The sequence below is a fragment of the Malus sylvestris genome, chromosome 3, assembly GCF_916048215.2.
Source record: "Malus sylvestris chromosome 3, drMalSylv7.2, whole genome shotgun sequence".
Taxonomy (NCBI): Eukaryota; Viridiplantae; Streptophyta; class Magnoliopsida; order Rosales; family Rosaceae; genus Malus; species Malus sylvestris.
The window spans coordinates 28,976,350-29,116,606 of record NC_062262.1 but is presented as its reverse complement, the minus strand read 5'-3'; the positions used below and the strand labels follow the sequence as shown (position 1 = coordinate 29,116,606).

General features: G+C 37.7%; 17 protein-coding genes, 2 long non-coding RNA genes, 1 other non-coding gene and 1 pseudogene across 23 annotated transcripts; 10 read left to right on the top strand and 11 right to left on the bottom strand.

The window, feature by feature from the left end:
• The first annotated feature begins 6,602 nt into the window (after positions 1 to 6,602).
• On the top strand, positions 6,603 to 10,186 carry LOC126616023 (receptor-like protein kinase THESEUS 1). The gene has a single exon (XM_050283972.1). The coding sequence runs from the start codon at positions 7,415 to 7,417 to the stop codon at positions 9,929 to 9,931; it is 2,517 nt and encodes an 838-aa protein (XP_050139929.1). The 5' UTR covers positions 6,603 to 7,414; the 3' UTR covers positions 9,932 to 10,186.
• Positions 10,187 to 16,317: 6,131 nt separating this feature from the next.
• Positions 16,318 to 17,963, bottom strand: LOC126614593 (uncharacterized). The gene is made up of 2 exons (XM_050282241.1): positions 17,492 to 17,963; positions 16,318 to 17,370 (listed from the first exon to the last, which is right to left on the bottom strand). The coding sequence occupies exons 1-2, from the start codon at positions 17,961 to 17,963 to the stop codon at positions 16,580 to 16,582; spliced, it is 1,263 nt and encodes a 420-aa protein (XP_050138198.1). The 3' UTR covers positions 16,318 to 16,579.
• Positions 16,905 to 18,217, top strand: LOC126614594 (uncharacterized). The gene is made up of 2 exons (XR_007620451.1): positions 16,905 to 17,047; positions 17,138 to 18,217. It is a non-coding gene; the product is annotated as an uncharacterized LOC126614594 (long non-coding RNA).
• Positions 18,218 to 21,583: 3,366 nt separating this feature from the next.
• LOC126616185 (uncharacterized) lies at positions 21,584 to 22,859 on the bottom strand. The gene is made up of 2 exons (XM_050284193.1): positions 22,586 to 22,859; positions 21,584 to 22,498 (listed from the first exon to the last, which is right to left on the bottom strand). Exons 1-2 carry the CDS (start codon positions 22,815 to 22,817, stop codon positions 21,708 to 21,710), a joined length of 1,023 nt encoding a protein of 340 aa, XP_050140150.1. The 5' UTR covers positions 22,818 to 22,859; the 3' UTR covers positions 21,584 to 21,707.
• A 9,581-nt stretch (positions 22,860 to 32,440) lies between these two features.
• On the bottom strand, positions 32,441 to 33,723 carry LOC126616184 (uncharacterized). Its single transcript, XM_050284192.1, has 2 exons — positions 33,442 to 33,723; positions 32,441 to 33,354 (listed from the first exon to the last, which is right to left on the bottom strand). Exons 1-2 carry the CDS (start codon positions 33,671 to 33,673, stop codon positions 32,564 to 32,566), a joined length of 1,023 nt encoding a protein of 340 aa, XP_050140149.1. The 5' UTR covers positions 33,674 to 33,723; the 3' UTR covers positions 32,441 to 32,563.
• A 4,828-nt stretch (positions 33,724 to 38,551) lies between these two features.
• On the bottom strand, positions 38,552 to 40,457 carry LOC126616189 (uncharacterized). Its single transcript, XR_007621054.1, has 3 exons — positions 39,675 to 40,457; positions 39,385 to 39,507; positions 38,552 to 39,022 (listed from the first exon to the last, which is right to left on the bottom strand). It is a non-coding gene; the product is annotated as an uncharacterized LOC126616189 (long non-coding RNA).
• An 894-nt stretch (positions 40,458 to 41,351) lies between these two features.
• LOC126616188 (phytohormone-binding protein CSBP-like) lies at positions 41,352 to 42,341 on the top strand. The gene is made up of 2 exons (XM_050284195.1): positions 41,352 to 41,577; positions 41,873 to 42,341. Exons 1-2 carry the CDS (start codon positions 41,394 to 41,396, stop codon positions 42,154 to 42,156), a joined length of 468 nt encoding a protein of 155 aa, XP_050140152.1. The 5' UTR covers positions 41,352 to 41,393; the 3' UTR covers positions 42,157 to 42,341.
• A 4,437-nt stretch (positions 42,342 to 46,778) lies between these two features.
• Positions 46,779 to 48,125, top strand: LOC126617141 (phytohormone-binding protein CSBP-like). Its single transcript, XM_050285188.1, has 2 exons — positions 46,779 to 46,959; positions 47,842 to 48,125. Exons 1-2 carry the CDS (start codon positions 46,779 to 46,781, stop codon positions 48,123 to 48,125), a joined length of 465 nt encoding a protein of 154 aa, XP_050141145.1.
• Positions 48,126 to 54,868: 6,743 nt separating this feature from the next.
• On the top strand, positions 54,869 to 58,140 carry LOC126616183 (lysine-specific histone demethylase 1 homolog 2). 2 transcript variants are annotated; one of them, XM_050284191.1, is made up of 3 exons: positions 54,869 to 54,984; positions 55,385 to 56,947; positions 57,097 to 58,140. In XM_050284191.1, exons 2-3 carry the CDS (start codon positions 55,414 to 55,416, stop codon positions 57,807 to 57,809), a joined length of 2,247 nt encoding a protein of 748 aa, XP_050140148.1. In that variant the 5' UTR covers positions 54,869 to 54,984; positions 55,385 to 55,413; the 3' UTR covers positions 57,810 to 58,140. The 2 variants fall into 2 exon arrangements, with proteins under 2 accessions (XP_050140148.1, XP_050140147.1); XM_050284190.1 differs by having other exon boundaries at positions 54,872 to 54,984; positions 55,171 to 56,947.
• A 454-nt stretch (positions 58,141 to 58,594) lies between these two features.
• Positions 58,595 to 60,232, bottom strand: LOC126616186 (protein ULTRAPETALA 2-like). The gene is made up of 3 exons (XM_050284194.1): positions 59,820 to 60,232; positions 59,197 to 59,548; positions 58,595 to 58,982 (listed from the first exon to the last, which is right to left on the bottom strand). Exons 1-3 carry the CDS (start codon positions 60,004 to 60,006, stop codon positions 58,808 to 58,810), a joined length of 714 nt encoding a protein of 237 aa, XP_050140151.1. The 5' UTR covers positions 60,007 to 60,232; the 3' UTR covers positions 58,595 to 58,807.
• A 6,532-nt stretch (positions 60,233 to 66,764) lies between these two features.
• Positions 66,765 to 71,994, top strand: LOC126614309 (uncharacterized). Of its 2 annotated transcripts, XM_050281897.1 has the most exons (13): positions 66,765 to 66,975; positions 67,389 to 67,502; positions 67,919 to 68,029; positions 68,111 to 68,173; positions 68,296 to 68,409; positions 68,494 to 68,643; positions 69,082 to 69,159; positions 69,235 to 69,456; positions 69,548 to 69,634; positions 69,933 to 70,052; positions 70,985 to 71,077; positions 71,241 to 71,497; positions 71,659 to 71,994. In XM_050281897.1, exons 1-12 carry the CDS (start codon positions 66,829 to 66,831, stop codon positions 71,298 to 71,300), a joined length of 1,359 nt encoding a protein of 452 aa, XP_050137854.1. In that variant the 5' UTR covers positions 66,765 to 66,828; the 3' UTR covers positions 71,301 to 71,497; positions 71,659 to 71,994. The 2 variants fall into 2 exon arrangements, with proteins under 2 accessions (XP_050137854.1, XP_050137855.1); XM_050281898.1 differs by lacking the exons at positions 71,241 to 71,497; positions 71,659 to 71,994 and having other exon boundaries at positions 70,971 to 71,077.
• A 1,378-nt stretch (positions 71,995 to 73,372) lies between these two features.
• On the bottom strand, positions 73,373 to 73,445 carry TRNAF-GAA (transfer RNA phenylalanine (anticodon GAA)). The gene has a single exon. It is a non-coding gene; the product is annotated as a tRNA-Phe (tRNA).
• Positions 73,446 to 73,514: 69 nt separating this feature from the next.
• LOC126615105 (uncharacterized) lies at positions 73,515 to 84,223 on the top strand. The gene is made up of 5 exons (XM_050282845.1): positions 73,515 to 73,692; positions 73,928 to 74,231; positions 74,354 to 74,476; positions 74,783 to 75,073; positions 83,862 to 84,223. The coding sequence occupies exons 2-5, from the start codon at positions 73,980 to 73,982 to the stop codon at positions 84,069 to 84,071; spliced, it is 876 nt and encodes a 291-aa protein (XP_050138802.1). The 5' UTR covers positions 73,515 to 73,692; positions 73,928 to 73,979; the 3' UTR covers positions 84,072 to 84,223.
• A 719-nt stretch (positions 84,224 to 84,942) lies between these two features.
• LOC126615106 (uncharacterized) lies at positions 84,943 to 87,630 on the top strand. Its single transcript, XM_050282846.1, has 6 exons — positions 84,943 to 85,552; positions 85,649 to 85,726; positions 86,385 to 86,419; positions 86,502 to 86,557; positions 87,050 to 87,145; positions 87,387 to 87,630. The coding sequence occupies exons 1-6, from the start codon at positions 85,148 to 85,150 to the stop codon at positions 87,443 to 87,445; spliced, it is 729 nt and encodes a 242-aa protein (XP_050138803.1). The 5' UTR covers positions 84,943 to 85,147; the 3' UTR covers positions 87,446 to 87,630.
• Positions 87,631 to 89,366: 1,736 nt separating this feature from the next.
• Positions 89,367 to 91,115, bottom strand: LOC126615107 (uncharacterized). The gene is made up of 2 exons (XM_050282847.1): positions 90,817 to 91,115; positions 89,367 to 89,806 (listed from the first exon to the last, which is right to left on the bottom strand). The coding sequence occupies exons 1-2, from the start codon at positions 90,968 to 90,970 to the stop codon at positions 89,514 to 89,516; spliced, it is 447 nt and encodes a 148-aa protein (XP_050138804.1). The 5' UTR covers positions 90,971 to 91,115; the 3' UTR covers positions 89,367 to 89,513.
• Positions 91,116 to 91,952: 837 nt separating this feature from the next.
• LOC126614749 (monodehydroascorbate reductase, seedling isozyme-like) lies at positions 91,953 to 94,320 on the bottom strand. The gene is made up of 2 exons (XM_050282402.1): positions 94,057 to 94,320; positions 91,953 to 93,870 (listed from the first exon to the last, which is right to left on the bottom strand). Exon 2 carries the CDS (start codon positions 93,851 to 93,853, stop codon positions 92,159 to 92,161), a length of 1,695 nt encoding a protein of 564 aa, XP_050138359.1. The 5' UTR covers positions 93,854 to 93,870; positions 94,057 to 94,320; the 3' UTR covers positions 91,953 to 92,158.
• A 1,047-nt stretch (positions 94,321 to 95,367) lies between these two features.
• On the bottom strand, positions 95,368 to 97,326 carry LOC126616238 (uncharacterized). Its single transcript, XM_050284254.1, has 2 exons — positions 97,046 to 97,326; positions 95,368 to 96,076 (listed from the first exon to the last, which is right to left on the bottom strand). Exons 1-2 carry the CDS (start codon positions 97,293 to 97,295, stop codon positions 95,688 to 95,690), a joined length of 639 nt encoding a protein of 212 aa, XP_050140211.1. The 5' UTR covers positions 97,296 to 97,326; the 3' UTR covers positions 95,368 to 95,687.
• Positions 97,327 to 97,421: 95 nt separating this feature from the next.
• On the bottom strand, positions 97,422 to 99,690 carry LOC126616240 (uncharacterized). 2 transcript variants are annotated; one of them, XM_050284256.1, is made up of 3 exons: positions 99,212 to 99,690; positions 98,650 to 98,721; positions 97,422 to 97,976 (listed from the first exon to the last, which is right to left on the bottom strand). In XM_050284256.1, exons 1-2 carry the CDS (start codon positions 99,407 to 99,409, stop codon positions 98,665 to 98,667), a joined length of 255 nt encoding a protein of 84 aa, XP_050140213.1. In that variant the 5' UTR covers positions 99,410 to 99,690; the 3' UTR covers positions 97,422 to 97,976; positions 98,650 to 98,664. The 2 variants fall into 2 exon arrangements, with proteins under 2 accessions (XP_050140213.1, XP_050140212.1); XM_050284255.1 differs by lacking the exon at positions 97,422 to 97,976 and having other exon boundaries at positions 98,416 to 98,721.
• Positions 99,691 to 103,409: 3,719 nt separating this feature from the next.
• LOC126615961 (ADP-ribosylation factor GTPase-activating protein AGD5-like) lies at positions 103,410 to 109,780 on the top strand. Its single transcript, XM_050283907.1, has 11 exons — positions 103,410 to 103,680; positions 104,559 to 104,617; positions 104,760 to 104,850; positions 105,324 to 105,378; positions 105,465 to 105,555; positions 105,682 to 105,916; positions 107,477 to 107,690; positions 107,818 to 107,987; positions 108,276 to 108,518; positions 108,610 to 108,674; positions 109,319 to 109,780. Exons 1-11 carry the CDS (start codon positions 103,630 to 103,632, stop codon positions 109,476 to 109,478), a joined length of 1,434 nt encoding a protein of 477 aa, XP_050139864.1. The 5' UTR covers positions 103,410 to 103,629; the 3' UTR covers positions 109,479 to 109,780.
• An 8,105-nt stretch (positions 109,781 to 117,885) lies between these two features.
• LOC126616907 (uncharacterized) lies at positions 117,886 to 119,619 on the top strand. The gene is made up of 2 exons (XM_050285031.1): positions 117,886 to 118,629; positions 118,905 to 119,619. Exons 1-2 carry the CDS (start codon positions 117,978 to 117,980, stop codon positions 119,312 to 119,314), a joined length of 1,062 nt encoding a protein of 353 aa, XP_050140988.1. The 5' UTR covers positions 117,886 to 117,977; the 3' UTR covers positions 119,315 to 119,619.
• Positions 119,620 to 119,830: 211 nt separating this feature from the next.
• On the bottom strand, positions 119,831 to 133,681 carry LOC126617140 (cytochrome c-type biogenesis ccda-like chloroplastic protein; annotated as a pseudogene).
• Between the last annotated feature and the right edge of the window lie 6,576 nt (positions 133,682 to 140,257).

Sequence of the window (140,257 nt, the reverse complement as noted above, 5' to 3'; positions counted from 1 at the left end):
TTTAAGAAAAAGAATTAGCCTAAGTTAATTCTTTAATAATCTATGGCTAAAATTTTAGGCTAGAAGAGTTCGAGCAGAAAAACTGTTTATGGGCTAAAAGATAAATTTTCTGGGCTAAAAATTTTAGCTTTTAGCCCAAGGGTTAAAGATGGTCTCAGAGTTGTTAAAGGGCAAGAATTTGCCAAAACAAAAGGGTCTGACGCGTGAGTCATTCCCTTACATATATCCACGAAATCTAGGACCATGTTTGATGAGAGAGCATCCTCACCGAATCCTCTTTGTGAGGATCCCGAAAATCCTCCAATCACATCCGTTCATCATACATCGTGCGGTTAGTTTTCGTCTGGTACTGTTTATATTCAATTTTAAATAAAAAAAACTTACAATGATTTCTAACCACAAGAGGTACAATAAATGGATGTAATTTAAGGATCTCTGGGATCCTCGTCGGATCCTCTCTCACGTTTGATGACTGGAACTGAATATATTACATTAGGGTTGGAGAAGACAACACTAATAATACAGGGATGTGCCTAGTGCTTAGTAGAATTATTGAAATATGCTAAGCCTTGTCCACATAGAGATTTTTTAGTGTAGCCGGGATACGGAATGATACACTATGTGTCATTCTACAAATAGTGGGATATGTGTGTTAAAAAGTTAATAACTTAAAAAATAAAATTTTCCACCACTTATATAAAAATAAGCGGCGTGTTCCAATCACAATAAAAAAATTTCTCCTGTCCACGTGTCGAGGTCCTCAGGCTAAGCCCTTACGTTGCGTCCGTGGGCTACGTCTTATGTCCTATGCATGTGCGTGTCCTTGAATCGAAGAAGTGAGACTAAGTATCTAAACTTTTTGGTATTATAAATTGAAACCAAAGGATACAAGATTCGTCAGCTCATATTTTAGTTATACAGCCAGACAGTATTAGTTAGGAGTAAAAAAAAATTGTATTAGTTAGGAGTAAACAAAATCTGCCTTGATTAGTGGAGATTAGTCGGTTATACAATAGCTTAGTTGTCTTACATTAAGCATTGAAATGTGAATCAATAAAAGCAATGATTTAGTTTTCATTGAAGATCGTTTAGTCATCCAAATATATCAAATCAACGTCATGAACATATTATTTGGTACTCACACCATCGATTTTTTTCATATATTTGAATGACTAAACGATTTTCCATTAGAATGATTTTTTGTGAAGATGATCTTTAAATGAAGATTGAGAAGTTGAATTGTTCTAATTATGAAATGGAGCGTACCAATCTCAATGTCAAAAGAAAAAATGCTGAGAGTACCTATAAATATACACATGCTGATATTGGTATATTATACGATAGGAACAAAAGAAACATATATGCATATATTCAACTATGGCATATGATTAGTATGCAAATGCAACAAGCAAATGATATTGTACCATATGAATATGTGATATTTATTCACAATAAGAAGAGTGGAAAAAAATGTCTACCTCTTTGAATATGTAGTACCCACAAGGAGTTACAAATTAAAAAAAACACAAAATATATAAACTAAACATAAAAGAGAGTTAGGAAGGAAACGTTGGGCGTTGAACATGGATGAGTGAATAGCCAAGAAACAAATATATTTCATAATTTTGGCAAGAATTCGTTGCTTAAATTTAGGAAGGGATGAGATCTCCACGAAGGTAACAGAATAATAGAAAAAGTTGTTCGAAGTTAAATTGTTGACGTAGACAAAAGTCAAAGGACTTCGATCAAAACTTGAAAATCAATAAAGTTTCAACCAATGTTCATTAGTTACTAGGGCCGCATCTTAATTTTTTCATTACGAAATTTGTACGATGAACATACGTTATTTGAAAAAAGTAAGATATGTACATTCCTCATGAGAGAACACAAGTATTATAGTATAAGTAATCCTACAAAAATCCACATGGTGATGAGCATATATAAGTTATTGAATACCAAACTTAACTTGAGCAGCTTATATAATCTCATATTACTACTTAACCATTAAACGTGGCCTGAGTTGTTGGCTTGACATTGACATTGACAAATTTAGAAGGCAGACAGAGTGTCGTTTGATTGTTTGATAATTGATCAATGTCTTTTCAATGAAATTGAAAAGAAAGTGGATTCCAACACGCACCGTTCGCCTCTACTCACGGACAACCCGGTAACATGAATGCCGGTGTCTCGAAATCTTCGTATCTTTTCAACTGAAAACACGTTTAGGACTACTGTTTATTAATCATTAAATCGTCTTTAACTCATTTTAAAATCACTTCCACTAATTTAGAAGTGTTTTTAAATAATTGAAAGTGTTTTTTATTATGAAAATATTTTTAAAATAAATTCTTAATAAAAACACAAGTACATCATAAAAATAAACACTTCAAGTACTTTTAAAATTCAAAAATATTTTCTCCAAAAATACTTTTATTTATTTTAAAACTACTTCCAAACCAGCTTTTAAGCTCCCACCAAGTTATGAACAAGTTTTGACTTTAAACAGTACATGCACGAAAATTACACTTGAACTACTTTTGGGATTGAGCTTAGTGATCACAACTTGCAAGCACTCTTTCTGTTAATTTTTCATTAGTCAAACATTTTATAGCGATATAATATGAAAAATATTTGTTGGATCGAGCTTTACCTCGACATTCATAATTGGAGTTTTATCTTCCTGAAGCTTAATCCTTGAATTTAACAGACAAGAAAAAGAAAATTGCAAACCAAAAAGACGTGGGTGGGTGGTTCATGCGTTGGAGATGTGGTGTTTAAAGTTAAGTATACATGCCAAGTGATGAATTGTTTTGGTGCTTAGGATCTTCTTCAATCTACTGTGTCAAACTCTCCCTCTTGATGAAATGGTTAAGTTTTCTCTTGAAATATATTAAGAAAACTCCATTTTCAATTGGATAATACTTGGGTCACTACCTATTATATTGACCTTGTTATTTGGTCCAAATATATTTTAACACGTGTTTTATTGTTTAAAAAACAAGAAACACATGACAATTTTTTATTGAACCACATCAAGCAGTCAGTATATTTATAACAATGTCGTCATTTTGATGTTAAATGAATTCAAAAACAAATTGTAAAATTTTTTAGGGTAATATGATGATTGTTCACGTTCACGTCTATATGTCGTCCAATGAAACTGCACTACTCGCTAGACTATTAACTGAAGAGGTCGTTAATCAGGAGAGGTTTTTTATGTATTCAGAGCACAAGCAGATATATTGAGTGTCATAATATAAGTAGAGGGATGATATATTTTTTAATGTCCTTCCACTTATATATTATAACACGTGATATACTGACTTATATTCTGAATATATTGAAAAGCTTATACTAAATATTTGAGACAGTGTTTCTTTTTCTTTTTAATTTTCCCATAGCTAAGAAAAAGATTCAAAAAGTTTATGCCATGACTATGTTCTTTTCTTGAGTGAGGGCCAAGAGGGATCCAGCTTAATATCATACGTGCTAAGTTGCTAATCCCTTCATCTATTCTAAAAGAGTAAGAAGTTTAATAATATTAACTATATATCCAGATAAATAAATGGTAAAGTTGCTACAAAAGTCCAGTCAAAAAGTTGCTTATAAAGATAAAAGAGAAAGGGACGTGGTGAACACCAATCATGGCCATGTGCTTGAATGCGGCGGATTATAATTTAGAGAACTTTAACGAAAAGCACTTGGTACTGTTCACTTTAACGAAAAATCATATTTTTACACTAAAAAGTCAATCCTGGTACTATTCACTTTACTCTTTATTTTGTCCTTATCATTAAAACTCAAAGTTTTCAAGCCCTTTTCATTAGTTTTCTTTATAATTTAAGAGATGTACTATCCATATACTTTATTTTACTTTTCACATACCTCTTGATAATTTCTATCCGTTGATCTTCTTCAATTCATCTGATATGAGGGCTGAAAATTAATAAAATGTATGAGAAGTAAAATAAGATGTGTGGATAACACATCCCTAATTTAATTAGAGCTTAAAAGAAGGGGTTGTTCCCGTCAACTCTGGACTCGATTCTTCACTATCTACACTACTTAATCACTAGAGGTGTCGTTTACCAATTACCACCACTATATCTGTATGTGAAATATGTGACCATCTCAGACACATATATATAACACTCAGATGATGTCGTCCACAATATTTAAAACATGGATTCATAGGTGCCCTTGTTTCCCTCCTTGCTTTGGATCTTAATCATATAGTAGCTGAATATTTCCAATCTGACATTTTTGCATCAGTATTGTTTTACTAGATATTTGGTAGTTTTTTAACAAATTCTAAATTATACCCTTGATTTTTATTTTTTAAGAGGCTAATATGAGGTAAATGACGTCACTTAGTATTGCGGTCTAATCATATTACTCTTCACTTATAAGTGAGAGGTTTTAGGTTCCATTCTCGCTAAATGCAAATTTGAACCACATTATTACTAGCTCATTGTGAAGCTAAGCCCACCCTCTTCTTTTAGTGTCGATAATATTATTTGTTCAGAAAAAAAAAGAAGGTAGATGACTATTTCTTTAAATCAGATCACTCTTGTATTTAGTTTAATAATTTTCATTTCTAATCTTGCTTAGGTTAAAGTTTAATTAGTATGTATATAGTATCCAACGAGGATCCTTTCTGTAATATTATTTCAGTTTGAAAATAATAATTTAGATTTATTAAAAGAAGTGATAGGTATTCCCAATCATATATTCACATACTTCAAAATCCCCAACTTTTTGGTGTCAACCCTTTGGATTATGTTTGGGTAAGAGCCTTCCAGTTCTCAAGGAGTTTAGGCTAAATTAGTATGGAACTGATCAGAACAAGCAGATATGAGAAATTAGAAATGCATCACATGTGTACTACAAGTGCATGTGATGATTTTGCAAAGGGACAAGGATTGTCTGCCCTTCCACTTCCGGTGCTCTCCCGTGTCCTCTTGTTTTGTGTGGTCAAGCTTAAGTCACGTTAACATTTTATATTGTTATTTTATAGATATAATAAGACAAAAATGAATAGTAATATAAAATGTTGAAGTGGCTTAACCGTGACCATATAAACAGGAGGGCACGGAAGGACACCGTAAATGGGAGGGCAGACAATTCTTGTCCTTTGCAAAGGGTAGTGCTATCTACCACGCATTTTTACTTTTCGCACATCATTTTAACTTTCGATCGTCTAATTGAATAAGCTAAAGCAATGGCAAAAAATTAATAAAAGTATATGAGAGGTAAAAATTAATGTATGAATAACACTTTCATTTTATAAATCCGTAATTTTACATGTATATACCATTATTCTAAAAGGTGGCCGCCTAGGCACTAGGAGGTGAGTTGTCACCGCAGCTAATCCCTAACTACTTGTCCAGAAAATCGGGTGGCCAGTAGGTGGGGTGTGGCGCGCATAGCTGTCTGTACGACGATGCGTGAGGACCCGGGACGTAATCTAAGGGTTCCTGACATCCTGGATCACATGGTGCACTTCTTGTTCACTAATTTAGAGGCATTGGACACATATAACATTTAGGAACTTTATTGAGTATTAAAGTGACTAAGGCTATTGGTACAGGTGCGAGTTTGCCTAAACTAAGGAAATGAAGGGCACCGGTTGAGGAGTATCGACCTGAACTCTTATGAGTGGATCCATTACTAATGTTTTGATAACCATGTTTTTGATAATTGAGTATGCCTTGATATTGGTTTTAGATGAGGACTTGGGATTGCAATAATTAGACGACATTTACATGATATTTGTTTAAATTATGATTTATTTTTACTACATGGTCTGTTATACATAGAGTATAGTTTATTTGCAGCAGTCGGATAATTACGTGTGTTATGTTTTCTAATAGAATCTAGATTCACTGGACGCTAGTGTGATGGATGACTAGCAGATGCTAGCATTATATAGGTAGACTCCTGTGTATACACGGTTTTTTTGTTTTTGCTTTTTATTATCTCTTTAATTTCTATTAAACTTAATATTTTTTTATTGTTGAATGTTAACGTATAACAGAGGGATTTATAACTAAATTTTATTGCACATGTGGCACATTTTAGATAGTAGAAAGAGTCTACATGTTGAAATGAATTTTAAGTTTCAGATAATAAAATAGTGATTTTTGAGTTACAAAGAGTAAAATGAGATCAAAATAAAGTTTTAGAGCACGTAGTAAAATAAGGAGGAGGGGATGGACCTCCTATTCTCATCCTCTTTCATTTCTTCCTCTCACACATTACTTTTTGTCTTATTATCTCTATAAAAAAATCAATATAAAATGTTGACGTGGTTTAACCGTGACTGTTCAAATATGAAGGGATGAAAGAGTAGAGAGATTAGGAGGGTAAAGAATCTAAAATAAGCCTTTCATATTTCATATCTGACGACTACCAATATCTCCACCAAACAGTCCAGTGAAATTCTATGAACACCACACACCCCCTCGCCATCTCTTCAATTCAAAGCCGCGTAAATGGGGTCCCAGAACCCGTTGGTTCCAGCACATCAACCATTCTGTTCAAATCTTATGGAGTATTACGTTAATCAAAAACAAAAACAGAAAATAGGTGTCTAATCCCTTCCATATTTACGAACCCTACAAAATCCAAAAGCAAAAACAAAAAATTATAATAGTAACAATACCAAGCCTCTCACCCTCAGTTACAGAGCTTTCATGGCTTTTTCTGTTATATTATATTCCAACTTTCCAAAGATTTGAGCATCCAAATCAAACCAAAATATCTATTAAATCAACTGGTTTCATGGGAGGGACATAAATATTTGAATTTGTAAGTTTCCAAGTTTCCAACTTTCCAACTCTCCATGTCCAATTCTTTTTCTTCTTTGTGGGGTCCTCTTTATGTTTGAGCTCCGCATATGACAGCCTAAATCAACAGCCTGGAAAGGGTTGTTAATGGTTACAACCGCACTAAAAAGGCTGAAGCTTGATGGGTTTTCATGGTGGGATTCACGTAGTCTCTGTGTCAACTGGGTTTTCTCTTGGCGCTGGCCCAATTCACTCTGCTGCGGATTTTTCCCATTTTTCACTTCCATTGAGGTAAAAGCTCAAATCTGTGTGTATTTTTGTGTTGGAGAAGTTGGTGGTGCAAGTGGTACTTTCCTCTGCATACGAGCAATGTTTATGTTTTTGCCTTGTTTGATAATGCTGGGATTTTACTACTTGGTTTTCAATTGGGTTTTTGTGTACTGAGTTGGATGGATCTGGGGTAGTTGAAATTTTTGGATTTTGGGTTTTGATTCATTGGAGAATTGGGGTTTTGAGTTTTGACATTTGGGACTGTAAGTACCTATTTTTGGTGAACTGGGTTTTGTTGAGTTGATTGATTTGGTCTCATTTGCCGTTGAAGATCTGGTTTTTCAGACACGGTGAAGATGAAACTTGTAACTTGGGTAGCTTTGTTTCTTGCTGTTGTTGTGTTCATGAGCTATAGATCATCCGCTTCATTCACTCCTGTCGATAACTACTTAATTGCCTGCGGTTCTCCGAAAAATGTCACATTCCAAGGTCGAACCTTTGTTCCCGATACACAACAATCTTCCCTTGTACTAAAAAGTGCAAATTCTTTAGTTGCCAGCCCCAATGCTAATGCCCCTTCTCCAATTTACCAATCTGCTCGAGTTTTCCAGGCAACAGCTTCTTACAAATTCAAAGTCCAGCAAGAAGGCCGGCATTGGGTCCGCCTTTATTTTTTCCCTCTTACAAGCCCTGGCCAAAAATTGGATTCTGCTCAAATGACTGTAGTTACTGAAAATTTTGTACTCTTGAACAACTTCACTTTCAAGAACTTTAACGGTTCTTATCTGTTCAAGGAGTATTCAATTAATGTAACTTCGGATACTTTGACTCTTAATTTCATTCCTTCAAACAATTCAGTTGCTTTTGTTAATGCAATTGAAGTTGTTTCTATCCCGGATGCGCTGCTCCCTGACCAGGCATATGCTGTGAATCCATCTGCTCCTTTTAGCGGACTTTCTAAGCTTGCCCTTCAAACAGTTTACCGGTTAAACATGGGGGGCCCTTTGCTCACATCTCAAAATGATACCCTTGGAAGAACTTGGGAGAATGACGTGAAGTACCTCCATGTGGACAGTTCTGCAGTGAATGTATCGGTGAACCTTGCAAGCATAAAATATCCGCCGACTGTCACACCTGAAATTGCCCCAAATTGGGTCTATGCCACAGCTGAAGCCATGGGAAATGCAAACGTGCCCAATGTGAACTTCAACATAACTTGGGTCTTTACAGTAGATCCAAATTTTATGTATCTTGTTCGGGTACACTTTTGTGATATTGTCAGCAAGGCTCTGAATAATCTCGTTTTCAATGTTTTCATAAATTCTGACAATGTGCTTGGGAGTCTTGATCTCTCTTCGATTACTGGTGACTTGGGCGTGCCATATTACAAAGACTTTGTTTCCAACTCCACAGAAGATGCAGGTACTTTGACTATCAGTGTTGGTCCAGATTCATCAGCTGATATTACCAATGCAATTCTGAATGGGTTGGAGATTATGAAGATCAGCAATGAGTTGGGGAGCTTGGACGGGTCTTTATCCGTGGGGAATCTTCTTCCTAGTCCATCCTCAAAGAAGAATAATATAGGAATCATAGTTGGCTCTGTTGTGGGATCTGTTGCTGTTGTGGCAATTATTGGTTTCCTTTATTGCTGCTTGGCATCCCGCAAGCCGAAGACAACTAACCAAGCAACATGGCTGCCCTTGCCCTTGTACGGCAATTCTCAGACCATGACAAAAATGTCAACAACTTCACAAAAGAGTGGAACAGCTAGCTGCATTTCATTAGCTTCCTCCAATCTTGGCAAAATCTTCATGTTCCAGGAAATCCTGGATGCAACCAATAAGTTCGATGAGAAGGCACTTCTTGGGGTTGGTGGTTTTGGCAGGGTTTACAAGGGAACACTTGAAGATGGGACTAAAGTAGCTGTCAAAAGGGGAAATCCCAGATCTGAACAAGGTCTTGCTGAATTCCGAACTGAGATTGAAATGTTATCCAAGCTTCGCCACCGCCACCTTGTGTCTCTTATTGGCTACTGTGATGAAAGGTCAGAAATGATTCTTGTCTACGAATACATGGCCAATGGACCCCTCAGGAGCCATTTGTATGGAACAGACCTGCCAACGCTCTCATGGAAGCTACGCCTTGAAATTTGCATTGGGGCTGCAAGAGGGCTCCATTATCTCCACACTGGTGCAGCTCAAAGCATAATTCACCGAGATGTGAAGACAACCAACATTCTCTTGGATGAGAACTTTGTAGCCAAAGTTGCTGATTTTGGCCTCTCAAAAGCAGGTCCAGCTCTAGATCAGACCCATGTCAGTACAGCTGTTAAGGGTAGTTTTGGTTACCTTGATCCTGAATACTTCCGAAGGCAACAGCTCACGGAGAAATCTGATGTGTATTCGTTCGGGGTAGTTCTAATGGAAGTTCTGTGCACAAGACCAGCTTTAAATCCTGTTCTTCCAAGGGAGCAGGTCAACATAGCAGAGTGGGCGATGACATGGCAGAAGAAGGGCATGCTAGACCAAATCATGGACCCTAATCTGGCGGGGAAGGTAAATCCAGCTTCTCTTAAGAAGTTCGGGGAGACAGCTGAGAAGTGCCTTGCTGAGTATGGTGTTGACAGGCCATCAATGGGAGATGTCTTGTGGAATCTTGAATATGCTCTTCAGCTCGAGGAGACATCATCTGCACTCATGGAACCTGACGATAACAGCACAAACCACATACCTGGTATCCAATTAACCCAAGGAGAGCCATTTGATAACAGTGTGAGCATGGTTGACGGGGGACACTCCGGCACAGATGACACAGAAAATGCTGCCACAAGTGCTGTGTTTTCTCAGCTTGTTAATCCTCGCGGAAGATGAGGTGACAGATCCTTTGCCTATCTGAATCTTGTTCCTTAATTTCCCCTTAAAAGATATCGGTCATCCTGGCCGCAGTGAGGGAAAAAGTTCTTTCGTAGTTCATTATTCTAGTTTACTACCTCAATATTTCTATCACGATTTATTTGTAATATAGTTATGGTGGATGCCAATCAGAATCCATCAGAAATTGCAGGTGAGGTGCCAAAGGATTTTGTTGTTGTCTTGATATATAAATGCATCTGGGTTTTCAGAGCTTCCCATGCTTCTAAATTATAATTGATGTCATTGTATTCGCATATATTCTCATTGTTCATAAGAAAAATAAAATAAGAAGAGTTTGTGACATCTGTAGCCTATTTCTCACTCGTAAGCAATGTTTCAAAAGGCTTGCCTCAGGGCACACCTAGGCACCCTATGAGGCTGGGCTTGAGGGTTGCCTCCTTTGTTTTGAGGGAGTGGGCGTAAGGCTTCGCCGGAGCTGCCTAGGCAGCGGAAGGCGTCGTCAGAAGGCACGCCTCAGGGCTTTTTTGTTTTTAACTCCCAAACCTAAATTTTAGGTAGGGTTTTAATTGTCTCATACCTCTTCCTTGCACTATCGTCCTTTTTTTTTTGATTTTTTTTTATATAATGAACGTGTGCTATTTGCGTGTATTGTTATATGTGTGGGCTTCTTATGCTTTTCATCCTCTATTTTATATATATATATATATATATATATAATATAATATAATATATGTCTATATATGTGTGTATATATATTTATAATATATGTGTGCTCAAGGTGATTATTGGTTAATAAACTTGTTTTAATATAATATGTGTACGTTCAGTGTATATATTAAAAAATTTAGGTCCCGTGAGGCTTCGCCTCATGCCTCACGCCTAGGCCGGGCTATCCCTCGTCCGCCTTGCCCACGCCTCACACTTTTAATACACTATAAGTTACAACCCTCGTAAATATTTCCTTTCCCTCGATTAGTCTTTATGATATTCTGTTACTTATTTCCACATTATTCCTGGAGAAAACACTGAACCCATCCTGAAAGATTATCGATGAAATGGCCACAAAACGATATGGATGGAATACTCACATAAAACTGTTGGGAAATCTGGTTAAATTCTTCTATGTAATGGACAAGGATTTTTTGTTGGGTTTGCTGATCAGATCTAAAAAGGGGAAGAAAACAATTAAAATAATCTTGTTTTAGGTCTTGAGAGGCAGGACCTTGTTTATATAGTGGTATAGAAAATGAAATTTTATGTTTGGAAACAAATGTTAAATGCCACTGGCTATATCAGCTTATAGTTGAGTTGTGCCTGAGTTCATTCCTTGACATTTTTGAACGTCTCTTTGCTCGAGACCTCTAGCTAGTTGTGCATTAATTGTCCACGAGTAGAATACCTTCTAAACCGTTCAGGTGCATTTTCGGATTTTCCCTTAAGATTTGAGTTCTTGGAATAGAGAATTAGAGATCTGCAAGAGCAGCCTTGGGTCGCAAGTTAGCGATACCTCATTAGGAACTATGAACGCTATTCATCTGCATTGCTGCATCTGAATTAGCATACATGATATGAGATTGCGAGTGAGTTTTGTTAGAAAAGAATAACTTTTCATTTCAATTAATAAAATTACATGATAGTTGTATATATACAACTCATTTACACATGTCACCATCAGCCACTCCAACTAACTAATTACACATTTAAACTGATTAACAAATATTGAATTACATCTCTAAGTATTAACTAACAATTTCATTTACATAAGTATCCTTAATATCCCCCCTCAAACTGAGCTGAGGAGTTCGAAGGGAGAGTTTGTTGCGGAGAGAATGAAACCGATCCTTAGCAAGGACCTTAGTACAAATATTTGCAATCTGTTGTTGGGTGCAAATATAGTGGACAGAAACTTCGTGAGCTAAAACCTTTTCACGAATGTAATGGTAATCAAGCTCAACATGCTTGGTACGAGCATGGAACAAAGGATTTTTGGCCAGAGAAAGAGCAGAGACATTATCACACCACAGTTGTGGAACAGAAGGTGATTGGTAAGCAATATCCACTAGAAGTTTGCAAATCCAAGTGAGTTCGGCAGCAGTATTGGCAAGAGACCGATACTCAGCCTCAGTGGATGAGCGAGCAACAGTAGGTTGCTTTTTAGCGCTCCAGCTAATAAGAGAAGAGCCAAGAAAAATGCAGAAACCACCAGTAGACTTTCGGTCAAGAGGACAACCGACCCAATCGGCATCAGAGAATGCAGTAATGGATGGAGAAGAGGAACATTTGGGAAACCATAATCCCAAAACAAGAGAGCCTTTAAGATACCTGAAGATCCGTTTAACAGCTTGAAAATGGGAATGGCGGGGACTATGCATATATTGGCAGACCAAATTCACAGTAAATGAGAGATCAGGCCGAGTCCAAGTTAAGTATTGAAGTGCTCCAACAAGAGATCTGTATTGAGCAGCACTGTCCAGTAAAGGGGAGGAATGATCAAGCTTTGATGTACTCAGATGAGTAGCACAAGGTTTGGCCCCATCCATTTGAGCTTTCTTAAGCAAATCCAAAATATATTTGGTTTGGGATATGTAAATACCCTTGGAGGACCGTTTCACCTCAATACCAAGAAAATAGTGAAGGGGACCGAGATCCTTGATAGGAAACATAGAGCTAAGCCGAGTAATGACTTGTTGACAAACAGAAGGAGATGGTCCAGTGACAGTAATGTCATCAACATAGACTAAGATGAACACCATAGGATCAGTCTTGACAAACAATGAGTGATCGGATTGAGAACCAATAAATCCCAAAGAGAGAAGTGCACCATGAAGTTTTTCATACCAAGCTCGATGAGCTTGTTTGAGACCATATAGAGACTTGCGGAGATGGCAAATGTGATTGGGATGAATAGAGTCTTCAAAACCGGGTGGCTGTTGCATAAACACTTGTTCAGAGAGAGTACCATGCAAGAATGCATTGCTGACATCAAGCTGATTGAGAAACTAATCATATTGAGCTGCCAAAGTGAGGAGAATCCGAATTGTGACCGGTTTAGCAACCGGACTAAAGGTCTCTGTATAATCCAAGCCTGCTTGCTGGTGGAATCCTTTGGCAACTAGACGTGCCTTGTACCTGTCAATAGTACTATCGGGTTTCCTTTTTATTCGGAAAACCCACTTGCAGCCTACGACATTGGTGGAGTGAGAGGGAGGAACCAAAGTCTAGGTTCCAGTTTGCTGCAGTGCAAGAAACTCATCCTGCATAGCTTTAATCCAGTGTGGATATTTAGAGGCCTGAAGATATGTAGTAGGAACAAAGTCATGAGAAAGATGAGAGGGTAGATGATGTTTTGTTGCAGTTAAGGCCTTAGGCTTGTATATGCCAGATTTAGCTCGGGTCTACATAGGATGGATATTGGTGGGGAGATGGGAATGAGAAGTTGTATGGGAAAGTGGAGGTGATGGAGAGGCACTGATGGAAGGTAATGAGATTGGAGAGACAGTAGTAGGGGGAGAAACCTGAGAATGCTCTGGAGAAGAAGTACCGGGGGTGATTAAGGGTTGAGAAAAGGTTAAGTGAGATATAATAGAAGGAGTATGAGTAACATTGGATGGTGGGGATGGAGGTGCAGAGACTGGCATGTGAAAGGGAAAACTGGACTCATCGAAGATGACATGTCGGGACACATAGATCCTTTTAGAAGTAGGATCAAGACATTTGAACCCCTTGTGATTGAGACTGTAACCCAGAAAAATGCAGTGTTTGCTTTTAGGATCCAACTTTGATGGAGAATAAGGCTGCAACCAAGGAAAGCTACTGCAACAAAATATTTTCAATGTGTGATAAGATGGAGATCTGTTGAATAATAATTCCCATGGAGAAGCTTTGGATGTAGTCGGCATTCTATTGATCAAATAAACTGCAGTAGCAAAAGCATGATCCCAATAGATATGAGGAACATGAGAAACTGTTAATAATGTCCTCGCTGTCTCCACTATATGCCGATGTTTACGCTCAGAGCAACCATTTTGCTCCGGAGTGTGAGGACAACTGAGTTGATGGTGAATGCCATGGTCAACAAGAAATTGAGAAAACTGAGAACTCAAATATTCACCACCAGAATCAGACCGCAGAGTTTGAATTTTGGTGCACAACATATTTTCAACATGAGCCTTAAACTTCACAAAAGTACTAAAAACATCAGATTTGTAATGCAAAGGGAAGAACCAACAATATTTGGTAAAATCATCCACAAAAATGACATAATACTTGTGATGATGAACAGAAGATACAGATGTCGGCCCCCAAACATCAGTGTGAAGTAATTCTAAAGGTTTACTAGTCCGACTCAGTACCGAAACAAAAGGTAGTTTAGAACTCTTGCTTAATGCACAACCATTACAGAATGTAGGATGATTATTACCAGAAACAGAAATACAAGACTCATAGGTCAACTTATTTATGATCTTAGGAGAGGGGTGACCGAAGCGTTGCTGCCAAACATCCCTGGATGCATTGGCTGAAGCAACAAAGGCAAGATGAGAAGCATTCACCAAGGCAGAGTTGAGAGGTTGGAACTGATAGAAACCATGTTGCACTGGTCCTTTAAAAAGCATATTCCCCGAAGAAATATCCTTCACAGTGAAGTGAAAGGGATGAAGATGCATAGAACACCAATTATCAAGGAGAAATTGATTTGCAGAAAGCAAATTGTGTTTTAAGTCAGGGACATGTAACACATTACGAAGCTGAAAATTGTAATGAGAAGTAGGTAATTGAGAGGATCCAGAGTGAAGAATTGGCAAACCTTTGCCATCGCCAATATAAACTTGCTCAGGGCCTGTGTAAGGTTCTGGATTTTGAAGATGATTAGCCGAATTTGTCATATGAGATGTAGCGCCAGAGTCCACAATCCAAGTTGGAGAAGAAGTGTTTGTACTGGCAACCATAGCAGAGGGAGAATGATGACCAGAAAATTGGGGATTCATGCGGTAAGGACAAGCAAATGCTTCATGACCAAATTGTTGACAAATTTGACAAGGAATCTTCTTGCCAGATGAGTAGAAATTTGAGCGACCACCGCGATTAAACTTTGGATAGCCTTGGCGATTGAAATTTGGGCGAAAATTGTTAGATCTAAAATTGCCACGACCTTGAAAGTTTCGAGAAGTGGAGTGTGCACCTCGAGTTGAAGAATTGATGCAATCGGGGCCACGGCCTTGAGAATTGAAGTCTTGAGCCACCAGAAGAGCTTGAGAATGAGGCGTGGGAAGAAGGCCAACAGAGGAATTAAAGGCCTGAAATGGCGAAGACGAAGATGTGTTCTTCCGATTCGTTAATTGAATCTCCTTACTGAGAAGAAGGCCATGAAGTTCATCAATTGTCGTGGAACCAAGGCGAAACTGAATTGCATCAACAAATGAGTCATATTCAGGTGGAAGTCCATGAAGAATGACAGAGATTATCTCGGAATCTTCAATCGGAGCGCCGACACTGGCAAGAGCATTAGCAATTTCTTCAATTTGTTGAAGAAATCGTGTAGCAGAAGAATCGCCCTTAGTTAGAGTTCGAAGACGAGATCGGAGTTCATGAATGTGCGATTGAGAAGCAGTCGCAAGCCGGGATTCCAATTTCGCCCATAGTTCTCTGGAAGAATTGACTCCAACCGTGTAGGGAATCAGAGAATCAGAAAGTGTAGAGTTGAACCAGATGAGAATGTTTTGATCATTCTCATACCAGGTAACATATGCTGGATTCAGAGTGCGAGATCCAGCGGCATCAGTGAGAAATTGAGGCGGTGGAGGAATCGAGCCATCTACAATGCCCGCAAGGTTGTACCGACGAAAAATGGGAGCGAATAAGGCACTCCAGGTCAAGTAATTCGTCGTGGTCAGCTTGATCGGAACCAGAGATCCAATGTTCTGAATCGTGATGGAAGCAGCATGAGAGGCAAAAGAGAGATTAGAGCTGGAATCGACGATCGGAGGAGGAGGATCGTGAGAACCAGCGTTAGAGGAGGGAGAAGCTGAGGTCGCCATGGAAGATTGCAGGAGAAATTAGGGTTTCGGATGCAAGAAGCTTCAAGAAAATGGAAGCGTAGCAACGAAGAGTCGCAGAAAGCGTAGGGACGAAGGAAAGAGGATCAAGTCGTTAGACAGAGGCGAGTGATACCATGTTAGAAAAGAATAACTTTTCATTTCAATTAATAAAATTACATGATAGTTGTATATATACAACTCATTTACACATGTCACCATCAGCCACTCCAACTAACTAATTACACATTAAAACTGATTAACAAATATTGAATTACATCTCTAAGTATTAACTAACAATTTCATTTACATAAGTATCCTTAATAAGTTTCACTTTTTGAAGGTAGTTCGTTGTGATAAGCATGAAACTAAAATTTATTCGATAAACTGCACAATTTCATAATTACGCGAGTACAAAATTTAAATTAAACGGCTACATTTAGCCAGATTGTCTGAAGAAAGAAATTCTGGAAATTCAAAGTTCACACAAACGAAAAACAAAATTAACACTAAGAGGTGGATTATGTTCCAAACCTCTTGACCACACAACTTTAAATTATCATCTGAGAAGTTTAAAAGCTTCAGTTATTCCATGCGCTTGTGACAATATCAATTATTTCCTGCAAACTATTCCATTCCCACCGAAGGAATTACCAGTGCAGTCAAGCATTCCGTAATCCATCAGCCTTGAATCTGTCTGATCCAGCTTACCGGGTTGAGTGAAAACACAAGCAGCGCAATCTGCAGAGAAGAGTGATGTTGTTCTGTACTTGTCTTCACCTCCCACCACTGGCATAGCTACTCCTGGCTTTGCCGGGTTCTTGAAATCTGGCTGGTAAGTCCTTCCGAGCACTCCTTCAACGTTTGAGGATAAGTCATAGAATCTGAACTGTACTTCCAGGTGAGCAAAACAGTCATCTGACGGTATCTGATAATTGTGGATCCTATCATCTTCCTTTGTCACAGGAACCACATTTACTGAAATTTCAGCAACTTCCGGGAGAGTGACCAGAACCCTGTTCTTGCTCGATGTTCTCTTCACTATAATGTCATATTCCGGAGATTCCCACGCGGAGAGATGGTATTCTGGGATGACTAGCTCCTCTCCATTGTAAGTGAATTTCAAGTGGTCGATTTCATCATCCCATACTGATGCTTTGCTGGCCTCTAGGGAGAAGCTGTTAGAGTCAAAGAGGAGTCCAAGGGCCTGAATCCAAGTGTTGTCCCTGGTTCGGCCTTCAGGGCGCACACCAATGAAGCGGGAGTTGATTTGGAGGTTGGGATCAGAAACTAAGTTGAAGTACTCATTTTTCTTGCCATGGAAGTAAAAGACAACTCCGTCTCCACCAATGAAGCGAGGGTCCAGGCATGCTGATCCGGGGCCTTTGCAGTTGGGCTTGGGACCTGCGATTACCATCAACAATAAAAGAACATTGTCAGCAATGATTTTAAGTTACCTAGGTGCGTTCTAAATAAAAGAAAACAGAGTGAAAACATTGTAAACACATAACTATAGTAGCCTTACTTTTGCACTCAGCTTTGCATATAGGAGAGTCACAGTTGAGATAGCACATTTTAGCCATTTTGTCTGTCGGTGAAGTGGATGGACATTCCTTTGGGCAATGTACTTGCTTCCCAAAGCACGGACTTTTCTTGCCGGAGCAAACTTTAACATCTGGGGGATGGTTAGCATTTGGAGGATTTGGAGGTTGCTTAGCGTTTGGAGGATTTGGAGGTTGCTTAGCATTTGGAGGATTCAAATGTTGATTACCATGTGGAGGATTCAGAGGTTGATTACCGTCTAAAGGATTCAGAGGTTGCTTACCATTTGAAGCATTCAGAGGTTGCTTACTATTTGGAGGATTCAGAGGTTGATTTGCGTCTGAAGGTTTCAGAGGTTGGTTACGGTTTGGAGGTTGCATACTCTGCACCAGAACAGCAGCAGATACAAGGACTACCAGAAGGATCAAAACCCCTTTGCTACCTAAGAAAACCATGGCTTCTTTTCTTTCCCCTTCAATGCCTCAGCAATGAAAGGTTGATGCATATATAGCCCAAGAATTTCTTTGTTTATAATTACAGATGCTATCAAGTGGGAGTTTTGGTATATTATCCTGTCCAAGTATACATTAATTCGTTCTAAGTTTGGTGATTTAAACGTGATTCTCTTCAAATGCTTTGGATAAGTTTGGTTATATGATTGTGATTAAAGACATAGCTAATGACAATATGAGTTTTTGATTCTTTTTTCTTTTTCCTTTTGTTTTTCTGAACTGTTTTGAAGCTGATACAAGCATTGCTGTTGAAGTTTGGCTCAATGCAAGCCAAAGGGAATATTGCGCATGATCCAACATTCAAATTGCACACCAATACTTCACAGTTTCAATGATTCATTAATTTTTCATAGGCGTTTTATGATAAAACCTCACATATCATGTTTATGGTTAATTTGAGAACAATGTCGGTGCGTATAAGGCCCTGAGTTTTAAGAAATCGTGTGCAAAGATATAAAAGTGAACCTTACAACATATAAATACGAAGAAAAAAGACAAAGTTTTGTCAATCACTGGAAGACATGGTCATACATGAAAACATAATAATCAAACTTTATCAGTTAACAAATTTGAGGTTTATGATCTTTACATGTTAAAGTAGTTTAACATAACATTCAAAAACTTTGATGCTTTGCAAAGTAAATAATGAAAGGAAAAAAGCATACAATAATACGGCTGTGGTTCCAAAATAAGGGCCTAAATTGGTCAAATTAAAACAACTAAACCATTCAAACCTTATTATACTAAATTATCTTCCATTAGTGCCTAATATTCGACTGACAACAAAATAAGTTTTGAGAGGAAAAAAAACAACTATCAAGTTGCTGTTTTGTGCTAATATGCTTAGTCATATCATATATACATGCACCAAACGAATTTTCAGGGTTCTGTGTGGTAGCACCATTTGCATATCTTCAAGACCGGTCTTGGGTGCATGGTTTAAACTTAGTATTGAATACTTGTTGAATCCGTGATACAATAAGTTTTCTAGTGATTGAATGATCTAAGCTACGAATTAAAAAACAATGCTTGGCTCCTCAAGATTAATGAGGAGTTCCTCTTCAATTCACTTAGTGGCCGATTCGAATTTCGTGTTTATAATCTGAATCGTTCATATTATAAATCATTATGTAAAGACATCTCTACAAAAACATCAATTAAAACCAAGATTTTTTAGTCAATTAATTACAACAAATAAATAGACTATTTTTAATGAATAATTCCTGAAATAAATAGGTTGTGTGGTGTGGAGGACTAGAATGTTCTCATAACAATAACATGGTTTGGTTCACTCATGTGAAGTAATCCACCTATTTTGCACCCGATAAAATGGCTGTGCAAACTGCATTTCTGCGTACAACCATCAATGGAGATGGAGTCGTATATTCTTCAAACTTGCCTCATTGGCCAGTTGCTTTCTAGAATATAATTTGTTCCCGAAATCAAGCAAAACACATGCATTCAAATCTAGCCAATGTATTAAAAGGCAGAGGTGTAGGCGAGGCGTTCCATGGATAGCCCCACCTAGGCGTGAGGTGTGAGGGCGAAGCCTCATGAGATCTAAATAATTTAATATATATTGTGTATAGAATTATATATTAAGATTAGAATACTAAAAAACTTGAATTTTGAAACAAATTATGGTGGTTTGGAGAATTTTGAAACAAATTGAGCAAAGGGAATCGTGGAATTGGGGATGGGATTGCAAAGAGAAACGGGTATTGGTTGGTGAAATATACAAAGAAAATGGGATATTGGGTAACATAGAATTGGCAGAGAAGAAGGACTACAGTAATTATAAAAAATAATAAAAAAATTAAACTCGGCCAAAACGACGTCATTTTGAGCCAAGTCTTTATAAAAAATAAAAAACCCTTTCTTCTTCCTCACGTGGTTGTCTTCTTCGTGAAGACGCCGCTGCAACATAGTTATAGAGCATAGAGTTTTCTAGAAAATTTCAAATTTCAAGCAAGATTTTGGATCACAGGAATGCCCAGTCAACGCCTCAGGCACTCCCTGACAAAGCCTAGGTGAGTTTCCACCTAATCCAAGAAAACAGAGGCAAAATTGCCGAAGCCCCGCCTCCAAGGCCGCCTAGGTGCCCCGAGGCGCGTCTTTTAAAACACTGAATCTAGCATACTTTTTTGTACTTTATAAGTCAAAAGCCTAAGGTATTAGACCAGAAACTGACATGGCTAAACATTCATAGGGTGCTCACCATTTTTTGATATATGTTGAATCCAAAGGATTTACTGTTGGATAGATATTTTTGGTAGCTAATCCTCTTGATGGTACGGTAGTAGCATCTAAATGTGAAAATGTTGTGGCCGGAGTAGGATCGGTCAAATTGTCCGTAGGTACATAAACTGCTTGAATAGAAGTTATAGACCCCTCTTTGGTAGAAGTAATTCATTGTTGTAGAGTACCCATTTCAGTAATGAAGGTTGATAATCCACAGCGGAAGCCATTCTAGCCAAAGATGATTCAAACACAAAATCTTAGGTGCAAGAGTAAGCACGGTTAACCACTAACTACAAATCCGTTGCATATGTTGCTCACCGGCCGTTTCACTAGTGAACAATATTGTAGAGAGTTTTAAAGCTCTTTTTGAGTATGCAACATCACCTCTTCTGTGAGGTTGAGTGCTATTTTCTATTTCAACAAATTGGAACTCCAAGTTTACAAGTCATATGTGTGCTATGGGTTTCATGCTTCCACGTCTGATACAAGTTTGTTCATGAAGAAGGATGGGACAGATATTATTCTTCTAATTTTCTACTAGATGATCATACCATATTGACAGGATCAAATTTTGTAATAGTTCATAAGTTATTCAAGAGCTGTTTGGAGTGTTTGACTTAAAAGGACCTTGGAAAATACAAGGCTTTAGCTCACACTACAGCTGACATTGCTTGGATTAGGTATATGTTGAAGGATTTGGAGCTGTTCTTACCCAATCCTCCTATCATTCACTGTGATAACATGTCAGCCATTGTCTTGAGTGCCAATCCTGTGTTCCATTCTCGAATTAAGCGCCTAGACACTGCTATCACTTTGTCAAAAAGAGAGTCCAAGAAGGAGACTTGGAAGTCAGTTATATTCCCACTGAAGATCAATCAGCTGATGTGGCTTTATCTGTTAGTTAGGATATTAGCTAACAGTATTAGCTGATGTGGCAGTCTGTTAGAGTGGTTATAACTACTTTCTTAGAGTGTAAGAAAGCTCACTGAGCTATATAAACTGTGTAAGAGAACAGTGTAATTGAGTTGTTAGAAATATAACAAGCTTTCATAATCCTCTTTCTTCTTTTCATCTGAGTTCATCTTTCTTTTGAGTTTGATATTTCTGCAATTCTTCAGCTTACTGCACTAGTGTTATCAGGGTTTGGGTATAAAAGCGTGGTGGAATGTTACAATTCCAATATCTTGCGATGAAATTATTGTAATGCTACATTACGATGATGCTAATGCTAGTAGCAGGATTAAAAGGATAAAAGACACTTTCATCCAGCTTGGGCACAAGGTTTGTAAAGCGCATCGTCAAATGTTAGGAGTGCAAGAAGATTGGCATTACAGATATTATCAGCATTATGTGTATTAATTAACATATGAGTTGATACACAAGTTTAAATTATCATCTGAGAAGTTTAATATCTTCACTTATTCCTTGAGCTTATGATAATATCAATTACTTCCTGCAAACTATTCCATTCCCACTGAAGGAATTACCAGTGCAGTCAAGATTTCCGTAATCCATCACCCTTAAACTTGTTTGATCCATCTTCCCGGATTTAGTGAAAACACAAGCAGCGCAATCTGCGGAGACAAGTGATGTTGTTCTGTACTTGTTTTCCCCTCCCACAACTGGCATAGCTACTCCTGGCTTTGCCGGGTTCTTGAAATCTGGCTGGTAAGTCCTTCCAAGCACTCCCTCCACATTTGAGGATAAGCCATAGAATCTGAACTGTACTTCCAGATGTGCAAAACAGTCATCTGATGGTATCTGATAATTGTGGATCCTATCATCTTCCTTTGTCACAGGCACCACATTTACTGAAATTTCAGCAACTTCCGGGAGAGTGACCAGAACACTGTTCTTGCTCGATGTTCTCTCTACTCTAATGGCATTTTCTGGAGATTGCCACATGGAGAGCTGAGACTCTGGGATGATTAGCTCCTCTCCATTGTAAATAAATTTCAAGTGGTCGATTTGATTATCCCATGCCGATGCTTGGCTGGCCTCTAGGGAGAAGCTGTTAGAGTCAAAGAGGAGTCCAAGGGCCTGAATCCAAGTGTAGTCCCTGGTTCTGCCTTCAGGGCGAAGACCGATGAACCGGGCGTTGATTTGCAGGTTGGGGTCAGAAACTAAGCTGAAATACTCATTTTTCTTGCCGTGGAAGTAAAAGACAATGCCATCTCCACCGATGAAGCGAGGGTCCATGCATGCTGATCCGGGGCCTTCACAATTAGGCTTGCGACCTACGGTTACCAGAAACAACAAAGAAAAACCCTTGTCAGCAACAATTTTAACATAGGTATGTAAACACATTAAAGTAGTAGGCTTACCTTTGCACTCGGCTTTGCATATAGGTGAGTCACAGTTCAGATAACATATTTTAGCGGTTTTGTCTGTCGGTGAAGAGGATGGACATTCCTTCGGGCAGTATACCTGCTTGAGAAAGCACGGGCTTTTCTTGCTGTAGCAAACCTTAAGATCTGTCTTACATTGTACCAGAACAGCAGCGGATACTAGGATTACCAGAACGATCAAAACACGTTTGCTGCCTAAGGACTCCATTGCTTCTTTTCTTTCTCCTTCAACTCACCAATGAAATGTTGATATATATAGCCAGATTAACTTCTCCTTCTTGTCGATCTTCTTATATAATTACAGAATCTATCCAGTGGGAGTTTACTATTATCTTCTAGTAGTATACATTCTAAGTTTGGTGAGATGAACGTGGTTCCCTTCAATGCTTTGCGGAATTGTTAATCTTGGTCAATGATTTGGGGTTGGTGATTGTGAATTAGAGAAATAGCTATTGACATTACGAGTTTTTTATTATTTTTCCCTTTTGTTTTCGGATCTGGTTATATATGAATTTGTTGGTGAAGTTTGGCTCGATACAAGCTAAAAGAACGATTCAAAGAATCTCACGTTGAAAGAGTACATAAATAACTTAATTACAATTGAAAATTTGATAATTCATCAGGGTATGAGACCTAAGTTGGTACAATATCGATCTTGATTTCCATGTAGTAGTGGACTCTTGAGAACCCCGTCATGCAACAAGTTTGTTTAGTAAATCAATGTCAACTGGAAAAGGTCTTTCATGATAATGACACAGTTTGGTTTATAATGTACATATTTTTGCACCCGATATAGCCGTGAATACTGCATTGTCTGCCTTTATCTTATTTGTTTATTGCTAGTACTTTCGGTGTACAACCATCAATGGAGTTATATATATTCTTGCAACTTGCCCCATCGGCCAATTTCACAATAGAATATGATTTGTTCGTGAAGTCAAGCACACGACGTGCATTCAACTGAATACTACTTTGTATGGGTTTAAAATTAAATCAAGGGACAATTAGGCATATGGTGAACCTGGTAAACAGTTCATGGCATCAAAATTAACAAACTTTTGTGCACTTAATAGGAGAATATTGTGATGTCTCCTGGTAGTTGCTAATCTATTTAGAGTACATGGAGAACAAGTCGTGATAGATTATAGAATTGTTGATAAAATTCCAAGGAGCATGTCTAGAAAAATGGAAAATTTGAACATATTAGGTCAAGGGAGCCTTAGCCTTTGGAAGAGAGATTTTTCAGTGTGTCCGGAATACGAGGTGGTACACCACATGCCATTATACAAGTTGAGGGACACTCGAAAAATAAAACCTCCCTCCACTTATTTAATGAGTTGTTATGTATTATTCTATGTTCCGAGTATGTTCAAAAATTTGTCGCCTTTAAGTTAGTCCAAGGGATAACGGTGCGTGAAAAAAAGTGTGAGCATTAAACTTAGGTCAAGAGTTTGATTTCCTTTCATTATAACCAAAATCAAAGGAAGGAAACCTTCCCTCGGGCCAGTGTCGATAGTGCGTGTGCTACAGTGGAATTGGATATGAAAGTGTGGCAGAATGTTACAATTCCTGTGTCACACACATTGAAAACCATTTTTGTAAAGGGCAAGTTCTACAAATGTATTCGACTGAAACAAATTTATTCGACTTCATTGTAATGACTTTCGTGATAGACGATGACGCGGTGAAGACCCTTTTTTTATCATTATATAGTTGAAGTTCTTGCAATGCTACATGCAGTGATGATGCTGCCGTTGCTAGTAGCTGGAAATAAAGAACAGAGACTTTCATCCAGCTTAGACGCAAAGGATTTGAAAGCACATTGTTAAATAAATGCTATGAAAATCAAATGAAATAAGGGTTATGTGAGGATTGGTGTGTCGTACGCGTAGTACCGAGTCACAAGGAGGGGAGCTATTTTAGGTGCTTTGCTTTTAGCACTGACTATAAGTCTGTAATTATTAATGTGATTGAAGTGTTGGTTTATCCATCACATGTTATGGACGAGGTTCTCATAAGGCTTTGTGAACAGTGTTGTGGTAGAAAAATGGAATTACAAGTTGTTGGACCTACGTTTTATTGTTAAGCCCATGGTTGGTTTGAGTCCCACGTGGGTGAATTCGGGACGGAGTCTGCTGCCCACCACAACAACGATTGCTGGTGCTTGGATTAGTGGCTATTCGAGTGATGTTAGAATTCCCAACGTTGTTTATGTAGTGATAATTAGATCGTTTGTTTTTTTTGTTATTGCAGTTGGTATACGTGAATCTTGTTTGTTTAGTGATGAAGAACATTCATATGCTTTCTTTCCATACTCCCAAAATTTGTCTACTGAATTTTCCGCTTGTTTGTTATTTGACGTTTTTGTTTGCCATTGATTGTTGTCCATTTGTCCGCCGTATGGAACCATCTTGCTCACTTGCTGGTTGCTGTAGATTGATTACTTGTTTGCTCGCTCGCTAGAATTGCTTGATTGGTTGTTGTTCGTGTGCTCTTTCCGCCTAACGGAATCCGCATGCGTTTGCGGTAGATTTTATTGTTGGCAAACTGCACGTATTTCAATTCCGGTAATTCTTAGTGATTCTGTGGTATTTTTTTTTTGTTTTTAGTTAATTAAACAAAAAAATTGATGTCATTATTGCTAAAATATTGACCACGTATCAATTAGGATTTGTATTCACGATGCAAGGAATATATAACATTAAACGGAATATATATTCATGATGCACATAACCACCTCTATATATATATATGTAAATGAAATGAAATTTTCACAATATTCATAGCAAAAAAAATCTCTAAGTAGTTGAAACTTGCAACCGATAAGATCAAGAAAATTAATACAATCAATTTTAGACAAGAAACAATTTCGTCCCATAATACATATTTTCTTGTGAATCCGACAATATATATATTTTTCTCACCCATCATTGTTTATGTTAACTGTTTTTTCCTTTCCAATCTTTTCCATTCTCTCCAATTAGGACCTGGATTGTCTGTTCTCCCCCATCCCATACCCTTCCCATCCCCTACTATTTCTGTGGTCACGGTTAAGTCACGTCAACATTTTATATTGATATTGACGTGACTTAACCGTGACCACAAAAATAGTAAGGGATGGGAAGGGTATGAGATGGGGGAGGACAAACAATCCAGGTCCCTCCAATTAACGAAGCATGAACATACAAGAAACATAAAAAGATAAAAATGCTGTAAATCCTAACTGCACCCATATGCTGCCAAATGCCAACGAGACCATTATTAAGGACATCAAAGAATTCAAATAACTTGAATGTGAGTATATATTTCAACTTGGTACAATAATCACAATATCATAACATTTGTGGTACAATCATTTCAATATCTGTTTGGACCCGTTTTTACATTATAGGCCCGAGTAATCGAGTTTGTTGAATGAGCAGAGTTTTAGACCATTGGATGATAAAGTGGTGGAAATGATTTTTTAGTTATTATTGAGAAATGATATTGTAATTTTAATCATAATATTATCTCTTAATAATAACTTGGATATTTAAACCTAATATTTGATATATCCAGTTGGTTGTTTTGGAAATAGATGATCTGATCCATCTTCAGAGAAGCGCGCGAGGATATTTGAATAGACTCATCTTATCAGGCCCCAGGTGCATGCAATCTCCTACGTGGACGATTATTATTAAAACCAAAGTCCTATTTCTGATATAGAAGTGGGTGGTACAATTCAAGTTGACTTGGAATTCATGGATGGGATTGGTGCACGTGGTTGTGTATAAGGGATGTGGTGATTATATTTCATCAGTTAAAGTTACTTTTTAGAGTTTAAGTTCGTGAATAGGTCATCATGCATGCATGTGGTCTTTGGCAGAAGGTTATGATGATGGATAAAGGTTATGATGATAATGGATAAAGGTTATTAGTTAAAAACAAGGTTGCATCAGGTAGCAAGATGACAACAAGTTTTGATAAGACGTGGGGTTAGGAACCAATAAAGACTCAGAGTCACAGTGCAATTAGGATTGGTTTTCGCGACTTGGGCCTGTAGATCTCTATAAATATCAAGCAGCAGACAATTAAAAGGGACCTCCAATTCAACACACAAACTTCTCTGCGCAAACCCTCGCTCTACGTGAAATCTCTCAACAACCTTGAGATTTTTATTTTCCTTTTTCGCCAACACATCTTCAGTTTAGATAAACAGCACTGTTGCCATATAATCAATCGACCGTGAAGCACCTTCAGTTTGGATAAACAACACTACGACAGGGCTGGTTATCTATCCAAGTCTCGGTCGAGAAGGATTTTCGAATCCTTATTGGCAGAGGTCATCTCATTAGCCTTCTTGGTGAAGTGAGGTGTTACAAGTTACTACATTTAGCACATTGAAAGCCAAATTTGATATTGAACTTCATAGAATTAGCAACATTGTCTTCAGGCTTTAGCATCCGAAGGCCGAGAGTGTTATTTCCTCGGTCGCAATCGCAAGATCGAGAAGTCAGCCGTGCGCTCAATGCAACATCAACACATTTTACTCATCGGCCGACGAGTTGGCACGACCGACATCAACCGAATGACGTAGTTAGCTCATTAGTTACTCAGTCTGCGTGCCACGTAGGCTTGGTAGCTTTTAGGGTCAACAATATCATAACATTTGCATGGTACAATAATTGCAATATCATATCTAACCCTCCGAATGTTTATGTTAAATATTAGTGAAATCAACAAGATTCACTGAGCAGTTGTGTCACATCCCAGTCTCGGCTTCCCCATAGCACGATATTATCCACTTTGGGCCCCGATCACGCCCTCACGGTTTTGTTTCTGAGAACTCACACGAGAACTTCCCAGTGGGTCATCCATCCTGGGAATGCTCTTGCCCGAACTCGCTTAACTTCGAAGTTCCAATGGAATCTGAAGCCAATGAGTCCCCAAAATGCCTCGTGCTATATGGAAGTGGGCATGTACATATAAGGCACATTACCCCATCTTCGTTGGTTGATGTGGGATGTTACAATCCACCTTCATTTGGGGTCCGACGTCCTCGTTGGGACACTCACACCACACGACAATGTGGGATGTTACAATCCACCCTCTTTAGGGGCCCGACGTCCTCGTTGGCACACTTGCACCACACGGCAGAGTGGCTATGATACCATTCTGTCACATCCCAGTCCCGGCTCCGCCGTAACACGATATTGTTCGCTTAGGAAGCCGGTCACTCCCTCACGATTTTGTTTCTAGGAACTCACACGAGAACTTCCCAATGGGTCACCCAACCTAGGAATTCTCTCGCCCGAACTCGCTTAACTTCGAAGTTCTAATAGAATCTGAAGCCAGTGAGTCCCAAAAAAGCCTTGTGCTATATGGAAGTGGGCATGTACATATAAGGCACATTACCCCCTCTCCATTGGTTGATGTGGGATGTTACAATCCACCTTCATTTGGGGCCCGACGTCCTCGTTGAGACACTCGCACCATACGGCAATATGGGATGTTACAATCCACCCTCCTTAGGGGCCCGACGTCCTCGTTGGCATACTCGCACCACACAGCAGAGTGGCTCTGATACCATTTTGTCACATCACAGTCCTAGCTCCACCGTAGTACGATATTGCCCGTTTTGGGCCTCGGTCAATCCCTCACGATTTTGTTTCTGGGAACTCACACGAGAACTTCCCAATGGGTCACCCATCCTAGGAATTATCTCGCCCAAACTCACTTAACTTTGGAGTTCCAATGGAATCTGAAGCCAGTGAGTCTCAAAAAGGCCTTGTGCTATATGGAGGTGGACATGTACATATAAGGCACATCACCCCCTCTCCGTTGGTCGATGTGGGATGTTACAAGTTGGACTATTTTGTTTTGTTTTTTTTACCTAAAATTGTCTTTGAGATTGATATAACTCCACACTTTGATCTCTAATATTTAGAATCAAAAGAAATTTTTCTTGAGTTTATTTATCGTCAATAATGTTGGTCTTTCCTTGAAAAAAGATCCGTTAAATAAAAAGAAAATGATAAAATACCCTCAACTTTTGTCAAATCATTTTGGCCCATGATTATTAAATTGAGGTTATTTCTATTATTTTGGTCCTTATTATCAGAGATTTTTTACGGAACGAACAAAATGATTGACGGTGAACAAACTCAGGGACCGCTTTTATCAATTTCAAATCTCATGAACCAAATGAGGAGTTATGTCAATCTCAATGACGATTTTGGCTAAAATGCTGACCATTTTAGTACAATATCTGTAGTTTAAATAGAATTGAATGCCACTCAGCATACAATGTTACGATGTTTCAAATTATAATTTTCATTGTAATATTATTAGATGGAATTCTCTTGGACAACGAGTTCATATTTTGTCACTTAGCTAAAATCTCCTACTCTTTAGCGTAAATACATTATTATATAAAATAAAATAAAAAAATTGCTCCTCAACTCCCGAATTGTTTGGACTTACTGAATAAAACATACCTCTCAACTTCTATAAATAAGTAATCTCACTCTCGTACGTCAATCACATTATATTTCACATTGCTCCATATCTGAAAAAAAAATTCGATTTCGATCAAAAAGCTTTAGACATGGTTGTCAAATCGAAGCAAGATCAAAAGACAGTTGGCGTTTCAGTTGAAGTCCTGTGGAAAGCTATGGCTTTGGATGCAGTTACTATCATACCAAAGGTAATGTCTAGTATAGTCCGCAGTATTGATGTGATTGAAGTGAATGCAGAAAACCAACACCAACGAACTGTGATTCTTCTCTGTCAGATTGTAGTTTACTCGAAACTAAGAATAGGGCTTAGTTTTGATATGAGTGATAATCTGTGAGAGCATAGATCAACATATATATATATATATATATATATATATAACCATTCCCATGTTATAATAATGATTCCCTATTAGAATCCATATAGGAAACTGCTTCTATTTCCTATATCAGTGTTAACATGAAACTAACTCCTTAATCGACAAGGAATAGCTCATCAACTCTTATAAGGTTTTTCTTATACCAATTGGACTCTAATACCAACTCCAAAACATCCTGCCTCATGTTCATATTCTTACATTCTCCCACTTGAACATGAAACCTATGTTAGACATGATATCACCAATCTTAAGAAGTGATCACATAAACTTAATCAAGAATTAATCATCATGACCAATGCTCCTCTACATTTCAAAATACCAAAACCAAGAATTATAAACCACACAACAAAATTGCAGTATTAATTCAAAGTTCACATGTACCCAATTTGCAAATATAACTCATGATCAAACACTAAATTGATCCCACTTTTCAAAAGATCCATGAATCACAAAAGAGAGCAAATCAGCCAATACTAATTAAAAGAACAATTCATAATGATCAGCTTTAAACAGACAGACTGTTTACAAAGTAACAGAAGAATCCAATCGTAAAATTCAAACTATCTTGTGAAGCTGCAAAACTTCACAATTGAAGTATTGAGCTCGAACACACAGACATTTATTGAAACACAAAATAAACTACCAAGGCTAGCTAAAAACAGAAAACAATTTAACCTAAACACCATTCGAATTGCATCAGGCATTCTAGAACTTTTAATCCTTGCAGCAGCAATTCTCAGCTCTTGATAAGATAAGTGACTACTCCCATTGATCAAAGCTTTCAAGCAACCCCATACGAGCAACATGTAACTTAAACTCTCCAATAGGTAAAGCTTTAGTTAAAGGATCAGCCAGCATCTGAGTTGTACTAATATGTTGTACCTCAATCAGTCCCTTCTTAACCTGTTCTTGGACTTTGAGAAATTTTACATCCATGAGCCTAGAAGTTGAAGTTCTTCTATTATTCTTTGCAAAGAACACATCTGAGTTATTATCACAATACATTCTCACAAGTTTTTTGTACCGAATTTATGATCTTTAAGTCTGACATAAAATTTCTCAACCAAGCAGCTTGCTTCATTCCTTCAAAACAAGCCACAAACTCAGCCTCTATAGTCAAAGTGACAATAACAATTTGCTTTGCACTCTTCCAAGAAACTGCACCTCCATTTAGCATGAAGATATAACCACCTGTTAACTTCCTATTATCCACATCACCAGCCAAATCCGAATCTATATACCCTTCAATTTCCAAAGAATCACATCTGCCATAAACCAACATGAAACTTTTAGTCCTTTGCAAATATCTTAGAACTTTCTTTGCAGTTATCCAATGTGCATCTCCTAGATTTGCTTGAAACCTTCCCAGCATGCCTACAATATAAGCAATATTTGGCCGATGTGTACAAATTGTTGCATACATGAGGCTTCCCACCAGAGAAGCATAAGGTTTAGATTGCATTTTCTCAATCTCCAAATTAGTCTTTGGACATTAACTCCTTGAAAACTTATCTCCCTTGTTGACTGGAACTTGACCACAGTTACAACTTACCATATTAAATCGAAGCAACACTCTGTCGATGTAACCCTTTTGTGATAAACCAAGCAATCTCCTAGATCCTTCATATCAAAACTCTCACTTAGCATCCTTTTCATACTTTGTAACAATTGAGGACAAGAACTTGCTAGAAGGATATCATCAACATAAAGCACCAAAAGGATAAATTGTGTACCAAAAAACTTAATGTAAATGCAATCATCCAATTAGTTTTCTTTAAAACCCTGAGAAGAAACAATCTGATCAAATTTCAAATACCATTGTCTAGAAGCTTGCTTCAACCCATATATGGACTTATTGAACCAAATATTCCTAAACCCTTTCAACAAATCCAGTAGGTTGCTTCATGTAAATAAACTCTGCTAAGAATCGATTAAGAAAAGCAGTTTTCACATCCATTTGGTGCAACTCCAAATCAAAATAAGCAACCAAAGACATGACAACTCTCATTGAATCCTTAGAAGACACTGGAGAAAAAGTATCATTATAATCAATACCTTCTCTCTGAGTAAAACCCTTTGCAACTAACCGGGTTTTATACCTCTCAATTCGACCAAGAGCATCTCTTTTGGTTTTATACACCCACTTGCAACCTATAGGTTTAATTTGAGAACTAGACTCCACAAGTGTCCAAACATTGTTTTTGAACATTGAATCTAGCTCTTCCTTCATTGCATTCTGCCGTAAAGTCGATTGAGAACTTTCCATGGCCTGAGTGTATGAAAGGGGATCATCAACATCACCAATATCAAATTATGTTTCTTGTAAATATACATAATCAATGGTAGCTGTTCTTACCCAATCCTCCTATTATTCACTGTGATAACATGTCAGCCATTGTCTTGAGTGCCAATCCTATGTTCCATTCTCGAATTAAGCACCTAGACACTACTATCACTTTGTCAAAGAAAGAGTCCAAGAAGGAGACTTGGAAGGCAGTTACATTCCCACTGAAGATCAATCAGCTGATGTGGCTTTATCTGTTTGTTAGGATATTAGCTAACAGTATTAGCTGATGTGGCAATCTGTTAGAGTGGTTATAACTACTTTCTTAGAGTGTAAGAAAGCTCACTTAGCAATATAAACTGTGTAAGAGAACAGTGTAATTGAGTTGTTAGAAATATAACAAGCTTTCATAATTTTCTTTCTTTCTTTTCATTCGAGTTCATCTTTCTTTTGAGTTGCAATTCTTTAGCTTACTGCTCTAGTGTTATCAGGCTTTGGGTATAAAAGCGTGGTGGAATGTTACAATTCCAATATCTTGCGATGAAATTATTGTAATGCTACATTAGGTTGATGCTAATGCTAGTAGCAGGATTAAAAGGATAAAAGACACTTTCATCCAGCTTGGGCGCAAGGTTTGTAAAGTGCATCGTCAAATGTTAGGAGTGCAAGAAGATTGGCATTACAGATATTATCAGCATTATGTGTATTAATTAACATATGAGTTGATACACAGGTTTAAATTATCATCTGAGAAGTTAATATCTTCACTTATTCCATGAGCTTGTAACAATATCAATTACTTCCTGCAAACTATTCCATTCCCACCGAAGGAATTACCAGTGCAGTCAAGATTTCCGTGATCCATCACCCTTAAATCTGTTTGATCCATCTTCCCGGATTTAGTGAAAACACAAGCAGCGCAATCTGCGGAGACAAGTGATGTTGTTCTGTACTTGTTTTCCCCTCCCACAACTGGCATAGCTACTCCTGGCTTTGCCGGGTTCTTGAAATCTGGCTGGTAAGTCCTTCCAAGCACTCCCTCAACGTTTGAGGATAAGCCATAGAATCTGAACTGTACTTCCAGATGTGCAAAACAGTCATCTGATGGTATCCGATAATTGTGGATCCTATCATCTTCCTTTGTCACAGGCACCACATTTACTGAAATTTCAGCAACTTCCGGGAGAGTGACCAAAACACTGTTCTTGCTCGATGTTCTCTCTACTCTAATGGCATTTTCCGGAGATTGCCACACGGAGAGCTGAGACTCTGGGATGATTAGCTCCTCTCCATTGTAAATAAATTTCAAGTGGTCGATTTGATTATCCCATGCCGATGCTTGGCTGGCCTCTAGGGAGAAGCTGTTAGAGTCAAAGAGGAGTCCAAGGGCCTGAATCCAAGTGTAGTCCCTGGTTCTGCCTTCAGGGCGAAGACCGATGAACCGGGCGTTGATTTGGAGGTTGGGGTCAGAAACTAAGCTGAAATACTCATTTTTCTTGCCGTGGAAGTAAAAGACAATGCCATCTCCACCGATGAAGCGAGGGTCCATGCATGCTGATCCGGGGCCTTCACAATTAGGCTTGCGACCTACGGTTACCAGCAACAACAAAGAAAAACCCTTGTCAGCAATAATTTTAACGTAGGTAAGTAAACACATTAAAGTAGTAGGCTTACCTTTGCACTCAGCTTTGCATATAGGTGAGTCACAGTTCAGATAACATATTTTAGCGGTTTTGTCTGTCGGTGAAGAGGATGGACATTCCTTCGGGCAGTATACCTGCTTGAGAAAGCACGGGCTTTTCTTGCTGTAGCAAACCTTAAGATCTGTCTTACATTGTACCAGAACAGCAGCGGATACTAGGATTACCAGAACGATCAAAACACGTTTGCTGCCTAAGGACTCCATTGCTTCTTTTCTTTCTCCTTCAACTCACCAATGAAATGTTGATATATATTGCCAGCTTAACTTCTCCTTTTCTGGTTGATCTTGTTATATAATTACAGAATCTATCAAGTGGGAGTTTACTATTATTTTTTAGTATTATAAATTCTAAAGTTTAGTGATATGAACGTGGTTCCCTTCAATGCTTTGCGGAATTGTTAATCTTGGTCAATGCTTTGGGGTTGGTGATTGTGAATTAGAGAAACAGCTATTGACTTTACGAGTTTTTTTGTTCTTTTCCCTTTTGTTTTCGGATCTGGTTATATATGAATTTTTGGTGAAGTTTGCCCCAATGCTAGTCAAAAGAACGGTGCAAAGAATCTCATGTAAAAAGAGTACAATAATAACTTAATTACAATTGAAAAGTTAATAATTCATTAGGGTATGGGACCTAATTGTTGATACAATATCAATCTTGATTTAAATGTAGTAGTGGACTCTTGGGAACCCGTCACACAAGAAGTTTTTTTTAGTGAATCAATGTCAACTGGAAAAGGTCTCTCACGATAATGATACGGTTTGGTTCATAATGTACATATTTTTGCACCCGATAAAATGGCCGTGAAAACTGCATTGTCTGCCTCTAGCTTATTTGTTTATTTGTTAATTGCTAGTACTTTCGGTGTACAACCATCAATGGAGTTATATATATTCTTGCAACTTGCCCGATTGGCCAATTTCACACTATAGAATATGATTTGTTCGTGAAGTCAAGCACACGACATGCACTCAACTGAATGCTACTTTGTATGGGTTTAAAATTAAATCAAGGGACAAGTAGGCATATGGTGAACCTGGTAAACAGTTCATGGCATCAAAATTAACAAACTTTTGTGTACTTAATAGGAGAATATTGTGATGTCTCCTGGTAGTTGCTAATGTATTGAGAGTACATGGAGAACAAGTCGTGATAGATTATAGAATGTTGATAAAATTCCAAGAAGTGTGTCTAGAAGAACGGAAAATTTCCCTCCACTTAATAGGAGAATATTGTGTACTTTTGTGTACTTAATAGAAGAATATTGTGATGTCTCCTGGTAGTTGCTAATGTATTGACACTTGAAAAATAAAATTTCTCTCCACTTATATAATGACATGTGTTGTACATTATTCCATGTTCCGAGTACATCGTAAAATTTATCGCTTTTAGGTTAGTTTAAGGGATAATGGCGTGAAAAAAAGTGTTAGCATTAAACTTAGGTCAAGAATAACCAAAGTCAAATGAAGGAAACCTTCCCTCGGGCTATCGATCGAGCCAGTGTCAATAGTGTGTGTGCTACAATGGGATTGGATATGAAAGCGTGGCGGAATGTTACATTCCTATGTCACACATTGAAAACCATTTTTGTAAGAGCAAGTTATGCAAATGTATTCAACTGAAACAAATTTATTCGACTTCTTTGTAATGACTTTTGAGATAGACGATGATGCGAAGACCGTTTCTTGATCATTATATTGTTGAAGTTCTTGCAATGCTACATGATAGTGATGATACTGACGTTGCTAGTAGCTGGAAATCAAGGACAGCGACCTTCATCCAGCTTAGACGCAAGGATTTGAAAGCTCATTGTTAAATAAATGCTATGACAACCAAATGAAAGAAGGGTTATGTGATGATTTGTGTGTCGTACGCGTAGTACACAGTCACAAGGAGGGGAGCTATTTTAGGTGCTTTGCTGTTATCACTGACTATAAGTCTTGTTGAATTGTGGTCAAGTGGCCAACTCAGCATTACCTTTCGGCTATTAAACAAAGCAAAAGAAAAATGGCCAAATTACTAGATATCTTTTGGCTAATAAAAAAAAGGAAAAAAGGGAGACATCAATTATGTTGTTCCTTGCTTTGTGATGATGGAAATTATGATGTTGGAGAAAATTTGTTTTTTTTATTTGGCCTAAGAAAAGCCACGGCTGAGGGTTTTAATGAGAAGCAATTGCTGCTTTTGATTAAGGGTTGTAAGGCAGCCATAGAGCAGAAAAACGCAGCAGAAAATAGAGAGCAAAAAAAACAGAGGTACTGCATCCCCATTTTGAAGAGAAGAAAGAAAGGTGATTTTCTTTCTTCGTTGGTACTCACTCAATCAAAGTTGTATTTGTGTATTAGCTTTGAGTTTTGTATAGAGAGGAAATTATGCACTATATTTCCCTCTCTATGTGTTTCTTTTGTGAGTGAGAGTTATTGGATGTATTGGGGTTTTGGGTTGTGAGATTGCCAACACTTTGTAAACTCCCATTTGGTTGATAGTAGATTATTGGGTGAGCTCCTATTGCTCCGAGGACGTACTCCAGTTACACTGACTGTTGAGGAACCTCGTTAAAATCTTGGTGTCTTTAATATTTTATTCTTGCATTTCATTTGATATATTTCCTGTGGGTTATCAAGAGTTGGTTCCATAGAGGTTTGGTGCTATCCTAGCACAACAAGTCTATCATTATTAAAGTGATTTAAGTGTTGGTTCATCCATCACATCACATGTTATGGACGAGGTTCTCATAGAGATTTGTCAACAGTGTCGTGAAAGAAAAACAAAAGATTTACAAGGTGTTGGGCCTACGGTTTTTGTTAAGCCCACGGTTAGTTTTAGGCTCACATAGGTGAATTCAGGATGAAGTCTGCTGCTCATCACTACAACGATCACTCGCGCTTGGACTACTGACAGCTCGAGTGATGTTGCTAGTATTCCTGACAATGTTTACGCAGATATAATTGGATCGTTTGTTTGTTTGTTATTGCAGTTGGTATATTTGAATCTCGTTTGTTTAGTGATGAAGAACATTCATATGCTTTCTTTCCATACTCCCAAGATTTGTCTACTGAATCTGCTGCTTGTTTGTTATCTGACATTGTTGTTTGCCATTGATTGTTGTCCATTTGTCCGCCGTATGGAATCATCTTGCACACTTGCTGGTTGCTGTAGACTCATTACATGTTTTCTCGCTAGAATTGCTTGATTGGTTGTTGTTCGTGTTCTCTTTCCACCTAACGGAATCCGCACGTATTTGCCGGTTGATTTTATTGTTGGCAAACTCATGATCACCATGAGTTTGACGAGGAGGTGTTGGAAATTTTAATTACTTAGCCTGTAGGTTTAATAATTTAAGGATATTTGTATTTAGGTTTTTCTTGTAAGTTAAGGTTTTGGATTCGTTGCCTATTAGAGTAGGGTTAGTTCTGTATGAATATGATAGCTGTAATTTAATTATGGTAATAAGTCTGATGAGATGTAATTTTCTCAAGTTATGTAGCATTCTTAGTGATTCTGTAGTATTTCTTTGTTTTTAGTTAATTAAATTAAAAAATTTGACGGCATTATTGCTAAAATATTGATCACATATCAATTAGCATCTGTATTCACCATGCAAGGAATATATAACATTAAAAGGAAATGTATTCAATGATGCACATAACCACTGATATATATGTATGAAGACTACTCAAAGATGAGTAGGAACTTCTACTCAAAATTTCTCAAAATTGTTCATTGTCAATTTACAGAACTTCGTGTTTATAATCAGAATCGTTGATATTATAAATCACCCTATAAAGATCAGCTATGCAAAAAATAAATTAAAACTAAGGTCGTTTAGTCATCAAACTATTTAAAAACAAATGAACAATATTGGTAAAAGCATTATAGACCGTCTATGTATTTGTTACAATAGATTGACTAAACGACCTTAGTTTTAATTTATTTTTTGCAGAGATGATCTTTACAGTGTGATTCATAGTATGAACGGCTCTGATCATAAGCACAAAGCTCTGTGATTAAAACACTAAGAGTTTTAAGTAGGAGTTCCTACTCATCTTTGAGTAGCCAAGTATTGTTCTATATGTATATGAAATGAATTTTTGACAATATTTATAGCAAATTTGAAACTTTGCAAACGACAAGATCAAGAAAATTAATACAATCAATTTAGACAAGAAAATAATTTCGTCCCATAATACATATTTTCTTGTGAATCCAACAATATATATTTTTCTCACCCGTTATAGTTTACTAGCTTTTCTGCACGCGCTTTGCGAAAAGCCTTTTTAACATCATGGCGCGCTACGCGCGGCATTTAGGGTTTTTTTCCTTTCACATCTATGCATACGTAAGGACATCTTTACTACAAAAACAATTCATACGTATTCTTCATGTCTTGCTCGTGCAAAAGTCCTTTTTTATATCACACGCGCTACGCGTGACATACAGAGTTTCTTGCTCAACATCCCTCTATCTTTTACTTTAGATTAATACATAATGTGTAATTTATCTATTGATTTATTCCTTTGTTAGGCTTTTATTTATTACTGGCGCTGCGTGACCCTAAAATCTTTTAAATATTCGATGTTTATTTGTAATCTAACTCTAAGTCCCTCTATTTTTACTTTAGATTAATCCATAATGTGAAATTTCTCTATTGATTTCTTCTTTTATTTTCTACTGGTAGCAATTTTTCACATTTATCTTCCTCTCATATTATATTCTACACGTAAAAGCATAATTAAGATTATTAAAAAAAAATGGTAGAACGCCAGTCATAGGTCTCTTATGCCTATTAAAACTAACGATGATACAAACCAAATCATATAGCCTGTAAATAAAAGGAAAAACCACCCCAATTGAATACATAGAACAACAAAATTACATGAAAAAGCTAGCAAATAAAAAATAACATACATCAACCAACGAAGAAAAGCTCACATTGTTTGCAATAAAAGTCCTCGAGATGCTTTGGTGCATTCCGTATCCTTTTTTGCTGCTTCAAATCCTTGGTGAATTAATACTATGTTTGGATGAAGAAATTTAAAATTATTAAAGAAATTTAAAATGATGGAAATTGAAATGACGGGATTTTATTTTTTAGAATTTGTGAATTTTCTTGTTTGGTTAACCTAAAGAACAATGGAATTGAATACGGAATTTGTTATTTTTAAACTCTCAATCATAGAAATTGGAAAATTACACATATTTTCATGAAATTTAAACTAGGGAATTGGAGGTCCCAAATTCCAAGTTTTTTTTTTTTCACGCAGAAATTCTAAATTTCTATGTTTACAAACAAAGAAATTGGTGTATGTCAATTTATAAATTCTGACTTTTACCAAATTCCAAGTTTATTTCCCTTATCCAAATATAGTGTAATGGTTCCTCATGAAACTACAAATTCTTTTTTGCTGCTTCACATTGTTTGCAATCAAATTACAAATTCTTTTCAAATATAATTACATACGTTAGTCTATTCAAGAATTGCTTCGTGCTTCATGGTTTGTTTTTCCTGCTTCTACCCCAATGCATCTAACCGTCCAGATGCTTGAAACAAAACCCTACAAAATAAAATACATTAACCGTCCAATTGCTTGAAACAAAACCCTACAAAGAACTCCGATTCAGGGCCTCCCCAACGGGAAACATTTAAATCCATTTTTGAATATGTGAAGGAGGAAAAAGAAATCGGTAAAGAAATTACACATTATGGATTAAAACTTTGTGAGAATTCTAGGAGAGCGATGAATTTCCTTTTAATCTGGTTGGCAGTTTGCATTGCATAATATATCATTTAATTCAATAAATTTGTCTATATTAAAAAAAAATTAAAACATAGTTAAAATTTAGCAAGAAAGGTACAATTAATCCAAATGGAAGCAAAACTTTGATAAACAAAAGTAATACAAATATAAAAAGCTACCTGTTAAATCCGCTAATCAAGCAAGAATATGCCGCTTCACCTATCTCTTCCTCCACTTTTCGCAAGTTAGGTCGTGCTCGTCTTCATTAACCTTTCCACCCGCTTCCTGCAATATGTTTGTATCTGTTTCAAAATCAAAATGCAAGATATAAGAGAAAAGGTAAATAAAAAAATGCATTAACAAAATGAATCAACTCCCTAGTAAACCGCAAGATAAAAGGGGAAAAGAAATCAAACACTAAGAAGACAAAAGAGAAGAAAAAAAAAGTTAAAAACAGAATACAAAATACCTGAGAGACTGATACAACTTTGTTTATGAGTGGTGGAGAAAGAGAGAAACCAAATGGTAACGACTCATATCAGTTTCAAAAATGACACCACGTCCATCTTCTCCTTCGTCATAAATCTGCAAGCATAACTACCCACTTTAGGGGCGACTGGGAGAACCAAAACAAAAATAAAAATAAATTATTAACTTTTGGATTTAGAAGTAAACTTAAAATTAAGAAAAAAAACCAATACAAATTAAACGAAACCGTGATTAAGAAAAGAAAATTAAGGAATCTCCTAGCCGCCCATTGTAGAACAATCTTGTTGTAAATTCGTGCCATAGCCAGCAAGGTTCTTGACAAAACCCGGAAGACAAAACTTAAATTAAATCAAAATTAAGTGAACAACACAACACATTAAATAATTTAAATTAGGGTAGGGTTAGAATTGAAAGGGAGGAAGAAGGATCGGAGGTGGAGGTGGAGGTGGCGGTGGATCGGCGGGAGCGGAGGTCGGCTTACGGTTTAGTTGCAGACAAATATGGGAGCGAGATCTGCTAAACAACAAATTTGATTCAAAGTGGAGAGTTTAAAACTGCCGGCAACTGCAAACAGTTTTTTCTACCCCTCTTTTCCCATGTTGGTTTTTTATTATCTCTCTTCTAAAATGGAGGAGGAGTTTGATCAGCACGTTCCCCTTTTTCTTTCTTTATTATCTTTTATTAACAAATTTTAATTTTTCTAACAAAATTGCCCTTGCACTTTTATATGTATCAAATTCTATCAATTTTAGATTTTTTTTTAGAGGTGTTTTAGTCTAAATATTTTTGATGAATCCTTGAGACACCAAAGTAGTATGTTTTTTAATTTTCCTATTTTTCCATTCTCTCCAATTAACGAAGCACGAACATACAAGAAAAAAAAAATGATGTAAATCCTAACTGCACCCATATGCTGCCAAATGCCAACGACCATAATTAAGGACATCAGAGAATTCAAATAAGTCGAATATGAGTATATATATATAAACTTGGCAATATCATAACATTTGTGGTACAATCATCACAATATCATAACATTTACATGGTACAATAATTGCAATATCTAATCTAACCCCCCGAATGTTTATGTTTGATATTAGTGAAATCATTCACTAAGAAGTTGGACCGTTTTCGTACAATATGTGTAATTTAGCTTGAACTGAATGCCAACGAGAGTTGGTTTAGTTGGTAATAATCTTTCTCTTTGTTAAATCAAGTCTAGATTTGAGTCATGCTGCCAGCAATCCCTCTTGATGAGCAATCTGTAAAAACTACAAGTGCTAAGAACCCCTTTGTAAGTCTGGCTTGTGTTAATGCTCTGGCACTGAGATGGGGTAGGCTTCCCTCCCCCAAACTTTTTGTTACCATTACCAACACACAAAAAAAACCACTCAACAAGTGTAGTGTTATTTCTCTCCACTTATACATTACAATATATATATGTATTATATTTAGTTCTCTTGGACAACGAGTTGATATTGTATCACTTGGCTAAAATTCCCTGCTCTTTCGTGTAAATACATTATTGTATTAAAAATGAATAAAATTGCTCCTCAGCTCCTGAATTGTTTGGACTTATTGAATCAAATATGCCTCTCAACTCCTATAAATAAGTAATCTCAGTCATTTACCTCGATCACATTATATTTCAAATCGCTCCATATCTGAAAAATTCCGGGTTCCATCGGAGAGCTTAGCCATGGTTGTCAAAACGAAACAAGATCAGATAACAGTTGGTGTTGCAGTTGAAGCCCTGTGGAAAGCTATGGCTTTGGATGCAGTTATTGTCATACCAAAGATAATGTCTAATATAGTCCGCAGTATTGATGTGATTGAAGGAGATGGTGGCCTTGGTTCCGTTCTGCTCTTCAACCTTGCCACTTGTGAGTACTCCAGTTTAATCACTTTCACTTTTATATATAATTGAGTGCAAAACCACAAATACATGATCCTACAGAATTTCTTATTGATGCATCTATTCAATCCTTTTATTCGTTAATAAACAAAAAATGTTATTCACACGCTCAGTTTGTTGTTGACACTCCGTCCATGAGTGCCCAATTAAATTGAACAGTCGCATATTGATTTTCAACTCTTTATGGCCTTGTGGCTAAGGAAAAGTTGGCGTATGTTTTTAAATTGACACCCTGATGTTATTGATTCGGAAAAAAATGTCAGATAGTGTAGAGTCCAATCGAGTACAGACGGAAAAGATTGTGGAACTTGATGAATCTCAGTATCGATATGCTTTACAAGTCGTGAAAGGCCCGGCGCTAACACTGCGCAATTTTTCGGCATTGACATCATTTTTCCAACTGAGGAAAATGGGAGAGCAGGAGACATTGGTTGATATGAAAGTGGAATACGAGACTGAAAAAGAAGAAGCTAATAGCGGCGAGATTGCAATGCAGCCTGTAACTTCTTACATTCAACTTCTGGAGAAATATTTGTTAGAATCTTAATTACGATGTTATCATTATTGTGTTTTGCCAATTAATCCCAATTAATTGTGCTAGTGGTGATCTCTTGAGAAGTCCTCATGTTACATCCTCTCCTTTTCTTAAAATTAAAAAAAAAAAAAATTGTGCTAGCAATAAGGTTTTAATTTTGGACGATGCAAAGTTATAGACAGTGGAAGTTTCTTGAATTATTGTGTTGTGCAACCTCACTGCTTCTGTTTATATAATAATTTCTTTTCATGGAATTTAAATTTTATATTTTGATGGATATTAGCCACGGATTAAACCGTGTCCCGTATTCAGATTCCTAGTCGTGACTGGTTTATGGTGCCAGCATCCCTTAAATCAATAGTACAACTTAGCCGAGCTAACAGCTACAACTTAATCATAAAGAAAAAGAGTAATTAGAATCTCCTACATTTTTTCAACTTGTTTAGACTAAACATTTGTTTCTTTAGAAAATTTGATTAAAATGCTTTGCTAAGTTGCTAACTCAGCATTTTCTATTTATTTAACCCATTTAAGCCGGCTAACAACTAATTTCCTACAACCTAGGAATTGTAATTTGTGGCTTTATTAAAAATATTAATTTAACTAATTCCTCATTATCTAACTTTTTATTTATGTTATTAAATTTAATTCATCTTTTCCTTCATTAAGAAAAGTCATTAATACTTTCATAAGAAACTTTCATTAATTTGTTAAAATTTTACATATAGTTATTAAAAAAATATATTTAAAACTTATGGTAAATTTGTCATTTAGTATTACGGTCTACTGATATTCCTTTTCACTTGTAAATGAGAGAGGAGAATTTGAACCATATTATTGCTAGCCTATTATGAGGCTAAGTCTACCTCCCTCCCAGTGTAAATAATATCGTCAAAAAAAATTATGGATAATCAAACTTACCTCTATCCAAATGTACCAATATTATAGGTAATCAAATGTACCTCTAATAAAAATGTACAAAAAAATGTTTAATCAAATTCTTAAAAGGAGCAGATGTTAATCAACAAAATTGAAAAATGAGGTGTCACATCCCGACCTGGGACGAATCACTTCCCGGGCCCGCTCCACCATCGTAGCACGATATTGTCCGCTTTGGGCCCCGACCACGCCCTCATGGTTTTGTTTCTGGGAACTCACGAGCAACTTCCCAGTGGGTCACTCATCCTGGGAGTGCTCTGGCCTCCTTCTCACTTAACTTTGGAGTTCCTACGGAACCCGAAACCAGTGAGCTCCCAAAAGGCCTCGTGTTAGGTAGGGATGGGAATATACATTTAAGGATCACTCCCTTAGGCAATGTGGGATGTTACAATCCACCCCCCTTAGGGGCCCGACGTCCTCGTCGGCACACTACGGCCAGGGTTAGGCTCTGATACCAAATTGTCACATCCCGGCCCGGGGCGGATCACTTCCCGGCCCGCTCCACCACCGTAGCACGATATTGTCCGCTTTGGGCCCCGACCACGCCCTCACGGTTTTGTTTCTAGGAACTCACGAGCAACTTCCCAGTGGGTCACCCATCCTGGGAGTGCTCTGGCCTCTTTCTCGCTTAACTTTGGAGTTCCTACGGAACCCGAAGCCAGTGAGCTCCCAAAAGGCCTCGTGCTAGGTAGGGATGGGAATATACATTTAAGGATCACTCCCCTAGGCAATGTGGGATGATACATGAGGCGCCTTGATCAAAACGCCCCTAAAAGTTTTTGTCAGGGATGATTACAGAGTATCAAAGAAATGTAGAAGGCTAGGAACCAAAGTTGTAAGACTCTGAGAAAAGTTTTTTTTTTTTTTTATACCAGTGATACTGTAAAGTTTTAAGCTAATTTAAATTACGATAATAAATATTTGAACTTAGGCACATATATATAGTGGTGGAGCCAGAATTTTCAAATAATAGAGTCATAATTTCACTAAAAAGATTTTTATTGGACCATTTCGTCGAGCACCTAGTAGAAATATGTCGATTCTTGTCGACATCTATTAAAGGCTTATGACAACATATGTCAACAACTACTATAACATGTAAGGGCTTGTCAAAGTTGGCTACAAGAAACTGCAATATTGAAGATTGCTAAGGCTTGTCATCTGAGGCATTTCATCGAGCATTTGGTACACATAATAGAGTGGCACGTAATAGGAGAGAAAGGGAGGGATGACAAAAAAAATAGAGAAGAAGTAGGAGGAAGTTATAATTTAGTTTGTCCTAGATATTTATCAAGTCAAATACAATACATATACAAATATAAGAATGTTTGAAGTTGTTGGGTCATGGACAAGACCTCAAACTGCCTCCGCCACTGAATGCCTAATGGGGAACGCATTCCATCTCTCCAATTTTGTTACGTGTACACCAACATCTTGTAACTTTGAGAAAACATTTTTTTTTTTCCTTTTGTTGGAAACTTTGAGAAAACTTTGAATGCTCGACAAATGGAGGAAATTTCATCTCTTTTACTTCAAAGATACACAAAAGCATGCATACAAATTTCACACTGAAAAGACCAGGAATCAAATGCATATTCAACCTTTCTTTATTTGTTACTTACATAACCCATAAAAGTGTGTTTATTCAACCGGATTATTTTAAACTGGACTAGCTTTAGGGACTAAGTACTGGTTTGGTACTGAGGTGCTTCTATATAAAGTGGGTATAAAAAAAACTGAGCTAAAAAAGGTATTTGGTAAGCACTTAAAGACAGCTTATTTTCATAGTTTTGGGGTGAAAAAAAAGCTGAAAACGTAAAGCAGCAAAAAATGAGCTTATTCTCACAGCACAGCAGAAGCAGTTTTTTTTCAAAGCATAGCAATACCAAACCAGCCCTAAGTTAGACTAGTTTGGCTTGAATTAAGTAATATAAAAATAGTGAAGCGTATGTTACAGTGCTGGACTAAGTCACATACTATAATTTATTTTGCCTTTTACTTTAAAAAAAATAACTGAAATCTACCATCCACCACGATCACTTTTCTCTCACACAAATCGCAGCCACCACGATCACTTTTAGCAGTATGAAGATGATTGAAAAATTCATGGATTTCAGGCAAGTCATACCTAGGTTGTAGAGAAACTAAAAATCAATATCCCAAATACAAATTTTGCTCCAAGACCAGGAAATTGACCAGCTCGTAAATTTGCAAGATTTCCTCCATGATGGGTTGTGGCGACGAGGAAATTGACTAATCCGATTGAGATTTTGGTTGTGGCGACAAGGAAATTGAAATCCGATTGAGATTTTGGTCTGGAAGGAAATTGACTAATTCGGTGACAGGATAAGGGGAGCAGCTGATGTGCGATGGAGAAGGGAAGCAGTTGTTGTTGTAGATATGTAAAGGAGAAAAACCATCAATTCAAGCATGAGGGAGTGAGCGACCTTGGTTATTGGATATCAAAGCAGGTTGATCCACGTGTGTAGCCCAACAGTCACATATGCTTCACACAGTGGCTAGCTAGCATGGGGTCATTGGTTGTACATTGTATTTGACCCCTATAAACAGCTAAGACAAACTAAATTACAATCTCCTCCTACTTCTTTTAATTTCTTCTATCATATTTGTCTTCATTTTCTCTCTTCTTGTGTGCAACTCTATTGTGCACATCATGTGCTTGGTGAAATAACTTAGTTGAAAACTTTGGCAGTCTTCAAGATTCTCCACGGTATCATGCATTCATCCCTGACAAGCCTCTACAAATAACAGTAGTCGACATATGTTGGCATAAACTTTCGACATATGTAGACAGACAGGTGCCTACTATATGTTCGACGAAATGGCCCAATAAAGCTTTTTTTGTTGATATTATGACCCTATTATTTAAACATTCTGACTACGCCACCAGCTCCACATCATCCAATTCATGTGGTCCACTTGTTTGGTTTAAAATTTTGTCTTACATGAGGGGGCGTATGAGGATATGAAGGTAAAAGAGTCTTATATCGGTAAAAAGAGAAACCTTGCAATGACTTATAAGAGGTTGGACTATTTTCTATATTACCAATTTGTTTTATGGTGTAACCTTTATATTTTTTATGAATATATTATTATAGACATCATGCTAACAGAAAGACAAAAAGATAAAAATGATGTAAATCCCGACTTGGTACAATAATTACAATATCATAACAGTTGTGGTACAATCATTACTCTATCGTTACAATATCATAACATCAGCATGGTACAATAATTGCAATATCATAGTCTAACCCTCCGAATGTTTATGTTTAATATTAGTGAAACCAATAGGATTCACTGAGCAGTTGGGACCATTTTAGTTCAATATCTGTAGTTTAGCTTGAACCAAATGTCATTTAGCATATTTCTTTCCAATTATAATTTTTATCTTATTAAATTAAACTCTCATAGACGATAAGTTGATATTGATATTGTGTCACTTAGCCAAAATCCTCCGCTCTTTATTGTATAAAAAAAATGAATGAAAGTTGCTCCTCAGCTCTTGAATTGTTTGGACCTTTTGTCCAAACAAGGGGGAATTGTTTGGACTTGTTGAATAAACGATGCTTTCAACTTTTATAAATAATCAATCTTACCATGAACCTCGATCACATTATATTTCAAATTGCTCCATATCTGAAAATTTCCGGGTTCGATCGGTGAGCTTAGCCATGGTTGTCAAAACGAAACAAGATCAGATAACAGTTGGCGTTACAGTTGAAGCCCTGTGGAAAGCTATGGCTTTGGATGCAGTTACTGTCATACCAAAGATAATGTCTACTGTCCGCAGTATCGACGTGATTGAAGGAGATGGTGGCCTTGGTTCCGTTCTGCGCTTCAACCTTGCCACTTGTGAGTACTCCAGCTTAACACTTTTATATATAATTGAGTGCAAAACCACAAATACATGATCCTACAGAATTTTTTATTGATGCATCTATTCATTCCTTTTATTCGTTAATAATCGGAAATTGTCATTCGCACACTCAATTTGAAATTGTGTTGGAGCAATATTAGAAAATATGAAAAATAACAATATAATTCCAATCAAAATAATCATAAAGAAATTCACAACATCAATTAAATATGAGATCAATGTAAACAGCTAGAGAGAAAATTAGAAAAACTGACAAACTTTGAGATTGAGGCTTGCATAAATGCAATGTCCTAAAGACAAAATTTCGCCCCTACTCTTGTGCTTGTAGTTCGGTATGCGTCCGTCTTCTAGGATTCAACAATCTATAATCCGAAATCAAAGCACTTCAATTTTCGAACTCTGGCAAAATTTATATATTGCGTACTCTCAAGATAATACTTGGAATTTGACTAACCAAGAATAAAAGACCTTAGAGAAAAACTCTTCTCATTGATCTATCAGATATGTGTGATGTTTGAATTTATATAGAACTCAAGCCACCCCCTTTTGAAACATTGTGACCATTGCCTAAAGTTCCAATGAACAGACGCAACTCATGAATTTGAATTCAACTATGATACATGACTTTTATTTTTCATTCATATAAAAATTAATTATTATAATATTAATTATAATATATAATTTCCAACAATTGTGATTCGCACACTTAGTTTGTCATTTAACACTGTCCATGAGTACCCTAATTAAATCGAACAATCGTATATAGGTTTTCCAACTCTTTTTGGCCTTGTGGCTAAGGAAAAGTTGGCGTAGGTTTTCAAATTGACACCCTGCTGTTAATTAAAAAAAAATGTCAGATCGTGTAGGGTCCGATGGAGCACAGACAGAAAAGATTGTGGAACTTGATGAGTCTCATTATCGATATGCTTTACAAGTCATAAAAGGCCCGGCGCTAACACTGCGCAATTTTTCGGCATTGACAACATTTTTCCAACTGAAGAAAATCGGAGAGCAGGAGACATTGGTTGATATGAAAGTGGTATACGAGACTGAGAAAGAAGAAGTTAATAGCAGCGAGATTGCAATGCAGCCTGTAACTTCTTACGTTCAACTTCTCGAGAAATATTTGCTAGAATCTTAATTAGAATGTGTTATTTATTGTGTTTTGTCAATTAATTCTAATTGATTGTGCTAGTGGTAACCTCATGGAAAGTTATCGTGTTGAAAATAAAAAAACTGTGCTATCAATAAGATTTTAGTTTTGGACAATGCAAAGTTGTAGACGGTGGAAGTTTCTTGAATTATTGTGTTGTGCAACCTCACTACTACTGTTTATTTAACGAAAAACCACGTTTTTATACTAAAAAGTTAAACCTTGTACTATTTATTTTACCTTTTATTTTATCATTATCGTTAAAACTCAAATTTTTAAAAAAAAATTCATTAGTTTTCTTATCTTTAGAATGGATATTAGGCACGGATTAAACCGTGTCATATATTCAGGTATTACTTTATTGTGGCTTCTCGGGGTTTCCAGGGATCCTCACTGCCTGTTCGGTGGTCCCTACCGACCCCGTCCCCCTGCTAGATTCCTAGTAGTGACTGGTCTATGGTGCCAGCATCCCTTAAATCAATGAGTACGACTTAGCCGAGCTAACAGCTACAACTTAGTCGTAAAGAAAATTATCAAGGATGATTGTAGAGTGTCAGAGAAATGTAGTAGGCTAGGACCAGAGCTGTAAGACTTTGAGAAAAGTTTTTTTTTTTAATTTTTTTTATTTTTTTTTTATTTTTTTTATTTTTTTATTTTTTTTACCAATGATGGTGTGAAGTTTTATGCTAATTTAAATTACGAGAATAGATATTTGAATTTTGACGCATATAGGCAGAGATATGATTTTCACATAATGGGTTATTTGTCAATTCTTTCCAACATCTGCTAAAGGCTTATGGAAACATATGTCAACAACTATTATAATATGTAAATGCTTGTCAACTGAGGCATTTCATTGAGCATTTGGTGCGCACAATAAAGTCGTACATAAGAAAAAGAAAAAGAAGGCATATATGACAAAAAAAAGTAGTAGGAGGAAGTTGTAATTTAGTTTGCCCTAGATATTTATACAGTCAAATGCAATACACGTACAAATATATATAGGAGTTTTAAAGTTGTTAGAGTCGTGGACAACAGACTCCATGCTGCCTCCACCATTGAACGCATAGTGAGGAGCACATTCGCTCCTGCCAATTTTGTTACATGTAAACCAACATCTCGTAACTTTGAGAAAGAAAAAAAAAATTCTTTCTTTTGTTGGAAACTTTGATAATACTTTGAATTAGGGGTGGGTTCGGTTCCGTTTGGTTTGGTTTTTTGCCGAAACCAAAAACCAAACCGAAGTTACTGTTCGGTTCGGTTTGGTTCGATTTTTCTTTGGTTTTTTTCGGTTTAGTTTTTTTCGACTTCGGTTTTTTTTTGTTTGGTTTCAGTCCGGTTCGGTTTTTTCCCTGAATTTTTTTTTTTAATCTGGATATTGAGGGTTCTTGGAGATGGGATCAGAAAAGGCTGCTTCGAGGTCATGATCCGAAAAAGATTCAGATCACAGAGGCCTCTCCCAACAACATTCAGTCAACAATTATGAAATCCACAAAATACACAGATGCCGAATCCGATCAAAGTCGCAAACTTTCACAAGAACAGCAACGAAATCTCGAAAACAAACTAACCCAGAAAAGAAAGCAAGCGAATAATCCATTAGAGTCAGCTAAACATGCAAGAATTGTACATACAAATTAATACAGAAAGTTGGAAGTGAAAGACAGAGAGAGTCTTTGGGTTGAGCTTAGTGGGTTAGCATTTCAGAGGAAATTGAGGAATTGCATACAACAATGGTGGTTGAAGGAAACGTGTGATGGTTTGGAAATGGAGGATGAGGACAAGTAAAAGGTCATTCAATGAAGGAGCGGGAAACATGTGATGGACTGGAAATGGAGGATGAGGAAACATAAAAGGTCATTCAATGAAGGTGTGGCTGGTGTGCAGAAGAGAGAAATGAAAGAGAGGGAAGATGGAGAGATGGTGAGTGCGGCTAGGGTGAAAGAAAAGAAAGGGAAAAAATAATAGGCTAGGGTTTAGAGTAAGGCTTTTTTTCTATATTTTGGGCTTGAAGTTTAGCAACATATTGGGCTTAGCATATTTGGACTTACAAATTGGGTTTAGAAAATAATACCCAAAATAGATCATTAAATAAAAATAAATAAAAAAAAATTAATTTAATTAATTCGGTTCGGTTTGGTTTCTGGACCACTGAAACCAAAACCGAACCAAAAGACTTCGGTTCGGTTCGGTTTTTTCAATTCGGTTCGGTTTTTTCGTTTGGTTTGGTTTTTTCGGTCTCGGTTTGGTGTTTGGTTCGGTTTTTTTCGGTTTTCGGTTTTTTGAACCCACCCCTACTTTGAATGCTCGTCAAATGTATGAAATTTTCTATCTCTTTTACTTCAAAGATGTTGGATAAATATCAATAATCAATGATAAATTTATATATGTTAATAAATAATAAATGTAAATAAATAATTTAACAGAGTATGAACAAAACGAAATAATATTAAACAGACAAACTAAAGATCAAGGCTTATGTACCGCAATGTCCTTGAAATAGAATTTTGTCCCTATTCTGTGCTTGTAGTTCTATAGACGTCTGCTTCACCAGGATTCAAAGATCTAAATCAATATTCTGGCACTGAAAAACTACACTTCTGGCGAATTTCTTTGTGGTTCTCTTAGTAAGAAGGTTTGGGATTGTAAAAGAAGAATTTGATTTTTCTGTGTTCTAAATGTCATGCAGATGGATGTATATATAATTGATTTATGCATGTTCGCAACAGGTATGAATATGAGATGCGTCTTTTGTGAGACATCTTCTCAAATGGGTGTTTTGCTCTTTAGCGTTCTTTCATCGCTTCAGACTTCATTTGAAAAGATGAGTCTGTTGATATAAAAATTAATTAATTTATTAATTAAATTTGAAATTCATTAAAAATAATTAATTAAGGAATTTAATTATTAGAGCCCGAGCCCAAGAGCTCATTTTTTATAATTAATTATATATTAATTATCAATTAATTAGCATACCCCACCAAAGCTCAAAACTCAAGGTTGAACTCAATTATACTCTCCAAGGTCAAATACTCCAATCACTTTCTAATAAGGACAAAGCCTTATAAAATCAGGCAATCTTTTGATGGTGACCAATATTGGACAATGTAGAAGATATTTCTACTAAAAAATTTGCCACAAAAGATACACAAATGCATGAATACAAATTTCAAACTGACCAGGAATCAAATGTCTATTCAACCTTTCTTTATCTGTTACTTACATAACCCATTAAGGAGTGTTTGTTGCACCGAATTATTTTAGATTGAACTAGCTTTAGGAACTAAGGGTGCGTTTGTTGCACTGGACTAGCTTCAGGGACTAAGCTGGACTAGCTTCAGGTCTAGTTCAATTCCTAGCCTTCCAAATTAATTCCAATTACCCCCAATGATTCAAAACTACAAATAAACAACAAATTTTTCGACGATCGGCATAATGAATAGCCAACCATCTGAAGAATATAATCAAATTTTAAAAGGCTAATATTTTCACACAACTCCATCAATCACAATCAAAATTCTAAACTTGTTCGAATTCTAAGTAGCAAGATAATTGCAAGATTTATATACATACGGTAAGTATGTAACCACAAAAGGCAAAACTTGAATTTGGCTTGCTAGAGTACAAGAGCATCACCAGTAGCTCTTAGATGAATAGCCACTGCACAAAATTGAAAACCCAAAAAAGTAAAAACACCATCGATCAAAGAACAGGAAACCCACAAACTAAAACTAATCAAAACAATTTAAAAGGATTTAAAACCCCAATTAATCATTGAGCAAAGGTAAAGTCACACCCTAAGGCCATGCCGTCTGGAATCGAGGCCGATGAGCCCAAGGCAATGCCTTTGGAAGATACCCAGATTGTGAAACGCAAATCTAAGTTGTGTAGTCAGATCGAGAAGTCACTTGATGAAGCGAAACAGATGAACGTGAACCCAGTTGAGACGGTCTTAGCAATCCTATGCTTTGCGGGGGTGAGATTCGCTAAAACCAACTAGCGAGCTGTTTTGTTGAGGTGAGTCCCTCTTAATACCATTAAAACTAGTCCAGGTAGGGAACAAACACAGGATTATCCTAATTTTTAGTGTAGAAGTATAAAAATAGTAAAACATTTGATGTAGTGTTGGACTAAGTCTTCCACATACTACTATTTATTTTGCCTTTTTTAATTTACTTCAAAAAAAAAAAACCTGACACCTACCAGCCACAACGATCATTTCTAGCAGTATGAAAATAATTGAAAAATTCATGGCTTTCTAGAGCAAATCATACATGGGTTGTAGAGAAACCGAAAATCAAAATCCCAATACAAATTTTGCATAAAGACTAGGAAATTGACCAGCTTGTAAATTTGAACGATTTCTTCCATGATGGGAGGCAGCGACGAGGAAATTGACTAACCCAGTTGAGATTTTGGTCTGAATTAAAAACTCAATGGGGAAACTATCCTGTGAACTTAAACAATATTTTACCTTGTTCGTATTTTTTTTAATAATAAAGGAAGGGGGTTTGAAATTCTTACAATAATTTAGGAAGGAAGAATTTTCAAATCCTGGACGCATGGGTAAAATCCCAACACCCTAAAACTAACACCTTGTTTATGTTATTTGTTAAGAGTAATGTTCTTTGTTAGCAACCTGGCAGTGAATCTATACTACATATTCTGACAATAATAACCTCACGGATTTAGGGTCACAACATAAGCATTTGTTTATTTAGGGATCCTCCTAATTGAGTCCATCTTTTAATATCTCTGGATAGGCATTCCTCAAGTAGAGAGCAACTTACATGAAATAGATTCATCGTTACCTTGCGCCTCAATTCAATAATATAATACCATGTGGAGATAACTTGCACTTGGCAATGTATTATTAGGTATGTGACATAGTAAACTCGTTTCATGTAAGTCCTTCCTCAAAGAATGGCCTAAGAAGGTTTTAAATTCAAGGATTAAGTTCGTATAACTACCCAACCACTAGGGTGATTTTAAATTGATCTTAACCTTTTAAAACATTACAAATAACTACTTAACATTTTCAACCTTGGATATCTGTTAGGTTCACTAACGTTAAGGAAACAATTGCAAGAATAGTATTATAAAAGGTTAATCAGATGTTTTTCCTCATCATAGTACTAATTAACGATTTATTTTAAGAAATAAATTTTGTTTATAGGTACTTATAGGAAATCAAATTTTGGTGTGCTTGTGTTTGGACCCGTTTTTACGTCATCAGTCCGTGCAATCGAGGTCGTTGAATGAGCAGGATTTTAGGCTGTTGGATGATAAAGTGGTTGAAATGATTTTTAGTTAGTATTGAGAAATAATATTATGATGCAATCTCCTACGTGGCCGATTATTATTAAAACCAAAGTCCTAGTTATGATATAAAAGTGGATGGTACAATTCAAATTGACTTCGAATTCATGGATGGGATTGGTGTACGTGGTTGTATGTAAGGGATACGGTGATTATATTTCATCAGTTAAAGTTACTTTTTAGAGTTTAAGTTGGTGAAGGAGTCATCATGCATGCATGGTCTTCGGCAGAAGGATATGATGATGGATAAAGGTTATGGTGATGAAATTATGAGATGAAATCAATTTAATATTATTTAGATCAAGCCTAGGAACGTAGGTTTTTTGGTGATGTGATGATGAGGTGGGTTTTTAATGCATGCTTCTCGGGTTGGTGCTGTGAAGATTGATGGAGGAAAGCAAGTGGTGAAGCCACGTCACCAAAGATCAAATGCAATCCTTTAAAGATTAAGTCACGTTGGATACATGGGATTTTGAAATAGGACTCTACTCGAGAATCAGGCCGTGCCAAGCAAGTACATTAGTCCTATAAATACAGATGCAATAGCAACGGAAGAGGGATCTCTAATTCAACACACAAACTGCCCTGCGCAAACCCTCGCTCTACGCGAAACCTCTCAAACATCTTGAGATTTTTATTTTCTTTTTCGCCAACACATCTTCAGTTTGGATAAACAACACTGTGAAGGCAACCGGCGAACATCTTCAGTTTGGATAAACAACACTGTCACCGTAGAATCAGCCGACCGTGAAGCACCTTCAGTTTGGATAAACAGCACTGCGACAGGGCCGACTGGTTATCTATTCAAGTCTCGGTCGAGAAGGATTTTTGAATCCTTATTGGCAGAGGTCATCTCATTAGCCTTCTCGGCGAAGTGAGGTGTTACAAGTTACTACATTCGACACATTGAAAGCCAAATTTGATATTGAACTTCGCAGAACTAGCAGCTTTGTCTTCAGGCTCTAGAACCCAAAGGTCGAGACGTGTTCCTTCCTCGACCGCAGTCGCAAGATCAAGAAGTCAGCAGCGCACTCAACGCAACATCAATTCATTTTACTCACCAGCCGAGCTCGACCGTCGAGTTGGCACGCCCTGCACACAATCGAATGACATAGTTAGCTTATTAATTTCTCGGTATGCGCGCCACGTAGGCTTGGTAGTTTTTAGGGTCAACAGCTTGTAACACCGAAATGGCGGATTTTACCCTACAACAGTAAAGAAAATAAATGAGCATAAAAAGTGACTTGGATTTCAGTTGGTTAAAACTATGTTTTTTTTTTTTTTTTGAACAAAGTTAATTAAAACTATTAACTTGTCTACAAGTCCAGGCCCAAACGATTCGTGAGTGGATCTCCTCTTTTGCAAGTCGGGCGTTGATCATCCTTCTCTAAGCCCACCGTCCCTTTGTTTCCCTCCAATCCCCCAATTCGGTTAACTCGTTTCGTATGCTCGCACCAGAAAAACCCTAACTCCTACTGGACAAACCCTTCCAAATCGTCCCGTTTCCGATTCAACTCGGTCCAACCAGGTGAGTCGCCCTTCACTTTCAATTTCCCAAAACATTTACACAAACTTCTAATGTATTTTACACCCACTGCTGAATTGAATTTTGGGTACAAAATTGGGGAAATTAGGACTCGTATTTAAATTAATTGTAGCTCGTACTGTCAGTCTGAGTGATATTAACAGTGACTTTCTTGGTTGAAATCCGTAGTTGGGGTTAGAAACAACATGGGATTTGAGGATATGGATTGATATATGTGAATTTGCTGTTCAATTTGTGTGTAAAGATAATCAATGTCTCAATTCGAGAATCCGAAAACATGCTGTTAATGGGTCGTGAGGGAATTGCTTGAAATGAAATGCCAATATGGGGTGTTGTGTTTTTTATTTGTTTTTGAGCTGATTACTTGATTTGGGTTAAGAAGTTGTCGTGGAGAGGGCACGGTCTAGGGCAATGGAGACACCGGGTTCAGATGGTTCTGTTTCTAAGCGGTCTCTGAGGAAGAAAGCAAGTTTGCGCAATTATGATGAGAATTTGATGGATGATATAATAGAGAAGCATTTAGGTGGTACTTTTAAGAAAAGGAAGGGAACAAAGGTGGATTTGGAGAAAGAGACTGAAACAGAGGCCATGATAGCACTGTCCCTCGGGTTCCCCATTGATGAGCTGCTTGAGGAGGAAAAACAAGCTGGGGTGGTCACCGAGTTGGGTGGGAAGCAGCAGAATGATTACATTGTTGTGAGAAATCATATTTTAGTAAGATGGCGGAGTAATGTGCGAGTGTGGCTTTCAAAAGGGCAGATTAAAGAAACTGTGAGTGGTGATTATGAGCATTTGATATCTTCAGCTTATGATTTTCTTTTGTATAATGGATACATCAATTTTGGGGTTGCACCAGCATTTATGGCTAATATGCCAGAGGAGGTAACTGAAGGGTCTGTCATCATTGTTGGTGCGGGACTTGCTGGACTAGCGGCTGCAAGGCAGCTTATGCAATTGGGTTTCAAGGTGGCTGTTTTAGAAGGTAGGAATCGACCAGGTGGAAGAGTCTACACCCAAAAGATGGGGAAGGATGGAAAGTTTTCTGCTGTGGATCTTGGCGGCAGTGTCATTACTGGCATCCATGCTAACCCACTTGGAGTTCTGGCGAGGCAACTTTCTATTCCGCTTCATAAGGTCAGAGATAAGTGTCCTTTGTACAAACCTGATGGGACACCTGTTAATAAGGACATTGACTCTAACATTGAAATCATCTTTAATAAGTTGCTTGACAAAGTCATGGAACTCCGACAGACAATGGGTGGGTTTGGAAATGATATATCTCTGGGTTCAGTTTTGGAGAAACTGAGGCAGTTGTATTCTGTTGCTAGAAGCACTGACGAGAAGCAACTTCTTGATTGGCATCTTGCAAATTTGGAATATGCAAATGCTGGATGTCTATCAAATCTCTCAGCTGCCTACTGGGATCAGGATGATCCTTATGAAATGGGTGGGGACCACTGTTTTCTTGCTGGAGGTAATGGGAGATTGATCAGAGCACTGTGTGAAAGACTTCCCATATTCTATGGAAAGACTGTCAATACTATTAGGTATGGAGATGAAGGGGTTGAAGTTATTGCAGGGGACCAAGTGTTTCGAGGGGACATGGTCCTATGCACTGTTCCTCTTGGAGTTCTGAAAAAGGGTTCCATCAGATTTGAACCCGAGTTGCCCCAAAGAAAGCTCGCAGCAATTGAAAGGTTGGGATTTGGTCTGCTGAACAAAGTAGCTATGGTTTTTCCTCATGTTTTCTGGGGTGAAGAACTAGATACTTTTGGATGTCTCAATGAACATAGCCATCAACGTGGAGAGTTCTTTTTGTTCTATGGATACCATACTGTATCTGGAGGTCCAGTTCTTATTGCACTGGTGGCGGGAGAAGCTGCAGAGACATTTGAGTGCACAGAGCCATCAATATTGCTCCATCGAGTTTTAAGCGTCCTCAGAGGTATGTTTTTATCAGTAAATGATTGATTTGTGGTTCCCTTCTTTTCATTTTTCTGTGTCATCATTTTTTGGGTAAGTTTGCAAAGCTTCCATCTAGATCTTCCTTCGTGTCTTATAGATTTTAGTTTTCAATTTTCACTCCCACTTCAGGTATATATACTCCTAAGGGCATTGATGTACCTAATCCAATTCAAACCATTTGTACAAGGTGGGGTGGTGATCCCCTTTCCTATGGTTCATATTCTCATGTTAGAGTACAGTCATCTGGCAGTGACTATGATTTGCTCGCAGAAAGTGTGGGAAACCGGCTGTTCTTTGCAGGTGAGGCCACAACCAGGCAACATCCAGCTACCATGCATGGGGCCTTTCTGAGTGGCCTAAGAGAGGCTTCGTGCATATATCGTGCCACAAGACGTAGTCAAAACTATTTGAGGAAAGTCATACAAAAGAATGTTGGATCAAGCAATGATATGCTGGAAGATCTATTTGAGAAGCCCGATTTGGAATTTGGGAACTTTTCATGTGTATTTGATCCTTCAATAGAAGACCCAAAATCAATAGGATTTATGAGAGTTGGTGTTGGGAGTAGTGAAAACAGTTATAAACAAGAGCTAACAAGCAGCTCCCAAAATGCCTTAACCATACCATTGCAGCTTTACACATTTATATCTCGTGAGCAAGCATGTGGGTTAGAACTGGTGACAGGAGGAGATGAAAGTAGGCTATCATACTTGGTGAAAGTTTTCGGCTTGAAGCTGATGGGACCTAGTGCCATAGGAACTGTAGGTAACTCCTTGGCAGTTAGCATTGGTAATGCTCGAAGAGGAAGGGGAAGGAATCGCATGTCCGCCGGGCGGCAGTAGGTTGCTTGCAGTTTCAAAGACTTTTGTGCATCGTTTGGAGTTTCATGTTCAGGTGCACACTTCTGTATATCATTGAGCCATTTAGGCAATTCATTTGGTTTAAGAGAAATTGATCTCTTGGAGTCGAACTGTGAAAACTCATTTTATGCATTTCTGTAGAACATGTTTTAGTCTGACCTTGATTCAGGTAGTGGGTTGACTGAAGACTCATCAACCATTCATGCAGGTATGAAATTTTGATTAGGTTGAAGATCTTGTACACCTTCCCATATTAATAGGGAACAGAATATCGATAGACATTGAAAGTTAATCGAATATTTTTGAATGTCAAGTTCTTTGTCTTTGTTCATATTTCATCCTGAATAAACAGACTCTCTTATTTATCTTCCTCGTTTCTATATAGCATGTGTATTGATGCATTGATGAGCTTGTTCTTATTTCATCGGGTGTTTGAGAGGTTACTAAACCGTTGTGCGTTCTACTCGAAAAGTGCGATGGCGCAAATTTGTTATTGGTGGCAAAGTTTAGAGGAATTTGTGTCTAGTTTCTCAAGTTTTCTTGGAATTTGTGTCTATTTTCTAATTCTAAACATGGGCACTAGTACAAACCACCCTTGTGGTACCCTCCCAACTTAGTATTGGGTTCTCTTCATCCACAATTTTACTTGCATGAGTATAGTATCGAAGTTATTCTGATTCTTGACTTTCATGTGTTTAAGCAGACATTTATACACATAATTAAATCTCTAATCTAATACACGAAATCATATCAAATAGGGGGGCTAGTTGATCTCAAAATCTATTCTTTCATTGCATTCTATGATTCATGACTTTTCCGATTCCAAGTAAACATGCAGTAGAAGTACTAAAAACAATATGTAACATAATCTCATCAAACGAACATGGATAGTAGGAGGAGGAAGAAATAAGCCATAACCTTGTTCTGAAATCGAAGCAAAAGGAGGTAATTAAAGCTAATACAAGGAGGGATGAGTTTAATTAGGGTTTGGCGTTGTGCATGAAATCAACACAGGTGCGGCAGTTGCAGTCCGAGTAGCGGCAATTGAGACACCCTAAACACACGCACGAAGTGCAACCCTGGCATGCCGAAGCTCGAGGGCAACTCCTGCAGCTCTTCCGAGTTTCACGCTCTTCCTCATCACCACACTTTATTCTTTATCATGCAAAATAAATAAATAAGGTTTACTAAGTGATATTGCAAACCCTAATTTAATTAGCAGCACGATTAGAGTTTCCGAAAAGTGATATAACAACCGACAATCAAACATGTTATGATGTTAGATTTTTAATCTGCAAAAGACACAATACATTAAACTGAATGTTCACTTCATAAAAATTTAAAACGGATAATGAGGAGAGGAACTGACTTGTCATAAGGATGATCAGCACATTTCCACCTTCTATTCCTTGAGGCGTTATGGAAGGCTCTGCACTCTTCTTTAGTCCGCAGGCGAAACCTGCGTTCTTTCTTGCACCTGAAGCAGCGCAGCAGTTCATCCCTGTGAATGTTCCATCGTCGCCGAATGGTAGAACCTAACTGGCCTTCGTTTGAGGCATGTCTGTAGAATTTCATCAGCCCAGTTTTCCACAGTGGTACTTTCTGACCATCTGCGTCCATCGTAACCCAGATGTTGCTCTTCCATTTTCTGGGTCCCCCTTCTTTAGAATGCTTCTCGAATTCCTCTGGTGTCAACTTCCCCCTCTCTTGTAAGACCCCGACTGCGTTAATTGCACATAAAGCTTGCTTAGTTCTCAAGAAATAAGCCAACAATGTGTATCAAAGTTAGCTTCATGACATGCAGCTTCATCGTTCCCCGTCCAGAGATAGAGAAGTGCAAACTGATCGAAAAATAATGTAGGGCTGTGTGTGTGTGTGTGTGCAACTTACAAATTAAAAATGAAGTGGGAAATGCAGATTTGAGGTTTAAAACAAGCACCTCTCCGATGGACCGATACCATATCAGGGAGTTCGATAAATTAGAGTGAGTACCTTCGTTGCAAGATGGTGACAGACATTGGCAAGTAATCGAAAACTGTCCTGTGGAGGAAATTCTCAGCTTTCCAACAGAATCGCCGTACTTCTTGCTCGTACAGCCACAAACGACTTCAATATAATTTGGACCTCGCTCAAGTCCATATAAGTTCTCGACTGGTTTAATATCTTCGTCCGTGAACATGATTTCTGTATTTTCATGTCTGATCTCGATACCTCTTCTTGCAGCTTTAGATGAATTTCTGGATCTCGTTGCACCTGTGACTCAAAAAAATAAAAGCACCAGTCCGATGAAAATAATTAGAAAAGATGATCTGGATCAATACGTATCGAAATTAATCAACTTAATTAATGAAAACTCATTAGAAATAGCACAAAGACATGGAGTGAGAATTTTTATCGCGGGTTTAATGTGTTTGAAACCTTCTTATGTTGTAATGAAGCCGAAATGCACTCGTCAATGACACCTAAACAACCATGCAGAGGCAGAAAAACGTGGAAATGATGAGAGAGAGAAAAGGTGGGGTGGCTATGGTGGATACATGTTTGACAATTGATCAAAAAAATTATTCACACTATTTTCTCTCCCTACACATTCTCTATATTTCTTGACCGTAGAATTGAGTGTATAAAAATCAGTTTCCACGTTAGAAGTGCGAGGTTTTTCTAAAAACGGAACGCTTTTGTTTAGACATGCAGTTTGCTTTCTTCATCAGCTAGCTTTTTTCTTCTTAAAAAGGATCAGTTGGAGCTTCGTCATCGCAATCCACTCTTTTAGAGGTTAAAAAAACTCACAAAGGCATTCAGCCATCCCTAGCCACCATTATGTTATTCATGAGCGTCATGAATCAAACTCAGGATGTACCTTGTGAAATACGGGTCTAAAATTCATTTCCAACCATTAGGCCACCTTGTGGTGATTCATCAACTAGCCTTTGATAGTACTTGATTGGTACCACTAATTACCTGAATATAATTTAGGGTAGTATTATACATAGACACATCATTCTCAATTTTCGGCTGTCGGATCGAATAAATTGACAAATATCAATGGCAAACATTTCAAAAGTGTGAGAAGTAAAAATTGAAGTGTGTGAAGAATAACACTTTTCAAAATTTATTACGAAACTTTTCTGGTATATATACGTACACATACACATTTTGTTGATATGCACTTATTTTTCTACTCAAAATAACCAAAATATGTGAGGTTCGATGTATTTTAAGTTCCATTTTAAAGGTCTAAACAATATGCATGTTTCTTTAATGTCACTTATGTAATTTTTTATGAATGATTGTGCCTATCCTAATCATGAACTGTGAAGTCTAAACAAAAGCAACTTGAGTTAATTACTAATAAATAAGGAATAAGAGCAAATAATTAAGGACCATTGATTAGGATTAGGACAATTTTATGTATATACTTCAAATTATAATATGAAAATATTTTTGCTCATCACACTCAAGTAATGGTGATTCTTACCACCATATTTATTACAGTGTAGAGATCTATGTAGTGAATAAACACAAATTTTAAAATTTAAACTCATCCAATTGTGTTAAATAGGATGATGAGCATTACCATCACTTAAGAGTGGTGAGCAAAAATGTGGCATTATACTATAGATATGTCTTTTCTTTTCTACCAATAGATGAGGTATGTATATGAAAAGTGCACTTATAATGAAAAGACATGTTTTGAAGTGCACATAAAACTCAAGTATTCCTGCGAAGCTATGCAGAAGTACTTATAGGGAAAAAAATCTAACAGGACAAGCACACACTTTTAATTATCCCACCCAAACAGATCAAAAATTAAAGTGCTTTTGTTGTAAGTTGCGTTGTAAATTTTATTGGTAAAACCCATTAGATTTAGGGCTGATTTGGTATTACTGTACTTTGAAAAAAAAACTGTTTCTGCTGTGCTGTGAGAATAAGCGGCTGTGAAATAAAGTTGTAGAGTATTTGGTAAACTTTTTTGTAAAAATGCTTTTGAAAAAAAAAGCAGTATTATAGTGTTTGGTAAACTTTTATGTAAAACAGATGTGAAAAAAAAAATCGGTTTTTCAAAGCTGAGTTTTGCAGCCTCTTGTTTTTGGCTTTTTTTCACCAAAACTATGAAAAAAAGCTGAAGCTGAATGTTTACCAAACACAAAAAAAACTCCTAGCTTTTTTCAGAATCACCTCAGTACCAAATCAGGCCTTATCATAAGTTCTAATCTCATATACGATAATTATTAAAAAAAATTCAAATAATTATTCAATTAAAATGCACTAAGTTTGAATTATTTGGTTAAGGTTTTGGAAAATTAACACTAAAATATAGACAAAAAGCACAACTAAACGAAATACAATAGTGGTTAGGAAAATAGATCAATTAAAGTCTGTTTCTTAACAAAAGTTATATAAATTCATAAACCTCATATAAAGCTCTTAGATCTAATCCGGATCCTATAAATAAAATAGTAAAAAATTGGAAAAAAAAAAGAAACTGGTCAGTTCAAAGGCATGTGCATCAAAAGACGACCATAGATCAACAAAGATGCGATTTTTCACACCCCTTTGCTTTACTTACACACCTCAGTTTATTTTTACTATTGGATTGAATGAATAAATAAAAAATTAATGGATATACATAAACAAGAATGTTCAAAAGAAGAAAATGAGGGTATGAATCATTTCCCTTAACATATCACAGCAGATTACATATATCATTAAACATGCATGACATTTGATCTTCATGAATGATTCTAAACAATATATAAAAGAAGATCTTGAATAGATTACAGTTACCTCGGGCCATTTTGAGCATATATATCTGATGTCTAAGCTTCACTTCAAGGTTGTTTGGGTGTAAAAATCTATATAAAATATTTGTCTTTCCTCACTCTAAATCTCACTTATTGTTGATTCTCAAAAAGAGCCTAAATACATGAATGGAGAGAAGAACTAAAGCCCCCTTTCACATATAAAGAATTATAATTAAATTCAAATCTAAGAATAAACCGCAACATGCAAGACTGGCCAATATTTGCTCTCACAGCCAGAATAGTACAACAAATTTACACATTTTCCAAAGTGTGCATTAATGGACAAATGAAAAGAGGATTCACTCGTCTACTTCTCACAGACTGATACACTAGCTACGTGGCTAAGTTATACATATTAAATACATCTAAAGAAAATGAAAAATGTGATATGGAAATAAAGATTGAAAACCTCCCAATCATTTCTCCTCACGTGTGACTTTTACTTAGTAGTACTATGCATTGAGCACTTCTAATTAAAATTCAAATTTAATTGCAAACAAAGAATAGAAGGTAAAAAATAACACAGTAATCAATGCCGACGAAGAATTTCAAAGAAAAAAATATTGTCATTGACCAACTAAGAAAATGCAAAGAAATATGCTATTACCTAGTATACTAAGTTGGCCGTCTAAAGTGAGATAAAGAAACGTTACTTGATTTGATTTTAGCATAAGCGCTAAGTGTTGGTATGGATAGGGTTACACTATTATATATATATATATATATATATATAACAATTGTTTACTATGTATGTGTTTCATAATTCCATTTAGTTGATGTCACCCAGTAACTATTATTGTTACTATTACTTAGTAACAAGTACTATAACTTTTACTTGCTATCTAGTCATTATGAGTAGGGAGCGTCTTGTGGATTTAGGGTCAAGCTCAACTTCTTTGTACAATTATTACTTTAATACTTTGTTTAATTATAACTCCACGATACTAGACTCAATTATAACTATTATTTACTAACAAGTATTACAATTTATATTTAGTAACTTTCAAAAAATTCATGAGTTTGCATATGGTAAATTTATACACGCAAGTCGAAGATAGAAACTAATTACAAGAACTCAGATTTAAGATTGTCTTGTTACTCATCAATAACAATTTTGTCATTGAGTAATATTGCCAGTTACACAAATTGACTACAAGGAAAAAAAATGCACTCATTGACTTCATCAACATAAAATTAAGGTTGCTATGACTTATTTTCATAACTAGCCTCTTAGCACTCGTTATTAAATTGAACAAAAATGCATGGAGTTTTTCATTTTTGTGCGATTACCACCTAAGCTATTTGTTTTACCCTTAACCACCTAATTGTTATGTTGTTTTGCATTTTTGCATCTTAACATCACGGGGAATTATTTATATGGAGTTCACATTATGTATTGCGACTAGGGTACCCAAAGTTATTTTTTATGAACACATACCACCGTTAAAATAAGAGACATTTCTTTTATTACGGACACTACACGTTCCTGAAAATATTTTTCAAGTACTTCAAAACATTATTTAATGTTGAGTTCTCTTAGTGTGGGTTTTCTTAGGTTTTTATTTTTTATCTTTTATAGTTGTTGCAGTTGTTGCCTCAGTTTGGATTTACTTTCAAACGCAAAATAAAATTGAAGTGAGTGTAGTTAATTTAAGCAACAACAAACCTACATACATAAATCACGCCAATATAACATGAATCCTAAGCTCAGATTTAAATGTAGCAATAATTTTCCAAAAAAAAAAAGTAACAATTTTGCATGAAGAAAAAGATAAACTAAAAAAGTGGCAACAATTTCTCCATCCAAAAAAATATTAGTGGCAACAATTTTGGTTGGCAGACTGCACTAAAATGAAAATGCTTATGGGCATGGAGCATCTTTATATGTTTCCTCAGCCCTCCCTCTCACTGTGCTCCTGCGACATACAACTATGAACTACAGCCTCAGACACCAAATGTTCTCCTATATCTTAGGATGTTTTCTTCTTCATATCACCTGAAGATCAAACAAAAAATGTACAACAGGTACCAGTTTATCATTCTGAAGAAACGAAAAATAATCAAACATTGGTAGATATCAGAATAAAATAGTAACAATAGCACCTTCATATTCAGCACCGCCAAGAGGCGGCTTTAAGAGGGAGCAAAAGATGCAATTGCACAGAGCCCCCAAATTTGAAGGGCCCCCAAAAAAATTTGGGTATCTTATATTTATTTTTTGAACAAATGATTATTTATACTACGGGGGTAAAGAGTGGGCTAAACCTCACAATGAGCTAGCAATAATGTAGTTGAAATTCGCCTTTGATAAGAATCGAACTTAAGATTTCTTACTTACAAATGAAGAGGAATATCACTAGACCATAGTACTAAGTAGCGGTATCTTATATTTATATGTAATAATGTTATATAAAATTACTTTGATTAGCACTTTAAAATCTCATAGTGCACTTCTTATAAGTGTAAATTTTTTTCTTTTTAAATATAAAAATTTGGGGTGCACAATAAGAGATTAGGAGTGTCAATAACACCTTAAAAATGATTTTCTTTTCATTTTATTATATAATAATGCTATATATTTAAGTGAAACTTTAAAGTTAGAGTTTTTGAAAAAAAAAATTGTTCTTATTTGGTTGCCTAAGATTGAACTGCTTTTGTGTATTTAGTGAAAGTTATGTTTGTAACTCTTTTTACTTATTATTTAATAAAATTTGTAAACTTACAATTAATGAGTCCTAAAGTTTGAATCAGAGATGGCCCTGCTGCCAACATCTTTTATTTAATCTCATCCTTGTGTTGATTTTTCAATAAAAACCTTCAAAACCTAACTAGCTTGAATCCATTTCAAACAAAAAAAATGCACAATATTTTCATTGATTTAGTTAAATGATTGGAAAGAAAACACAAGTAATTTAAGAAAATACTGAACCACTAAAGAAAATAACACACAAATTGAAGAAAATTGAAACCTCTCATTGTTCGACCGCTTTGAGATGGTAAGGCCATCTCCAACCGATGGCTGGCCAGATGGCTCGTTTTAGCCATCTGGTCCTCCAAGATCCTCCAATATATTAATATTTTAATGAACAATATATGGCCATATTTGCCTCCGTCTCCAACAGAAGGCTAGAGGGCCAGAGGACTTGTTTTAGCCCTGTCACAAAAAACCGTCTCCAACCGACGGTCAAAGGATCATAGGGCTAAACATAATTTATTATTTAAAAACTACAACAACTTAAATTTAAAAACAACAACTTAAATTTAAAAACTACAACTTATATTTAAAAACTAGAACTAAAATTTAAAAATGACAAATTAAATTAAAAAACTACAAATTAAATTTGAAAACAACATTAACTTAAATTTAAAAATTTTGTGAGGAATGGTGAATGAATGGTTTAGGTATTGATAGGGAAAAAAATAGAATTTTTGAGAATTAAAAAAAAAAGGCCCCAAAAAAACCTAAAAAAAAAAAATTGAATCCAACGGTAACTAGCGCTAGCTAGCCGTTGGATTCAAAATTCTTTTTAAGAATAACCGACAGGAATACATATATTGTATTTAATGTAAATGTATTCCTGTTGGTTATAACCGACATGATTAATCAGTTTTCTGGCCAGCGCCGGGCTGGCTGCAGCCAGCCCTCCAGCCCTTTCCGATTCTGTGGGACCCTCTTAGATTCCACAGCCTTCTGGCCTAACCCTCGGTTGGAGACGGTTTTCGGGCTATTTTCGGCCCTCTGACCCTCTGGATCCTTCGGTTCGAGATGGCCTAAGGGACATAGTAGTTTTCTTGTCCCATTTTTGGAACATGGGTGTTGAATTTTGAATATTGAAAATAACAAGTTCGTAGTTAATTTATCGTCTATTATTGTATGAAAACAACTATTAAACTTTAAATAAATTTTTTTTTTAAAGCACTTACTTTTTTTTGGTCAGACAGAAAACGTTTCATTGGGGATGAGGCTTCCCTCTGGATCCTTTTTGTGAGGATTTATAGGTACATTGTGTGATCATAAATTATCAAGTACTGTTTCTATTTAATTTTAAATAAAAATTTTAAAATAATTTATGCCTCATAATGAACGAATAGGATGGAATCCAAATCCTTTTATTTGATGATTAATCCACAAGCGCTCAAAAGTCCAAACGACCGCTAAGAAACTGTACCAGGCGTTTCCTTCAAAGGACTTGACGATGTGGGCCTTATCCTGCGCCACGTCTGCTTATCCTACGCTCACTCCCAGAGCTTCTGTACCCAGGGCTACTACTCGCTCAAGCTCTCCACTCTCAGTCCCTACCAATCACCATTTTCATCCGAAAGACTCTCCTTTTGTTCCAGAGGTATATATATTGCTTCAAGTTCATGTTTGATGGGTAGTTTTCTGCATTGCAGGAATTTATTAGAAATCAAAATTCTAAGTATTTAGCTTTTATTGCTGCTCGTGTTCTCTCAAAAATTCAGTTACTTTGCCTGTCAGTTTTCTGTTTGGTTGCTTAGAAAATTTGGTAATGGTAGAGAAAGATTAACCCTTTTTTAAATGTTTGCGTTATTTATGTTTCCATGAATTTCAGAGCAACTAAACTAACCCATCTTCCATTCATTAATATTTCCTTAATTTCTGTTGCAATTACATATTACCCTTAATTGCTTTCTTAACTTGTGTATGATTCAATTACCATGCTCGGAATTATGTGGAGCTTGGAAGGCTTCATTGTGATAAGAGCCCAAGTGCTTTCATTTCTGTGCAATGCAGGTTTCGGACGCAGTGGACACGTTGTATTCAGAGTTCAGAGCCGTGGATAATTTGGTTGCACGCAATACCACCCGTGTTCTTAAAGCTTTCCAGAATGCTCGAGTTGGATCACATGTAAGTAGTTTTTTGTTTAATTCGGATATAATGTCGAAGATGGTTCATGTAATCCTTGAGAAGGAAGAATGCATAGAGTGGATCAACATGTTATTAGCAGCAGCTATCTATACATCTCATTCCATTGTTTGTTTATATGCATATTTTTTTCTGCCTATGTTTGTAAGTAGAAGCGTGTCTAGATTTTGTTCTTTGTTCAAAAGACTATTTTTGTTATAGTAGTTATTATAATACATGAATTGAAACAATAGTGCCTTACTGTCTTCTTTCCATATGTAACCAATGCGCTAATTCTGTAAAAAAAGTCGAAAAATTCTCTATTGGCTTCATCAAATTCTTACCCTTCACTGATAATTATAAGATGATTAACTTTCTCGTTTATGGTATCATGGCCATTGTCATCTGTCTATAATCAGCACTTTGCCGGATGCACTGGTTATGGTCATGATGAAGCTGGGGGACGTGAAGCGCTGGACCAAGCTTTTGCTGAAATTGTTGGGGCTGAATCTGCTATAGTTCGCTCACAGGTTTGCCATATATAGTGTGGTGTGTTTGCTTTATGGGGTTTTATACAATGCTTTGTTAATCCTCTTCTCCAATACATTCAGTTTTTTTCAGGAACTCATGCTATAACATGTGCTTTATTTGCTTTTCTAAGGCCAGGGGATGAGGTGAGCTGTTAATTTGATGCAGATGCACTCCGTGTTGAAAAATTATCTGCAGCTACATAATTGTTCTTTGTCCACCTTTTTCCTTGGAATATGTTTAGACTTTCAACTAATCTACATGTCAGCTTTTGGCAGTTGCTGGTCCTCCCTATGACACCTTGGAGGAAGTTATTGGAAAGAGAGACTCTCATGGGATGGGGTCCCTGACAGATTTTGGAGTGAAATACCGAGAAGTTCCAGTATGTAACTAGTTACATTGAAAGATTTTTGTTTAGATTTCTTGGTGTGCTTTTTGAACTATCTCATATCTGATGTCATTTTAGCTTGCTGAAGATGGCGGCCTTAACTGGGATGTACTTATCCATGCTTTGAGACCTGAAACAAAATGTGCGCTCATACAGAGGTCGTGTGGTTATTCATGGCGTCGGAGTTTAAGTGTAGATGAGATAGGGCGAGCAATTAAGATAATTAAGGTAAGTTTCTTGACTATCCCAATATGAATTTCATGGAACTGGCTTTGTAACCAGAGTGTCATGGAAGTGAATATCTGCATTAATCACGGTCTGAGTGACAATAGGTATCATGATCAGATTAAAAGTGGTGTCATTCTGATAGCATGACATTTTAACAAAATGGTGTTGTTTTCACCTTGAGTAGCCAGAATACTGGGGTGTATAAAGATTTTCTACACTTCCACTGTTAATGTATATGAGTTCAATTTATTATTCTGGAGTAGCCTGAAAGTGATATATATCAAACATATTATTGTTAACTCTTGGCAATCATTTTTCCCTTTGTATTGGAAAGTTTACTGTTCCATTTGTAAAGCGGGAGCCTTGTGCACTAGGTACGATCTTTTTTTTTTTTTTTATTGGAAAGTTTACTGTTCCATTTGTATTTATCCATTCCAGACGCAGAATCCTAACTGCTTGGTCATGGTGGATAACTGTTATGGTGAATTTGTGGAAAGCATTGAACCTCCAATGGTGGTATGTGCATATTTTATATACCCTTCTCTATTCCTTATGATGAAAGGCAATAAAATTGTTATTATTGGTGTTCAGGGTGCAGATTTGATCGCGGGCAGTTTGATAAAAAATCCTGGTGGGACTATAGCACCATGTGGTGGATATGTTGCAGGGAGAGAAAAATGGGTAAAAGCAGCATCAGCTCGTCTGTCTGCACCTGGCCTTGGAGTTGATTGTGGCGCAACTCCTGGTGACATTATGCGATCATTTTTCCAGGGTTTGTTCCTTTCACCTCAAATGGTAGGCGAGGCTATCAAGGTATTGGAATCTGCATTTCCTAGTTTACATTTTATTTGTCATTACTTCAACTTTGAACTGAAATTCTTTTCCCTGCTTTCCTATACCTTAGGGCACTTTAGTGGTAGCTGAAGTTATGGCAGCCAGAGGGTATAAGGTGCAGCCACTTCCTCGTATTCCTCGTCATGACACAGTCCAGGTATTTAGAGCTTATTTTTCCCTCTTTATAAATGCCAAGTGAACCTTCAAAACATTATATTGGTGGTTAAGAAATTTAGGTCTGCCTGAACAGTCACATCGTCTGGGGTCAACAAAGTTGTGTATCTGCAAGCTGCTGTTTATTTCTTTTATTCTAATTTCTAGAATGTTATTCGTACATGTAGGATGATAATGTTATTCTGGTTGTACAGTTTTGATTAGCGGATTGACAATGTTAGTTGAGAAATATGCCCTGCTACAAGCAAGAGCATCTCAGATACTCTTGTAATTCTTTTCAGGCCGTACAGCTTGGAAGCCATGAGCGCCTTCTTGCTTTCTGCGAGGCTGTACAGAGAAACTCCCCAGTGGGTTCATTTACCAAACCAGTGGCTGGTGCAACTCCTGGATATGCATCAGAGGTCTGGCCGCATTTACTCCTACATTTCATTTACATAACTTATCAGAATTTGTTTTGCATCTCTTACATTACAACCCTGGAAGCAGGCAGCAGAAGCAACTACTATTAATATGCACTGCTCCTAATCCTAAACCAAACCTATGAGTCTGGTTTTCATGAAATGAAAATTGTGTGGATGAAAAGCCTGTTAATCTTAAGTGCAAATGAGGATAGTCGAGTATATAAAAGTTTTGGGGTATGATCCATTGTGAATTGGTTTGGGATTTTTCTTTCTTCTTTTTTCCTTTTCTGGTCTGAATTGGTTTTTATTAGATGCTCCACTTAAACATGGTATTAGAGCGGAAGATTCAAGGCCTAGTTTGGCTGCACGTTAGTGGAAGTTTTGAGAACATTAAATTCCAAGTCTCGCCCCTCAATATAATTTTTTTAACCTTCTTCACTCATTATGATATTGGGTTGGATGCTAGATTAACAATGATAGTTTTATGCGTATTCATTAACTACTGCTTCATTCAAGCTTGCACTAACTTCAAATACCTGTGATTTCAATTCATATAAAAGAAAAATTATAGTGTTCTTGGAGAGGGAAATCCGTGTTTGTGGCGGTTTCAAGGACGTGCTATTGGCATTCATCTGGAAAGTAGGTCCTCTATGTTAGTTTCCACTTGACAATTTTCCTATGTGAAAAGTTGAGAAGGCAATGCTACTTCTTTCTAGTTTCATTGTATCTAGAACGCCAAGCATGCATAAGAGCATTATTGAAATCTTTATAAACTGTGACATTCTCTCATTCTGTGCACTTACGTCGAGAGTGGTTTCAGATCTTGCATTCACCTCTCCCAGACCCTGCGTAAAGCGGGAGCCTTGTGCACTGGGTACGACCTTTTTTTTTTAGGCTTTCATTTTCAATCACCTTTAGTTGTCATGTACCAGGTGATCTTTGCTGATGGAACCTTCATCGATGGGAGTACAAGTGAGCTTTCATGCGATGGACCACTGAGAGAGCCATTTGCTGTGTTTTGCCAGGTATGCGATTGTTTTTTATCATCTCTTTTTCTTGTTGAGACTTGACCTTCTATTCTGCAATTTTGAAGGGCAAGTTTGAAGCGTTAGAAATGCAGACTCTGTTATATTTAATCAAGACTGTTATTGCTTCTTAAATATTCGTTTTGTTGGATTTTTAATGCAGGGTGGCTCCCATTGGACTCAGTGGGGACTAGTTCTTGGAGAGGTTTTAAAAGCCATATAATGTAGAACCAAACGTTGCAACGACGGTAGCAGAGTTGTGAAGTGGAACGTTTCCAGGAACACCAAGAATTTCTGTTTGCCATACAAGAAATTACATTTAAACTGTACAGTTATGGCAGTCTCAAGAAATATCCTCACCGCAGTTGTTCAAAAACACAAAAGAAGCGGCATCAATCTCACTTCAATTTTTTACATAAGGTATGTCAGACCTTGTTTTTATGTTATACGCGGGAGTTTCTTGCATCTAATGACCGTAATATACTAGTATCACTCTCCTCTAAATTCAAAAGTAAATCAAACTACTTGATTTCAAAATTCTGACACTAAATTTTGCGTATTTCTGTTACTGCTGTTGTCAGCTTGGCTTCCTGGAATCGAGATACTACGCAGCGTCTTGGAAATTAGTTTCTTCTCCATATGGTTTCTTTGATTTGGATCGGTGCAAGAAAATCAGTTACTTTTAGCTTGAAGAAAGGGTACCTTGGAAATTAGTTAAATGTAACAATTTTGGCCTTTATATTGTGCATTGATTTTTGTCTCTCGTTATATCAATTGACTGACAATGCCCGAGCGATAAGTGAAAATTTTACATTTGTTGAAGCATTTTCATTCTTTACTTAAAATTTTGAAAACTGTTCAATTCGTCGAAGATATATCTATACAGAAATCGTCGAATAATCTATGAATACGTGCAATCATGTGCAAGAATGATTGTCTAATCGACACGTCTCGCTAATGATACTAGCAAATTTAGCGGCTTTGCTACTGCCTCCATATTTTCTTGCCAAATAACCACTCATTTGCAAAATGTGCACCTCTAAATGAGAGCCTTCTGTCCTACTTTCGGAAATTTAGACCATCTCCAACTGAAGGGTCCAAAGGGCCAAAGGGCCTAGAATAGTCCAAAAATCATTTTCAACTGAGGGCTAGGCCAAAGGGTTTGTGGACCCCATTGGACAAAAAAGGGCCAAAGGGCCAACCGGCTGACTTCGGGCCGGGCCATAAATTTGAAACCAATGGCTAGCTGATGTCAGTTACCGTTATTTGAATAATTTTTTTTTTGGGCCAAATTTTTTTAAAAATATTTAATTAATGGCCCACAAAGTATGTTCAGGTGTTCGTTTTATAGGCTTTAGAGCTTGCTCAAATCCCTCCCACAGCTGATGTGGGACTCCCACCAACTTCCTTTTTTTTTTATACTTCCTCTCCCACATTTGATGTGCGACTCTCCCACCCACTTCCTTCTTTTTTTAATACTCTAAATAAAACCTCTCACATTTGACTTGAAATATATAAGTATTTTTTAAATTTTAGTTGTAGTTTTTAAATTTAAGTTGTTGTAATTTTTAAATTTAAATAATAAATTATGTTTGGTCCTTGGTTGAAGACGGTTTTTTGTGACAGGGCTAAAACGAGTCCTTTGGCCCTCGGTTGGAGATGGTAAGAAATATGGCTTTGCACTGTTCATTAAAATATTAATTTCTTGGCGGGCCAGAAGGCTAAAACGAGCCTTCTGGCCCTCCTTCGGTTGGAGATGGTCTTACGAGCCCTGGGCATGACACAGTGTTTGCAAGCAGAAGGATTTGATAACCATGTTGATTATGGTAGTATTTTCTATTTAGTTACGGACTTGATTATGAGATACAATCAATTTTGGAGACCATGATGAAGACATAACATTGAATTTCAAAAGGAGTTATATATTTTTGCTGGCTAAACAAGACGACTTCATCAACTACTTCTACATCCTTCATGAAGATCTAATGCCCTTTGCACACTATTTACATTGTTATAATACTATATTAGTTTTTTGTCAAAAGATAACAGATCGAAAATCAACTAAATTTTAAATATTCAAAATTCAAAAATAAAAACAAAAGATGCATGACATTGACAGATTTTCATTTATCTCTAATATTAAAAAAATTAAAATGAATTCAAAAATACAAACAAAAGATGCATGACATTAATAGATTTTAATTTATCTCTAATATTAAAAAAATTAAAATGAATATATAAAAATGGTAGTTGGAAAAATAAAAAGCAGAAATGGACTTAAAAAGAAGACCAAAATGCGGTGAAGGTGGATCGAACACCTGACCTTCAGATCTTCAGTCTGACGCTCTCCCAACTGAGCTATCCCCGCTGATTGAGGTCTAAACGTATGTTATAGATTTATAACTGTAATTTAAATGTGCCATCTCGTTTCTTCAGCTATATTTCTGCAGTCGTTGGAAGTGCAAAGAGCTCCAATCGCTTCCATCTCTCAGCACCCAATAATCTCAGTCCGACCTACCAACAAACCAGTCGCGTATTTTCTCATAGCTCTCCAGAAACGCTAGAAAATTTCGCAGCGGAAGAAGCAAGCGTTTTTCTCTGCAACCAAACAGCCAGTCAGTCCATTCATTCTTCTACCTTTGGCATTACTTCACAGTTGACTTAGCTTACTTTTTTTATATGTTTTGTGCTATGTGTTGGACTGTCTCTTTGTCGCCTGATTAAATTTGGGATTCTGAAAATTTTGAAAATTTTCTCACTTGGGTCGTCACAAGTTTATGATTTTCGAATTGGGTTTTGTGATTTGTGAAATGGATTTTGTGCTTTTCTTGAATCCGAATCCTTTTGCAGGTGCTTCTTGAATCAGCAATTTTGTGGTTAAAGACCCAAAAACCAGAGAAAAATGGCAAATCCTGCACAACTTGTTCTTCTGGGTTCCACTTTCTGTATGATGGTTACAACGCATTTCTCACTACAGCTTCTCTCAGAGCATTTTTTCTGCTGGAATAAGCCAAAGGAGCAAAGGGCCATCATAATCATCATACTTATGGCCCCCTTATATGCCATTGATTCCTTTGTGGGCTTGTTGGATTACCAGGGAAGCAAAGTTTCGTTCACGGTCTTGGATTCGATTAAAGAATGCTACGAGGCTTTGGTAATATTTCGACATTGGGAGATGTAGTTGTTCATCTTGTATAACGAAGAAAAAAGTAAGATTTGAGGTTGTGTTAGCATATTATTGGTGCTGAGTTTCTTGAGTTCATCATACATGTGCAGGTAATAGCCAAGTTTTTGGCTTTGCTGTACAGCTACTTGAACATATCCATAAGTAAAAACATCGTGCCAGATGAAATCAAAGGACGGGAGATTCACCATTCATTTCCCATGACTCTTTTTATGGTAAACGAATTTTCTTCTCGGATTCTCGTTGTTTTAGTTAATTTAACTAATGATAATTGAGAATGTTTTCTGATACCACGACTTCAATTTTATGCCTAACGAACTCATATTCTCTTTGGGATGGGAACAATAGAAAGATCTTTAGCAGTATATCCAAATTCTTAGTCTTTCCACCATCTTCCAGTTGTAGTGTTTGCAAATGCACGTGTATAGCTAATTTTCCTTGGATTTATTTGTAGTTACCTTAGTTTTGTTAACCTTCACTAACTGAGGTATATGTTGACTTGTATCTATCGAACAACGCAGCCTCGCACTGTTCGTCTGAACCATCATACTTTGAAGCTTCTCAAGTACTGGACATGGCAATTTGTTGTGATTCGCCCTGTGTGCTCCATCTTGATGATAACTCTTCAACTTCTTGGTGTATATCCCAGCTGGGTTAGCTGGACATTCACAATAATTCTGAACATTTCAGTGTCACTGGCTTTGTATTCTCTCATCGCCTTCTACCATGTGTTTGCTAAAGAGCTGGCACCACACAAACCGCTCACTAAATTCTTGTGCATCAAAGGGATCGTCTTCTTCTGCTTTTGGCAGGTAATGATCATTTCTCCTGCCCTTTCATGTCAAATGGGGGTTGTTAAGTTTGAGAATGCCATTGTGGATATAGTGTTTTGTATATATTGTGAACTCTGACTAGGAATTTAAACTCCCGAAGCCGTTGGGCATGAAAGTTACCACTGGATCGGTCTTAATGTTCATGACTCATGAATCATGAGCAGATAAGCTTCTTGTGTAGAATCTCCTAAAGAAATATTCTTGCAGTATGCATATGCAATCTTCCTTCTAGATTATCTAGCAGAAAGATATAGCAGATCAGTAAAATCCTTCAGTTGCCAAGCAAAATCGTCTTTAATTTATCCAGATATAGTTTGTTATGATTTAAGAAGAATAAATTGTTAGTGCTGTTTCTTTGCTATTCTTTTACCTTTCTTGGTCAGAGCGATGTAGTGGGAGCTGCAAGCTTCACGTGCTCAACTTTGGCAGAGAACTTTGGCAAAGTTATCTGTGGTACCCATGAGCTATTGTTGCGTGTGGGAAGTGGGTGATTGAACAGTAAGATTCATGTGCTTTCTACTTCACCAGAAGTCTTCGACAGAATGCCCATAATTTCTGCAAAGCTGAGTGTGCGTGTGACAGGTGCTGACAAGGCTAGAATAGTAGGTGCCTCTTCGATTTCTGAGATCGGCCCTCGTGGTCTCTGACCAGCCCAGCTTTTGAGAAAGCGAGCGCCTCTTCGATTGATTTGGAGAACGATGCCTTATCGATTTTTGAGAAAGCAATCATGCTGGGGCTCTGGCTCTCGAAGATTCGGGGAGCAGTGTCTCTTCGATTTTTGAGAAAGTAATCATGTTGGGAGTCTGGCTCTCGAGATTCGGAGTCTTGGAGACTTGGTGCAAGGAATTGCTCAGACGGAGAAGTTATTTATAGGAGGAGATTTAAATGGACACGTGGGCAGGGAGACAGGCAACTATGGAGGTTTTCATGGTGGCCATGGTTTTGGGGAGAGAAACGAGGATGGGGAAGCTATCTTGGATTTTGCAATGGCATATGATCTCTTCTTAGCCAACACCTTCTTTAAGAAGAGAGAAGAACATGTGATCACCTACAAGAGTGGGTCGTCAAAAACACAAATAGATTTTCTTCTAATGAGGAAAGGGGATCGTATAACTTGTAAGGATTGCAAAGTTATACCAGGAGAGAGCGTGGCTAATCAACATCGCTTGTTGGTGATGGATGTACATATCAAAAGAGTAAGACAAAAGAACAAGACTTGGAAGTGCCCAAGGACTAGATGGTGGAATCTAAAAGAAGAAAAACAAGTTATTTTCAAAGAGAAGGTAATCACCCAATGTGTGTGGGATAGAGAGGGGGAAGCTAGCCAAATGTGGGATTCCATGGCTAGTTGTATCCGAAAAGTAGCAAAAGAGGTATTAGGAGAGTCCAAGGGCTTTGCCCCACACCAAAAGGAATCTTGGTGGTGGAATGAGGAGGTACAAACAAAGGTGAAAGCTAAGAAGGAATGTTGTAAAGCCTTATACAAGGAGAGGACCGATGAAAATGGTGAAAGGTATAGAAAAGCGAAGCAAGAGGCGAAGAAAGCTGTCAGAGAAGCTAAGTTAGCGGCTTACGACGATATGTATAAACGACTAGATACCAAAGAAGGAGAGTTGGATATCTATAAACTATCTAGAGCAAGGGCAAAGAAGACAAGGGACCTAAACCAAGTGAGGTGCATCAAGGATGAGGATGGAAAGGTTCTTGCTACAGAGAACGCGGTTAAAGACAGATGGAGAGGTTATTTTCATAATCTTTTCAATGAACGACATGAAATGAGTGCTTCTTTAGGGGAGTTGAGTAACTCAGAAGAGTGTAGAAACTACTCTTTTTATCGTCGAATCCGGAAGGAAGAAGTGGTTGTAGCTTTGAAGAAGATGAAGCATAAAAAAGCAATAGGCCCAGACAATATACCAATCGAAGTGTGGAAACTTTTGGGAGAGACAGGTATAACATGGCTCACTGACCTTTTCAATAGGATTTTGAAAACGAAGAAGATGCCAAATGAGTGGCGAACGAGCACTTTGGTGCCTATCTACAAGAATAAGGGCGACGTACAAAATTGCATGAACTATAGGGGTATTAAGCTAATGAGTCATACAATGAAGCTCTGGGAGAGAGTCATTGAGCATAGATTGAGGCAAGAGACACGGGTTTCGGACAACCAATTCGGGTTCATGCCAGGCCGCTCAACCATGGAGGCAATCTATCTCTTACGAAGATTGATGGAAAGATATAGAGATGGGAAAAAAGATTTACACATGGTCTTTATAGATTTGGAAAAAGCGTATGATAGGGTCCCAAGAGACATTCTTTGGAGGATTTTAGAGAAGAAAGGAGTACGAGTAGCATATATCCAAGCTATAAAGGATATGTATGAAGGAGCAAAGACTGCCGTAAGAACTCATGAAGGACAAACCGAAAGCTTTCCCATAACTGTAGGATTACATCAAGGCTCATCCTTAAGTCCTTACCTTTTTGCGTTGGTAATGGATGAGTTAACAGGACATATTCAAGATGATATTCCTTGGTGTATGCTTTTCGCAGACGATATAGTGTTGATAGATGAAACTCAGGAAGGGGTAAATGCAAAGCTTAACCTTTGGAGAGAAGTGTTGGAATCTAAAGGTCTTCGCCTAAGCCGATCAAAGACAGAATATATGGAGTGCAAGTTCAGTGCAAATGGAGGCCAAAACGAGTTAGGGGTGAGGATCGGAGATCAAGAAATACCAAAGAGCGACCGTTTTCGTTACCTAGGATCTATCTTGCAAAAGAACGGAGAATTAGATGGAGATCTCAACCACAGAATACAAGCTGGATGGATGAAGTGGAAGAGTGCATCCGGCGTGTTGTGTGACCGCCGTATGCCACTGAAGCTCAAGGGAAAATTTTATAGGACGGCAATAAGGCCGGCGATGCTGTATGGCACAGAATGTTGGGCGGTGAAACATCAACACGTACACAAAATGGGTGTAGCGGAGATGAGGATGCTTCGTTGGATGTGTGGGCACACGAGAAAGGATAAGATTAGGAATGAGGATATCCGGGGTAAAGTAGGAGTAGCCGAAATTGAAGGAAAGATGAGAGAAAATCGGTTACGGTGGTTTGGACATGTGCAAAGAAGGCCTACTGACGCTCCGATTAGAAGATGCGACTATGGGACAGAGGTTCAAGGCCGAAGGGGTAGAGGAAGACCTAGGAAAACTTTGGAAGAGACTCTAAGAAAAGACTTAGAGTACTTGGATCTAACGAAGGACATGACTCAGGATCGAGCACAATGGCGTTCTAAGATTCATATAGCCGATCCCACTCAGTGACTTGGATTTTCCAAGTCTCCAACCGAGAAGTTTTCCTCACTCGGGAAATTAAGGGAACACTACCCCAACCTACATGCTCCACTCAGAAAGCTTCAACATACAAGCTTCAACAAAAGAAAATTCAAAGAACTTAGCGAAGAAGGCTTTGGTGTATTTAACACAATACGTTGAAATGAAGGAAAGCTTATTTATTGATATCCCCGATAAGCTACAAATATGTACATATACATGAGTCAAAATAAACACACAAGAGGGAGCCTTCACAAAGGTTGCTTAGGAGAAGTCTCAGCAGTCGGTAGAGCCCTAGAAAGAGAAGGCACCGGAGGGGGATCATTTGGAGCCTCAGTACTGGACAGAACCCTAGAAGGAGGAGGCATCAGAGGTTGATCATTCGGAGCTTCATTATGCGGTACAGCCCCAGAAGACGAAGGCAATAAATGCCTTTGGAACAAACCCACAAATCTCTGATGATCAAGTAAAACCTGACCATCAGTTTCCTTCATCTGGTCAAGCTTCCTCTTCATGTTTGTAGCATAGTCATGTGCGAGCCGGTGCAACTGTTTATTCTCATGCTTGAGCCCTCTAATCTCCTGTTTGAGACTCATCACTTCAGCCGCCAATGATTCAACTTGGCGGGTTCGAGCAAATAGGCGTTGGGCCATATTAGACACAGAACCTGCACACTGAACACTGAGAGCCAGTGAATCCTTAACAGCTAACTCATCAGACCGTTTGGAAAGTAGTCTGTTATCTTTGGGGGTGAGAAGGTTCCTGGCCACCACCGCAGCGGTCATATCATTCTTCATCACGGAATCCCCAACGGTAAGAGGACCAGTAGGGGAGACGAAGGATGGGCGCCATATGTTGTCTGGAGAAGGCGGGGCTGCCTCTTCAACAAGGTTCAAGTCAAAACGACGGTCGGAGGGGCCAGACATTTTCAAAGGTGTTGAAGAGAGAAGAGGTCGGACAAATCAAGATCTTAGAAGTGCAAGAATGAAGCTTCTACTGGTGGAGATTCAAGTGTGCTTTGGAACTTAATGTCAGCCCCTATAAAAATCTGCACTCGACGGAGCTTCAGAAATCGAAGAGGCGCCTGCTCAGAAATCGAAGAGGCGTTTGCTTTCTCAAAAGCTGGGCTGCTTAGAGATCACGAGGGTTGATCTCAGAAATCGAAGAGGCGTTTGCTTTCTCAAAAGTTGGGCTGCTCTAAGACCACGAAGGTCGATCTCAGAAATTGAAGAGGCGCTCGCTTTCTCAAAAGCTGGGCTCCCCAGAGACCACGAGGGCCGATCTCAGAAATCGAAGAGGCACCTACTTTTCCAGCCTTGTCAGCACCTGTCACACGCACACTCAGCTTTGCGGAAATTATGGGCATTCTGTCGAAGACTTCTGGGGAAGTAGAAAACTCATGAATCTTACTGTTCAATCACCCACTTCCCACACGCAACAATAGCTCATGGGTACCACAGATAACTTTGCCAAAGTTCTCTGCCACAGTTGAGCACGTGAAGCTTGCAGCTCCCACTACATCGCTCTGACCAAGAAGGGTAAAAGAATAGCAAAGAAACAGCACTAACAAAGTTTAGACCCATAAATTTTGAAGGTCTAGCTACCATATTATTACCCACAAGGGTAAAGGAACAGTACCACTGCTGGATAATTGGAAAGTCCCTGTGTGTCAACCTCTGTGCTTCGTGGCAAGGTAGACTAGCAAACATGCCCAACCTTTACTCACATTCGAGAAAACACTCCCAATAAGATTGCTTGCTCCAAAATCGAAGAGGCACCGTCCTCCGAATCTCGAGAGCCAGACTCCCAACATGACTACTTTCTTAAAAATCGAAGAGAGGGTAAAGGAACAGTACCATTGCTGGATAATTGGAAAGTCCCTGTGTGTCAACCTATGTGCTTCGTGGCAAGGTAGACTAGCAAACATGCCCAACCTTTACTCACATTCGAGAAAACACTCCCAACAAGATTGCTTGCTCCAAAATCGAAGAGGCACCGCCCTCCGAATCTCGAGAGCCAGACTCCCAACATGATTACTTTCTCAAAAATCGAAGAGACACTGCTCCCCGAATCTTCGAGAGCCAGAGCCCCAGCATGATTGCTTTCTCAAAAATCGATAAGGCATCGTTCTCCAAATCAATCGAAGAGGCGCTCGCTTTCTCAAAAGCTGGGCTGGTCAGAGACCACGAGGGCCGATCTCAGAAATCGAAGAGGCACCTACTATTCTAGCCTTGTCAGCACCTGTCACACGCACACTCAGCTTTGCAGAAATTATGGGCATTCTGTCGAAGACTTCTGGTGAAGTAGAAAGCACATGAATCTTACTGTTCAATCACCCACTTCCCACACGCAACAATAGCTCATGGGTACCACAGATAACTTTGCCAAAGTTCTCTGCCAAAGTTGAGCACGTGAAGCTTGCAGCTCCCACTACATCGCTCTGACCAAGAAAGGTAAAAGAATAGCAAAGAAACAGCACTAACAAAGTTTAGACACATAAATTTTGAAGGTCTAGCTACCATATTATTACCCACAAGGGTAAAGGAACAGTACCATTGCTGGATAATTGGAAAGTTCCTGTGTGTCAACCTCTCTGCTTCGTGGCAAGGTAGACTAGCAAACATGCCCAACCTTTACTCACATTCGAGAAAACACTCCCAACAAAATTGCTTGCTCCAAAATCGAAGAGGCACCGTCCTCCGAATCTCGAGAGCCAGACTCCCAACATGACTACTTTCTCAAAAGCGAAGAGAGGGTAAAGGAACAGTACCATTGCTAGATAATTGGAAAGTTCCTGTGTGTCAACCTTTGTGCTTCGGGGCAAGGTAGACTAGCAAACATGCCCAACCTTTACTCACATTCGAGACAACACTCCCAACAGGATTGCTTGCTCCAAAATCGAAGAGGCACCGCCCTCCGAATCTCGAGAGCCAGACTCCCAACATGATTACTTCCTCAAAAATCGAAGAGACACTGCTCTCCGAATCTCGAGAGCTAGACCCCCAGCATGATTGCTTTCTCAAAAATCGAAGAGGCATCGCTCTCCGAATCTCGAGAGCCAGATACCACAGACCACTTTTTCAAAGTGCTCTGACAGAGTTAAAACATGTGAAACTGGCAGCTCCCACTACCGTGCTATGACCAAGCAGGGTAAATGAATAGCATTACTACTTGTTAGGGAGACTCCTATATATGTCGACCTCCATCCCCAACGGACAGGCAGACCTGCAAAAATGCTCAACCCTTCATCATATCTGAGAGGGCACTCCCAACGAAGCCTTTCGAAATATTCAGCTTTCTTTCCCCCCGATAATACCTCTGCAAACAAGCTATACTAGAGCAAGAATATCTCATATCATCAGGGTTAAAAGCAAGAGTATCCCATATCATGCTTTTTCCCTGTCTTTTCCTTTGGCCTTGTTTTTACCTGCAAGACAAAGAGAAAGAGAGCAATCAGTCAGCACTTGGAATCAAGCTTCCAGCCAGGAACTAACTGCCTGGAACCCCTTACCTGATTACTTACCTGGCATTGCTCTCGAGTACTCATCTTCACCATCTTATGTTTCCAGGGAAGATTCCGCATCTGCTTGAGGAACAGATAGGGCAAGTGCGAAGGATACAAGGAAGCATGTGGAGACAAGCGTAACAGCACACGTGCCGATACATCCATTACTCTGTCAAAAGCAAAAGTATCCCATATCAGCAGGGTGGAACGTACTCTAGATTTGATGGACTTGTTTTGACCCTCAAATTCTTCAGTCGGCCTTATACTCTGGAGGAAACCAGAAAACCCTCCAGCTCAGTTCAAGAATAAGCTTGTGGAAAGTTACTTCTTCAAAAGCAAAAGTATCTCATATCATCTCTTCTCATTTTTCTTCTCTTTATCCTTCATGCTGCTGCAAGATGGGGAGAAGGTGAACAATCGGTCGGAGCTCTGATTGCTTACCTTGTCTGTCACCTCTTTCAGCAGACCCCCTAGCTCGGCGACTTGGGGGACTCCTACTACATGGTTTGTATCGCGCTTGACCAAGCTTGAAACTACAAGTAAGCTTCAAGTGAAATTGATACATTACCTTGTGCATCTCCACCAGTTAAAGATACCACCCCTGGATGGAGGAAGAGTACTTCCAGAGAAGATACCACATCTACCTATGAGACAGATAAGGCAAGTCAAGACGACACCACACTCCGATACTTAGAAGTTTCGTGATTACGAGATCATTCTCCCACAATATTTCCTAATGTCATTTGTACTAAATCATTCACTTGTACTCATTAAAGGAGAGCATGAACCTATGTACTTGTGTAAACCCTTCACAATTAATGAGAACTCTTCTATTCCGTGGACGTAGCCAATCTGGGTGAACCACGTATATCTTGTGTTTGCTTTCCTATCTCTATCCATTTATATACTTATCCACACTAATGACCGGAGCAATCTAGCGAAGATCACAAAAAGCGACCGTTTTCGCTACCTAGGATCTATCTTGCAAGAGAACGGAGAATGAGATGGAGATCTCAACCATAGAATACGAGCTGGATGGATGAAGTGTAAGAGTGCATCCGGCGTGTTGTGTGACCGTCGTAGGCCACTGAAGCTCAAGGGAAAATTTTATAGGACGGCAATAAGGCCAGCGATGTTGTATGGCACAGAATGTTGGGCGGTGAAGCATCAACACGTACACAAAATGGGTGTAGCGGAGATGAGGATGCTTTGTGGGATGTGTGGGCACACGAGAAAGGATAAGATTGGGAATGAGGATATCCGAGGTAAAGTAGGAGTAGCCGAAATTGTAGGAAAGATGAGAGAAAATCGGCTCCGGTGATTTGGACATGTGCAAAGAAGGCCGACTGACGCTCCGGTTCGAAGATGTGACTATGGGACAGAGGTTCAGGGCCGAAGGGGTAGAGGAAGACCTAGGAAAACTTTGGAAGAGACTCTAAGAAAAGACTTAGAGTACTTGGATCTAACGGAGGACATGACACAAAACCGAGCGCAATGGCGTTCTAGGATTCATATAGCCGACCCCACTTAGTGGGAAAAGGCTTTGTTGTTGTTGTTGTTGTATTGTTGGGATTCTCGCTCCAGTTTTAACACCGGTATCCATGTCTAAGGCTCTGTTTCATCTTTGTTTCGTGAGATGCCCAACACCATATTCTATACCTTTGTATCTGCATTGAATCTTGAGACATACATCAATTCGCTAGCCTCACTATAACATGCACAGAACCAAGTTTTTTGCTCAATTACCGAAACTGATGTTCCCGTGATTGGTTGCTTTTAAAAATCATCCATAACGTGTATTTTCAAGAACATGTCAATTTCGTTAATGTGTAATCGATTCAGTTGGGAGAAGGGCTATTTCCTAGTTAAATATACGAGTTCTTTTAGAAAGAAAGTTCTTGTATGATTTGACAAAGCAGTTCACCTGATTTTGCAGGGGATTGTCCTTGATATTCTCGCAGCGCTGAAAATAATCCGATCTCATCATATCTGGCTAGACGTGGAGCATATTGAGGAAGCTCTTCAAAACATACTAGTGTGCGTGGAGATGGTTTTCTTTTCAGTTGTTCAGAAGTATGCATACAGTGCCGAGCCATACAGAGATGCTGAAATATCGACTAAGGCATATGATAGGAAGAAAGACTGATCTCGGAGATCATAAGCGTGAGTGTGGTTTACAATCTTATGTACTGATGTTTCTTCAATTCTGCACTGCAGTAGTTATTTCACCAGGAACGACGGCAAACATGTCTACCTTATTCTATGTGACGATGATCTAGAGAGTTTTCCTCTTTTTTTTTTTTTTAGAACAAATGATATTATCTACACTAAGGATCAGATTAGCCTCACAATGAGCTAATAATAATGTGGTTCAAATTCACTTTTGGTGAGAATCGAACCTAAAATCTTTCATTTACAAGTGAAGAAAAATATCATCAGACCGTAGAGAGTTTGTACTACTATAGATGATCCAAAAACTTTCTTAAACATTTCACTTACTCGTTTAAAAAAAAAAATTATTTCAAAATTCTAACTTCTCCTTTTAAACCGTTCTCACCGAACATTGCCGCTCTCTGTCATCTCATATGACATACGTGACATTGAACTATGCTAATGTTGAGCTCAAGCAATAAAATTAGTCTAGATGTGGACATACGATCTTTTGATTGACTAAACAATCTTATTTTAAATTGATTTTTTAAAGAGACAATTTTTACAGAATGATTTTATAAAATAAACGATTTTGATCATAAACACGAATTTTTCGAATCAATCACAAAGTATTTTGAAGAGAAACCTTCTCAATCTTAAGAAGCCATTCCCTCGTACAAGATTCTTGATTGTACTGTGATGTGCTATATCTGCATGCTATAATATGAACACATGCGTACATCATTTCCCAAAATTATAATGTACCAGAAAATCAATTTCCGCACAATTAAAAATAAATATTAAAAAGATTGTGGAAATTAATACGGGCTACTGCTGTTGGCCACATAAGTCACATCCAGTAAGAAACAGGATGATTGTTCAAATAAGTGCAGTGCTGAAAGTAGAAATACGAAATCGACACACGAGAAAGTAGAGAAGTCAAATCCAAGGAGAAATTGTCTTTCCCCACTTACTAAATCCAAATACCACCATTAAATCCTCCATGAAAAGTACAAAACCAGAGTTTTGAGATATTGGGTCGTTTGTTCTTAAAAGCTTCCAATCATTTCCATGGCAACCGTCGTTCAAATCTCCATAAATTCCCTGTCTTTCAGGCTGAGCAGTTTGCACAATAGGACATGCAAGAAACCCATCAAATATTTTCCTCTGTCGGGGGCAAATATTGGGTTTTTGAAGCAGAGCAAGTTCAGGTTGCAGGCGTATTGGGACAGGGATGGGATTTTGGTGACAGATGAGAGGTGGAAGAGGAAGAAGAAGAAGAAAAGGGAGGTCGTGGTGAGGTTGAATCAGGGGTTTGGTGGGTTTAATGGCGGCGGAGGCGGTGGCGGTGGTGGTGGGAAAGATGACGGAGCCACTGCTAGACTTCTAGGTAATTTGGCTGTAGCTATTGGATTGACTTATCTTTCGTTTACTGGGCAGCTTGGCTGGCTTTTGGATGCTATTGTTTCCATTTGGGTACTCTCTCTCTCTCTCTCTCTCTCTCTAACATTTCTGGGTATGTTACTACTGTTTTGTGTATGTCTAATGAAATTGATGGGTTTTGATATGCAGCTGATTGCAGTGCTTGTACCAATTGTTGGTGTGGGTGCTTTTCTGTGGTGGGCAGGGCGGGATATGGTTCAAGACAGTGTAAGCTACTTCAAATTTTTAGTTTTCTTCGACTGCGTATCGAATTTCTGTTGCTCGGTTTCGCCGTGAAGTCGCAACTCAAAAGTTGTTGGTTTAATTTCCCTGTTCTCAACTTGATCATTTCCCTCTATGCATTTGCAAACGTTGACTAGTAATTGAGGATAGCAGCTAATCCCTTTTATTTTGTATTAGTTATGTCTGCTTCGATTAATTTTTATCAATAGACATGTAGGTCTTACTCTTACATAATGCTTTGGATGGTTTACCCAAAAGGCTTTATGATTTAGTTCATTAGGAGTTGAGTAATATTTGCAGTAATTGGATGTCTTGATTTCAAATAACTGTATCGCGGGAGCTGTATCAGTAGATATGGATACATGGTTTTGAAGGATTCGAATGCAAAATACAGCATCGTAATCAGTTCATTCTTCCCCGTGGGGGAAGTATCAGAGAAATGCATGTTACATGTATAACAATTGAAAAAAATTGAGTACTTGAATGATACTTGTTCATATAAAAACCACTCAAAATGTTATCGACTCTTAATCAAGTACTTTTTGAGTTACATCCTGGGTTTTTTTTTCATCAAATGTGACGTTTTGATTCTTACTCTGCAGTCTTCTGCCTCGAATGATTGTTTTTCTTCATGTACTTGCAGTGCCCAAACTGTGGAAACGATTTCCAGATTTTCAAGTAAGACCAGCTAACTTATATAGTTTCTAAGGATTGTTACAAATGAAAATTGGCCTAACTTGGGTAATGCAACCTTTTGCAGGTCGACTTTAAATGATGATTTGCAGCTCTGCCCTTACTGTAGTCAACCTTTTTCCGGTATACGCTCATAATTTGGTTTCTTGCTTCTCTGAATTCCGAATTACACTTGCGGCTTTTTTCCTCGTAGCTGTCTGCACTCTGCAGACCGTCTACTTACGTTACCATTACTGACTAATATTATGTGTTTTTTCGTGTTGATGAACTCCTGTTTTCTGTGTAGTTGTAAAAAAAAATTTGGGTTTATGTTTGCTTTAGTTCCAAAAAATTCCTCATGCTGCTTTATACTGTAAGTAGACCATTGCCATTTCACTACGGCGCCACTAATAGCTACATTTAAGGAGTCTTTTTACGTTGGTAGACCGTGTACATTGTGTTGCCGATTTTTATACCTAAAATCTGAGTAACTTGGTGGTTATAGAATATATATAGGGCATTTTTCTTGCGCGTTCATACTAAATCTTTTTGTAAACCTCCTTAATTTTGTTTTAGTATTTGATTGGAAAATAGTGTTGATGTTGCCTCATGTTGTAAGATGTGGTTTAATTTCAGTGGTGGACGACAAGTTCGTAATGGACCCTATAAAATTCTCCAAACAATCTACGACATTTGGGCAGGCATTCAACGACTTCACCCGTTCCACAAGAGGTTATCCCTGAAAACCCTGTTGCCATTTTCTCTTCGTGATCATATTTTGAGAGCCTGCATTTGATGATCGTTAAACGTCTGCATTTTTCTTGTCACCGTTGCCTTGCGTTTTTATCTTGCATTAAGGGCCAAGGGTGTAACAGACTCCTAATCGTCGATGAATCCATAAATCGTAGGGCTTTTTCAATAGTAGTGTATGCGTCAAATCGATATGTTTTCTGAGCGTTGACACTGGTTACAGGGAAGCATTCTTCTACGGCAGTCGTTGATATCGAAGCGGATGTAAAAGATGCAGACTGAGGTTGCTTGGAAGAAAAGCTAAGTATTCTTCGAATATGATTTGGTACTACTCTTAGATAATTGAAAATAGTGGATATAGAATAGACAACAAAATAGTTGTTTTTAGAAAGATCCGAAAGAACTTTTTTATGTCGTAGCGTTGATAATGCATGAGCCATAAACCAACATTTTATTTTTCGGTACAAGCGATATTCTAGTTTAAACTAATCTAAAATGTAGAGGAGCAGTCATACCTGGGTGCGTGGGAAGGAACACATCCGCTATAACCAACATTTGATAAGGTGAAAGGGCTCCATGTACTTACAAAGTTGCATGTACAACAGAAACTGCCTGAAAACTACGATGTCTTGTAACATAAAAATGTGCATCCTCATTGTAAAATGTTCAGGTCCCCCAAAAGCTAGCGTGGCCGTTCTTCAACTCTCTGCAAGCAAAGGAAGCAGATAGGGAAAAACTTCCGTTTCGTACTTCAACTCTTTGCAAACTTATTTCAAAGTTTCAGAAACATGCAAGTCATCCAACAAGAGCTACAACTAATCAAATGCCTTGTTCCGTGAAGATGAACAAATGAAAACACTGCTAGCGGATGAAAAGAACATCAATACACTGCATAGATAGCATACATAAACAATCCGCCCAACTCATACAACGCGAATCATTTTACGTGGCCAAGTTCTCAACACCGAATAGAGTTAAGAATTGACGGTTTAGATGAGGCCCAAGACACTAAATACTAGATACAGCCATATAATAGAGTATGAGAAAGCACTTAATCCAGCTAAAGAGACGAGCAGAAACTGTTGTTTGCCCTCACTAGCTATCACTGGACTGGACTAGACTAACACTTAGTCCAGTCTCGTGTTTGGTACTAGCAGGGACTAGTTTTAATGAGATTAGGTGGGACTTGCAGGGACTAATGACCTCGCTAGGAGGTCTTAGCGAGACCCCCCAAAATGCTTCGGACTACTAAGACCGTCTCTTGCATTCGCCTTCAACTGGGTTTGACAAAAACAAATACAAGAAATCCAAGTCCGTCTCGAATTTCTTCACTAAAAATTGCCATCGTTTCTACGAGCGAAGTCAGAACACCTATGATAGAGACTTCGAAGAGGGTCCTGCAGCCCCACAAGAAATCTAAGCGTTCCAACCCCAAGCCACCACTGTCTCTCACTCCCTCACGGTGCAACAAACGCACCGTAAAGCAAAAAAAAGCCGAGTGAAGCAAGGGCGTAAGATGTTAGAGTCTTGACTATCATGAACAATATGTTTGCGCTCGCGTGCAACGCTATAGTGAGCAATCCAAAGTTATTTTCGGATGAACCAGACCATTTTGTGTCCTTTTACCAGGTAGTTCAACGGACAACTTAACGACATCCCCCAACGTATCCACCTAGAGTGGAATCTGAGACCGCTGCATAGTGCATAGCACCGGTAATTTGTTCCTCAACAATCCAAGGCGACTGAGAGCTGTTTCGAGATTTCTATTTCACCCCGGAGGTGCAACTTTTTTATTGACAAAACATGGAATTTTCGACTTTGTATACATCTTCCGCAGAACATGATAAACAAAATCACGAGGCTAGAGAATGCGCGTAGCATGACACCGCAAGAATGATGGTGCGAAAACACGACACTTCTCAAGTAAACAAGTAATCGATAGTCTCAACAGCGAACAAGCAAAACCTTCATATAAAACTCACCTGTTCTTCCTTCCATTTAGATGGGTGCATTGGGCCCTCCCAAAAGTTCACCTTCCCAGGTCCATGAGACAACACAGTCAAAACAAGTACAACAGTGGACCGCATAATTCAGCTTTTCCAAAATCCACCGCAGTCCATTTGAATGGAAGGGCTTAGAACCAAATTGAAATAGAGGGGCTCCAATTCACTGTCACTCTAGCGTCCCCTTTTTTGGGCGAAAATTTTGCACTATAATTTGAGTAATGCTATACTCACTCTGAACCTCATTTATTTGCAATACATCCTCATTATTTTATTTACAATTAGTTTTACTTTATAGTTCTTACATTGTTTACTTTCTGTTATGATCATTAACACCAAACCACGTTCTAAAGACGCGAACGAATGAAGATCTTTTTCTTCTTGTTCTGCAGAAGATCCGAACCCTGAACACCTTCATCCGCCATCTTCTTTGGATGCCCGGATCCTTCGACATGCTCTGCTGATGTCTTATGTTGCTGCTTTACAATATTCGTGTCTTCTTGCATATGCTCCATTTTCGCGTGCATTTCCTCCATCACTAACTTAAGATCTTCTGGTTTCTTCTTGTCGTCAAGTGATGCTGAAAGGGGTGGATGGTCCTTTAATCCTTCCTGCACAATCTGATGCACTTGCTTCCTACCTGCAGCACTCAAAATGGCGGAAAGCGAAATGAAAAGAGGGAGAAAGAAACAATGATGAATGCGTCCACAACGTTAGCCAAGCTGAAAACATGGAAGTATAAACACAAAGAACCAGTTCTATCAGCCGTCCAAAAGATATAAATATTTTTCATCAACATATATTGTCTCACCCACTTGTGGGAAAAGGCTTTGTTGTTGTTGTTGTTGTTGTATATATTATCTCACATCAGATATAGTAGTTAAGTACAATAGCTCAGAACTAATCTGAACGGAAAACAGATATAGCAGTTAACAGAAAGCATCAGTGCATCCTTGCAGGCAAGGAATGGGATGCAATGCAGTACAGGCTGAACCTGTAAACCGAATCCATCATTGCCCTTACATCCTCTTCCAAATAAAATCTCCGATACCAACAGTTATACAAAACTATAAGCCTCCCTAGCTCCCTAAAATCGCTATCAAGTCTGCATTTTCATATCCCTCAATTTTCGATTGTTCACATTGTTTCGCACATCAAGTCCAATCACTGACTAGTGGAACCAAAGTACACAGTATTTACATTTCAGCCCGTTTGATAACCATTTCGTTTGTGGTTTTTGTCATCCAAAGCTTCCCTGATTTTACATCCACAGGAACTCATGTTCAGTTATTAGACTGCTGTTTCCATATGTCAAATTACTGCACACAGCATTCAACACCCAAACAACAATCCAACCCTCTCTGAATTTTCCAAACTTTTCATTGAATTTTTCAAAGAACCCACAAATTAAAATTTAATAAAGATTCAAAATTTATGCATTTCCGCAACTGCAGTTATAATTTAATTACATGGGTATCAGTCATTTCAAACAAGAAACTGAATCGACCGATTCTAGGGTTTAACAAGAACCATCTGTTCTTGTAAAATCTCAGTACTTTTGAAATAATTAACAAAGTTAATTAACCCGGATTGTAGATTACATTAAAGCAATAAAAAACCCAAAATTTATGAGACAGATGAAAAGCTAACCAGGGAAGGCCTTGAAAGAGTAGTTGATGGTGGAGTCGATGGCGAATTTGGCGATGTTGCTCAGAAGCCCGCCGCCAATTTTTTCTCGGCGGTTGGGGTTGGATTTGTGCGCTTCCAGCTTAGAGGAGGGTCTCTCAGTTCTAATGGCGGCCATTTCGGCAGCGAGCGACGTGTCGTTCGGTACCCGATACGCTTCTGTGATGGACGATATATCGGATGCGTTTCGGATTGATGGAGATCTCGGAAAACCTATGTTTCAGTATTGTCAGCTGAAAATAATGCCGTAGGAAGAAGAGGGCATTTTATCCTTTCTTTTTATTTTATTTTACTTTTAGTATTTTTCTGATTAGCCCTTTAACTTTCTACCCATTTCAAAGTATCCCCTAAATTATTATTTTGGCCAAGTTCCCTCGAACTATTAAAATTGAAAATTCACCCCTACCTACAAGTTTACCAAGAATTCAACTATTTTTCTGTCCAAAATAATATCTCCCCGTCCTTAATAGCGCGTTGAGGAAGAGTTAAAATGAGAAGAAGTTAGAATCGAATTCCTGTTTACTTAAATGTTCTGGAATCCGAATATAAATAGTGGGTTTGTTGTGTGCTTACTATAATACCCTTATTCCAAAATCCTAAAGCAGTGGGTTTGTTGTGTGCAAACTTGAAATTTTAAAAATATTAAGAGGGCATAATAGGTAGAAAAAGTGCATTCCCGTTCACTCCCTCATCCGGAACTCAAATACCACACATATCTAAGGAGTTCGATTCCTCCATTTTGGGGAATTTGACTCCAAATTTTATGTGGGCCCTACTTACTTTTTCATTCCCTAAATGTTAGTAAATGCTGGAATGCTTCGAAATGAATGCGATTCCGTTTCTTTTCATTCCATTCCCGTTTAGTAAACATACACTCGCACATCTGAGTTCACAAAGAACATAATTAGGACCCAAATTAACAGCTTTTGCACGCTACGTAGATTGTTAATCTTTAGTATAACACACCTGATAATGTGTTATTAGTTGAGATGTGGCAAAATGCGTAGTTAAGTGTGGATAAAGCATTTCTCGTCAATCTATTAGGTCACACGCATTATCAATAACAAAAATATTAGGTTTAAGCCACATACTTTAGTAAATAGCAACAAAAAGAGCAACGAAATTATGAAATCACTTTGTTTTTTTTCAATCAATCCATGGAATATGTACAGAGAATGAAATGTGAAGAAAATGAAAAGAAAAAAAAAATCAAATCCAGGACGCACATTACCGATCTTTTTAATTTTATACAGGGTATTACATAAATATATAGAGTTCCAGTAACCAATTAAAATCACTTCCCAAATTATAAGTGGGAATTTGTTAACATGGAAATATCAAGGGTAGAGCCCTCCCTTTTCAGCGTATCCAAATGCTCAGCTGAAGGTTGTGCCCTTGCAACTCGGGCAATAGCCTTGTTTTCTTCATCTGTCCCTCCCTCCAAAAACGTTCCCACAATCCTCCCATCCTTGATCCATGCTGCTCCAAACTTCGGTTTTCTTGACGTCGGATCGCGGTCTCCAAACAGCAACGGATCACCCACATTGTCTCCGTAAAATGTCCAAGAAAGATTGAAGGCACGCGAGTAGAAGTACGGAACATAGTCGTACTCGTCAATGCACTTCCCTTCCTCACTTGCCCTGATAGCTCTCACAGCATGCTCAGCTGATTTTCTGGCGTGGTCGACATGCTCGACTCTTCTCATGTCGTTGTACAATTTCATAGGGAAAGTAGCAACGTCCCCCACGGCGTACACATAAGGGACATCTGTTTCGAACATTCCATCAGTTCGGATCCCATCATTCTCTTCATCAACTTGGCCTTTGAACAAATCAGTGAGAGGCTTTGCGCCGACACCAACAACAACAATGTCAGCTTGCAGCACCCTGCCATCCTTGAGTTTCACTGCCTTTACGTCTCCGTTTGTGTCAGCATCCAAGCTTACTGCAGGGGTGCCCTTGATAATTTTAACTCCTTTATTGGCGTAGTAACCCTCGTAGAAAGCGGCTATCTCTTTAGTGAAAAGCCGAGGCATGCACCATGGATCCCGAGACACCATGGTGACATCAAATTTGTTGATTCTCATAGCTGCTCCGACTTCAAGACCAATGTATCCTCCTCCAATAATCACTACCTTTCCGTTTTTCTTGGCTTTAATTGCCTCTACAAGTTTATCAGCGTCACTGATTTCCCTCAAGTAGAAAATGTTTTTCGCATCAGCTCCTTGCACGCCGAATTCTGTCAGCCTTAGAACTCTGGAACCAGTTGCAATGATCAAAGTTTCGAATTCAAACATTCCCCCAGTTTCACTAGTGAGGATCTTTGAATGAAGGTCCGCTTCGACTATTTCTGTGCTGAGAAGTAACTCAATACCTTTCTCCGCATACCACTCCGGAAGCAGCTTCTCACCTCCACTTCCGACACAGACATGGAACCCCGGAAGCCTTGCAGCTCCCTCAGGAAGCAGGTAGGCCTTACTAAGTGCCGGACGTTCATAAGGTGCCACGGCTTCTTTGGATATGATCGCTAACTCACCCGGTTTGAGCCCTTGCTTGACAAACTCCCTTGCTGCGTATCCAGCTGCAACTCCACCACCGATAATCACGTACTTAAACGATTTCTTAGTGCAAATCTCATTATAGAGACAACCCTTTTTCAGCAACTCCTCAACTTCTCCGATTTTTTCATCAACGAGCTTTGCAAGATGTACACGCGAGATCAATTTCCTTTCACCGAGCTTTTCGATAGTTAGTATTTGAGTTTTGATCCTTTCCGCGTTCTCTAACCAATCATAGACTTCATCTCTTTGTTGTATAACTGGAACAAGAGGCTCGGCATCTAATTTTTCGACTATACATTCAGTTTGGCTAATTAGCTCTTCCAACATTCTTCTGAGAGTGTTCATATTAATAACTTCAAAGTTTTGTTGATACTTAATCCATCCCCTAATCAGATACCATATGAACATTATTCGTTCACAAATCCGCGTCAGAAATCCCATAGCTGAATTTTTACTTCCTACACATCACCAGAACAATGCAAGATAATTTTACTCTGAATATACGGTGTCTCGATCCACATATTTTTCAACAAGCAATTCGATGAAACTACTGTGGTTAAATATTTCCTAACATATACAAAAATTTGTAACATAAAAGAAACCATTAGATAATTTTCAGAAAAAAAAAAAAAAAGATTGTGTACCTGGCTTCACTGACTGCCAAAACACCAAAATCTTTCTTCCGCTAAATGCCGCGCCCTCTATGAAAAGAAAACGAAAACCAGTGACAATTAAAAGTAACTTACATGTGCAAAGGATTGCCTTGAAAGGCTAAGCCCTTTATAAGAGAACTGAAAACTTAAACAGTGAGTGTTACTGAAGCAAAGTATCTGCTGGCTTTGGTGCTTGGGGAAGCAAAGCACCGGATGAAATGGCACTGTTATAATCTTGGATAAGCACTTTCTGAGATTCGAAGTGCTTTTAAAAAATTACTTTCTGATGCTAGCTAGGCCTTTTCTTGAAACAACGGCAAGAACAAATATGTTTATAAAAACTGAACCTTGTATTAAAATACGTTTATAAAAACCGAACCGCAATGAATTGATTTGGTTACATTTTCTTTCGGACGTGAGGAGAAAGATCTATTGAACCATTAACAAAAGTTTATTTTCATTAACAAAAATATTGTAACATGAGGGGCAGTGTTTCCAAACAAAGTAGGCGTACAACGTACAAAAAGTTCGCGCCCCTCTTTATCTCTAAAAATAGGATGTCCTAACCACCAAACAGCTATTCCATCCCGGTTGTCTATTGAGCCCACTCTAAATAACCCCCCTTGCCGGATTATTGCCGATGTAATCATAAAATGCTAGTTTTTCAGAAATTTTAGACCAATTTTCAGATAACAATATTTTGGATCCAAAATCAACAACTAAGTCTTTAAACACAAAGTTGTGACCTCATTTTGCAGATTCTCTCCTACATTCCATATTTTGGATCCAAAAATATCATAATTGTACTATATACGTATGCAAAACTTATCAATCCTGTTACTTTTGTAAGTAGAACATTTTTTCTTTCTTTGGTACACTTATGATATTTTTAGGGAATTATTATTAGCACTCTAAAAATCTCATTCTACACTCCTCACAAGTGTATTTTTCTTTCTAATTATAGAAAGTTTGGAGTGCTAATTGAGATTTTTAGAGTGCTAATGGTAATTCCCTATTTTTATCAATCATTTACCTCCACTCCTCTCTCACAAGAAATTTTTCTCAATGTGCCAGAAACACAACCCGGTACACCAAGTGTAATAACACAAACAGTTGAAAACCTGAAGAACAAACAAAATTTATGTCCAATTGTATTACGCAACTTTGTGTATCGAATCGTGTTCCCAGTACAATGAAAAATCTCTCCTCCCTTACCAATTGGCTAGCCCTGGGGTTCGGGTCAAGTAGGGTTTTTAAACATCTATTGGGGTAGGAGTTTACGAGAACCGTTAAACAGCGATATAGAACCAGTTAGCTTCAATTTATGAACGTACTTGACAGTGCCCTCAATTTACAAACACGACAAGGCCACTGGATTTGAAAATGCAAAAGGCTGCTTTCTTACTAGTACATTAGCAGCACATATCATCTCGAATGCGCCACATCCAATGGACCACATCTCAAGTCAAGGGCGAGACCCCAAACAAAAGTTACAAAACGAATGCAGAAGCACACAGAGGGAATCATCACACAGAGCATGCAAACCTATTCACAAAGCTTCAAACAAGGCGAATATTCATGACAGATAACGATCATCGCTCCACTTAGTACCTGACACTTTTCTACTTCTTTGTAGGTCCCCCACGAAAAGCCATTAGATCATCCAAGAATTTCCTGCCCATGACCTCCTTCATCATAAAGACTCCGATCACGTCTTCTGGTTTCCAATTTGCAACTGAATGAATGTTGGCTGTGTTTGGTAACTTCAAATCCGCACTTGGCTTATCTAGCTGAACTTGCTTGTGTGATTTTCTGTATTCGCTGAGTTCTTTCTCCAATCTGAGTATATCAGTCTGCAATGCCTTCACATCCACTTCTAGCTCATGTACTTTCCTGTATTCACTGAGCTCTTTCTTCAATCTGCGTAGATCAGCCTGCATTGCCTTCCCATTCACTTCTTGTTCATCGGTCTCATTTAAGTCACTGATTGATCTCTTAACAATTTTGTAACCTACACATCCAACCGCAAATTAGTCGATAACAACTGCAGCTAGACTAGTCAAGAAACCCAAATCAACATGTTACACCAGAGTTCTGAAGCTTCATGAAACCCAAACTTCCGAAAGTTTGAACAAAAGTTTACTTATCTGGGCACAACTCTATATAAGGACATAAACAAACGGATTTGTGAACCGTTACTCGCACCAACTCGTGCATGAAAAATTATCCAAAATAATGAATTATGGCTAATGACCCAGTGGGTGGGGAGGAATGCTACATGACTGCAGTTTAGCGGCACATCCCAGTGAGTCAAACCTAAAACCTCCCCACTTACAAGTGTGGAGGAATGTTACATGACTGTAGCGGCACATCCATCGTGTTTAAGACGACATAAACATTGAGCGTGTTCCAAAAATCAACAATGTAGAGTAACTAGGGCACGAATATGTAAATTTCCAAGAATTCGGGTTTCGCATAACTACATTGGCGCAAGGAAAACCGTTCAAGTAAATTTCAGCAAATTCTTTATGGATATTTCCGCCAATTTTTTAAGGCTTAGCCAAAATGGTCACTGAAATTCCTTGCAATTTAAAATCGATAGAAGTGATTCTGAGATTGTCCACGGCCAGTCATTTTGGTCATCCTCCAAAATTATCTTCTAGGCTGAAGAAACCACCAGCTCAAATGACGGGGTTGATTTGACAAACATACATCAATTTACCAGATATTTTTTACGTATAACCAAAATAATTGACAATAAACAATGTAAGTAACCATTTCTATCGATTTTAAAACTCAAAAAATAAAGTTAAAGAGTTATGTCAATCTCAACTATCCAAATAATATAGTTTATTGTTTGACCAAAAAATAAATAAAATTTTTAACATATCTATAGCAGTATTCAGATACTTACCCAAGAACTCGACATAATCAATTTTCCAAAACAATAAAAAATTTGAAAATGACGAGGAAACAAAACCTGGGACGGTTTTGAGGCTCTCCAACGCTGTGTGTTTAGCGATGCTGGAGCTGAACCGGACGATCTTGGCCCGGCCTTCCGCGTCCCCCAAATAATGGTTCAAGTTACCCCTGACGGCGTTGTCGATTTGGGTAACGGCACCCGACCCGTAACCGTAAGCTGTGGAGCACAAGTTTTTGACGGCCGTTAGACCCGGAGCGTTCCGTTTCAGCGAATCGGTTGTCCCGGAGATGTAATCGGAAATCCCCATTTTTTTCTGTAGCTCAAAGCTTCAGGCTTTCCTTTTCGTTTCGGTCGCTTTAATAATTCTTACTTTTGGGGAAGGAAGTTTGGGACTCGGTTTTAAAGCCATTATTATACTTTGAGATTTGCGACGTTTCATACGAATAATATAAATTGTTTGATTCATTATAATGAAACGACATGGTTACAGTATATTCGTGCATGTAATAGCTTAAGAGATTAAGCTGCTTTTACAAAAAGCACTTTTTGGCCACTTGCTTTATTCAAAGTAGGGAGGCACTTCTACTTTAATTTCCCGAACAAACAAAAATAAAGCCTGGTTTAAGACGTATAGTCTCAACGGATAAAGTAACAAGATGAATATTATGAGAAACACAGAAAAAATGACGATGATGTTACAAAAATCGGGGACGTCAAGAAAAGAGGTCAAAAGTTCATCGCGCCGATTCTGCTCTCTGAGAATTGCATCCATATGAAACCAAAGATTGCTCCAAGTAATTAACTCCAAAAGAATGGGAAATGGAAATGCCAACCTGATGATATAATCTCCAGTATCACTATCATACACTTCCACCATGTCAAGAGTATTAGCGTGCCCAAAAGCGTACAATCTTCAGTGTGTGACGGAAAAGACCTGAACTCATGTCTTCTTATAAACACAGATACAATATATTCATGATTTGAGATTCTGCAGTGCAGTTGATTAACAAAATCAGAAGATCAACAGAAACTGCTCTACAAATACTGCATGAGGTTGAGAACAAATATACAATGCAAATGGTATAAGCATATATGGACACAGTATTAAGCGATCCAAAAAGGCAAGGACGGTCGTAATACGAGGATGTCTTCTAACAAACATAAGAAGGTCCCCAGACAAAGCACAATGGCAGAACAGGGTGTGCTCCTACGCAAAGTTGCTAGTTTGAATAAGGGTTTTCTGCCTAGAACGAACAGTAAAGTCATGCCTATATTTGCCGGAACAACCTAAACAATTTTTTAAAGCAGTCTTTACATCAAGACCGTGATTACATTTCTAATTTCATGCAGAGTTTACCCCTATCCCTCATTGGGAAGAACGTGAGGCTCCCTGAAAAAATCTATGAAACGTATGAGATTCAAGTGAATGGTTTAAAACAAAAGGACCTTTTAATACATAAGAAGCTAGTAAAAGTCATTATTTAACAGTGTATACATCATTCTATACGCATCAAACACAACAACCAGTTAAACTATTTGTCAACCAGCTTCGAACAGAACACTGCAAATAAGGTAACCCTAGTCGTTACATATACTCCACTGCAAAAGTAATTACAATATCTAACTCCACAAGATTTAACTTTAACTGGACTGACCACCACCATGAAAGGTTGAGTTCACATAGACAGCCCGGCGAAAAGCAACTCCAACTCCTGTTCTTGTGATGCGGTTCTCTGGCATACAATGGAGCAAGATGATATCAAATACTGAAATCAAATTCATTTGACTTCTAACTCTAACCAGAATCCTATAGAAAACACAAAATTCCATATTGCATAGCAAAGCAAACTAGTAATTAACCAAAAAATTAGTCGAGTAAGGGCCCATTTGATAACCATATCGTTTTTAGTTTTCATCTTTTGACCCACAAAATCAAAACTAAAAACCAAAACGACGTTCAAGTTTTTGTTTTCATTTAATCTTCTTCGTCCTTCTGCATTCCTCATTTCTCCCACAAACTTTTCCCTCCATCTCTAATACAAAAAATGAAAACCGAAAACTCGAAATGAAATGGTTATCAAACGGACCCTAAATGAATTTTTCGTGTGGGTGTTCGGTTTAGTTGAATCTCATTGGCCTAAACAATACACCCATTGGATAGCAGGCTACAGTTAACAGCTAAATTATGCTATATATAGTACTGAAAATTCAATGCTTGTGCACCTGAATGGACAAAAGCTGGAGAATTTTGTTGAGAACCCGCAACCGGTGAGTGACGTAAGTGCTGTTTGCAGGCAACTTCTGCATTCTCTTCATTTCTTCGTGCACGGACGCCTCCTTCTCCCCATGCCCCATTTGCTTCCATCGAGATTCCGGTTGGGCGCCGCCGCCATCTTCCATGGTCACATCAAGCGTACTCATGCTCTTTGATGGATCAATTTTCAAGAAATCCCTCGAAATCGATATTCTTTGGAAAGTAAATCTGGGGTATTGGGCGAACCCACAAAATTGAAAATTCAATTGAAAACCCCCAATTTCTCACCGTTTGCCCTGTAGATTAGAAACGTATTTCACTGATTATCTTGGGAAGCAAACAAGATCGCGATTCGGAAAAGATGTAGGACAACGAGATGAAAACACAAAACCCTAAAACAAAGACGCAATAACAGACTTTTTCGCGTTGGGGAAGAGAAAGAAAAATGAATGGGTTAAGTTTATTTAAATAAAAAAACATGATATAATTTTATTTAATTAAAAATTCTTAAGTTTTAATAATAAAAAAATGTAAATTTTAATAAAAATGACAAAAAATCTTAAATTTTAATGAAAAAGACATAATTTTAATATTAAAAAAAAATTGACGTGCACAGCCACATGTCCTCACACAAACTGTTTATGAAATTTTTTATACTATTTATGAAACTTAAAGGTACTACACTCTTTATGAAATTTACGACACTGTTTATGAAACTTACTACATTGTTTATGAAAACTTACGACACTGTTTATGAAACTTACTACACTGTTTATGAAACTTACTACATTGTTTATGAAAACTTACGACACTATTTATGAAACTTACTACACTGTTTATGAAAACTTAAGACACTGTTTAGAAAACTTAAATGTACTACACTGTTTATGAAATTTAACGGTAGTACACTGTTTAGAAAACTTAACGGTACTACATTGTTTATAAAATTTAACGATACTATATTCTTCTCTCTCCTCTTCTTGAATTTTCTTGGCACATTCTCACTTTCCAAACACATTTTCTTCTTCTAATTTTCTTCGATACTCATCAAATTTTCTCTGTATCTCTTCAATTTCTTAACTTTCTACATCAATTACTTAATTTTCTTCTATTGTTCGCCCATATGCGGCTTCCTCTTCTTCTCCACCAACAATCTTAACTTTATACACCATGTGTTATTATGTAAGTGGTGGGAATTTTATTTTTTAACACAAGAAACTCACAACTTATATAGAGATATGGTGTATCACTCTGTGTTCCGGGCACTTTAAAAAATATCTCATCATCTTGACTACTATTGGGAAACAATACCACAAAAATAAAACTAGGAAAATGTAATTCAATTTGAAGTCTTTCTCTTATTCTAAGAAAATAATAATAATGTTTTAATGATAGCTGACAATGGAGAGAAAACATAGTGGAAATGAGGTGTGGGGTGGGGTGTATGTGAACCAGCCCATGTGGTGTTTTTTATGTTTTTTTATTTATTATTTTGTCTTTTATCATTAAATAAAGTTAGTTAATGGTTTTTTATTAAAATACAAAGATTTGAAGATATTTTCATTAGTTTGTCTTTGATTTTATTGATTGATCAAAATGCGTTGTCGTTTGTTAATATCAACTAAACCTGTATGTAAATATCAGCAAAATGCTAGGTTTAGCAATTTGTAGTTTAGTAATTTCTGCTGTTAATATAGTTTGTGAAGATCGATTTAGAATGTCTTGGCTAAATTTATCATTCAATAATTTTGTTTTGGATTTTTAGCCTCGTTTTTTCAACAAAAAAAAAAATCAACGATTTGAAAATAAAGGACTACAAAATAATAACAGTTATGGTAGGATTATTTGCATAAATTGAGCTCAAAACCAATTAATAACTGTTTTTTAAGTTTCAAGTTTTAAGATGAGATTGCCATAATAATGTAGTTCAACTTCGCCTTTAGTGAAAATCAAATCTAAGATCTACTTACAACTTACAAATGAAGAAAAATACCACTTCACTCTATTTTATCTCTTTTTTTTTCTCACCATCCTATCTCTCCTTTCTAATCTCGATTCTCTCTTCTATTCGTCCTCTCTTCTGATCTATTCCCATCTTATCTCCCTCCTCTCTTTACTCTCACACCAAATTCTCTGATCAAATCTCTTTTCTTTCTCTCTCTTACCTTCGTCAGCTCCTCGGTTGCCTTCTTTTTCTTTATAATTTTACTTAAAAATAATTTTAAATTTTATACCAAACAAGTTTTCAAGTATTAATAAAAATCATTCTTAACAATTGATCTTTAAAAAAAATATTGTAAAGATGACGAAAAATTGTTTAGTAAGATGCCAAACGAATCCTAAATTTGGTGTAAAAACCTTTTGGGCTCAACATCAGAGTTAAAAGGTGAATAGCTTGAAATATCAAACCAACCAATCATACAAATTTGAAATAAAAATCAATGATGAAGACATGTCAATAGAGATAGAATTGGATATTTTAATTCTTGTACACCGGAAGGAATCCGGTCACATGGTCAGCTTGATTTTATTAGTGGGATGGATGGATAGATTCCCACCAAATAATTCTTCCACCTTTTGTGACCACCCATTACAACTCATGACCTTCAACACTCAAAACCAGCTCCCCCCCCCCCCCCCCAACCCCACTTCCAAATAACAATTGACATTTGCAAATTCTTTTGTCTGCCAACAATTTCGCTTCCTCCTTCTCATTCAATAGGTTTGGCTCTTCTTCTTCAACTTCTTCAACGCGTCTTTCTTTGTTTCTTTTAATTTCATCATTCAAGAGTTTAGGGATAGTTTTCACTGTATTATTATCAAGTTTTATCAAAATCGCAGTTTACTACACTTACTTTTCTTCGTATTACTTTTATACCTAAAGTCTGATTTTTTTTACCACTTTAATACTTTAGTTAGTGTAGTTGTTAGATTTTCTATTAACTGATGACGTGGCATGATGTTGGCCCATTAATTCTCATTTTACTACTCTCAAATATTGTGAAATTCGTATTTTTGCTACCCTTAAGCTATCTCCAACCGAAGGGTCTAGAGGGCCAGAGGGCCGAAAATAGTCCGAAAATCGTCTCCAACCGAGACCTAAGCCAGATGGCTCGTGGAATCTGAGAGGGCCCCACAGAATTTGAAAGGTCCAAAGAACTGGCCAGAAAAAACATTAATCATGTCGGTTATAACCGACATGAATGCTTAAGTTAAAATTTAAATGCAACAGCTAGCTGACGTCAGATAGCCGTTGCATTTGATTTTTTTTTTTTTACAGTTTTATTATTATTTTTTATTTACAAAATATTTCCTATAACTTTTATTTTTCATTTTTTTAATTCTATTTTTTTTCTATAACTTTTATTTTACAAAATTTGTTTCATATATTTTTTTTAAATTCCAATTTTTCCTATAACTTCTATTTCCCAAAATTTGTTGGAATTCATTGCAAACTTGAATTGAAAAAGATTGAATTAAAAATGATTGAATTGAAAGAGATTGAATTCAAAGTTGTGTGAATTATAGCCAAATATCCACCCTATTTATAGCAAAGAAAAATTCAAATCCAACGGCGTTATGTAGTCATTGGATTTGAATTTAAGTTGTAGTTTTTAAATAATAAATTATGTTTGACCCTCGATTGGAGACGATTTTTTTGTGACAGGGCTAAAACGAGTCCTAGACCCTTTGGCCCTCGGTTGGAGACAAAGGCAAATGTGACCCTGTACTGTTCATTAAAATATTAATATCTTGGAGGGCCAGATGGCTAAAACGAGCCATCTGGCCAGCCTTCGGTTGGAGATGACCTTAGTTATTTTCGTCTCACTTCCATATCTAAAGTTATGTTGTGCTTTCAGATTCATTCTTCCATAGCCTAAGCGTCAGGGGCTCTGTTAAAGTGTGACGATGACGCTTGATTTGACGATGACTTTGCAGAAACGTGACATTGTTGAGAAGCCAAGTTAATTTCTAAAAACATTACTTGACTTGTCACACATTTTTCATTGTCAATTCGATTTACAATAGTGTAAAATCAATTTTGATCGATTTAGTCCTGATTGATGTCTCCCCCACCTCTAGTCACAATGTAATTTTGGGTATAAAAAGAAAAGGAAAAAAACAAAGAAATGTGGAAGGGTGAAAAAAGCAGGGAGATAATAGCAAAGGCACAAAAACAAAGTCAAGAGCGACTGTGCTTCGATCTCTCTCGTCTCTTTCTTTCGTTTCTCTTTCGTGGTCGCATAATAATCCAGAGAGAGAAAGGGGAGGGAGAAAGAGCGCAAAAAGACCAATTTGACCTTCGTCCGCCCGCGGAGCTGCTGCTGCTTTTTCTCTTCGTCTTTCCTCGCGTCTGCTAGTTTTGCTGTTGTACGGTCGCGTCACCATGAACGAAAAGGCCAACGTCACCAAGGAGCTCAACGCCAAGCACAGAAAGGTCTCATCTTTTTCCCCTTTCCAATTTATGTACATTTTTCAGAATTCGAAATTTGTCCCCGATCTTGTTCATTTCCGTGCATATTCTTTCGGATTCTTCGCTGTCGATTGTGGGATTTGATTTTTGTTTTTGTGTTTGGTTGCCGAGAAATTGACAGGAAAATGTTTGGGAATTTGTGCATGGCCGGAGTTTGATTGGATTTAATTAGTTTTGTACATTTCAATTTGGATTTGTGGATATGAAAGGCAATTCTTGATGTGTTGGATTTGATTGGTTTGATGGGATTTGATCTATAGTTCTGGGTCATGATTCGATTTATCTGAATTTGTTTCGATTCGCCGATAGCTGTACTTTTTCTTCTTCCAAAGTGTATGAAATTTGGTTTTAGTGATGAACTATCGAAATGGGCGGTAATATGATGAACGAACGGTGTTTAGTCTAAATCTTCCTCGACAGTTATCTATAATTATCCGTGTATGCGGTTATTAGTTAATATGTAAATTTCGAAGCTTGGAGAAATTAGTTTTGAAGAAGATCCTTTTGAAGCATCTATGTCATTTCTGTTTATGTGTGATTTCAAAATCATTTTCTGCTTTGAGTTTGTCAAAAATGAAAACCCAATGGCTGTGTAGAGATTCCATGTAAGTCGTTGCAGATTGTTTGGAACATTATGAATATGATCCTACTGAGTCGTTGCAGATTGTGTAGAAATTTCGTTGATATCTCTTTAAATATTTACACTTTCTTTATGTGATTTGCACACTTTAAGTACCGTTCAATTTCAAAGTTCCTGAATCAGTATCTTGTATTGCCTTTGTCCTTTTTTTTATTATATTCAGTGGTTTCATTTATTTATAATTTTTTTTAAACATGTGCAGATACTGGAAGGACTTCTTAAATTGCCAGAGAATAGGGAATGCGCTGACTGCAAAGCCAAGTACGTAAGCATCCGAAAGAGATGATTTTCATATCATGATGGTGAATAACCAATCATAGAGAATGAAAAATGATTTAGCTCGTAACAGCTATGCCTCTTAATCACATTACGAGTTTTGAATGATGAATTGATTTCTTTACAGGGGTCCAAGATGGGCTAGCGTGAATTTAGGTATTTTTGTATGCATGCAGTGTTCTGGGATCCACAGAAGTCTTGGGGTACACATATCCAAGGTGATTTTCATCTTATATGTGACTCATGTACAAGAATTTGGTGAACTAAATGTTAGGGCTGTTTAAAATTTCTCTTGGTGTGTTTCTTTAAAATTTTTTGACAGTAACATTAAGGTCCAGCAAATTACAATAACGGGTGGATCCACATAATATTACCTCTTGGTTTATTGAAAAATATCCTGAAATTCTATTTCAAAAACTGCCCCCTATTGGTGGCAAACAGCACTGTCATGTATTTTCATGCCTTTCATTCTTATCTATATATTTACATGGAGAGGCTCCAAAAAACCTTTAAAAACCCATAAAATCCCCTTGGTTAACAAGATTTCTAATAAACAATAATTTAATATCATGAGGGTAGAACATTAAACAACTAATCTTTTAAATTAACAGGATTTGATATAAAATCCAAGAACAACCCATGTACTGCAGTTGCAATGGGCTCGTCTGAGTGTTATTTACTTTTGCTGCAGGTGCGGTCTGCTACTTTGGACACATGGCTTCCAGAGCAGGTTGCTTTTATTCAATGTAAGCTGGTACTGGGACCTGGGCCTCTAGCTTGTTTCTCTGTTGATTGGTGTTGATTTTCTTAAATTTTGTTTTATTTTATACAGCAATGGGAAATGAGAAGTCAAATAGTTACTGGGAAGCAGAACTACCTCCAAACTATGACAGAGTTGGAATTGAAAATTTTATTCGTGCAAAGTGCGTGTCTGACGGTATCCCTTAGAACTAGTATCTATTTGTCGAGATACGGTTACTGTCTTTCGCCAGTTTTGATTATATTGATTTAGGTAAACTCTTTAAAATTGCTTCTGGCATTCTCTTAAGGTATGAAGATAAGAGATGGATTCCTAGGGACGGACAAACAAAGCCACCTCCTAAAGTATGGGAAGAAAGGACTAACTTACATTGGCCTCAACCTGGAGAGATAAGTGGGCATGGTTATGTTGGAAATTCTGAAAAGATGGTTGAGGAAAGGAAGAAAATTCAAACAACTCGTACAAAAGAAAGTGTTCCTGCTGCAAGAATTAGTCTTCCTGTTCCTCCGAAAGGTCCTGAACAGGTATTTAATTAATATGGTGTTTCCCTGATAGCTTATGTTTTTTTCTGTTTGTTTTCATGTCGTTGTGCCTTATTGATTTCTTATCATAGATTAATTGTGATTTGGGTTGGCAAACTCTGTGTTAATGATATTTATATCGGATCTACCAATTGTTTTGTATGAACTATATTTTCTAAGAAACAAGAAAAGATATGATTGGCAGAAAATATTCTCAATAAGAGAGTTAATAACAAGTTAGAGCAACAAACATGGCAATAAATAAAAGGGAAATAGTGAAACTAAAATGAAAAGTTTCATTTAAGAAGGTGTGCTACTATGTTACCCTGCTTTTCATGGAATCATCTTCCTTAAAAAGAAAAAGCATTGTTGAACTAACTTATGTTTGATAATCGGTCCTAGAATGGACAAAAACATTGGGTATGTTGGAGATAACGGATTGGCAATTCGTCATACCGTTGCTGGCATGCAGAAAGCATGCTAAAATCAAGTATCAATGGTGTCATATAAATATAGAACCGTCCTTGGCATTCGGTAATCAAGAGTGTTGATTTTGGCGGGGGCACTAAAGTGGTAGTTAGAGGTTCAAGTAGGTGTCATAGAGAGACATATTGAGTAACCTGTGTTTCATATTGGGTAGTAGGGAGAAGATTCATTTCTGTGAATATTTCTGCTATGAGGATTCCTCCTTCTGCGTCACTTTTCCCTGACCATACTGGCTTCCCGTGTCTCATAATACATTAATAGCTAGTTTGGATGTTTCCTCTGTTTCATCTTTTGTGGTGTAACTTCAATTTCTTCGGGGATATGAGAGATCAGGAAATTGTCAAGATTTCTACTCTTCTTTTCGATTGGCAGTATTTCCATCCCCTTCGAGAATAGCCAGGATGGCTTGGCTCCTGGAGTTGTCAGGCACCTTTTGTTGTAGATTTATTTATTTATTCCTCAAGAGTTTCTTATCACACTGTCCTCGCTTTTGATCCCATTACTATGGAAGGCTAAAGTACCTCCAGAGAAAAAGGCCTTATGGTTGTTTTCCCTTCAATGGTGTACTATGTGCAAAAGAGCACTTGACAGTATCAAACACCTTTTCCTTCATTGGGCTGTGTTGAGAATGTAGTATAAACCTTTTCAGATGGCTACATGAGTTGGGTGTTTCTTTCCTTCAGGTGATTCTTAATTTTTTGAGATGTGTTTCACTTGGTTTGAGCATCGGTGTCATCTGAATTAAGAAAATGTCATTCTCTTCATTCTAAACTTGGATTGTGAGGCTGCTATCTGTTTGGTGAAATGTTTTACATGGTCATTTTTAATTTGCTTCTTGTGTGGTTCCTTGTTGCTTTCACCTTTTCTATTTGAGCGTATCAATTGATCCACTTTGTCTTTATTAATCCTCTTCTCTCTCAATATGTTTCCTGTAAAAAAATTGTGTACTGAAGTTTACTTTTATTGGATCATTTCCTAGTTTTTATAGTTGTTTCCTTAGTATTTGTTACCTTGTTTATTTTGTAAAGAGTCGTAGACCTAAAAGCTTGGATTCATGTTGTATCCAAATTTTAACAGGTTGTACATGTCTCAAGACCACAAGATGTTCAGAAAATAGAACCAGCAGTTCTGCCAGCTGAAGCAACAAAACAAGCCATTGATACTGCTCCGCCTGCCCCTCCAAAAGTTGATTATGCTACTGACCTTTTCAACATGCTTTCAGTGGATGGTCCAAGTGAGAATGGGTCGGATGCAGCATCAGCTGAGGATAATGATTGGGCTGGTTTTCAGTGTATGTCTTTACTCCCCTCCCATCATTCTAATACGTTTTCCTGTACTGGGATCATCCTATATAAGTTTGGTTCTGGCCTTTTTCCATTGTATCGGGGTTAAGAGATATGGTTGCCTTTAATCTGCAGCTGCTGAAAAAGCATCGACAGCTGAGAAAACTGGTCCATCAAAGGCAGCAGACAATGTCAAATCTTCATCAGGAATTGAGGATCTATTTAAAGATGCACCTTCATTAACACCCGTTTCAGAGAAACCCCAGAAAGACTTAAAAAATGATATTATGAGTCTTTTTGAGAAGGTATGTGCTGGATTATCATGCAAATCAGAATTTTTGTTTGGAAAATATATCATTGGTTTGATAAATGGATTGTTTTTGTTAGTTGGACAAAAATGTTCTGGCTTTTGCTCTATAATCCATTATACAAGTTTGATTTATTTAATTTAAAATGAGCCATAAGTATTATTAAAATGGTCTTTTAAAATATTACTTTGTTTTTTACTGAATTGAATTATCGTTTTCTTGTTCCATTGCATAACATGGTTTGTAAATGCACATTATATTATTTAACAATTTGAATATCTGCAGTCGAACATGGTGTCACCCTTCTCTATGCATCAGCAGCAACTAGCAATGCTGGCTCAGCAACAGTCTCTTCTCATGGCCGCGGCAGCTAAATCTGGCGCGGATCAAAAGTTTCCTGGTATTATTCAACAACCTGTGTCCAGTGGAAGCAATTTACCCTCCCAAAGTTGGCCAAACGTTGGCTACCAGTTTCCTGGATTGGTGATGCCTGTAGATGGGCAGGCTGATCTACAGAATGTTTCACAGGTAGAGTCCATAGTAAGGGTTCAGTATGAATGTTATTTCATTGATCAACATCGAGTGAAATATTCATTTTGTATATTTCCTTTTGAATCAGAGTCAGACAAAGACCATGGGACAGGCACATCCACTGGGGACCTCTGTTCCGTATTCAGCATCTAGGTATGTCATAAATCTGTGTTCCATATTTAGCATCTATTTTGAGTTGGCACAAATGTGATGGGATTTTCTAAGCTGTTATTGAGCCGTGTTTTCTTATACCTTGAAATGGTTAATCAAATGGAGAAGGATTTTAAGCAAATTGAGCTCTTGGACATATTAGTATACATCTTGGTCCTTGTGGTTCATATTTCACAACCTTGATTGCTGCTGTTATGCAATAGGCTCCTCTCTAACTGAATTGGTGGTGAATCGTTAACTGCCATGTCAAACCCCACCCTCCAAAATCCAACACCTACAGATAAAGGAAGAGATACGAGCACGATGTGAACATTGAGCTCAAAACCTTAAGATTTACCATGAATTGTTTTTCCCAATTTCCGTTATGAATCCAGGACCACACCTTTTTTTGTGGGGAATAATATACCGGATGTATGTGTCTGCAAACACTATCCTTAAAACACATTGGCTTAGATTATTATACCAAATGGACGAGCTTACACTGGAGAAAGGGGAACGTAAAGCATCAAATATCCATCATTTCATGCTAATGCTACTTATAGTTTTACTTCATTAGCATAATAATGCACCTTTTACCAGGTCTTTATATGTACTGAAATCACCATACTACTGCTTCTCTTTTGCAGCTTTTACAGTATGGCTCAAGTTACCCCAGTTAATGGCGTGACAAACGATGGGGCAAACAAGACTCAATCACCATCTCCCGTATCATCTTCAACTTCAGCAGAGTCAGGAAAAGATTATGATTTCTCATCTTTAACACAATTGATGTTCGCAAAACCGTGAAGAGTGTTTGGGGTTGGCAATCCCGGCCTTGTTATACCATACAAAAACAGTCGAATTACAGAAAGATAATACTTTTTTTTCCCGTCGTTCCTCCTGTACTGGGGTTGTAAACTGTTTGTAGAGGCAGTACCATTTTTTAGCTTTTCTATGGGTGATCATTTGTATGATTAGGGCTATTTTGAGTAATAAGATGGGTTTAGATTGATCAAAACTATTTCCTTTCGAGTTTTATTGTGTTCTTTGGATGAATATTTTTTTAACTAAAGGAACCTCAAGAACAATGCTACCGTTTTTCGCTACCAGTTTTTATCTCCCACCATCCTTGTTAATTTTTGTCCGTTGATATTCTTTAATTCATTCGATTCGACGGTCGAAAATTGAGAGGGTGTGAGACATAAAAAGGGGTATGGATTAGCACCACCATTTCGTTATTAGTGTGTTTTGTTTTTTTGTTTATTTTTTGGGTGACAAGGATGGATGACTGCCCCAACACCAGCAAGTTCTAACCAAACTCTCAGCAAGTTCCTTTTGAAGTCCACTATTTTACGGTCAATTACACGACCATACAATTTTTCGGATAAGCACACTAGGAAAATGTTGTATTCCAAATCCTCTTGGTTTTGCTACAAGCAATGAAATGATGCTGATCATTTCAGGTTGCTGCAATCAGGATAAGATGGTGGTTTGAACCCTCACCTACCCTAAAGAGAAACTTCTATAGGCAGCCTGATTAGGATCCAGCGCTTTTACGAGAGAATCATGATAGGTGATGGTAGTTTGAAGTCTTTTTTCGTACGCTAATGAGAGAAAGTTCAATAGAATTACCTAATTAGGGCATCTTTCATACTGGGTCAAACTAGAGTTGGGTTGAATGAAATCAAATTACAGGATATAACCAATTCTTTTGTGAGAGTGGCCTTACCAGTTACGTGATCAGGTTACCCTACTAAAAGTTTTCTCATGAGTAAGAACCACAATAATTCATGGACAATTTGTAATCATAAATGCCCCTTCATTCTTTAGCATAATTCTTTCTCTTGTGGTTTTGTATCAAGTAATTGAGAACCAGTTCATCATGTCCCAATGAAATTCAGCCTCTTAGAAAATTTTCCAACGCGGCTCTTTTTCAAGATATTTTGATGGCTTTTCAGAGAGAAATTCTTGTATGCCACCAAAACTAACCCGCATATTATCTCTTTCATCACACGACACATTATAAGACGACAATAAAATTTGTGGTAAAAAATGAGCTCAGAATTCACATGACAGCATGTGTTGTTCCCTGCCAATCAGAAGAGCTTTTGTGTACTTGGCCAAGTGAGCCAACAGCTTTACTCCTTTGGGTACCTTCTTGAAATTTCCTTACCAAAATTAGGTACAAAATTTTGGACTTAGAAAAAACCCCAAATCGAAGTCCCCTGCAAAGGTTGTTAGACTTTGTAGGAAAAGGATACTCGCCTGGAAATCCGGATGATCCTATGATCGTTACCATTCATCGTACATCTTACAATCAGTAATCATTTTAAATTTTAAACTTTAAATTAAATATAAATAATACTTAACAAAAACTAACTGTATAATGTAGGATGAACGATTATGATCACAGAATCTCTCAGATCTTCAGGAAATGAATCCTGTGAGGATCCTTTTCCGACATTGCAGTAGTGGTTGTTCTAACTGGATAACCAACCAGAAATACAGTACCAGTAGATGACGAACACGTGTCAATTACCCAACAAGTGGACGGTGGCACGAGAACACATTTAGATTGATTGAGACGGTAATAGTACAAGGCCATCAGCTACAGCTCCAAACCCTCCCGAATATTCTTCATCTTTCACTCACTTGTACCAACCAGGAGTCCAATTTTATTAGGCCACGATCGACCAATACAAAACCATCACGTGTCGACTGCAAGCATGGGTTTTGAGGTGCCCACTTACGGTGATGAGCCACGTAACATGCAAATGCGCTCCATATACTTTGCTTTCTGCTTAGGAGCGTTAAAAAGACTTTTTTTTTTTAAATTGAGATTTTTTATGAATTTTTTATAATTTTATGTTTTTGACATGGTATTATATTATGTTAACGTAATAATTGTACTAAAAATATAAGGTATCAAAAAATTCATATAACCTCGCTCTTAGAGAGAGAGACTCCTTACTTCCTTGGCATTTCTCTTTGTATAAGATCCTGGAGAGACTGGTGTGGGGCTGAGGAATGGGGCAAACCATGAAAAGCACCCTCCCAGTGTAGGACCACTGATGGCATCGGCGGGAAGTTTCGCGTATATGATTTTAATTTGACAAGTTTAAGGACTGGTTGGGATTGTTTGTGTAAAAATCATTTCTTCTCTATAAGTGTTTATGTTAAAAGTATTTTCAATGAAAGAATATTGATTTTTTTTAGTAAAAACTCTAGTGCTTCATGAAATAGCATATGGTCTTCTCAAGCAAGCGTAATTATGTGTATCTAAGCACTTTTTTTTTTGGCAAAAGCAATGAAAGGTGATTTTAGTTTTGTGTCCTTTCCAAAAGCAAATTATAAACATATCCTAACTTATGCATGAACCGCCTACAAATTATACTTGCAAAAGTATAAATAGTTTAAAACAATAGTTGATGAGATTCAAACTTAAGATTCTACTAATAAAATAAAAAATTTCATTAGACTAAATTATAGTCAGACAAAATTGTTGAAATGTCGCTATGCATGCAGAATTGAAATTCAAATTCTCCTACCATGTAGTTGATAGTGTTTATATAATCCCTGTAGTTGTTTCGGCCTATTAGGTGGGCACAACCACCCAATAAGGGCCACAAACTCTCCCCTTCTTCCCTTCTAATCTTTGTTCACGTTTCAACGTGTCATCTAGCCACAAACATGAAGATGGTCTACAAAGGTTTAGCATCAACAAACTTTATACGCTTATATATCTTCTCACTCTAGCTAATTTAAAGTTCATTTGGAGACTTGTAGTTTGAAGGGAAATCATATCATGGCATGTATATGAATTAATAATGTTTTCTTGCCAAATAATTTAACGTATTGATGTTGTGAATTAATAATGTTCTCTTGCCAGATAATTTAACGTATTGATTCGATTAGCGTAACTTGCCAAACAATTTTGACTTGAGGACATTTACGCGATATTCAAAATCATTTTGCAATGGGATTTGCTCTTATCTTATTATAGTCGACTCCGTCCTACATCTTGTAAAGTCCTCCTCCATTACATTCAACGAAGTTTGCCGAAATAAATCACGACTTTTGCATGCTCGACAATCTCTTGGATCATACCATCCAATTGACTTTTATGACCATTTTTCTTGGATATATATGGATGCAGCCTTAATATGTAGGGCATGTCGACTTCAAAAAAGCAACTTGATTATTGTCTCTCACTTGCGTATAGTTGCGCTAGCAATAGATAGCTAGCTAGGACAAAAAGACGGGGTTCCATGCAAGTTGCACGATTGAAATGGACGTCTAGGAAGGAAAAAGTAATGTAGGCCAAAAATCCCGAGAAAGATAGATAACAGGAGGAATGCTTACCGATTAGTAGATTAGAAGCATACTCCTTAGCTTTTAGAAGCTAAGCAAGTCAACATATTGACCTAACCCTTCTCTTCTTCCCTCCGATTTAGATCTCCTCTCTTCCTATTCTCGTTCCTTGTGTCTATCTTTTCTGAAATGCGGGGTATTCTTTCTGAGCAGTTTAAAGATCGACTCACAGATGGGTGTGGGCTGGGCAATGAACCTGCTGATGTATTGTAGCCTGCCCAAAATTATATCTCAAAGCCTTGGAGCTCAAAATTTTCTAAGCGGCAGGATAGGGGGGGGGTCAAATTGCTTAAATCAAAGGGGAAAGAGAAAGATAGGAAAGATGCCAAGTCAAGCCATGTACTACCATTGGCCATACAATGATGGCATTGTGGATCTTTTTCGTATTCCAGCTAGGAGAAATTTTTTAATATACCGGAACACAATCTGGTACGTCAAGTGTCATAATACAAGTGAGTTTGATTTTTTTTAGAAGTATCTAACCATTTGTAACATGACACTTAATGTACGAGACTGTGTTCCCGACACATTGAAAAATCTCTCGCTAGCTAGGGCTAAATATTCTGCGTCGTACTATTGCATTGCAAGTTTCTGTTAGGTTTTAGAAGTATCTAACCATTTGTAACATGACACTTAATGTACGAGACTGTGTTCCCGACACATTGAAAAATCTCTCGCTAGCTAGGGCTAAATATTCTGCGTCGTACTATTGCATTGCAAGTTTCTGTTAGGAAAACATGCATGCCTATTTTGACCACAGACAAATTCAGGCTCTTTACGTACACACATTGCCTATCTAATTAATAAAACATGCATCTCAAGATTATATTCGTTATTTGGACTTTTCATCCAAATGAAAAAACAAAAATGAACAAGAACATTAAGACTAAGAAGATTCAGACTAACAGGTGTGTTATAATTAAGCTAGCTTGGTGCTTATTGGTTGGTCGGCCATCTTAGCACATGAATTAATGTTTTATTATAAGCTAATTAGATCCACCGCTAATTAACTTGCTATAGTACAATGTGATTTATCTAACGTTATCCTTAACGTGAATGCGGTTGCTCACTGGTAGTGTAGGTTTGAAGAAAATGGTTAGTTTGATTGTTAATTAATCTGGGTTAGCGCAAGAACGTGGCATGGCAAACCCACGTGTAATTTATTAGTATTTCATTTCATTTTTTGGCTTTGGTAAACCCAAATCACATGTTCACTGTGTTTACTCGGTCGTTGACTTTGTATGTATTCTAATCCGGGGCTGTATACAGGAGGAGGATTCTCTTCTCTCTTAATTTTTCTTTCATTGTCTCTCTTTCTATTTAAATAGTTACGATTAAATCACGTCATCATTTTACATTAATTTTTTATTGAAAGATAAAGATAAAAAGGAAAATGAGAGAGGAGGGAGGGAAGAGAATGAGAATAGGATGGTAGAGAATTCTAATCTGCATATTTGGGCATCATTGCTAAATTTACAGTCAGGCAACAGACTCTCTTTTGAGAAGAGAACTCGTGTGTGTTGTCATGTCTTATTTAGTAGGAAAGAACTTGTGTGTGACTCACAATGTTGATAAGTGATCGTTTCATAAGTGAGAACTAGAAGTGAAAAACTCCGTACGTAAGAAATTTTCTTATCGTAATCTCTACATCGTCATACATTGTTACTAAGTACTAGCATGTATTACAATGCGCAGAGGCCGATCCAAGATGGGGTCCCCTAGGTCCCGGACCTTATCGAAGTCAGAAAATATAGGGGAACACAGTTGCTGGATGACCCTTAATAACCATTTGGTATGGATCTTGAAAATGCTCTGTTCGATGATGTCTCTTCGGCAGCGATGCTCGACAAGCCTTGTCATCAGGCCTTGGAAGTCGTCGACAAATATAGGCATAACATATCTCACCAAGTGTTCAACCAACCATTTGGTATGGATCTTGAAAATGCTCAGTTCGATGATGTCTCTTCGGCAGCGATGCTCGACAAGCCTTGTCATCAGGCCTTGGAAGTTGTCGACAAATATAGGCATAACATATCTCACCAAGTGTTCAACCAAATGTCTCAATAAAAAAAAAAAACTTGAACGACAAAATTTTGTATTGTGCGCAAATGAATCTTTTGCACCGGGATCCTACGAGATTAAAGTCCAGGATCTGCCTCTAACAATACATGAATTATATTATACGAGAAGCTTCTAAATATTTATTCATTCATTTTACAACACAAGTATTGATAACATCGAATGACAATATGTCCAAATTTTTCCTAATGCATCTTGCATGGCTAATGGTTTTCGTTGCATGCTAAATTTGGTTATGGTACCACATTTGAACCTTCCCTTGTATTAAAACTCACGATTTACCTACTGTCATTGAGTGAGTGAGGAATCTTTTTTAATTAGCTCCTAATCTTGGTCGGTTAATTAAGTATGACGATAAACACGTCGGGAAGCTCAAAATTAATTAAAAAAGGGTAAAGGCATTACCCAGTGCCCAACGGCCCGGACATTTAGGATCCTGCATGTTCAACACACCGCCGGAGTTAACGGTCACTTTCATATAAATATAGCCGTTGAGATGGGGTAGCGGTACCTTGTAAATATTCAATTCTTCCTGTCCGTGACAACATGTAAGACCATCTTCAAATGAGATGTCAAATATGTCAAATATGATTAAAAGATATTTAAGTGTTCTCCAATGGATATATCATATATGATGTAGCATGTGAGTTATCTAATTCTTTACTTTCTAGTTGCCTTTTTTTACAAGAAACAAAGAAGAAGTCAAATATATTTAATTTAATTTTTAATGCATAAGTCTCATTAACAACCAATAAAATAAAAACTAAAAGAGAACTTTAACGAAAAGCACCCGGTATTGTTCACTTTAACGAAAAACCACATTTTTACACTAAAAAGTCAATCCTGGTACTATTCACTTTACCCTTTATTTTGTCCTTATCATTAAAACTCAAAGTTTTCAAGCCCTTTTCATTAGTTTTCCTAAACTATAAAACTAATTTTGATTATTTTTTAATAGTTAATGTAACTCTAGGCCTAATAAAATAATAAAATAAATATTTGACACATCCATTGAAAAAGAAAATAATTTAGCACTTGTATTCGATTTGCCACATTAACCATCAAAAAAATTTTTGACATACTATATTTGACATCTCCTTTGAAGATACTTTAAAGTTCTCTAATGTTGTACAAAGATTAAAAAATTAATCACCTTTGTGATTTACTTTTTATGATTAAATGATAATTAAGTAAATAGATAAATAAATAAATAAAAAAGAAAGAAAAAAAGAACAATGTCCGACCTCCCAACGCCAGAATGATCCGGAGATGTAGAAACTGGTTATTTACAGACACGAGATTTCTGAGCTTCTCATCCAAGAAATGACAGTATTTTCAGAAAGAGAGAGAGAAGGTTCCTAATCCAAGAAATGGCAGCTAAAATCTCATTTAAATTTCCAAGATCAATAGTTTAATTTGCTTAACTAATTATTTGAGAAATATTCTGCTGATGAGTGCTTTAGTTATAAGTGCTTTTAGTAGAAACTCAAGAACACTTCGAACTTTTTCTACCAAACGTCATTGGAAGTAATTTGTTTTTGTTTAACAAATGATATTATTTACATTAAAAGGGTGGGGGAGTAGGCTAAGCTTCACATTGGGATTAACCATAATAATTGGTTCAAATTTGTATTTGACGAGAATCGAACATAAAACATTTCACTTACAAATAAAGAAGAATACAACTAGACCATAGTTCTAAGAAGCCTTGATGAATTTTATTTATGTTGTAAATAATATTCGAGAGAGAGGAGAGCAGGACAGTAGAGAGAAGGGTCATACCTTCACGGACCTGCTAAAGGATTCGTGTTAAGGCACACCTATCAAAGCACAATAGTTTTTCTCCAACTAAGAGACCAATCACAACGTGACAGTGACACGTGTCAATATCAAAATAAAAGCTCCTGGAGTCTCATATTTGACCGGGGACGAAACTCTCCTCACCTATAAAAGGAGACCATTTTCCTACATCTAATGACATTATGAATCGATATTATCTACTCTGAGGGAAAGGGGGTGAGTTTAGCCTCACAATGGGCTAGCAATAATGGGGTTAAATTCGTATTTGATGATAATCGAACCAAAGACTTCTAACTTACAAATGGAAAGGAATATCACTAGATCGTAATGATGATTATGCTTAAAGGCTTTATACTATGTAAACTCTTCACTATTAATGAGAACTCATCTACCTTCGTGGACGTAGCCAAACTTAGGATGAACCACTTACATCTTATTTTCGCTTCATATCTCTATCTCTTCACATACTACCCTCACTAGGTGACTAGAGCAACCTTGTGAATGTTACAACCTTAACATTTTACATTGTTCCAAAGTCCAACTGGTTTTTTTTTTATTTTTTTTATCAACATTTAATGTTATATATTATTAAATTAAGACACGCCATGTAATATGCCTAAGTGTTACGAATGAGGATCCTTTTCGAATCCTCTTTGTGAGGATTCCAGGAATTTTCTAATTGTGTTTATTTATCGTATATCGTGTAAATTTATTTTAAATTTTTTTATTTAAAATTGAAAACAAATAGTACTTGATGAAAATTGATTATACGATTTACAATGAAATGAACGATTAAAGCATCATCATTCACGTGTCACCTCTTATACCATCATTCACGTGTCACCTCTTATAACATCATTTCCACTTCTTCAAAACGGTAACGCTACCTCCTGATCCAACGGTTCATGTTTTATCGCAAAACCCACTCCCCCCTCCGCCGCTATATATAACCCACCTCCTCCCCCATTTACTCATTCCTTAAACTTCCTAAATAAAACTTTAGCCGGAAAAGGTAAAGATTCTGATCAATTCGCAACATTTATCGCCGGAAAAAAAATGTCGACGAGCTCGAGCAACAACTGGTTACTCACTCTTAAGGTTGCGCTGATCTCCACTGGCGTGGTCTCCATGGCCGTTGGGCTGAAACTCTCATCTCCATTGGTCGCCGACGCCGTCACCTCCCAAGTTCCTTCTCTCTGGAGCTCCGCCATCTCCTGGCTCAGACCGCCGTATCTCTACATACTCATTAACTGTATCATCATCAGCATCGTCGCCTCCTCCAAGCTCCACCCAAAACCCGAAGATTCTCATCCGGAAACGGAGCCGGAGCTGGTGATGGTCCCTCCTCTGACGACGGAGAAGATCTCCACACAAATACAATCCGACTACGCGGCGTACGACGGCGTGATTCTGAGCGAGTACGGTTACGATGCGAATGTGCTACCAAAGATTTCGGATTCGTATGGAGGAGGGACTGGAGGAGTAGTGCTGGAAGAGAAGGTTTGGGTCTCGGAGGCAGTGAAGAAGAAGGAGAACAGAGAAGATAGGGCGGCGATTGACGGCGGCGATGAGAACGCCTTGGTATCGACGCCTGTAAAGACGAGTTTGCAAAGGAAGGGCTCTATGGAGTTCTGGTTGAACGAGAATCAGAAACCGCCGGTTTCCGCTCGTATCGGTCACAGAAAATCAGTTAAAGCTAGCCCTGAAGGTACCATTCTCTCTCTCCCCCCCCCCCCCTCTGTACGACTTGTCGTATACGTTTTTGAATATTCGGATAGGAAGAAAGAACTGGAGTGGCCGGACCGGACCCCCTAACCTTTCGGTGGTCAAAGCGCCGCCCGATTTTTTTTATTTTTTATTTAATTATCATGTAAATTTCAAATTTATTTCCGGAGTTGAAAAGGTCGAAATTGACCTCGTCTCGTGGGGGCAGAAGTATAATTTCGATGTGGAAATGGCAAATTAATGGGTTTGTTTTGGCAGGGGGGAAGTCGCTGGGAGTGTCGAAGCCGAAACGGCACGACACGCTGGAGAGCACATGGAGGACGATAACGGACGGGCGGTCGATGCCGTTGACGAGACACCTGAAGAAGTCGGACACGTGGGAGACGCACGTGAGGAGGAATGACGAGAACACGCCGCCTCCGAAGTCGAAGGTGAACAAGTCGGAGACGTTCCAGGAGCGGAGCAGCGGGAACTCGCCGTCGCTGGCTCGGTCGTCCGGGTCGGGGCGGCTGAGGAAGGAGCCGTCGCTGAGTCAGGACGAGTTGAACCGGCGAGTGGAGGCGTTCATAAAAAAGTTTAACGAGGAAATGAGGCTGCAGAGGCAGGAGTCGTTGAATCAGTACCAGGAGATGGTTAGCCGTGGGGCCCAGCCCCCATTGTCTCACTAGTTTAATTATTATTTTTTTGTTTATATATTTATCCATTTTTTGTTTGGGTATAACAGAGTTAATTTGTTGGGTAAAAATCAACGGCTAGTTTTAAAGATGTCCGAAAACTGTGGCCGGTTGGGTAGAGGAAGATTTTGGAAAAAACTCTAAGAAAAGATTTCGAGAACGTCATTTTTCCAATTCCTAATATGAAGGTTATTGGAGAAAATACGTTTATCTCGAACCTGAACTATTTAGGTATTGTTTTTACTTTCATTTATGTCAATAGTAAAAGAAAATGGCTACCATCGGCCAATGCAATAGAATGAGTCGACAAGCTTGCAACGTACGGAACCAATATCCATTTTTAGAAGGAAAACAAAAATTCATACGAGTTTCGGAGTTCCCGGGCAACCCTTACCCTTGCACGACAGGTTTTAGGGTAAGTTCCACCCACGAGCTCTTGGCTAAGAATCTCTACCTAATGGCCAACATCCAGAACCTAACCGTAATGCCACTAAAGATAACAACAAAAAGTTAGTCAAACGAATGAGACATTGGTTTGGTCGATTGCGACCAAAACACAAAAACCTGGTTTGGTCAAATATGATGTTGAATGCTGATGGTCTTCCTTACAGGATACACATTCTTTTCACTCTTGCCATCTTACATTTACACATAACTAGATCTATTACGTCATGTACATGTGAAACTGCGAGCAGACAGGGTTCAAAGAAGAACGTAATGCTGCCATTCTGGAAGTGTTTCGACGTTTATTTTCATCAAGCAAATCTCTACATTGCCATTGTAACTGGGAAAAGCCTATGCAAGAAAGTATATACACCCCCTCCTAACAAAACTGCACGCTGTTAAGACAACAAAATTCAAACATGTTAGTGAAAGCCGTGCAGCGACCTCTCAGGTAGTTGAGAAATGAGAAAATAGCTCATACGATGTCCTAGTTGCCTTGCGATGGCCAGAGAATCGCCAAGTGCTCATTAGGAAGGGCATTGATGATAGACAAAGTTGTAAAATATACATGTCTAATTGTCTATCACCAGAAACCAGAATAGTCAATAACCGATGATGGGGGTGACTGCTTTTCTATTACACGGGGGACTGAAATGTACTAACAAGTTTCGAAGAATTAAAAAGCGGAAACTAAGGTATTGAGAACTTACCTGATTGGATTGATCCATGCTGAAAATTTGCGAAATGAAAGCAGGCTCTGCATATACAAGGGTTTTGCTCAGGAAAACGAGAAACAAAACTTTGAAGCGGAATGTGAACAACTACGATTTAATCAAGAATTTGAAACAAAATATTGAATGCACTGGTTCACACAGAAACAACTACGATTTAAAGTTGCCAGCATTGCTAGGCAGATTTTCAACAAGTCATGAAATATTTAATATGAGGCCAGTCACCAGAGGGCAGACGAACAGAACAACAAAGAAATATGGCGGAAGCTTTCAGTCCCGGTTCTTTTCTACCGAACTTACGTGCAGTGCTCCAGCAAAAGAAGCAGCGAGAAGTAGAGGAGCAACATAACCACTTGTGTACGTCAAAAGTAAGCTGCCTCCTATTACGGGGTTCTGCAATAAAGTTTGCCAACTTCAATTAATAACATTTGCAATGTAAACAAACTACAGAAAGGGAAAACTTGAGCTGGCAAAGAGTACTGAGAGCAAGTTAACAAAAACAAAAAGTACTGAAAGCATCAACCTTTGATAAATGACTCCCAACGCTCCGATATGCTCTCTGTTATTATTATTATTATTTTTGCTAACTGTTTTGAATTTGCATGCTGTAAGTGTTAGGAATGTCGGTACTACAAGATAGAGAATGCACAAGGTAAAGTAGAAAATGGACACCAAGAATTTATGTGGTTCGGCAATTTATGCCTACGTCCACCAAACAAGGATCAATCTTCACTATATGAAAAAGATGAATACAACAAGAGTAGTCTTACCAAGCCAAAGACAAGGCTTGATGGATACAAGAAAGTATAACACACACTTTCTATCACTCTAAACTTCACTCACACAATGTGTAGTGGAACACTCTCACTCTCACTCTTGGAGTTGAACTCTAGCTTTGGACTTGATCCTTTGCTACTCACTCTTCTCTTGATTTTATGTTTCACTACAACATCACACCCATATTTATAGGTGAGGGTTTGGCATTCTACTAGTTTCTAGTGTATTCTTCAAACCTCTAGCATAGAAAGATCTAGACTAGCCACAAAAGTGTGGCTTCTAGATCTTTCCATTTGCAACCAAGGAAGCTAGTACTCTCTAGCTTCTTCCATCAACTTAATAACATGCTAGAATTGTCTAGCATGCTCCAGCCATCTCTCTTGCTTACTAGAATAATCTAGAACATTGATCATGGGCTGGACCATATACCAACAATCTCCCCCTCCAGTCCATGAGGGAGGAATTCCGATCATGACTCCAAGTTACCTGGAGTCCATCCCAGCAGCCTTAATGCAGAATTCCAACTTTGATTTTGTGACCACCTTTGTCAACATGTCTGAAGAATTATTATCGGTATGAATCTTCTTCAGCTGTAGCATCTTGTTCTCGATAGCATCTCTAATCCAGTGATAACGAATATCAATGTGCTTGGTGCGTGAATGGTATGCAGTGTTCTTGCTCAAATCCAGAGCACTCTGACTATCACAATAAACGCCATAATCACTTTGTTTCAAACCCAACTCTTGGAGAAACAACTCCTTGCATGCTTCTGTAGCGGCTATGTATTCAGCCTCGGTTGTGGACAAAGCAATGCACTTTTGTAACTTGGATTGCCAAGACACGGCTCCCCCTGCAAAAGTAAACAAGTACCCAGACGTAGATTTTCTACCATCCAGGTCACCTCCCATGTCAGCATCTGTAAATCCTTCCAAGATTGGTTTGGAACCGCCAAAGCACAAGCACATCTTAGAAGTCCCCTTCAAATATCTGAGAATCCACTTAACAGCTTCCCAGTGGTCCTTCCCTGGATTAGAGAGAAACCTGCTCACCACACCTACTGCATGAGCAATATCTGGCCGTGTGCACACCATTGCATACATGATACTTCCTACTGCTGAAGAGTAGGGAACAACTGCCATTTTCTCCTTTTCTTCATATGTTTTTGGACACGACTCTTTGCTCAACTTGATATGATTGGCTAAAGGTGAGCTTACCGATTTGGCTGCTTTCATGTTGAACCTTTCAAGCACCCGTTCAACATACTTTTCTTGTGACAGCCACAACTTTTTGGATTTTCTGTCACGAATTATATCCATGCCCAAAATCTGCTTGGCTGGCCCTAAGTCCTTCATGTCAAAGGACTTAGATAACTCTTCTTTGAGCTTTTTAATCATAGAGGTATCTTGTCCGACAATCAACATGTCATCAACATAAAGCAATAAGATGATGAATTTACCTCCAGAAAATTGTTTGATATAGACACAAGAGTCAGCATGAGTTCTCTTGTACCCATTACTCACCATGAATGAGTTGAACTTCTTATTCCACTGTCTCGGAGCCTGCTTAAGACCATATAAGCTTTTCTTAAGCTTGCACACCAAATTTTCTTTACCTTTGACTTCAAAGCCTTTGGGTTGCTCCATGTATATCTCCTCTTCTAAATTGCCGTGGAGAAATGCAGTTTTAACATCTAACTGCTCGAGCTCAAGATCCATACTTGCTGCCATACCAAGGATAACTCGAATGGAAGTCATCTTCACCACCGGTGAGAAAATCTCATCGAAGTCAACTCCTTTCTTTTGACCAAAACCTTTGACAACCAAACGAGCCTTGTACCTTGTCATGTTGTCGTCTCTTTTCAATTTGAACACCCACTTGTTTTTCAATGCTTTCCTGCCCTTTGGAAGCTCCACCAGCTCATAGGTATCATTCTTTGATAAGGAATCCATCTCCGACTCCATTGCCTTCATCCATTTGTCACTGTCGTTATGAGCTCTGGCCTCCTCATATGTTTCAGGCTCTCCATAATTAGTCAACATGATATACTCTGATGAAGAATACTTGGTAGACGGTCTTCGACTTCTGATGGATCTTCTGACCTGATCTTCATTCTCTTGTAGGGCTGGAGGCTCCCCCTGATTGGGTTCTCCTTGAATCTGCTCTTCTTGACTAGGCTCCACCTGATCAGCAATCTCATGGTCTGGCACATCTTGATCAGGCTCCTCTTGATCAGCATTATCTGATTCTGCAGGCACTTCATTGGCAGTTGCTTCAGGGATGTCATCGTGACTTTCTTCATCTGAAGCTAATGGATCAACTCCTCTGACTGCGCCATCTGGTTGTGCCTCTTTATCCGAATCCCCAATTGTTTGATCTTCATAAAAGACCACGTCTCTACTTCGGATAAACTTCTTCTGGTATGGGTCCCATAATTTGTAACCAAAATCTTCACCGCCATAACCAAGAAAGATGCACGGTGTAGCTTTGTAGTCTAACTTCGATCTCTGCTCTTTGGGCACATGCACAAAAGCTTTACAGCCAAACACTTTCAGATGAGAGTAAGACACATCATTACCAGCCCATACTCTCTCTGGAACATCAAGACCTAATGGTACTGATGGAGATCGGTTGATCAAATAGCAGGCTGTCCTTACAGCTTCACCCCAGAACTGCTTAGATAACTTTGCAGTCCTCAGCATACACCTGACTTTCTCCATGATGGTTCGGTTCATTCTTTCAGCAACACCATTATGTTGTGGAGTTCCAGGAACTGTCTTCTCATGACGTATGCCATGTTTTACACAATACTCTCTAAACTGGTGAGATGTGTACTCGCCGCCGTTGTCGCTACGAAGGCACTTAAGAGGTTTCCCAATTTCCCTCTCCACCATGGCATGGAACTCCTGGAATGTCTGAAACACCTGGTCTTTGGATTTCAACAAATACACCCACACCCTTCGTGAAGCATCATCAATATAAGTAACAAAATATTTATTTCTTCCAAGTGACTCGACTTCCATGGGACCACACACATCTGAATAAACAAGATCTAACAAGTTTCCTTTCTTTGTAGATGGAATCGAAAAACTAATTCTTCTTTGTTTTCCTAATAAACAGTGCTCACAAGAGTTTAACGACGTACCTTTGGCAAAGGGAATGTGAGACTTCTTTGCCAAAACCTGTAGGCCTTTCTCGCTCATGTGACCTAGCCTCTTATGCCACAAGTCTAGAGATGAGTCCTCCACAGCATTCAACTCACCTTTCAAAACCTTGGCATTTGACCGGTACAACGTACAACAAAGTCGTGCTCTTGCTACCACCATTAAGCCTTTAGTAAGCTTCAATTTTCCTTCGCCAATATGGTGATAATATCCTTGTCGATCAAGGGTACCGATGGATATCAGATTGAGACGTATATCAGGAATATGTCTCACATCTTTCAACATCAATTGGCAGCCGAGATTAGTTCTTAGACATATATCACCAATTCCAAGAATTTTGGAATAGCTTTCATTCCCCATCTTCACTATGCCAAAGTCACCTTCTTTGTATGTACTGAAGAACTCCCGTTTGGACGTAGCATGGAAGGAAGCTCCATTGTCAAAGATCCATTCAATGTCTCTGTCAGAGTTGCCCATATGCAGGCATTCACCAACAGACAATATTTCTGGTACATCACCACATATGACAGCAGTGGTATTGCCAGTATCATCTTTCTTCTGATTGTTTCCTTCCCTTTGCTCTCTCTTCCAAACTCGACAATTTTTCTTCATATGGCCTTCTTTGCCACAATGGTGGCATGCACCCCTGAACCTTGACTTGGATCGGCTAGGACTCCTGCCATGACCTCTAGGCCCTCTACTCTTGCTTCTTCCGCGGTTCTCTGTGACAAATACTTGGCTGCTATCTGTGCCAGAAGTCTTTCTCCTTGTTTCTTCATTGAGCATGCTATTTTTAACATTATCAAGGGTAAGAACACCATTAGAAGCAGAGTTACTTATACTCACCACAAAGGTCTCCCAACTGTCTGGCAAGGATCCAAGTAACAAGAGCGCTTGTAGCTCGTCCTCGATCGTCATTTTCATAGTAGCCAACTGGTTGATGATATTCTGGAAATTGTTCAAGTGTTCTGCTACACTTAAACCATCCTTGTACTTCACATTGATGAGCTCTTTGATCAAGAAGGCTTTCTTAGCTGGAGTCTTCTTCTCGAACAAGGACTCAAGCTTTGTCCAAAACTCGCGAGCATTGGTTTCATTAGACACATGGTGAAAAACACTATCGTCCACCCATTGTCTAATTGTGCCAATAGCCTTGCGATTCATCTTCTTCCACTCGGCATCGGACATGCTCTCTGGCTTAGCGGCATCTCCTTCAATTGGCTCATGCATATCCTTGCAATAGAGAATGTCCTCCATCCTTGGCTTCCATGTTACCCAATTGGAGTTGGTGAGTTTGATCATAGTGCCACTTCCTTCCATCTCGCAGTACGAGCCAACCGGGCTCTGATACCACTTGTTAGGAATGTCGGTACTACAAGATAGAGAATGCACAAGGTAAAGTAGAAAATGGACACCAAGAATTTATGTGGTTCGGCAATTTATGCCTACGTCCACCAAACAAGGATCAATCTTCACTATATGAAAAAGATGAATACAACAAGAGTAGTCTTACCAAGCCAAAGACAAGGCTTGATGGATACAAGAAAGTATAACACACACTTTCTATCACTCTAAACTTCACTCACACAATGTGTAGTGGAACACTCTCACTCTCACTCTTGGAGTTGAACTCTAGCTTTGGACTTGATCCTTTGCTACTCACTCTTCTCTTGATTTTTTGTTTCACTACAACATCACACCCATATTTATAGGTGAGGGTTTGGCATTCTACTAGTTTCTAGTGTATTCTTCAAACCTCTAGCATAGAAAGATCTAGACTAGCCACAAAAGTGTGGCTTCTAGATCTTTCCATTTGCAACCAAGGAAGCTAGTACTCTCTAGCTTCTTCCATCAACTTAATAACATGCTAGAATTGTCTAGCATGCTCCAGCCATCTCTCTTGCTTACTAGAATAATCTAGAACATTGATCATGGGCTGGACCATATACCAACAGTAAGATGATACCAGAATGAACAAGAAATATACATATATATATATGAAATACTGGAGATGATTGATTGAGACCAATAAGCAACACTGAAGGAATGTAGAATGACCCTCCTACAACCCAGGCTATTAGAGCGTTCACAAAGGTAAAAATACTGCTTTTTCTATCAGTAATCTGAAGAAAACTGAAAGCTCAAGGGAAATGTCAAACATTTGAGTTTACCTTAGATGTAGCAACATATCCAAGCAGAGTGGCCAGCACTGGCGTACTGCACGGTGAGGCAGCTAAAGCAAATGTAAGCCCAGCTAGATATGCTTGCACACCTAATACGTCCAAGTTGAAACTTGTAAGATCATTTGGACAACCAGCTTTATCTAAACCACAAAATTCTAAAAATTTATGGTGGGTAATTACTTGAAGGGAAATTAGCAGCAGCAGCAGCCCGGGGATCAAAATTGCTAAAAAATGAGGGGAGCTGTAGTTCAATTACCTGTAACGTCAACCCATAAGGTGATGGCATAGAATAAGGGTTAGCAGAAAATCAGAAAGACCTGGTCAATCAAAGTGATAGATAATAACCAATACATATTCTAGGCGGAATAGAACAATGTTGGCACATGAATGAATACCTCAAGCAGATTCAAGCCCATAATAATAGCTAAACCTGAAGCGGTCAAAGGTAACCCTGCCCATGCCTTTCCAGCGAATGACGCTCCTATGCCTAAGAGTGCAAGTGGTAGTTGCCAATCCTAATGAGAACGCAATTGAATTCCCAAGAACCTGACCAAAAAGGAACATTAACATCATGCTGTTGTTAGAAATGTGTTCGTGCGTGTGTGTCAATCTGTCAGAGAGAGAGAGAGAGAGAGAGAGTAACAAAGGAAATCAAAAGTAGCAAGTTATCACCCCTGCCTTGCTTTTCCCTGAGCCAACTGCTCCTGTATGATTCCAATAAATTCATATCAGCATTACACATGATACATGCAACTGTCCATCTCCACGCAAAGACAACCCCTTTCCCCTCTTTTGTCTCCATATCCATGAGATAAAAGATATGCTTACCTATGTAACCTAGGGTCAGCGGTAGAACACTTAGCGTACAAGGAGAAAGGCTGGTCACAAGCCCAGCCCCAACAATAACTGCCAAACTGTAAAGACGAACAAGCAATGAGAAACAGTGCATATTCCAAGACACTGAATCATCAAAAATACAAATGTGAATGAAGACGTGAATGTGGGACTGAATCCTCCAAACCATTCTCCAGGGCCTCCATCAGCTAAGGTATACATTGAAACAGCACCTTCCTGACTCGGAAAAGGATTCTAATCCCTGAGAATATATATGATAGGTAAAATTGGGAATTTTTTTTATACAGATTTTAATAATAGCTTGACCAATACACAGACAAATGTTTATTTTTTGGACCGTTAAATCTAAACAATTATCATAAAACAGCAGAACTAAAAAAACTAGCTTTTGCCACGTCTGTGAAGATCAAATTCGCCGCTGAAACAAATATCATAAAAAATTATCACAGTTACAAGCAAGTTTATAGAGTTCATGCAATCCCAATGAATAAACTAAATATCAGCAGTAACACGGTGTGCTAAATAACAGCTAATTTCACACAGTTTGAAGAGTATAAATATTCACAAATTCTATACGGTATCCAGAAGACAAAGGAATTAAAAAAGCTCCTAATTATATGTCTCTACCTTTGAAATTAGACCTTTTCATTATAGATATGAAAGTTCAACCACCGCTTTGTGCATCAGATGCGGGTGAGGCCATTCTTCCTTTTACATTTCTGTTTGTCTAAAGGCTTTCTTTCTTCTTCTTTTTTTGTTCTGTTTCGTTAAATTAGATTGTTTTTTTGTTTGGGGGAGGGGAATGGGTTGAAAGTTTTGGATCTGTGCTTTTTGATAGGGTGATATATGCGATCTCCACGTTGAACATGATTTGATGCTAGATATGTTGGGTTGTTAATTGTCATGATGTTGTTTACTCTTAATTTGGAGAAAAATTGTTGATCTTTTTGTGATAATTTTGGATTATTTATTCTAATGGATTGACATAAAAACAGCTAGCGTAATCACCTAAGATTTCTAAGCTGAGGCTTGATGCATGCAAGTGGTGGATCTTCATGGTGGAAGGGGTTTCCTCTTTAACCCATAGAGCTCTGAATTAAAATTTCTCACGTGCTCTTAGTGTAGCTTAGAGATATAAGGAATATCACTTTTAATAAACAAAAAATTTAAGACTTATTAGGGCATGGTATGGTCATTTCAAATCTGTCTTTAGCCCTTGATCATTAGGTTAGGTATATATGAAATTATTTGAAGAAAATGTTTCATTTCTTTATGCAAGAACTATTGGTTTGAACAAAACCAAGGATTACATTTGAGGTTCATGCATGGAATATTGAGCAAGTAGAAGTAGTTTATATCAGCCAATTTTGCACCAGAAATAGTATCCTAGCCTATTGGTGTCCTGATAACACCATCCTCATTCCCAAAAAGGTTCAAAACAGTTGAACAGGAATGCTACAATATTCCATGGAATGGAGTGATCCTTAAATGGAAGGGTATGGTTCCTGGAATTTCATATTCCGTGAAGCCAGTGCTACCTTAGATTTTCGATACAAGGACACTGATCTTCAAACTCGGAATTGTTGGTGTCTTCCATATAAATCTTTGGTCGCTCTACTCCGAATCCAACTACTGGCTTTAAGGTGTTGACATGTTCGTTGGAAGTCCTTTAGCTCCAAGGCTTTACCTTAAGCCTGACTGACAAGCAAGAGGACTAACTACAAGGGATATTCTCTAGAATGTCGCTACCCGTTGTATTGATTTCATGTACAAGTATGCTTTAGTTGAAGGCCGCTCGAGCTTTCCCCAGAAGTTTGGCATGTGTATCTTCAGCGTTGTGGAACTTGGACGTTTGTTTTTTTTCAAGAAGTTTTTGTTTTCGCCCCCATCAACAGATTAAAGGACTTTTTTTTATCGAAAACGCACCTAAATGATTCATTAAAAGATCAATCTCAATTGTTGTATCTTCATCATACAACAATTGAGAATTGATGTATATTCATCATACTCGGAAAAAATCCTTTATGAAGTTTCTTTTTTCTCCCCTAGCAATGTAATCTTCATCATACTCATCATAAATTGGCAAAGCATTCCAATCAACTAAATTATCGATTTTGTAAAAAACTGACAGCAGTGACATGATAACCCAAAAACTGACAGCAGTGTATATTTGGGAAAAGTCCGTTATGAAGTTTCTATTTTCTCTCCCATCAATGTAATCTTCAGCATACTCATCATAAATTGACAGAGAATTCCAATCAACTAAATTATCAGTTTCAAAAAAAATTGGCAGCAGTTACATGGTAACCCAAAAATCATCCGAAGCTTTGATTACCAACTGATGCAAGGCTCAGCAAAAAGAAACGAAATAAAATGAAATGAGAACTAAAATTTTGTGTTCGTTATCACCTAGTGCGAGGAGAAATCTGAAAACCCCGAAGAGCCTGTTCTAGTACCACCCTACAACCACAAAGACCTGGAAACAAAAGTTGAACAATCTCACAAGTGAAAGGCACAAAAACATAGAGAAAACACTCTGCATATTTCTTTCATTCAAAAAACGTCTAATCTGCTCACCTTCCAGGAAGAAGTGGGTTTTAGATCACATACATTCGGAAATTAAAAAAAGGCCCTGGCTGTTATGATTAGCCAAAAAAATGCCCTCTAGATGTTATTAAATTTAGGAAGACTTTGGATGCGGTCCCTAGTTATGAATAATGTTTGACTGAAACTTTGTTGGTTTTCAATTTTTGATCCAAGTCCCTAAAATTAATTGATAATTTATTTCTATGTACGTTACTATATTTTTTAAATTAAAAATTAAAATTTATAGTTGTTTATAGTAATGAGATTTTAAATAAAAAACATAATTTGTGGGATTAAAAATATTAAAATATAAATATACTATTGTGTGTGTGTGTGTAAACATGGGTACATTCATAAAAAATAACCAAAAAATTATTGTATCAAAACATGGGTACATTCTTCAAAATGGGTACATTTAGCAAAAATAAAAATGGGTACAAATAAATAAAAAAATATGGGTACAATACAAATAAAACTTTAAAAAATATGGGCACAAAAAGAAATTAATATATGGGTACAAATTAAAATTGAAAGGAAAATTGGTACAAATTAAAAAAGGGTTGCAAATTAAAAATGGGTACAAACTAAAAATAAAAATATATGATAAAAAATTTAGCCATAAATATAAATATACTAATTGTAACATTTTTAATATTAAATGAATATATTTAGAAATAAAAAATATTTTATTATTGAAATAATTAATGATATTATTAATACAAAGGACCTTGATCAAAAATTGAAAAGTAATAAGGTTTTAATCAATAAAGTAGTAAAAATAAGGATGAAAACCTAATTACTCCTTAAATTTATTGAGCGCTACCGATTGATGTTAAGTGTTCAATTTATCCTCACACTCCATAAATGCACTGGCCAACTAATCTACATCAGTACTTGACGTCAGTTTTTTTCAAGAAGTTTATGTTTTCTCCAAGTAAAGAACTTTTTTCCGGAAAAGCACCTCAATAATTCATTAAAACATAAAATTCCCAATTGTGAACCCCATAACAATCTCAAATGTGGAATGTCTCTCTAAATATTATAATTCATCTTTGTTTTCTTAATTTGTCACCCCAGTAAATTCCATATATTACGGTGTCTTTTATTTCTCCAACATCAAAGGTACTCCTGGTCAAGGTTTGCTATTTGCTGCGTCTAACAATCTTATCTTGGAAACCTGTTGTGGTTCAGATTGAGGAAACTGTTGTGCTACAAGGATGTCAGTTACAAGATATTGTATTTTTTCTAGGAAATTCTCTCATCTCATGGAAATCCAAGGAAACATTGGTTATGTTTATAGATCATCGACTGAAGTCGAATATCAATCTATGGCTAATACATGTTTGGAGCTGACTTGGCTGTGCTATATATTACAAGATTTAAAAGTCCCACAGATAGTTCATGCGCTATTGTGTTGTGATAATCATGCGGCTTTATACATTGCAGCAAATCCTATTTTTCATGAGCGACGAAGCACATTGAAATAAATTGCCACATAGTTCAAGAAAAACTACAAGCCGGAATGGTTGGTCCTTCAAATATACCTACGTGCTTACAATTAGCAAATGTATTTACAAAGGCTTTGGGAAAAGATCAATTCGTGGCACTGTGAGACAAGTTGGGACTTCATGCTACTCACTTTTCAACTTGAGGGAGAGTTTTTTTTTTTTTTTTTGAACAACCGACATTATCTACACTAAGGGGGAGGGGGTGAGCTTAGTCTCACAATGAGCTAGCAATAATGTGGTCGAATTTGCCTTTGACGAGAATCGGACCTAAGACCTCTCACTTACAAGTGAAGAGGAATACCATTAGACCGTAGTACTAAGTGGCTCGTAAAACATATTTTAAGTTTTACCTTCTCTTTTGCCATTAGCCTCACAATGTGCTAGTAATAATGTGGTCAAATTCGCCTTTGGCAATAATCGAACCTAAGACCACTCACCTACAAGTGAAGAGAAATATCACTAGACCGTAGTATTAAGTAACCGTAATCAAATCCCACCAAAAGGGGATCACGACTTCTAAGCCTTAGAGATAAGATTGATCCAGTGTCGTAATAACCATTTTGTTTTTACTTTTTGTTTTCATTCTTTTTTAAACGAAATTTGAAATCTTGTATGGTAACTACTTTCAATTTTCGAAAACTGAAAGTAGTTATTAAATAAGGTTTGAAATTTTAGTTTTCAAAAAGGTGAAAATTGAAAACGATATGGTTATCAAATTGCCCCTAAAAGTCTCCAAAAACAATGTTGTTGATTTTAAAATTTCGAAATGGTTTGGTGCAAGATCCCCCTTAGAATAAAGGTCTTACTCAATCCATCTAATACTCTGACAACAATGCCTCACTTGTTAATAAGGTTTTTTTATTGTTAGGAACAACTTTTACACAATATTTACCGAGAAAAACATTATCACAAGGAGAACACAAAACAACTTCTTTGGAAGATACAATTAAGTGCAAGAATTTTTTTGTCAATAATTAAGTGCAAGAATTACTTCTATAAGGTTTATTGGGGTTTAAAATAGGTAACTAGTGTGTATCGTGCAATCAGATTCTCAATCTAATTAACAAGGTTAATTTTGACAGTTTGAATTGTGTGTGTGTTTGAATTTCTGAGCGTTATATGCTTTTCCAGTTAGGTTATGTTATCATTGAGCATTATATAGTTATCTTGACCAGCCATTTAAAATTTCTAACAGGTATATAGTATATTGGGTTACTTCGATCACTTAATCAACATCCTTTTCATTGTAATTTTTAGTATGCATTTACTTGGTTATACTTAAAAGTGTAAATTATATCATTATCTCAGTATTCTTCATAGCTTTTGGTTACTAACTAGATGCTTTGCAAATCTAGTTCTGATTATTTGAATGGAAAACTTTGTGAAACCTTTCACATTGGCCATGATGGATGGGTAAATTGTACTCTGTGTGGCAAGGTGAGCTTCAAACTTCACACTTTTTATTTTTTGGTCATCTGCTTCTCATGCCGATGAACAAGATTTTTATTAGAGGTTGATTAATTACATAATTAAGGACTTCAACTCCAGATAATTTTCTTTATTTATCCTTTATTTTTCTAATGAACTAATAATTTGTTTCCTTATTCAGCCACTGCATTGTGTGTGCGTTATATCGCGCTACTTGTACACCGAACTCGATTTCGGAGGAGTCGGGTGCTCAGAGTGTTTTAATGCATTTATCATTCAGTCAGGTGAAGTGATAAGTGGCGCGTAGGAGTTTGTGAATTTCTGCATATTTGTTCATCTCTTAGAGTTTATGGCCTGCTACATGCTAACAACCAATAAACCAAACAATTGAATAAGTAGCGGAAAAGTTAATGATTCAGGAAAATGCCAGTCCTCTATTTTTTTCAGCTGCTGGTGCGAGCAACCGGAGATATCCTGCACCTGCACCTGCATCTGCATCTGCAACTTCACCTGCATCTGCACCTGCACCAGCACCTGCAACTGATGGTGAGGATGTAAGCAGTCAAATACCCCGAGTGGATGCTTCTACAGAGAGCCATTTACATCCTCAAAATTTGCCAAGGACGACGAGCAATGAGCAGCAGCTCCCGGAAATCTCTGGAAAGTATCCACTAATTTTTTGTGTCATATGTCGTATAGATGTTGAATGAATGAATTTGTATATTATAAGTGTTTTTTTCTTTCATTGCATTGAGTTCATTTCAACTGCAATTGAAATCACTTCATGCAACAATCATTACATATTACCATAAAACTATTTACAAAGCTGACATGCTTGTTCTCTCTAATGATGTGGATCCTACAATTTCACGTAGATCCCACTTGTATTAGAGAAAGTGTGTTAGTTTAGTATGTCCAAATAATAGCGCAGTGTAGCGCCCTACATTTTATATTTAATTGATGTTTATATTTTTGAATCTGTGAGTCCTTGACCTAATCCAAGTTCAAGCTCGGAGGTTATTCTTTTGTTTGAAAGACAATAACCGCAACTGATACTCATCGCAATAATGCACGTCTTATCATACCAAAGAGAGCGGCAGAGGTGAGTCCGGTTCTCAAAAGTAGTACAGTATTTGATTTCTAGTACCAGTACTTGAGTATTTATCTGTTGCTAGTAATTAAATTAAGATTAATATATATATGTTTGTGTGAATGACACAGGCCCATTTTCCAGCAATAAGAGAAAATAGAGGCTCCCCATTGCAATGCGGGATAGCACAGGACGAGAGTGGAGATTCACCTACGTCTGCTGGAGAAATGGCATGACCGTCATGTATGTGTTAGAAGGACTAAACGGTTACCAGTGGCGGGCTGGCGATAAAGGTAATTCATGCATGCAACTCTCTCTCTCTTTTCTTTTTCTTGTCAGTTTCATTGAGCTAGACTGGTGTATATTGTTTCAGTGGCATTTCACCGAATTGTTTCGGAAGGAAAGCTTCAAATCAGAACAATAAAGGCTGCTTCATCTGATCCACCAGCTCTAGCTAAGGTAATGCATGCTTATGATATGCCTTTCGATCGATTGAATATATATTTGAGTTGTGGAACGCTGCTGGGTTGTAGACAGCAGCCTTTTTCCTTTACCTACTTGTTCTTAATTTCTTGTATGATGAACCTGCTACAAAGTATTTATAGATGAAGTTTTGGGATTTGCTCACGAAGGATCTATTAGAACTAAGATTCTTTTCTGTTTGCTCTTTTGTAATTTCATGCCAAATTCTTGGGAGGCAGAAGGGACCAGACACGTTAAAGTCTGGCATGAGTCTTTTGCTAGGTTGAAGACTCATGCCGAACTCTAGCACACGAAATTCTTGGGATTATACGATATATTTAAGAGTTAATATTCTCAATCATACCAAAAATCAAGCTTTATCATCCATAATTTTTCAAGATTTATTGACTAACTGTGATATCTTTTCTTCTAACAGGAACAATCTCCGATGGATAAGAATCAAGTCTGAAGAAAGCACAGGAACCACCGTCTGTTTTTGATCTAGTAGTTGATTTTCCATAAAAAATAAAAAATAAAAAAAAACAAAAAAAACAAAAAAAAACTCATGTTTCCGTCATTTAATTTACATGCACGATTTGTTTTTATGATCCTTCTGTAAACTTTAATCTTGAATCCCTTTCCAAATATTGTACTAATGTTCGAAAACAACTCAACAGAAGTCATGGCTGAAGAAGATTCAGTAAACATAGAGGGTGACATCTCGCATACCTCTCCTTCAAATTTCTCAGACGTCAAGGTTAACACCAATCAACGGTTGTGTTCAGTTCTCTTGAACGAGTTTAATTATCTCCCTTGGTCTCGAACTGTGTCTCTTGCTCTCGGAGGCAAAGGGAAATTAGGGTTTGTAAATGGAAGAGTGGAAGCTCTAGACATTTCTTCCTCTACATATGGTGCATGGCTTTGCAAGGATCAACTTGTCATGTCCTTGTTGCTCAACACCATGGAGAAACATGTTGCTGAGATTTTTAGTTACTACAATTCTTCATGTGAGCTTTGGAAAGCCTTGCAGGATATGTATGGAAATCAAAACAATTATGCATGTGTCTTTCAACTTAAGAAGGACATTGCCAGTGCCCAACAAGAAGGGAAAGCATTTGTTCAACACCTTGAATGCCTCAAGGCTATGTGGAATGAGTTGGATGTATACCTTCCACATACCACAAATCCTACCATTCTCCTTAAACGAGCCAAGGAAGACAGAATCTGCCAGCTGTTGGGGAGTTTGAACTCCGAGTACGAGGATCTCTAAGGAGTCACGTCTTGATGAGTCAAGAGCTTCCTACCTTCAACAATGTTTGTGCAACTATCTAACGAGAAGAAACAAGGAAGAAAGTGATGAATGCTGAGCACAACTCAAGATTGACTGAGACGCGTGCATATGCCTCAAATTACAAGACCTCAGAGGCTAAGGTGTACAAGGGTAGAAATCCACACTTGAAATGCAAATATTGCAATGGCGTTGGTCATGTGGAAGACAAGTGTTGGGAACTTCATCCTAAACTCAAGCCTAAGTTCAACAAAGATGGAAAAATGATACCAAGGTCCTCACAGCAATTTCAACCTCAGTACAAAGCCCAACTTGCTAATGCTCATCCCTATATTGTCTCACAGGGATCCATGGAGTTCACTGCCAATCTATTGTCTTTTATCAATGAGTTTGCAACTTATCTTTAAAGCAAGGGACATGGAGGAGGTTCGCAAGCTCAAGGAAATGAAGAGAACAATTATGCAGCCATGTTGGGATAGTTTGCCGGCTTTCTTGCTGGAAATGAGAAAGCTTCACCGGATGAAGCACCATGTAAACTCAAAGCATTCACTACTGCCTTGTTAACTAGTATTGAAAATGATTGTTGGATAATTGATTCAAGAGCCACATATCATATGACAAACAAAATCACAAATTTGCATCATTTTAAACGTTTTTAAAATCCCTCACATGTGTCTGTTGCAGATGGAAAAACTGTTTTAGTTTTGGGAAGAGGAGAAATAAACTTACTCTCATAAAAAAACACCTTCCACTGCCTTATATGTACCAACATTTCCTTTCCAACTTCTGTCAATTGGAAGTATCATAAACACCTTAAACTATTGTGCCATTTTCTCACTAAATAACATGATGTTTCAAGATGTTCTCACCATGAAGATGATTGGTGAAGGGGTCTTCATAAATGGACTTTACTACATGTGCAAGAACGCCTGTTTTACTTAGGCTCTTCAAGCTCAATCGAAGTCTATAGATGAAAACCAACTTTGGCATAGCTCACCCCTCTAAAGTTATCTTGTCTAAACTGCTTCCAAATTTTTGTAAATCACATTTTACTTGTGATACTTGTCAATTTTCTAAGTTTACTAAACTACTTTTTGGTAACTCAATGTCTAGGACAAGCAAACTTTTTGAAATGGTGCACACCGATGTATGGGGACCAGCAACTAAATTAATAGAAGGGTTTAGGTACTTTGTCTTATTTGTTGATGACTTCTCTCGAATGAGTTTTGTGTATCTTATGAAATCAAAGAGTGAAGTCTAAACTATTTTCAAAGATTTTCATATGCATGTTAAAACACAATTTCAATCAAACATTAAGGTGTTGAGATCAGATAATGGCACTGAATTTCTATCCAACAACATGCTTCAATACATAAGTTTTCAGGGCATAATACATTAAACCAGTTGTGTAGGGACTCCCCAACAAAATGGAGTAGCCGAGAGAAAAAATAAAGATCTCTTGTAGAAGACTCATGCTCTTATGCTTCACATGCATGTTCCAAAGAAATTTTGGTCATTAGTCATCCTCACTGCCACTTACCTTATTAACTGACTCCTAAGTCATGTGCTAGGGTTTAAAACTCCCTATGAAGTACTAAAGGGTAGAAAATTTGATTTGACACACCTCAAGGTATTTGGATGTGTTTGCTTTGTTCACATTCAAGCCTTGAACAATGACAAATTAGATGCCAGGGCAACCAAGTGTGTGTTTGTGGGGTATTCTTCCACCCAAAAGGGATACAAGTGCTACAATCCAGCCACTAAGAAATGTGTTGTGTCAAGGGATGTGAAATTTGAAGAAGATTGCCTTTATTTTACTCACAAAGGGAATACTGCAGGTCAGGGGGATGAACTGTTTGAAATGTTTCCACTTCCTTCAGTCATTAATAATCCAATGTTGGAAGAAAGCTCAGTTACTGTGACACCAGATATTGAAGAAATACAACCTGACTCAATCTCTAATCATCGTATCTCTGCCAATGAGGGAGACGAGGAGTCTCATTCTATTCATTCACAATCTCTTACAGAGTCTCAAGGGCTGAGAAGAAATCCTCCTCAAACCAGAAGTCCTCCAACTAAGCTGCAAAACTATGTTACTTATGCCTCACGATATCCTATCAGTGATAGTATCAGCCTTGGTGAGTTTTCAACATCTCATGCAGCATTTCTCTGTGAATTTGATAAACACAGTGAACCTAGAAACTTTCAAGAGGCATATTTTCTCCTACAATGGAATCAAGCCATGGCAAATGAGCTTCATGCTCTAGAAGAAAATAAAACTTGGAGCTTGGTTCAACTACCACTAGGAGAAAAGGTTGTTAGAAGTCGTTGGATTTACAAGATTAAATTCAAGGCTGATCATTTTATCTAGAGACACAAGGCCAGGCTTATTGCTCGAGGGTTCATTCAAACCTTTAGGGTATATTACAAGGAAACATTTGCACATGTGGCCAAGATGAATTCAGTGAGGGTTCTACCCTCAGTTGCAATCAATTGTGGGTGGACTCTTTATTAAATGGATGTGAAGAATGTTTTCCTTCACGGAAAGTTACAAGAAGAAGTGTACATGCAGCCTCCTTCAGGTTATGATGTTATTAAAGGCAACATGATTTGTAAACTACACAAGGCAATCTATGGATTGAAACAATCCCCAAAAGCTTGGTATGCCATGCTCAACTCAGTTCTAGAGAAGGCTGGATTCCTACGAAGTAATGCTGACTCCTCATTGTTTGTAAGAACTAACACTAGTGGGAAATTGGTGGTGCTTATCTATGTGGATGATCTCATCATCATAAGAGATAGTGCCGCTGAAATTGAGGCACTAAAACTCTCACTACTCCAAACCTTTGCTATCAAAGACCTGGGAAAGCTGAAGTATTTTTTGGGCATTGAAATGGCAACCTCTTCAAAGGGATTGTTTCTACATCAACGAAAATATGTATTGGATTTTCTTCAGGAAGCAAAAATGCTTGATTGCAAACCTGCCATCACTCCCGTAAACTCTAAACTAAAGCTCAACACAGATGGAGAATTCATGCATGATGTGAGCTACTATCAACGATTGGTGGGCAAACTTATATATCTCATCATCACACGTCATGTTATCACATATGTAGTGAGCTTGGCAAGCCAATTTATGCTTTCTCCTATGGTTGATCATCTTAACATGGTTAAGAAAGTCCTGCGTTATCTCAAGGGTTCGATAGGACAAGGAATCATCATGCCTAACAACAATTCCACTGCCATCGGTGGCTACACTGATGCAGATTGGGCAAAGAATGCACTTGATAGGAAATCTACCATGGGCTATTGCACATTTGTTGGTGGAAATCTTGTCACTTGGAAGAGCAAGAAGCAACATGACATTGCTTGTTCCAGCGCAGAGGCTGAATATCGAGCCATGGCAGCCATTGCATGTGAACTTATGTGGCTTAAAGGGCTTCTTTCAGACTTAGGGTTTACTAGTACTACTCTCATGTCTCTTATGTGTGATAATTAAGCAGCCATGAACATTGCTACTAACTCTATGTTCCATGAAAGAATGAAACACATTGAAGTGGACTGTCATTTTGTTAGAGCGCAAGTGCAAACTCAAGTCATCTGGACCATCTTCACTCGAAGCTGATAGGAGCATATTTATGCGACTTAGTTGGCTTGTTCTTGTGCATTTATGTCGTGTTTCCTTAGTTATTTTAATGTTTAAAGTCATTTTCGTGTGTTTTCAGATTTTAAGGACAAAGTAGGCAAGAAGATGCATTTTGGAGCATTTTGGAGCAAAATTGAGCTTGGAATGCATGTCACATATTTGGAACCAAGGTTTGGACGAAATTGAAGACTTAAAGAGGCTAAAAATGTGAAGAATTAGTGTACAAAGGATCATGAACTCAGCCACAAAAGGACACACATTCTTGCCGTGCAATCCACATAGCATTCCCTTTGGATTCCCATGCATGCTTAATCATCCTTGTCCCCTAAAATATTTCTGATTTCATACCTCACTACACTCAATTATCACACTCAATTGCTGCATACCTCTTGTTCCCTTCACCCATCAGATTTCACACATACTTTCACAACCATTCCATGCACCAATTGATGCTCCATCATCCACATTTGGGATCCAATGCCGTGTGCAACACATGTTGTTGCACCTTTGACTAATTTCTGAAACATTTCACCTCCCCTTTTCATTTCCATGCAATGAACACAATCATTCATGCTCCCTAGCTGAAATACCACTCCATTTTACCCTCCATACTTTGCATCATTGCTCCATTTTCATCCTTGGACCATTGCACACCACAAATTCACCCTCCTTGCTGTGCATTTCCCCCACTGCCTAATCTGATTCTCTAGGGTTTTTGGGGCCTATATATACATGGCAAAGGGTTGAACCTCCCATATTCATCATTCATGCAGAAAAT

Coding starts and splice junctions, on each gene's coding strand:
- LOC126616023 (XM_050283972.1), top strand. CDS start 7,415: ATGAAACTTGTAACTTGGGTAGCTTTGTTTCTTGCTGTTGTTGTGTTC.
- LOC126614593 (XM_050282241.1), bottom strand. CDS start 17,963: ATGGTTTTCTTAGGTAGCAAAGGGGTTTTGATCCTTCTGGTAGTCCTT. Junction 17,371..17,491: donor ATGCAAAGCTGAGTGCAAAA/GTAAGGCTACTA, acceptor TGGTAATCGCAG/GTCCCAAGCCCAACTGCAAA.
- LOC126616185 (XM_050284193.1), bottom strand. CDS start 22,817: ATGGAGTCCTTAGGCAGCAAACGTGTTTTGATCGTTCTGGTAATCCTA. Junction 22,499..22,585: donor ATGCAAAGCCGAGTGCAAAG/GTAAGCCTACTA, acceptor TGGTAACCGTAG/GTCGCAAGCCTAATTGTGAA.
- LOC126616184 (XM_050284192.1), bottom strand. CDS start 33,673: ATGGAGTCCTTAGGCAGCAAACGTGTTTTGATCGTTCTGGTAATCCTA. Junction 33,355..33,441: donor ATGCAAAGCTGAGTGCAAAG/GTAAGCCTACTA, acceptor TGGTAACCGTAG/GTCGCAAGCCTAATTGTGAA.
- LOC126616188 (XM_050284195.1), top strand. CDS start 41,394: ATGGTTGTCAAAACGAAACAAGATCAGATAACAGTTGGTGTTGCAGTT. Junction 41,578..41,872: donor GCTCTTCAACCTTGCCACTT/GTGAGTACTCCA, acceptor AAAAAATGTCAG/ATAGTGTAGAGTCCAATCGA.
- LOC126617141 (XM_050285188.1), top strand. CDS start 46,779: ATGGTTGTCAAAACGAAACAAGATCAGATAACAGTTGGCGTTACAGTT. Junction 46,960..47,841: donor GCGCTTCAACCTTGCCACTT/GTGAGTACTCCA, acceptor AAAAAATGTCAG/ATCGTGTAGGGTCCGATGGA.
- LOC126616183 (XM_050284191.1), top strand. CDS start 55,414: ATGGAGACACCGGGTTCAGATGGTTCTGTTTCTAAGCGGTCTCTGAGG. Junction 56,948..57,096: donor AGTTTTAAGCGTCCTCAGAG/GTATGTTTTTAT, acceptor CTCCCACTTCAG/GTATATATACTCCTAAGGGC.
- LOC126616186 (XM_050284194.1), bottom strand. CDS start 60,006: ATGTTCACGGACGAAGATATTAAACCAGTCGAGAACTTATATGGACTT. Junction 59,549..59,819: donor GTCACCATCTTGCAACGAAG/GTACTCACTCTA, acceptor CAATTAACGCAG/TCGGGGTCTTACAAGAGAGG. Junction 58,983..59,196: donor GCTGATCATCCTTATGACAA/GTCAGTTCCTCT, acceptor TGCATGATAAAG/AATAAAGTGTGGTGATGAGG.
- LOC126614309 (XM_050281897.1), top strand. CDS start 66,829: ATGTGGGCCTTATCCTGCGCCACGTCTGCTTATCCTACGCTCACTCCC. Junction 66,976..67,388: donor ACTCTCCTTTTGTTCCAGAG/GTATATATATTG, acceptor TGTGCAATGCAG/GTTTCGGACGCAGTGGACAC. Junction 70,053..70,984: donor CTCCTGGATATGCATCAGAG/GTCTGGCCGCAT, acceptor GTCATGTACCAG/GTGATCTTTGCTGATGGAAC.
- LOC126615105 (XM_050282845.1), top strand. CDS start 73,980: ATGGCAAATCCTGCACAACTTGTTCTTCTGGGTTCCACTTTCTGTATG. Junction 74,232..74,353: donor AAGAATGCTACGAGGCTTTG/GTAATATTTCGA, acceptor ATACATGTGCAG/GTAATAGCCAAGTTTTTGGC. Junction 74,477..74,782: donor TTCCCATGACTCTTTTTATG/GTAAACGAATTT, acceptor CGAACAACGCAG/CCTCGCACTGTTCGTCTGAA.
- LOC126615106 (XM_050282846.1), top strand. CDS start 85,148: ATGGCAACCGTCGTTCAAATCTCCATAAATTCCCTGTCTTTCAGGCTG. Junction 86,558..87,049: donor CTGTAGTCAACCTTTTTCCG/GTATACGCTCAT, acceptor GTTTAATTTCAG/TGGTGGACGACAAGTTCGTA. Junction 87,146..87,386: donor CTTCACCCGTTCCACAAGAG/GTTATCCCTGAA, acceptor CACTGGTTACAG/GGAAGCATTCTTCTACGGCA.
- LOC126615107 (XM_050282847.1), bottom strand. CDS start 90,970: ATGGCCGCCATTAGAACTGAGAGACCCTCCTCTAAGCTGGAAGCGCAC. Junction 89,807..90,816: donor CTCTTTCAAGGCCTTCCCTG/GTTAGCTTTTCA, acceptor TGAGTGCTGCAG/GTAGGAAGCAAGTGCATCAG.
- LOC126614749 (XM_050282402.1), bottom strand. CDS start 93,853: ATGGGATTTCTGACGCGGATTTGTGAACGAATAATGTTCATATGGTAT.
- LOC126616238 (XM_050284254.1), bottom strand. CDS start 97,295: ATGGGGATTTCCGATTACATCTCCGGGACAACCGATTCGCTGAAACGG. Junction 96,077..97,045: donor GAGCCTCAAAACCGTCCCAG/GTTTTGTTTCCT, acceptor TTGGATGTGTAG/GTTACAAAATTGTTAAGAGA.
- LOC126616240 (XM_050284256.1), bottom strand. CDS start 99,409: ATGAGTACGCTTGATGTGACCATGGAAGATGGCGGCGGCGCCCAACCG. Junction 98,722..99,211: donor TCCAGCTTTTGTCCATTCAG/GTGCACAAGCAT, acceptor ATTGTATGCCAG/AGAACCGCATCACAAGAACA.
- LOC126615961 (XM_050283907.1), top strand. CDS start 103,630: ATGAACGAAAAGGCCAACGTCACCAAGGAGCTCAACGCCAAGCACAGA. Junction 104,618..104,759: donor TGCGCTGACTGCAAAGCCAA/GTACGTAAGCAT, acceptor ATTTCTTTACAG/GGGTCCAAGATGGGCTAGCG. Junction 105,556..105,681: donor GAAAATTTTATTCGTGCAAA/GTGCGTGTCTGA, acceptor CATTCTCTTAAG/GTATGAAGATAAGAGATGGA.
- LOC126616907 (XM_050285031.1), top strand. CDS start 117,978: ATGTCGACGAGCTCGAGCAACAACTGGTTACTCACTCTTAAGGTTGCG. Junction 118,630..118,904: donor AGTTAAAGCTAGCCCTGAAG/GTACCATTCTCT, acceptor TTGTTTTGGCAG/GGGGGAAGTCGCTGGGAGTG.